The 117082-nt window shown below is 36.2% G+C and overlaps 7 protein-coding genes and 2 long non-coding RNA genes across 12 annotated transcripts in view; 4 read left to right on the top strand and 5 right to left on the bottom strand.

Annotated features, from left to right (window-relative positions):
- Positions 1-3648: 3648 nt before the first annotated feature.
- Positions 3649-11159, bottom strand: LOC127842496 (protein BCCIP homolog). Its single transcript, XM_052372031.1, has 7 exons — positions 10992-11159; positions 10553-10627; positions 10327-10407; positions 7141-7236; positions 6152-6336; positions 4290-4434; positions 3649-3841 (listed from the first exon to the last, which is right to left on the bottom strand). The coding sequence occupies exons 1-7, from the start codon at positions 11112-11114 to the stop codon at positions 3674-3676; spliced, it is 873 nt and encodes a 290-aa protein (XP_052227991.1). The 5' UTR covers positions 11115-11159; the 3' UTR covers positions 3649-3673.
- Position 11160: 1 nt separating this feature from the next.
- LOC127842489 (DNA polymerase nu-like) lies at positions 11161-52497 on the top strand. Its single transcript, XM_052372017.1, has 23 exons — positions 11161-11282; positions 11501-11686; positions 14349-15645; positions 16259-16269; positions 17000-17121; positions 18382-18531; positions 18660-18793; positions 19328-19437; positions 19818-19921; positions 21953-22030; positions 22240-22374; positions 22809-22892; positions 28782-28937; positions 34024-34207; positions 35903-35983; positions 38003-38117; positions 39656-39738; positions 45757-45828; positions 46593-46652; positions 48039-48149; positions 49226-49304; positions 50159-50226; positions 51992-52497. Exons 2-23 carry the CDS (start codon positions 11521-11523, stop codon positions 52132-52134), a joined length of 3543 nt encoding a protein of 1180 aa, XP_052227977.1. The 5' UTR covers positions 11161-11282; positions 11501-11520; the 3' UTR covers positions 52135-52497.
- Positions 39813-44694, top strand: LOC127842499 (uncharacterized). The gene is made up of 3 exons (XR_008031671.1): positions 39813-42732; positions 43283-43393; positions 44009-44694. It is a non-coding gene; the product is annotated as an uncharacterized LOC127842499 (long non-coding RNA).
- On the bottom strand, positions 50461-65842 carry LOC127842495 (protein FRA10AC1-like). Its single transcript, XM_052372030.1, has 12 exons — positions 65591-65842; positions 64993-65054; positions 63757-63843; positions 62794-62839; positions 61432-61508; positions 60391-60474; positions 58152-58282; positions 56667-56780; positions 56260-56302; positions 55142-55248; positions 54106-54244; positions 50461-53223 (listed from the first exon to the last, which is right to left on the bottom strand). Exons 1-12 carry the CDS (start codon positions 65609-65611, stop codon positions 53181-53183), a joined length of 954 nt encoding a protein of 317 aa, XP_052227990.1. The 5' UTR covers positions 65612-65842; the 3' UTR covers positions 50461-53180.
- Positions 65843-69465: 3623 nt separating this feature from the next.
- Positions 69466-86645, top strand: LOC127842488 (exosome complex component CSL4-like). The gene is made up of 7 exons (XM_052372016.1): positions 69466-69606; positions 77948-78069; positions 79775-79846; positions 80990-81078; positions 83373-83406; positions 83921-84053; positions 86437-86645. Exons 1-7 carry the CDS (start codon positions 69579-69581, stop codon positions 86556-86558), a joined length of 600 nt encoding a protein of 199 aa, XP_052227976.1. The 5' UTR covers positions 69466-69578; the 3' UTR covers positions 86559-86645.
- A 4446-nt stretch (positions 86646-91091) lies between these two features.
- On the bottom strand, positions 91092-94471 carry LOC127840639 (uncharacterized). Its single transcript, XM_052369051.1, has 4 exons — positions 94456-94471; positions 93707-93775; positions 91811-92350; positions 91092-91762 (listed from the first exon to the last, which is right to left on the bottom strand). Exons 1-4 carry the CDS (start codon positions 94469-94471, stop codon positions 91092-91094), a joined length of 1296 nt encoding a protein of 431 aa, XP_052225011.1.
- Positions 94472-107004: 12533 nt separating this feature from the next.
- LOC127842955 (uncharacterized) lies at positions 107005-111336 on the top strand. Its single transcript, XR_008032006.1, has 4 exons — positions 107005-107346; positions 108379-108459; positions 109144-110432; positions 111232-111336. It is a non-coding gene; the product is annotated as an uncharacterized LOC127842955 (long non-coding RNA).
- Positions 111337-112523: 1187 nt separating this feature from the next.
- LOC127842935 (neuropeptide-like protein 31) lies at positions 112524-114931 on the bottom strand. 4 transcript variants are annotated; one of them, XR_008032001.1, is made up of 3 exons: positions 114408-114931; positions 114045-114122; positions 112524-113227 (listed from the first exon to the last, which is right to left on the bottom strand). XR_008032001.1 is itself a non-coding variant. In XM_052372736.1 (2 exons), the coding sequence occupies exons 1-2, from the start codon at positions 114115-114117 to the stop codon at positions 112941-112943; spliced, it is 357 nt and encodes a 118-aa protein (XP_052228696.1). In that variant the 5' UTR covers positions 114118-114367; the 3' UTR covers positions 112524-112940. The 4 variants fall into 4 exon arrangements, 2 of the variants coding, with proteins under 2 accessions (XP_052228696.1, XP_052228695.1); XR_008032002.1 differs by having other exon boundaries at positions 112524-113224; XM_052372736.1 differs by lacking the exon at positions 114408-114931 and having other exon boundaries at positions 112524-113224; positions 114045-114367.
- Positions 114932-116994: 2063 nt separating this feature from the next.
- Positions 116995-117082, bottom strand: part of LOC127841858 (uncharacterized) — a 1418-nt gene continuing 1330 nt past the window's right edge. The window contains exon 3 of the mRNA XM_052370985.1: positions 116995-117082. This exon is cut by the window's right edge and continues 208 nt beyond it. The gene's annotated coding sequence lies outside the window, so the exon portion shown is untranslated.

Genomic DNA, 117082 nt, shown 5'->3' with positions numbered 1-117082 from the left:
TGCGTGCCTGCGTGTGTCCGTGCGTCCGTCCGTCAACAATTTGTTTGTGTAGACAGTAGAGGTCACAGTTTGCATCCAATCTTGATGAAATTTGGTCAAAATGTTTATCTTGATGAAATCCGGTTTGGGATTGTATTTGGGTCATCTGGGATCAAAAACAAGGTCACTAGGTCAAATAATAGAACAACCTTGTGTAGACAATAGAGGTCACAGTTTTCATCCAATCTTTATGAAATTTGGTCAGAATGTTTATCTTGATGAAATCTGGGTTGGGATTTTATTTGGGTCATCTGGGGTCAAAAACTAGGTCACTAGGTCAAATAATAGAAAAACCTTGTGTAGACATTAGAGATCACAGTTTTCATCCAACCTTTATGAAATTTGGTCAGAATTCTTGATGAAATCTGGGTGGGATTGTATTTGGGTCATCTGGGGTAAAAATCTAGGTCAAATAAATAGAAAAACCTTGTGTTGACAATAGAGGTCACAGTTTTCATCCAATATTTATGAACTGTGGTCAGAATATTTATCTTGATGAAATCTGGATTGGGATTGTATTTGGGTCATCTAGAGTAAGGAACTAGGTCACTAGGTCAAATCATAGAAAAACATTGTGTAGACAATAGAGGTCATAGTTTTCATCTGATCTTAATGAGTCAGGTGAGCGATTTAGGGCCATCATGGCCCTCTTGTTTTAATTGACTATATTTCAGTTTCTGATCCCTCCACCATTTAATTAAGGGTTTAGTGCCCTCACCTTTGACTTCATCGCCCTCACCTTTGACCTTATAGCTTTTTCAGATAGTGCCCTCACCTTTGACCCTATAGCTCTTTCAGATCCCATGGTGCCTATGGTCACAATACGTTTTAAAAAATTATAATGTTTATACCAAGTTGATGGGCATGATTCACAGATTATTTAAACAAGAAAAATATAACTGGAATATCAATCACAAAAAATATATTTTATTGATTTTCTGTTATTGAATTACCTATTTGTACAGATTGAATCGTACTTTTTTATATAACTTCTATTAGTGCCATTTCGTCTCAAGAACTTGTTTCTCTTGTTTATGTCATTTAAAGATTACGATCATTTAAATGAATCTCTTGGGGTAAAAAAATGGAATTTTCCACTTAGTCACTGACAAATTTATAAAAATAAACACTATTTAGTATTTCCCATATTAAGATAGGTAATATAACTTCTACTTGTGCCATTTCGTCTCTAGAACTTGTTTCTCTTGTCTATGTCATTTAAAGATTATGATCATTTAAATGAATCTCTTGGGGTAAAAAAATGGAATTTCCACTGACAAATTTATAAAAATAAACACTATTCAGTATTTCCCATACATTTAACTTTTTGTTTTTTAACATTTCATCAGGTTCAAAAAGTGAGATTTTGAAATCATGATTACATTTTACCATTAATTTTTCTTCATGCACCATTATCTGCGGTAATCTATTAAATACTGAAACTGTCCATTGTATAATCATTTGTTTCAAATAAAAATTGGTAACCATGGTCCACAAGTTTTCAAATTAAGATAGGTAAACATGGTCAACAAGCCATCAAATTAAGATGGGTAACCACGGTCCACAAGCCATAAAATTAAGATAGGTAACAATGGTCCACAAGCCATCAAATTAAAATTGGTGACCATGGTCCACAGTCATCAACTTAAGATAGGTAACCATGGTCCACAAATTATCAAATTAAGATAGGTAACCATGGTCCACAAGCAATCAAATTAAGATAGGTAACCATGGACCACAAGCCATCAAATTAAAATTGGTAACTAGGTCCACAAGCCATCACATTAAGATAGGTAACCATGGTCCACAGGTCATCAAATTAAGATTAGGAAACCATGGTCCACAAACCATCAAATTAAGATAGGTAACCATGGTCCACAAGCCATCAAATTAAGATAGGTAACCATGGTCCACAAGTCATCAAATTAAGATAGGTAAACATGGTCCACAAGATTTCAAATTAAATTTGGTAACCATGGTCCACAAGCCATCAAATTAAAATTGGTAACCATGGTCCACAAGTAATCAAATTAAAATAGGTAACCGTGGTCCACAAGCCATCAAATTAAGATAGGTAACCATGGTCCACAAGCCATCAAATTAAGATAGGTAACCATGGTCTACAAGTCATCAAATTAAGATAGGTAAAAATGGTCCACAAGGCATCAAATTTAAATTGGTAACCATGGTCCACAAGCCATCAAATTAAAATTGGTAACCATGGTCCACAAGTAATCAAATTAAGATAGGTAACCATGGTCCACAAGCCATCAAATAAGGATGGGTAACCATATGGTCAACAAGCCATCAAATTAAGATAGATAACCATGGTCTACAAGCCATCAAATTAAGATAGGTAAACATGGTCCACAAGCCCTCAAATAACCAAAATGGTAAAAGATTACCAAAGTCCATAGTAATGTGCAATTTCAGTATGTAAAGGAAGAGATATGAAATAAATGTTAATCTATGTGAAGTGGCATTTTGCACAAAATATCCTCATTGCTTCCATTAAGGTCGTACCTCACAGAGAAATGTCATTAAATACCAAATTCTACTGTATAAGGTCAAATTTAGAGGTCAAAGGTCAGACTATTAAAATGAATTTTAAGAAGTAAGACTTTCTCCTCCGTTACTTCACCATGCAGTGAAGATTTTTAAAACTACATGTACATGTTTACCTTTTGTAAAAATATTAATCTATATTAGTTTGTTGTGAACAAAAAACACATAGTTCTCTTAATTCTTGAATGTTGTACTTTGAGATTTAGTCAAAATAAAGCACCGATAGTCAAGGCTTTATGCTTATGCCAAAGGACTGAGTGAATATAATAATCACTGTATGCTGTTGTCTTTAAAATTCCTTGAAACATTGAAGCTTAAATCTAGAAAGCTGTTTAATGCCCATCTTAGACCTTTGAGGCTTTAACGTAAGTTTAAGGGACACAAGTTTTGTGCATGAAACTCTGTCTCCAAAAGGTGATCATTTATGGCAAGTTATTTTAATCAAAGCATATGAATGATGACATTACACACTGGATAAGCAGTAGTATTCATGTAACCTTTAACCTTTGAACTTGAGACATGGTATACATGTCGAGCATTCTCCTGTTAAACCACAAGATGATTGATAACTTTACACTCCAGACAAGTTCAATCATTCACACAGTGTATACTAACATGAAGAATCATACCTTAGTTATTTAGTTAGTCATCACTGAATCATGTTTCATTTGTAGCAAAAATGAAGTGACCCCTAACCTTTATGAAAATACTAGGCCGAGCATAAACCTTACATTGAAAAGTATACCAGGTTCCATCGAAGTATAACAGTACTAGTTCAGTTATTAAAAGATGAAGTTTTGCATATGTAGTTACTGCAAAAAGACAGACAAAGGGCAAAACTTTTGGCCTTTCTGGTGAAACACTAGAAGGGAATAATCATGGATACTTTGCAAATGCACTGTTTGCATAATAAACCATATAATTAATATTTTTAGTAACACATAATTAAGTTCTAGTACCCTAATGAACAAGTATCCACCTTAAAACTGGTAAACTGTGTGGGCTTAAGGTAAGTATCAAACTAAAACAAAATTAACACAACTCTTGAGATAAAATCCTTTATTTATATTCATGTTTTTGCAAGCTCCTGCTTGATGGTTTCGATCACAGGCATGAGTTTGTAAGCAGGGAGCAGGAGCACAGTTCTGAATGGCTCCATGTCCTCCTCTGCGCTCCACTTCTCCACCACCCCGTCACGCTGGTCAGCCACCGAGAACTGGAAACTCACCTCACTGGCCTGAAATGAATGTAGTAATAGGAGAATCTCCTCTTTAAAAGATTTTTCAGATAAAATGTCATTCAAATAAATCTGCATTTACAGTAACATTTACATTTTTTTTTTTTAAATCATTTAACTATTGCAAGTTCACATTTTAGTGCAAATGTTTTATTGCAAATTTGTTGTTAATAAATGTATAACTTATAGTTTAAAAAATGATTTGTAATTGTCGTGTAAATCAATTGTCAAAGGTTTGTTAAGCAATATAGGTATGCCTACTTGGGGAACATGTGTATTGATTAAAGCTCCAAATTATTTACCACACAGTTGATCTTTGTTCACGAATATGCATGAACAAGAGCTGTGCCCAGACAGCGTGCTCATCTATATTGTTCTGCTTCAACAGTACAATGTACATTTTCTACACGTGAACCCAAATGAAAACAGAGTTGACGCCTGTACTTACGTCACAAAACAGCTCCTCCTCTGAGTTAGAGAATATCATTTGTCTGACGTTGTGAGCCGCCTTCATCTCGTATGTCTTGCAGATGAGCACATAGTAGGCAAAGTTGTACTTCATTTCCTTCTGACATGCTTTCGTCATCTCCTTCCTATCAACACAAGCATCAACACTGACATATTAATCTGGCCTATAATTACAGGGATGGAAACTAACGTTTTACAATTGGTTGCCCACACGGGCAACCATCTTTAGTATTTTGGTTGCCCAGCTAAAGACTAACGAGCCCAGTATGATGTACATGAAGTTTCATCTGTATATACAAATGTAAGACTTTCTTTAAATAAAATAAAAGAACTAAACAACAACATTGCTCAATTGACAAACTTTCTGTGTATTATGTCCTAATATAAGTCTGAGTAAAATGATTTCATCGGCTTTAATAAATGCATTTTATTAACTAATTATTATATCACAGTCACCATTTTATTAAATGTTTAATTGCACTGAATTGTTTCAAGCTTAAAAAGCAAGTTGCCAAGCCGGACTACTAACTTTTAAATTTTAGTTGCCCAGGCAAAAATGTACTGGCCCCGGGCTCTCGGGCAACCACTAATTTCCAACCCTGAATTACAAATTGTACACTGACTTCTTACAAGATATCATTTGAACAATGTTCTGACCAATTTCCTAATTTCATGATAAATGTAACTTTTAGGGGGCTAACAACGTTTTACTATAGCCAAATAAGGATAGATTCCCTGGCGGCCATGTTTTTCAACAGACCAGAACCATTTTCGATCAAAGCCATGTTTTTTATGCAACTGGAACCACTTTCAATCTTGTTCAAGATATCATTAGGACAATTCTTCTGACCAAGTTTCATGAAGTAGAACAATAAATGTGGCCTGTGTTAACAAGGCTTAACTATAGCCATATATGGAAAAATGCCCCGCCCCTGGTGGCCATGTTTTTCAAGCACACGCAGATGACATCAGCTATAAAAAGTCAAGCTTAAACAAGATGTGTTTGTGAAACACAATGTCCCCCTATATGACGTTTGACCTTGTAGGATGACCTTGACCTTGTGAACGATGACCTTGACCTTTACCTTTCACCACTCAAAATGTGCAGCTCTATGAGATACACATGCATGCCAAATATCAAGTTGCTATCTTCAATATTGCAAAAGAATTCATAAAATAAGCGATTTGGGCCACATATATTTGACCTCTGACCTTGAAGGATGACCTTGACCTTCACCTTTCACCACTCAAAATGTGCAGCTCCATGAGATGCACATGCATGCCAAATATCAATTTGCTATCTTCAATATTGCAAAAGTATTTATAAAATAAGCGATTTGGGCCACATATATTTGACCTCTGACCTTGAAGGATGACCTTGACCTTTCACCACTCAAAATGTGCAGCTCCATGAGATACACATGCATGCCAAATATCAAGTTGCTATCTTCAATATTGCAAAAGTATTCATAAAATGAGCGATTTTGGTCACATATATTTGACCTCTGACCTTGAAGGATGACCTTGACCTTTCACCACTCAAAATGTGCAGCTCCATGAGATACACATGCATGCCAAATATGAAGTTGCTATCTTCAATATAGAAAAAGTTATTGCAAAATGTTAAAGTTGGCGCAAACAGACAGACAGACCAACAGACAGACCAACAGACCAACGGACAGGGCAAAAACAATATGTCCTCCACTACTATAGTGGGGGACATAAAAATCCATCCAGATGGGGAAAACTTCAAATCAAATAGGCAGCATAACTTGAGCAATTTGCAAAATAGTATAATAACAAGAAACATGGCAATGCCATGAACAAGAGTTGTTAACTTACACTAAAGCTTCAAACATTGGCACGGCCAGGGTAGGGGGAAGGTTCAGGAAGCGTTCACTGATCAGATATCCCACATGCTTGTCCGGATTGTCTAATGCAGAAGTGAACTTGTCCAACTCCTTCGGGCAACAAGCCTTGCACTTGTCCAGCAGCAGTCCTCGGATCTGCTTCACACAGTCTAGGTCCTGAGGCAGTGAGGAAATTGATACACAGACAAGAAATTTAGCTTTAGTCGAGATCTTTATGAGGATTTGCTTATACTTCAACTTAATTTATACCTAAAATGTACACAAAAAACTTGCTTGGTGTAAACAAATACATATACATCTTACAAAAACAGAGGTGTGTTATTAAGATTCTGCCCAGAAAGCTCATGTTGGATTTGAGGATGCAAATCTTTGAATTGTTAATTTTCTTAGGAGATCCGCACTTTTATAATGCAAAATCCTAGCTTTTGCAAAAGTTCAAATGCATGATTTTCCTTAATTTATCTATCAAATTTATTTACTTTTTTATAAATACATTTTAACAATTAAGATTTTCAACAGTGTTTTCACTCAAAACGCAGATGCAAAATCCAAGCATTTGAACAAGTATTGACACATACTTTATATTGTGTAATTTATAGAATTTACCATTTCTTGCTAAATTACTTTCATCATTGTTTGTGTGTATTCCATTTTTACATTTATTTTAAAGGCAGAATGGGCAAGATTTATCCTTATAAAAAACTCCTATGTACTTTTGAAAAATTTAAATGAACTTACTATTTAAAATCATAGAAATTGGAAAGCAGGAAACTTTTTGTTTTTTAATGCGCCATTCGGCCGGCATCCAGTTCTTAATGAAATCAAAAACACCTCATTTTATGATCATGCAAAAGGGTCCCTCTTAAATTGCATATGTTTTTCCAAATATGTTAGAACATGTAAGCAGTTCATTTTATTACTATAGATCCTGTTTTAACAACTTCATAACTAGCTACTGACCTTTCTTTCTGTGAGGTTGATAACTGATGTCAGTGCCAGCACCGAATCATCATCGTCATCATCATCATCGTCATTATCTTCAGGACTGTATGGTTGCTGAAGGCAATCAGATATGACATTATGTGGCACTTCATAGAACAGTATTACACTCAATTGCAATCAGTTCCTTATAAATATACAAGATGTATATTTCTGTCTTGTCATTTAATTCAAAATCTATTTATTTTGTTTAAGCTTTTTTTTATAAAAAAACCTGACGTTTATTGAGACACCTCTTTCCTGTGTATAAACAGTTAACTGGTTTGTTTTAGAGTAGTATTTCTAACCACATCTTTCTTTTTTCAAAACCTCAATGGACCGACTTTTATAGCATTTTTCCATCATAAGAAATTTCACAAATATTCATACTTTTTCATTTAACTTTGATACAAACCTTAATTGAAGTGATAAGAGTTTACAAAAAATGGAAGCATTTTTTGTCCAGTTCATATTTTCCAGCACCACTGCTCAGCAGTATTATTGTTATGAAAATTAATATAAACAAGAGCACCGCCTTGCGGGTGCAGACCGCTCATCTATTTTCTTTTTAAAGGTGAAGGGACTCTCATTTTCAATCACAAAGGAGGGAGGAGTGGAGTGAAGAGGGGTGTATAGTGTGGGGTTGTGGACATTTATTACATTATCTTCCAAAAAAGCGAAAAAAAAAAAAATTCGGGGGGGGGGGGGGGGGTGCAATGGGAGGGGGGGGGGGGGGGTTTGGGTGCGATGGTTGGACGGTATTTCAAACATAACAGTTTTTAAAAAAAAAATGGGAGGGGGGGGGGGGGGTATAGTGTGAGGGTGTGGTGGTAATTTGTGAGATGATCTTAAAAAAAAAAAAAAAAAAAAAAAAAAAAAAATTGGGGGGGGGGTGGGGTATAGTGTGAGGGTGTGGTGGTCATTTGTGAGATGATCTTAAAAAAAAAAAAAAAAAAAAAAAAAAAAATAGGGGGGGGGGAGGGGGGAGGGGGGGGGAGAGGGCACGGAGGATGGTTTGGGTGGAGTCTATTGTGGTATGTCAGGTAAGAGTAGTTTCATCAAAGTATCAATCAAATCTAATCATAAATAAAGAAGTTATGGCAATTTTAGCAAAATTTAATAATTTGACCTTGAGAGTCAAGGTCATTCAAAGGTCAAAGTAAAATTCAAGTTGCCAGGTACAGTAACCTCATGATAGCATGTAAGTATTTGAAGTTTGAAAGCAATAGCCTTGATACTTAAGAAGTAAAGTGGATCGAAACACAAAATTTAACCATATATTAAAAGTTACTAAGTCAAAAAAGGGCCATAATTCCGTAACAATGACAACCAGAGTTATGCAACTTGTCCTTTTACTGTACCCTTATGATAGTTTGTGAGTGTTCCAAGTATGAAAGCAATATCTATGATACTTTAGGGGTAAAATGGACCAAAACATAAATCTTAACCAAATTTTCAATTTTCTAAGTATAAAGGGCCCATAATTCCGTCCAAATGCCAGTCAGAGTTACATAACTTTGCCTGCACGGTCCCCTTATGATAGTTCATAAATCTTGCAAGTATGAAAGCAATAGCTTTGATACTGTAGGAATAAAGTGGACCTAAACACAAAACTTAATCAAATTTTCAATTTTCTAAGTATAAAAAGGGCACATAATTCTGTCAAAATGCCAGTCAGAGTTACATTACTTTGCCTGCACAGTCCCCATATGATAGTTAGTAAGTGTTGCAAGTATGAAAGCAATAGCTTTGATGCTTAAGGAATAAAATGGACCTAAACACAAAACTTAACCAAAATTGTCAATTTTCTAAGTATAAAAAGGGCACATAATTCTGTCAAAATGCATGCCAGAGTTATCTAACTTTGCCTGCCCAGTCCCCTCATGATAGTAAGTAAGTGTACCAAGTTTGAATGCAATAGCATTGATACTTACTGAGAAAAGTGGAACTAAACGCAAAACTTAACCAAAATTTTCAATTTTTTAAGTATAAAAAGGGCACATAATTCTGTCAAAATGCACGCCAGAGTTATCTAACTTTGCCTGCCCAGTCCCCTCATGATAGTAAGTAAGTGTACCAAGTTTGAATGCAATAGCATTGATACTTTCTGAGAAAAGTGGACCTAAACGCAAAACTTAACCGGACACCGACGCCAACGCCAACGCCGACGCCGACGCCAAGGTGATGACAATAGCTCATAATTTTTTTTCAAAAAATAGATGAGCTAAAAATGATCCTTAAATATATTCACTCACAACACACAGATGTGATTTCAAAATGTACAAATTGCATGTATCAGATAATTGTTACAAACAAATTGAGCATTTTCAGATGCTAATAGTAATAATTTCATATGCATCAAGTGCTATGTACATGAAACACAATGCCCCTTCTGCACTTTGAAGCCACACAACAGCTATTTTGGAGAAATTGTTAAGCACAAGGCCCACAACCAAGTCAAAAATCAATGGACCAAAATAAAACTTTAACTTGATCTGGAAGACATAATTGTAGATTCACACACCAAAAAAAAGTAAATCTCTGAGAGCCTTCAGGGAAAAAGTTCCTTAATTGAATTCCAAACTGACAGACCGTCAGACTGGGGTGGTGCGGTGGTCGAGTGGTAACCATTCCAGAGGTCCCCGGTTCAAATCCCGGCCGGGGCACTGGAAATTTCAGAAATGCTTCAAGTGTTTCCCACCCAACTAGAGATGTACTGGTATGAAACCCAGGTAATTCTCGCGTGTATCGGTGCTATACACTGAGCACGTAAAAGAACCAAGGTATCTATTCGCAAAGAGCTAGGGTATCGCACCCGGATTCCTTGTATCCCAATACTGTCTCTTCTGCTTGCTGTCTCTACAGCAAAAACCAAAGGACCCCATTGGAAATAAGTGCTTGCACTTTCATGGGTTATCCTTGACCGCAAGGTCAAAATAAATACATAAATACACTGCTATATGACACCCTACAGGGGCATACACAGAATAATTTTAATAATCCAAAAGAATGGTGTAAAATGTACCATATTTAGTAATACTTGGAAATACCTGTTTACTAGTTGTTTCAAAGAATGTAATTGGTTTGTGCATAAGAACAACAATTATTCAATTCTCTACTAATTGTCCTTACTTTACATATATGAAACAGTTTGCCAATAATGTGTACCTTCATGACACTGCCGATGTAATTTTGAGAGATGATGGTGTCTGTCAACTGCGATAAATTCACATTGGCTTTTAAAAACACCTGCAATTAAAAATATAATAATTATGTAGCTGTTACTCTTATTTGTATGGGAAAGAAAGAAAATGATTATTAATGAAATAGATAATAAAATTATAAAACAACACACTATGGATACACCTTGTAAAAAGGTTAGAAAATAGCTAACCTGCTGAAGTAATGTTTTGATGCCATGGAAATCGCAATCTTCAGGAATCCTAGCTTCAAAGTCCAGCTGTACCTCCTAGTTTTTTAAGAGTATAGAAAAAATATTAAATGATAATGTCTAAGAAGGAAAGGTGTAATTCAACAGTTGTATGTTCTCCACATTTGGATTTTAATAATTAGGCTTCATTGAACTGTGCTTGTGTGCATAAACTATAAATAGAGCGATCTATGTCATAATACAAAAGTAATTGAAATAAAGATCATTGAGCAGGCTTAAATTAAATTATTTATTTACTGTTTTTATTTACATTTTAATACAATGTTAAACCAATAAAATAGTTGTTTACATAAAAATGTATCCAAAACTTCACATCCGAATTTACATACACTTTATAATGACCATTACACTTTTAAAGCTATACACTTAATTTGATGACAACCTGATCCATCGCTTCATCGTCATCTTCTGAATTAGTGCCTTCTTCATCTAATTCATCTTCATCCACGTCAATATTCTCGTCGTCCATTTCTTCTTCCACACGTTTCTTTTTTGAAGCAGCCATTTTGAGTTTGTAGGTTACAAAACACTATTTCACAGCGTTGTGAAATACAAACGAAAAGTCTTCGCATTATTGAACGAGTAATTTCCCTTGTTTATAAAACTGCCAGGAAAACTATCAGACGACAAAAAGAAAAAGGAGCGACATGGAAGTCAATTGCAACTGATCGATGTATGTAAAATAGTGGGGAAAATATAGGAGGAAAAGCTATAAATTGGCATGAGCCCCTGAAATTTGTGGTAGACTCGGAAAAAAATGTGCCCATTGTGCTTTAATTTTACGAAATGCAATGTGGCCATTCCTGAGGCCCTCATTCATAATCAAACTGAAGATCTCGATAAGAAGTGTATGGTAAGCAATTAAGATGACTTTCTGTTCTCAATGAACAGGTCTTTCAAAGTTCATACGCATGAACAATACAAAAATGAGTGGAGTTTGGACCCCATCAGAGGCCCCTCCCAGGCTGGACAAGTTCTGCCATTTGTCCCTGGATGCACAGAGGGTCATGGCTGCTCTCTACTCAGACTTCCACCAGAGGAAGGCAGAAATGACAGCTGCAAGGGCATGCACATCAGGTGAAAAAGAATAGTGTCTCAAACAAGGAGTTTACAGTTATGAGTTGGTACTAAGTTCTGCACTGGTATTAAATATACATGCATCCTCTATTCCTATAACTTCGTGCAGCCTTATAAGATCGTGTACTTTTTTATGACGTAAACTTCTAAGCAACACTCGAACGCACATGCCCAAAAACTGTTCACTTTTGTAACGCGAGAATTTCCACAGCCGATAAGGCAACAATCATGAGGAAAAAACAATTAATATGATATAAATTGTCAGTTTTTCTGAACTTGTTCCCATAGAAATAGCCTAAACAATGTTTAAAATCTGCACATTTCCTTCACCAGACACCAGACGGACACAGCTATGTTTGTAAATGTTTTGATCGTAATATGTTGTAAGGGTAGTTTCCCTTGGAGGCCCGTTTTCAATTTTTATTTGTTATGAGTACTTTGAATTACAATACAATTAAAGTATGCTGTGTATGCGGAAAATTTTACTCCCAAATGATGAAACAATACCATACGTTAAGATCGTGACCTGGGCCTATTGCGCTAATTGTTGTCACTGCGTCAATTTGGGATTTTGTCACAAAACAACAGTACTGTCATTAGAAGGGGTGACGGATTTTTATGCCCCCATTGTGAACACAATTTTATTTAGCTATTTTCCATTAGTAAATACACTTTATCTAGACCTCTGAATACAGTTATCACAGTTCATATTTCGTTTTTATGAAGACTAGTTTTGTTTAAACCATTCTGTTTTGTTTAAACCATTCTGTTCAATACAGCTTATTCACGAAATTCATCTAAAACAATACATATTTAATACAAATAAACACATATTCACAAAAACATATATCGATTATTATAAACACATCCCAGGGCCTCGCTATGACTTCATCAAAATCGGTGCACGATCTTATAGGGTAATTCTGTGTGACGCAGACTATGATGTACATGAATGTTTAAAGGTACGTAACTCCATTATTATTATCTGACAACCAACATATTTCACTTGTTATTTGTTAAACAAAAGATAAATCATAAAGTATATGTCAAGTTTAATTATTGTCTAATGATTTTAATGAAAGATATGCCTTTTAAGTTTAAGATGCACTAACTTATAGGTTTAGAGGCTAGGTCGCCGTGGTGTAATGGATATTGTGTCCGCCTAGCGACAGGGAGGTCACGGGTTCGATCCCCGTCGTGGGAGCGTTCTTTAGACCTGACCAAAAGACACCTAGTACTGGTTCTAGGCCCAGGAAATGGACTCGAGAGCGTTTATATAAGCCCTAGGCTTTCGATGCAATCGAGCTAAAAAATAAATAGGTTTCAGGGCTCGACATTAAAGGTAGTCCGACTGTCCGGGACAACCAAATTGTTAGTCCGGACAAGTAAATAAAGAATTTGCTAGTCCGACGGGACAAGTGGTCATTGTAATTGTATAACTTAGAAAAAATGCCTTTAAAGCCATTATTTCTGTGGAGATATCACTCAAATTTTCCGAGTATATTTTGTATACGTTTAATCGTCGAAGCCCGAGATATTCCGATAGTTCCATGTGATACATGTACTACACTGTACTGTTCACAAGGGAAGCAACCCTTAAAAAAATTCTTTGCCAAGATAACAAGAATATTCTCCCTTGTAAAGAATATGCATTTTACGACACCGGTACACACCGATCTTACAGACAATTAACGAAGTGACGTCCTCTCTATGTATAGAATGATTTTGTTTTTTTAAATATCAGTTAAGTACTGTACATATACATCACTTTTAACATTTTCTGTTTGATGTTGGCTACACACAAATTTTTGTCAGGTATTATGGCTTTGTATAATGTTTAAAAAACAATAATCTTGAGTTTTCCTGTTATTCTAGTCAGTTCTTTTTGTATTGAAATTGCCTACAATTATGTTTACATGTATTTTGAAGGATTCAAGTCTTTATGATTTGAGCATTTTGTATTATTTCATTATTTTGCAAAGTACTGAGCAGAATAAGATATAATGGTCAGGACAAGTTGCTTTTTGGTCAGGACATAATGGTCAGGACAAGTTGCTTTTTGGTCAGGACAAGTGAAATAATGGTCTACTTGTCCGACTGGACAAGTGGCTTCAAAAGTTAATGTCGAGCCCTGGGTTTAAACTAAATATACATATGTGAAATGCATGTGTCCTCTTGAAAAAGGTGTAATCTAGAAAAAAAATCTCAACTTTTTCAATCATTATATTTCTTAAAATATTTACAAAACTGGCTCAGTCATCAAGGACAGTGGGTTTTTTTCCAGTTTGAACAAAAAAATTGCAGGATCTAAAAAGACATGTAGATTTTAACAAGTTAACAATTCACCGCTCGTCCAAACCGACATGTTCAGAAAACATGCTGGTCCAAATATGATTGTTAGGTCTTGACAGGCTGTTTTGTAAGGAATGTAATTAACTTTTAATAAGCCATATTATTATAAATTATTTTGACAAACTTTGACCAAATAAAAAATAATTTTTAAGGGTGTTCTTGGAAGGGGGTTTATACATGTTAAAAAGAATTATACATTTCAGAACATAGGCTTGTCATATTTTTCAATTTCATAGTTAAAAATTAAATTGTGTTTTGCTTCTTCAAGTATTTATTTTGTGATCATCATAGATTTAATCACTAATTATAGGAATCACAGATCCACAGAACTACTACAGAACCATTTATGAAGCAAAGTTTGGAAAATCGTTGGAAGACAGTTATGAACAGGCACAAAGGCCCTCCATGATAACCAATACATCAACACGTTCAGTAGTACCTTCTCACAATTCCAAATTATCAACACCATTTAACAACGCTTTCAATAAAAAATCTTCTAAATACTTTCAAATGGATGTGACACACAAACCTGCCAGGAAACTAATATTTTCGGAAGGGTCCACACCATGTTTAGTGACAAATGAATCTAAGACCAATAATGCTGTAAGTACTGGAAATGTTGCCAGTGCTTCAATATATCCTGATGTCATCAATCAGAGAAGTGCACCAACTACTGAGCAATTGAGTCCTGATATCAGTAACTACTCAGACTCGCCCCCAGTTGAAACTCAAGACTTCAGGCTGTTGTCTCAGATGAACAGACAAGAAGGATACTTACATGTAGACAGTGTTGCTAGAACTTCAAATTCTCCAACGGTAGATTATTCTACATATGAAGCTAACAATGGTCAGGGTTTGTGTGCTGAAGACCAAGAGGACAGTTATTCTATAAAGAATAAGGATTGGGCTGTCAGTGAAATGCATTGTGAAGTTACTTCTCCATCTGCTTGTTATTCATCAAAATCTGATTTAGGCTCAAAAAGAAACTTTTCATCAAATTTGGACATTTGGAGTGTAAATAACGATATACCACATGTGGGTGAATTGATTGACTCGCATATTTTAAATGATATTAATTCCAGTTTACACACAGATTTTGTAGAAGAAGAAGTGGAATATCCAAAGTTTGAAATCTTAGGCAAGAATGAATTCAGTTTTAGTCCTGTTTCCTCAAAGAAACCAAGCGAAAACTTGCAAAAAAACACTGATATAATTTATATTGAAGCTTTAGACGGCCTTTTTAACCAAAATCTTACAGTTTCAACAGATGTGAGCTCAACTTGTAATTTTTATGCTTTGGATTCTAGTAAAGTGCTAGACATTGAAGAGCATTGGATGCATCAAGGTATGCAAGATGAGAGTCCATTTGTTCATGAAATAAACACACTGAATGTTTCCTTTCAAAGAAGTAAAACTTGTGCAAAGAAAATTCCTGGTTTTCTTGATAAAATGTTACCAGAAATGCAAGACCAACACAAAAGTTCCAATGAAAGCAATAAAAGCCTCAATCCAAGACAGAGCAGCAGTAACAGCAGTGAGTGTGAGAGTCCTTTTGTTGACAAGCAGGTTCCTTTGTATCCAATGTTCGAGAAGAGGAGCAATGGAAGGTAGTTCCTTAATTGTGTAGACTTTCTTTAGTTGTTTAATCTAATGCAGTTTCTTGAGATTTGAAGTATCATTCTGCTTTAAGAATCTTTAAAAAGCTTGATCAACATTTAACTTAATTATTCTGCTTACATGTTGTATAATGACATCAAGGAGATGTCAGATTCAATTGATTACATAATGGTTAGTTATTATTTTGATAAGTATTCTGCTAAATGATATGTGGAAGTAGTTCATTTTGTTTTGGATACATTACAACATTTCAAATCTTGACCTTACTTAGGCAAAAACTTTTGAATTTTGTGTGTGTTTGTTTATGTTTTGTTGTTTCTGTTTGTTCGTGTTTTTGTTTGTTTTGTTGTTGTGTTTTTTGGGAAGGGTGGATGACATTATAGCAGGGGAATAAGCATTCCTAAAAAAATAATCAGGTTAAAGGGGACAAAAGCATAATTTGAAAGAATATTTCTAAGGGGATGAATCCTGATAATGGCCCCTAATGTAGAAGGAAAAAAACACACCCTGTTATCACAGTAATTGATAATAATATGCCTTCAACTTTTTTATATGTTTCGAATTGTTTAATATTAATATAACTAAAATATTGTACTTAAACAGTGCTGCTACAGGTAATATAATTATTCAGTTGACAGATTAAATGCACATAGATTTCTTCAAGTACTGTTTGCGTACATGTATCATTGTGTACAATTACTTAATGACTTTATAGTAGTTTGCTACTATTTATCGTTTTAGTTCTTAATTTTGTTGAACCAAGATTTGTTTATGCATGTTCTTTTAAATAAACACTTATTTTCTGTTAATACTAGTTTTATTAAATAAATTATGAGTGATTTCTGCAAATTATGCTTACAATTTTGGGCATGATATTTATAGACTCTTTTAACATTGTTTTAGACACACATTTCCAACCAATATAATTACTCAAATGCTCATTATTTTTTGTAATTTCCTGTAGTACTGGTATTGTGTCTTTAGGTATTATCAAATATATGAGCCTTGTTCTGAGAAAACTGGGCATAATGCATGTACGTAAAGTGTCGTCCCAGATTAGCCTGTGCAATCTGCACAGGCTAATCAGGGATGGCACTTTCCGCTTCTATGACATTTTTCATTTAAATGAAGTCTCTTCTTAGCAAAAATCCAATTTGGGTGGAAACACTTTACGCACATGCATTAAGCCCAGTTTTCTCAGAACGCGACACATATAAATAATAATTATGTATTTCATGTAATTACTTTTGTAAGAAAATATTCTTATTAATGTCCTGACGAAAATATTATTATTATAATTTGATCCATTTTTCCTGAGATTAGAAAACTACTTTTAATTCGCAGGTAAGCGAAAAATTGGTGATAGCACAAAGTTTGTTGTTCCACTAAAAAAGACCAAACCAGACACAATATCTGATCAGGGGGCTTACCCCACAACTGACTTCTCTGCTAGACACAAGGTTACAGTGAGTACTTCAATATTTAAAAATCTAGAGCAGGTGTGCTTTTCTTTCTTATGACTTTTTGTATAAGTTTGAACAAAATTATTATCTCCCCCTGTACGCCTAGGGATACATGTATAGTTTTGGCCTTATCCTTGCCTCCAGATCACAATTGTGTTCATAGCCATGCCCACATCTCGAAATTTCTTGGGTCTATATCATTGAAACTTGGTATGATTGAGTGTATATACAGATAAGAGGATTACACATGCTCTTTATGACTAGAAAATAAACACACTTTGGTGTCTAGAGCCACATCTTGGAATTGCTTAGGCAGGTTTCATTGAAACTTGGTATGAGTGTATGTATGAATACAAAGATGATGAACTTTTTATGTCCCCCACCAATATAGTGATTTCTGAGTTATCACCATTTTTTCCTTAAAAGTATTTTTAAGTTTTATTAAGGAGAGATTAAATAAAAACTTGGTTGCACTTATTAGCATAATACACAGCTGAAGGAGGCACAACACTTATCCTTACACACCATCTGTAAAAAACACTATGTTTTAATAGCATCCTTTGTTACTTAAACAGATTCAACTTCATTTTCGATTGTTTAATGTGGAGCCTAAATGTAGAACTGCTTTTATAGGTTTTATTAAATATTTATTCAAGTGCATCAATTAATCATTGTATAAGTAGTTTTGTATATAGGCGTGTTTTGCATTGCAAGCTCTGGGCAGGGATATCAAATAAAAAATTATAGTTTAAACTTGATTTTTTTTAATCCAATGGATTATATTCTGCTTTTGATAAAGTTCCCTTTGTCAAACCATTACCTTTAAAAGATCCATGAACCCTTTCCGAGTGGAGTTAGAACCTGGAAACTCTCAATTGCATGTCAGACACTTATGTCCATTACATCATCAAGACTTATGCTCTATGATCAAACTTAATCATCAATTGATATTTATTAACTTCTGATAAAGTGTTTATGTTGTTATTTGAATTAAAAGTTAAGTTGAACGATACCTGAGTTGGTAGAGTATTGGACTATAAATCTGAGGATTGTGGGTTTGATCCTGGTATTGAATTATGGCAGTTGTTAGTTCATCACATAAGTATTTGAACTGAGTACCGGTTATTCTGATAACCCAGGAAATTGGGAATTGGTAAACTGTTGGGACTGCCCTGATAAAACTCAGAAGTTGTAACTGTAACATTGCAAAGCTATTTGAACTAAAACAAACAAACAAATAACTTGTATAGTCATATTTTTCAGAAAGAGATTGTATATATGAGTGAAGAATCAAGTGACACAGTCAGCTCCCACCTTCACACAATACTCAATGCTTCAACAGTGGTTATCTCCCTTGTTTATACAGACAATACAACACAGCTTAGAGAAGATCTCTTTGGTCAAGATTCAAAGGTAAGGTCACTTTTTTCTAATAGATAAGGAGAAATCTTGGTATTAATTTATGGTGTTTATTTTGTTGGAGTTATTGTTGCAAAGAATAACAAATAAACATCATCAATTTATCTTATTTTCTGTTGCAGAAAAGGGTAAATGTGTCAAAGAAGAAGAAAACTGATGTTGGTTATTTCGCTGTTAGCCCCATGGGTGTTCCTGGAAACAATGTTTTTCTGTTCCCAGCAGAGATTTCGGATCAGCGGATGTTCAGTACATGCAGGTATTATATCCATTATGTTTGACATGATGTTTAACTCTTTCAGTGCTGGAACTGAATTTTGAAGGCCTGTGCAAACAGGTTGGAACCAGATGAGATGCCACAGAACGTGGCATCTCATCAGGATCCAAACTGTTTGCTATTCTGATAGTATTCTTTGAAAAAAATCGAAAAAATGCTAATTTTAGAAATTCAGCAGACGACATTTTAGCAGACGAAAAATTTCCCAGTATGCCAAGGTTTAATGTTAAATGCTAGATGATGAACTTGATGAATCGGTCAATAGTTAATAGTCTTTTGCTAGCTATGGCTTATTATTTATTTTGACAAGGTACATTTACATTCATGTGCAGCAGCATTGGGTGGAAAATGTAACTAAAATATGTTATCTTTATTTGCAATTATTGTGTTGGCTGACCTTGATATTATGGATTAAAAACAACAACATTTTGTCTCTTGCGATTGAAATTTAAGTATTATATGCAAGATGCTCACACTGTGAAATTGTTTATGTTGCTTATTGAAACTGTTTTATAGAGACTTCTGGGGCAGCTTACTGTCCAGTGAGTCTGTGCAGAAGATTGGTTTCCAGGCCAAGGATTTTCTGAAGGACATGCTCAAACTATTTGGATTAGATACACATGCAGGTAAGGCCTGAGGATGCTGGGAGTTACTTTATAGTGTAATAGAGTAAGAGAATGTATTAATCAATTAATTTTGTTTACAGTAAATTTCAGGACTTAAGCAAACCGGGCATTATGTTCGTTTGATCCGAAATTGATGGGTTCCTGTAATGGCCCTGATATTCGGACTTAAATGTTTGTTGAAAATTTGATTTAGCTGGTTTAGTGTACCCATGAAAATAATTTTCAAACAAGTCTTGATATAGGTTTCACATTTAATTTAAACTGAGTAAGTTCTATTATAGTATTTGGTGGTATTAAACAGGTGGAACTAATGTGTGTTGTAAAGAAATGTTCATCATTTTAAAAGCCATGTGTACTCACTCCATGTTGAATTGTTTCAGACTGGCTTGTGTTGGATTCCAGTGTTGGCTGGTGGCTTCTTGATCCAGACAATCCAGTCAGCAGTTTCCAGCACCTTCTCAGTTCTCTGTCCATGCCTCAACAGGTATAGGTATTAACTTGTCTTCTCAGATTAGCCTGTGCAGTTTTTACCATTGTGAATTCAAGCCAAATGTCAGAAATTCATCTGAATTTGCAGCAACTTATTATTGGTCTCATATCAGAAATTTTAGTCCATGAGAATTTTGGTTCAGGTAATTTTGAGGAATAAGGAGTCCTCGTATAGCATATTACAAATAATATGGAGTTTTGTACTGCTTACACTAAATGGACATTATCAGCTGGGTACTGCTTACACTAAATGGACATTATCAGCTGGGTACTTCTTACACTAAATGTACATTATCAGCTGGGTACTGCTTACACTAAATGGACATTATCAGCTGGGTACTGCTTACACTAAATGGACATTATCAGCAAGGTACTGCTAACACTCAATGGAAATTTTCAACTGGGTACTGCTTACACAAAATGGAATTATCAGCTGGGTACTGCTTACACTAAATTGACAATATCAGCAGGGTACTGCTTACACTAATGGACATTATCAGCTGGGTACTGCTTACTCTAAATGGACATTATCAGATGAGTACTGCTTACACTAAATAGACATTATCAGCTGGGTACTGCTTACTCTAAGTGGACATTATCAGCTGGGTACTGCTTACACTCATGGACATTATCAGCTTGGTACTGCTTACATTAAATGGACATTATCAGCTGGGTACTGCTTACTCGAAATGGACATTATCGGCTGGGTACTGCTTACACTAAATGAACATTATCAGCTGGGTATTGCTAACACTAAATGGACATTATCAGCTGGGTACTGCTTCACCAAATGCACATTGTCAGCTGCATACTGCTTACACTAAATGGATATTATCAACTTGGCACTGCTAATACACTCAATGGACATTATCAACTGGGCACTGCTTACACTAAATGGACATTATCAGCTGGATACTGCTTACTTGAATTTGATATCATCAGCTTGGTACTGCTTACCCTAAATGGACATATCAGCTGGGTACTGCTAACACTAAATGGACAATATCAGCTGGGTACTGCTTCACCAAATGGACATTATTAACTGGGTACTGCTTACTTTAAGTGGACATTATTAGCTGGGTACTGCTTACACAAAATAGACATAATCAGCTGGGTACTACTTCACCAAATGGACATTAAAAGCTGGGTACTGTTAACTCTAAGTGGACATTATTCGCTGGGCACTGCTTTCACTAAATGGGCATTATCAGCTCGGTTCTACTTACACTAAATGGACATTATCAGCTGGGTACTGCTTACACTAAATGGACAGTATCAGCTGGTTACTTCTTACACTAAATGGACATTATCAGCTGGGTACTTCTGACTCTAAGTGGACAATATCAGCAGGGTACTGCTTACACTAATGGACATTATCAGCTGGGTACTGCTTACACTAAATGGACAGTATTAGCTGGGCACTGATTACTCGAAATGTACATTATCAGCTGGGCACTGATTACTTGAAATGGACATTATAGGCTGGGTACTGCTTACACTAAATGGACATTATCAGCTGGGTACTGCTTACAGTAAATGACCAGTATCAGATGGGTACTGCTTACACTAAATGGACATTATCAACTGGGTACTGCTTACACTGAATTGACAGTTTAAGATGGGTACTGCTTATACTAAATGGACTCATCAGATGGGTACTGCTTACACTAAATGGACATTATCAGCTGGGTACTGCTAACACTCAATGGGCATTATCAGCTGGGTACTGCTTACACTTAATGGACATTATCAGCTGGGTTCTGCTTACACTAAATGGACATTATCAGCTGGGTACTGCTTACACTAATGGACATTATCAGCTGGGTACTGCTTACACTGATGGACATTATCAGCTGGGTATTGCTTACACTAAATGGACATTATCAGCTGGGTTCTGCCTACACTGATGGACATTATCAGCTGGGTATTGCTTACACTAAATGGACATTATCAGCTGGGTACTGCTTACACTAATGGACATTATCAGCTGGGTACTGCTTACACTAAATGCACCTTGATATTTCAGGCTCCAAATGAGTCCAGCTTGACTGCCTTGCCGAGTGACATGGCACTACTGAATGCTGCTATGGTAAAACTTCAACAGGTTGGTGACTGCTCATCATCTCACATGACTTTGAAACCATCTCTGTAAAGAAATGATAATCACAGTTGTAAATATTTAAAGATGCCCAAACAAGAAATCTGTTAAAGCTATCGTGTCCAACATGAGGACTTGTACAAATTTATGAAATCAAAGAATGTATGAATGTATGCAGGCATCCTGGAACTGCCCTACTTGTTCCTTTTCTTCAGAAACTACAGTGTCGGGAGTTATGGCCCTTGTTCCTATACATAGAGTCCAGATTAATTCCCATTCTTGCAGCAATGGAGTTGAGGTCTTTGACAGTTGCCACCAAAACTCTGCTGCACTACTCAGAGTTACTCAAGGTTGCTCATACAGTACTCTTTTACATTTTTCTTTGGGAGTTTATTTGTTTGTTGGTTGGTTTATTGCTTGCTCTGTTTTTGTAGAAAGTGTGTTTGCTTGAATAAAATGTAATTAAAAATAACAAGTTCTTTACATCATTTACCAGTACTTAATATCTATGCACTTCAACATGACTATCAAATTAACTAAATTAATTGTAGCAAATAGAACTGTCAGTCTTTATTTGTATTTAACAAACTTGCCTGCTTATATTGTAAAAGAACACCAAAATATTAAGGTCATACACAGAATCTCAAAAATAATATGTTCTGGCGAGTCTTTTATTCATAACACAAAAATAACTTTGTCAAGAATTTAAAACAAATTAACATATTTTGACAAATTTAATCAATAATTATAGAAATGCTTATGTTTTGGGTAATACCACTTTCAGAACAAGATGAGCCAGCTTGAAAAACAGGCACATAAGGCAGCTGGGAGACCAGTGTTACTAAGCAGCCATGCACAGCTTAGACAGGTATGTCCACAAGGCACCTGGGAGACTAGTGTTACTAAGCAGCCATGCACAGCTGAGACAGGTATGTCCACAAGGCAGCTGGGAGACCAGTGTTACTTAATAGTCATGCACAGCTTAGACAGGTATGTCCACAAGGCAGCTGGGAGACCAGTGTTACTAAGCAGACATACACAGCTTAGAAAGATATGTCCACAAGGCAGGTGGGAGACCAGTGTTACTAAGCATCCATGCAAGTCTTGGACAGGTATGTCCACAAGGCAGCTGGGAGACCAGTGTTACTAAGCATCCATGCATGGCTTAGAAATGTATGTCTACAAGGCAGCTGGGAGACCAGTGTAACTAAGCATCTATGCATGACTTTGACAGGTATGTCCACAAGGCAGCTAGGAGACCAGTGTAACTAAGCATCCATGCATGGCTTAGACAGGTATGTCCACAAGGCACCAGGGAGACCAGTGTAAATAAGCATCCATGCATGGCTTGGACAGGTATGTCCACAAGGCAGCTGGGAGACCAGTGTTACTAAGCAGCCATGCACAACTTAGACAGGTATGTCCACAAGGCAGCTGGGAGACCAGTGTTACTAAGCATCCATGCATGTCTTGGACAGGTATGTCCACAAGGCAGCTGGGAGACCAGTGTTACTAAGCATCCATGCAAGTCTTGGACAGGTATGTCCACAAGGCAGCTGGGAGACCAGTGTTACTAAGCATCCATGCATGGCTTAGAAAGGTATGTCTACAAGGCAGCTGGGAGACCAGTGTAACTAAGCATCCATGAATGACTTAGACAGGTATGTCCACAAGGCAGCTAGGAGACCAGTGTAACTAAGCATCCATGCATGGCTTAGACAGGTATGTCCACAAGCAGCAGGGAGACCAGTGTTAATAAGCATCCATGCATGGCTTGGACAGGTATGTCCACAAGGCAGCTGGGAGACCAGTGTTACTAAGCACCCATGCATGGCTTAGACAGGTATGTCCACAAGGCAACTGGGAAACCAGTGTTACTTAAGCATCCATGCATGGCTTAGACAGGTATGTCCACAAGGCAGCTGGGAGACCAGTGTTACTTAAGCATCCATGCATGGCTTAGACAGGTATGTCCACAAGGCAGCTGGGAGACCAGTATAACTAAGCATCCATGCATGGCTTAGACAGGTATGTCCACAAGGCAGCTGGGCGACCAGTGTTATTAAGCATCCATGCATGGCTTGGACAGGTATGTCCACAAGGCAGCTGGGAGACCAGTGTTACTAAGCATCCATGCATGGCTTAGAAAGGTATGTCTACAAGGCAGCTGGGAGACCAGTGTAACTAAGCATCCATGCATGACTTAGACTGGTATGTCCACAAGGCAGCTAGGAGACCAGTGTAACTAAGCATCCATGCATGGCTTAGACAGGTATGTCCACAAGGCAGCAGGGAGACCAGTGTAAATGAGCATCCATGCATGGCTTGGACAGGTATGTCCACAAGGCAGCTGGGAGACCAGTGTTACTAAGCACCCATGCATGGCTTAGACAGGTATGTCCACAAGGCAGCTGGGAAACCAGTTTTACTTAAGCATCCATGCATGGCTTAGACAGGTGTTGGGAATTTGTACATGTTACGACGCTTTCGCGCCATTGCGCGGAATGTCACGTTACGTTAACGTTATAACTGTGAGTTCGTTGTTTATAGACATTGAGATTTGAAATAGATTGAGAACTAGACACAACGCTGTCTTCCTTTTATACGATCACAAGACATTTTGGTGCCGTGACAAACTAGTCAAGAGTCGAAATATGCAGCTGAACAAGCTCATTGCGATGCGCGACGGTCATCGTCGCCTTATATCCAGAGAACTAGAGAGATTTGACTCAACCGAGTTAACGACATCAGAGTACGAGAGATTACTTCACATGATTGTGGAAGAAGCAGAAGAAGTGAGAACGCTGAACGATAAGATCGTCAACCATAACGATATCGAAGATTTATCATCGGAACTGGTCGAGGGAAAATCATATTCATTCGACCTAGAGTTAAAGATACAAAGACTTAGAGATAATCGGAATAAACGTATCGGAAACAAAGAAGAAATAACATCGAACGTTTCACAAGACATTTATCAAAACAGGAAGCAGCCCGACTACACCGTGCACAGCATTCCGGTCGTGAACAACGCCCCTTACCTTGCACAACAACTGCTGACTCAGGCGACACCGGCCGCTCCCTTAACATACAAGCTACCGCGCGACAAATACCACGCCATTGGGAAGCACGTGATGGGTAATTCAGCGATAATCCTGCCCAGACCGGATGTGCTTCTGGGAGTGGATAACGCTACGAACGAGATGTGCACCAATAGCAGAACCCGAAACACACAATCTGAAAAGAAGACACAAACGGATGCGGTTAATCGTTCAAATTACAAAAAGGATACATTGACTCACCGGCGTGTATTTCTAGTACAAAAGGGATCTCACGCCGGAAACCAAGAAGACAATCTGATGGAAGCGGTACAAGAGAGTGGTTCAGACGACTCGGGTAGAAAAGATGTTTCGTTCACTTTAGGTGGTAACAGTCAGGAAGAGAGCACGATGATCTCCACGTTGATTATACCGGACCGCACGATTCCCTGCAGCCAGAGGATGCCATTCAAAAGCGACAACGAGCCGGTTTTCAACAGTGCGCCGGAAGTGGATGAGAGCGGCGATACATTCCACAAGCGCCTGCAGCGCTCCAAACTACAGAGTCCAAATGATTCGTGTATGCCGTCGGGTCATGAGTTTTGCTTCGAGGCAGTAGTGAATAAACGTTACAACCGCTGGAAACGACGCCGACGGAAAAAGAACTCTAAGCACCGACAGCCGGTCGTCGTCCCTGGCAGCGGCAGCTCTGACGAAAATGACGAAAGAAACTCTGTTATAGAACGAATCATAGACACCATGTATGAACAAATCCACGGGCCCGTTCCGCATACCCCGAACGGATCCAGCGACACGCAGCGCACGGGCAATTGCCGAAGCTGGGAAAAGGAATCGTCCACTAATATCGTTTCCGGCGACGATGGTGACGTAGACCCATCGAGTGGCAATTACGACGCTAGTTCGTCTTCTTTATCGACAGACGCTCTACGCGTCACATACGATAACATTCGGCATATATCAGACGGCTCAGTGTATTCCCCACAGGGCTACCGCGTTCGACCGGAAGCGAGCGACAGTGGCGCCACCTCGGAAGATATGTGCGCCTGGTCGCACATTGAACAATACAAACATGAGATACGGATGCGCCTTAAATACACCCCCGAGGAGGTGGTCAAGGTAAAATGATGGACTGGTGCAATCAACAAAAATTCGTGTTGGAAATTGACAAATAGACAAATTACAAAACTATATTCCCTGTAAGTGAAGTGGAAATAATGAAACATTTATAAAACTGGTGATTGATTTCATATACTGAACGTTTTCATTGTGTTAAGTATGTTGCAAATTAAGTTGTGTTTATATTTTGTTTAAAATGTATTTTCGTTCCAGATATAACATTAATGTTGAATTTATATGATTATTTGTTTCATGCTTCGATATTTTAAGTGCATATTATTGTATTTCTATGTGTTTATTCACATTTTGTGGCCCCGAGTATGTTGGGAATTTGTACATGTAAAGACGCTTTCGCGCCATTGCGCGGAATGTCACGTTACGTTAACGTTATAACTGTGAGTTCGTTGTTTATAGCCATTGAGATTTGAAATAGATTTAGAACTAGACACAACGCTGTCTTCCTTTTATACGATCACAAGACAACAGGTATGTCCACAAGGCAGCTGGGAGACCAGTGTTACTTAAGCATCCATGCATGGCTTAGACAGGTATGTCCACAAGGCAGCTGGGAGACCAGTATAACTAAGCATCCATGCATGGCTTAGACAGGTATGTCCACAAGGCAGCTGGGAGACCAGTGTTATTAAGCATCCATGCATGGCTTTGACAGGTATGTCCACAAGGCAGCTGATAGATCAGTGTTACTAAGCAGCCATGCACAGCTTAGAAAGGTATGTGCACAAGGTACCTGTGAGACCAGTGTTACTAAGCAGCCATGCATGGCTTGGGACAGGTTTGTCCACAAGGAAGCTGGAAGACCAGTGTTACTAAGCAGACATACACAGCTTAGACAGGTATGCCCACAAGGAAGCTGGGAGACCAGTGTTACTAAGCAGCCATGCACAGCTTAGACAGGTTTGTCCACAAAGCAGCTTGGAGACCAGTGTTACTAAGCAGACATACACAGCTTAGGCAGGTATGTCTACAAGGCAGCTGGGAGACCAGTGTTACTAAGCAGTCATGCACAGCTTAGACAGGTATGTCCACAAGGCAGCTGGGAGACCAGTGTTACTAAGCAGCCATGCACAGCTTAGACAGGTATGCCCACAACGCAGCTGGGAGACCAGTGTTACTAAGCAGCCATGCACAGCTTAGACAGGTATGTCCACAAGGCAGCTGGGAGACCAGTGTTACTAAGCAGCCATGCACAGCTGAGAAAGGTATGTCCACAAGGCAGCTGGGAGACCAGTGTTACTAAGCAGCCATGCACAGCTTAGACAGGTATGTCCACAAGGCAGCTAGGAGACCAGTGTTACCAAGCTTGCCATGCACATATCAGATAGGTATGCCCACAAGGCAGCTGAGAGACCAGTGCTACTAAGCAGCCATGCACAGCTTAGAAAGGTATGTCCACAAGGCAGCTTGGAGACCAGTGTTACTAAGCAGCCATGCACAGCTTAGACAGGTATGTCCACAAGGCAGCTGGGAGACCAATGCTACTAAGCAGCCATGCACAGCTTAGACAGGTATGTCCACAAGGCAGCAGGGAGACAAGTGTTACTAAGCAGCCATGCACATCTTAGACAGATATGTCCACAATGCAGCTGGGACACCAGTGTTACTAAGCAGTCATGCACAGATTATAAAGGTGTGTCCACAAGGCAGCTGGGAGAACATTTTTACTAAGCAGCAATGCACAGCTTAGACAGGTATGTCCACAAGGAAGCTGGGAGACCAGTGTTACTAAGCAGCCATGCACAACTTATACAGGTATGTCCACAGGGCAGCTGGGAGGCCAGTGTTACTAAGCAGCCATGCACTGTTGAGACAGGTATGTCCACAAGGCAGCTGGGGGACCAGTGTTACTAAGCAGCCATGCACAGCTTAGACATGTATGTCAACAAGGCAGCTGGGAGACCAGTGTTACTAAGCAGCCATGCACAGCTTAGACAGGTATGTTAACAAGGCAGCAGGGAGACCAGTGTTACTAAGCAGACATACACAACTTAGACAGGTATGTCCACAAGGCAGTTGGGAGACCAGTGTTACTAAGCAGACATACACAGCTTAGACAGGCATGTCCACAAGGCAGCTGGGAGACCAGTGTTACTAAGCAGCCATGCACAGCTTAGACAGGTATGTCCACAAGGAAGCTTGGAGACCAGTGTTACTAAGCAGCCATGCACAACTTATACAGGTATGTCCACAAGGCAGCTGGGAGACAAGTGTTACTAAGCAGCCATGCACAGCTTAGACAGTAATGTCCACAAGGCAGCTGGAGGACCAGTGTTACTAAGCAGTCATGCATAGCTTGGACAGGTATTTCCAGAAGGCTGCATTGGGTGATGTTGTATCCAGCGCCTGACCTATGTCATGAAGTAAAATGTAAGCGTCACTATTTAAGTTCAAATGTTAATAGCTAGATTGCCTTGGAAGAAGTTATAAGCTTTTATAGTTAGATTTTGTATGTTAAAAATCTTTACATCCTATAATGCTTTATTGATTGGTGTATCTGGGTGACTAGGGCACTCTTGTTAAGTCTGGATCGTATTTTATTAAATAATCTAATACATTATTTTTAGGTTCTGTTTGAAGAGTTAAAACTGGACACTAAACTGCCAGGGAATGCCAAGCTTGCAAGGACATCTGTTGGCAGAGAAACCTCAACATCAGAGGCAGTGCTTACACAATTAATCCCCTTTCACCCATTGCCAGCCATCATCTTGGAGCATAGACAAGTAATTAGGAAAAATCTGTAAAAGTACCAAATTAGTTTTGTCTTTAAATATATTTAACTACTATTTAATTTTATGTATTTAAGTTAGTTGTAACCTACGTTGTGTTTGTTTTATTTTTGTCATACTTGATAAATCTCTTTTTGACTGCGAAACAATTCTTTGATTTCTAGTTTGTTTGCAGATTTATTTTAAGCTTGAATCATTTCAGCCCAAAATTTGATTTTTTCGGCCTAGATTAGATTTTCGCTAAAAAGAGACTTCATTTAAGTTAAAATAACATAACAGCAGAAGTGTTGTCCCTGATTAGCCATTTCTGACTGCACAGGCTAATCTATGACAACCCTTTATGCTGACTGACAGGCTAATCTAGAATGACCCTTTACGCTGACTGCACAGGCTAATCTAGGACAACCCTTTACGCTGACTGACAGGCTAATCTAGGACAACCCTTTACGCTGACTGACAGGCTTATCTAGGACAACCCTTTACGCTGACTGACAGGCTAATATATGACAACCCTTTACGCTGACTGACAGGCTAATCTTGGACAACCCTTTACGCTGACTGACAGGCTAATCTAGGACAACCCTTTACGCTGACTGACAGGCAAATCTAGGACTACCCTTTACGCTGACTGACAGGCTAATCTAGGACTACCCTTTACGCTGACTGACAGGCTAATCTAGGACTACCCTTTACGCTGACTGACAGGCTAATCTAGGACTACCCTTTACGCTGACTGACAGGCTAATCTAGGACAACCCTTTCACTGACTGACAGGCTAATCTAGAACGACCCTTTACGCTGACTGACAGGCTAATCTAGAACGACCCTTTACGCTGACTGACAGGCTAATCTAGGACAACCCTTTACGCTGACTGACAGGCTAATCTAGAACGACCCTTTACGCTGACTGACAGGCTAATCTAGGATGACCCTTTATGCTGACTGACAGGCTAATCTAGTACTACCCTTTACACTGACTGACAGCCTAATCTAGGACAACCCTTTACACTGACTGACAGGCTTATCTAGGACAACCCATTACGCTGACTGACAGGCTAATCTAGGACAACCCTTTACGCTGACTGACAGGCTAATCTAGGACAACCCTTTATGCTGACTGACAGGCTAATCTAGGACAACCCTTTACGCTGACTGACAGGCTAATAGAGGACAACCCATTGCGCTGACTGACAGGCGAATCTAGGACAACCCTTTACGCTGACTGACAGGCTAATCTAGGACGACCCTTTATGCTGACTGACAGGCGAATCTAGGACAACCCTTTTCGCTGACTGACAGGCTAATATAGGACAACCCTTTACGCTGACTGACAGGCTAATCTTGGACAACCCTTTACGCTGACTGACAGGCGAATCTAGGACAACCCTTTACGCTGACTGACAGGCTAATCTAGGACAACCCTTTACGCTGACTGACAGGCTTATCTAGGACAAACCTTTACGCTGACTGACAGGCTAATCTTGGACAACCCTTTACGCTGACTGACAGGCTAATCTCTGACAACCCTTTACGCTGACTGACAGGCTAATCTTGGACAACCCTTTACGCTGACTGACAGGCTAATCTCTGACAACCCTTTACGCTGACTGACAGGCTTATCTAGGACAAACCTTTACGCTGACTGACAGGCTAATCTAGGACGACCCTTTACGCTGACTGACAGGCTAATCTAGGACAACCCTTTACGCTGACTGACAGGCTAATCTAGGACAACCCTTTACGCTGACTGACAGGCTAATCTAGGACTACCCTTTACGCTGACTGACAGGCTAATCTAGGACAACCCTTTACGCTGACTGACAGGCTAATCTAGGACTACCCTTTACGCTGACTGATAGGCTAATCTAGGACCACCCTTTACGCTGACTGACACGCTAATAGAGGACAACCCTTTACGCTGACTGACAGGCTAATCTAGGACTACCCTTTACGCTGACTGACAGGCTAATCTAGGACAACCCTTTACGCTGACAGGCTAATCTAGGACAACCCTTTACGCTGACTGACAGGCTAATCTAGGACTACCCTTTACGCTGACTGACAGGCTAATCTAGGACGACCCTTAACGCTGACAGGCTAATCTAGGACTACCCTTTACGCTGACTGACAGGCTAATCTAGGACAACCCTTTACGCTGACTGACAGGCTAATCTAGGACAACCCTTTACGCTGACTGACAGGCTAATCTAGAACGACCCTTTACGCTGACTGACAGGCTAATCTAGGACTACCCTATACGCTGACTGACAGGCTAATCTAGGACAACCCTTTACGCTGACTGACAGGCTAATCTAGGACTACCCTTTACGCTGACTGACAGGCTAATCTAGGACAACCCTTTGCGCTGACTGACAGGCTAATCTAGGACAACCCTTTACGCTGACTGACAGGCTAATCTAGGACAACCCTTTACGCTGACTGACAGGCTAATCTAGGACAACCCTTTACGCTGACTGACAGGCTAATCTAGGACAACCCTTTACGCTGACTGACAGGCTAATCTAGGACTACCCTTTACGCTGACTGACAGGCTAATCTAGGACGACCCTTTACGCTGACTGACAGGCTAATCTAGGACGACCCTTTACGCTGACTGACAGGCTAATCTAGGACGACCCTTTACGCTGACTGACAGGCTAATCTAGGACGACCCTTTACGCTGACTGACAGGCTAATCTAGGACGACCCTTTACGCTGACTGACAGGCTAATCTAGGACAACCCTTTGCGCTGACTGACAGGCTAATCTAGAACGACCCTTTACGCTGACTGACAGGCTAATCTAGGACTACCCTTTACGCTGACTGACAGGCTAATCTAGGAGGACCCTTTACGCTGACTGACAGGCTAATCTAGAACGACCCTTTACGCTGACTGACAGGCTAATCTAGGACGACCCTTTACGCTGACTGACAGGCTAATCTAGGAGGACCCTTTACGCTGACTGACAGGCTAATCTAGGACGACCCTTTACGCTGACTGATAGGCTAATCTAGGACTACCCTTTACGCTGACTGACAGGCTAATCTAGGACAACCCTTTACGCTGACTGACAGGCTAATCTAGGACAACCCTTTACGCTGACTGACAGGCTAATCTAGGACAACCCTTTACGCTGACTGACAGGCTAATCTAGGACTACCCTTTACGCTGACTGACAGGCTAATCTAGGACTACCCTTTACGCTGACTGACAGGCTAATCTAGGACTACCCTTTACGCTGACTGACAGGCTAATCTAGGACGACCCTTTACGCTGACTGATAGTCTAATCTCTGACAACCCTTTACGCTGACTGACAGGCTAATCTAGGACAACCCTTTACGCTGACTGACAGGCTAATCTAGGACTACCCTTTACGCTGACTGACAGGCTAATCTAGGACTACCCTTTACGCTGACTGACACGCTAATAGAGGACAACCCTTTACGCTGACTGACAGGCTAATCTAGGACTACCCTTTACGCTGACTGACAGGCTAATCTAGGACTACCCTTTACGCTGACTGACAGGCTAATCTAGGACTACCCTTTACGCTGACTGACAGGCTTATCTAGGACTACCCTTTACGCTGACTGACAGGCTAATCTAGGACAACCCATTACGCTGACTGACAGGCTAATCTAGGACTACCCTTTACGCTGACTGACAGGCTAATCTAGGACTACCCTTTACGCTGACTGACAGGCTAATCTTGGACAACCCTTTACGCTGACTGACAGGCTAATCTAGGACTACCCTTTACGCTGACTGACACGCTAATAGAGGACAACCCTTTACGCTGACTGACAGGCTAATCTAGGACTACCCTTTACGCTGACAGACAGGCTAATCTAGGACAACCCTTTCGCTGACTTACAGGCTAATCTAGTACAAACCTTTCGCTGACTGACAGGCTAATCTAGGACAACCCTTTACGCTGACTGACAGGCTAATCTAGGACAACCCTTTATGCAGACTGACAGGCTAATCTAGGACAACCCTTTACGCTGACTGACAGGCTAATCTAGGACTACCCTTTACGCTGACTGACAGGCTAATCTAGGACAACCCTTTACGCTGACTGACAGGCTAATCTAGGACGACCCTTTACGCTGACTGACAGGCTAATCTTGGACAACCCTTTACGATGACTGACAGGCTAATCTAGGACAACCCTTTACGCTGACTGACAGGCTAATCTAGGACAACCCTTTACGCTGACTGACAGGCTTATCTAGGACAAACCTTTACGCTGACTGACAGGCTAATCTAGGAGGACCCTTTACGCTGACTGACAGGCTAATCTAGGACGACCCTTTACGCTGACTTCACAGGCTAATCTAGGACGACCCTTTACGCTGACTGACAGGCTAATCTAGGACAACCCTTTGCGCTGACTGACAGGCTAATCTAGGACAACCCTTTACGCTGACTGACAGGCTAATCTAGGACAACCCTTTACGCTGACTGACAGGCTAATATATGACAACCCTTTACGCTGACTGACAGGCTAATCTAGGACAACCCTTTACGCTGACTGACAGGCTAATCTAGGACAACCCTTTACGCTGACTGACAGGCTAATCTAGGACGACCCTTTACGCTGACAGGCTAATCTAGGACGACCCTTTACGCTGACTGACAGGCTAATCTAGGACGACCCTTTACGCTGACTGACAGGCTAATCTAGGACAACCCTTTACGCTGACTGACAGGCTTATCTAGGACAAACCTTTACGCTGACTGACAGGCTAATCTAGGACGACCCTTTACGCTGACTGACAGGCTAATCTAGGACAACCCTTTACGCTGACTTCACAGGCTAATCTAGGATGACTCTTTACGCTGACTTCACAGGCTAATCTAGGACGACCCTTTACGCTGACTTCACAGGCTAATCTAGGACAATCCTTTACGCTGACTGACAGGCTAATCTAGGACAATCCTTTACGCTGACTGACAGGCTAATCAAGGACAACCCTTTACGCTGACTTCACAGGCTAATCTAGGACGACCCTTTACGCACATGAATAAGGCTCTGCTTTCTCAGAGCGCGGCTCGATTGATAAATGCTTGCAGATTCAGAAGCTGAAGTCCACCTACATAGACGGTATGCTGTCTTGTGTCTCAGACGGTTCCCTGTATACACACTGGGACCAGACTGCAGCCTCCACTGGGCGTGTGACCTCATATCAACCAAACATCCAAGCCATACCAAAAGTACCGGTCACCATCACCTACAGCCTGGTCAACTGTATACCTGGTGAGTGGGTCACAATGTTCTGATTTGATATCAGGTGTCTTTTCATTTCTAGCATGTTGCTCTCTGGGAAAACCAGGCTTAATGCATCTGCCTAAAGTGTTCATTCCTCACAGGCTATTCTGGGACCAAAATTTTGTCTTTCATTGAATTTTGAGTTGAAAGGAAGTCTCTACTAAACAAAAATCCAGTCTAAGCTGAAAGTGTCACTCCTGGTTAGCCTCTGCAGACTGTGCAGGCTAATCTGGGATGATTCTCTAGGAACATGCATTAAGCTGTGTTTTTATCTGGGATGATACTCTATGCACATGCATTAAGCTGTGTTTTTATCTGGGATGATACTGTATGCAAATGCATTAAGCTGTGTTTTTATCTGGGATGATACTCTATGCACGTGCATTAAGCTGTGTTTTTATCTGGGATGATACTCTATGCACGTGCATTAAGCTGTGTTTTTATCTGGGATGATGCTCTATGCACATGCATTAAGCTGTGTTTTTATCTGGGATGATACTGTATGCACATGCATTAAGCTGTGTTTTTATCTGGGATACTCTATGCACATGCATTAAGCTGTGTATTTATCTGTGATGATACTCTATGCACATGCATTAAGCTGTGTTTTTATCTGGGATAATACTCTATGCACATGCATTAAGCTGTGTTTTTATCTGGGATGATGCTCTATGCACATGCATTAAGCTGTGTTTTTATCTGGGATGATACTGTATGCAAATGCATTAAGCTGTGTTTTTATCTGGGATGATACTCTACGCACATGCATTAAGCTGTGTTTTTATCTGGGATACTCTATGCACGTGCATTAAGCTGTGTTTTTATCTGTGATGATACTCTATGCACATGCATTAAGCTGTGTTTTTATCTGGGATAATACTCTATGCACATGCATTAAGCTGTGTTTTTATCTGTGATGATACTCTATGCACATGCATTAAGCTGTGTTTTTATCTTGGATGATACTCTATGCACATGCATGAAGCTGTGTTTTTATCTGGGATGATGCTCTATGCACATGCATTAAGCTGTGTTTTTATCTGGGATGATACTGTATGCAAATCCATTAAGCTGTGTTTTTATCTGGGATGATACTCTACGCACATGCATTAAGCTGTGTTTTTATCTGGGATACTCTATGCACGTGCATTAAGCTGTGTTTTTATCTGTGATGATACTCTATGCACATGCATTAAGCTGTGTTTTTATCTGGGATAATACTCTATGCACATGCATTAAGCTGTGTTTTTATCTGTGATGATACTCTATGCACATGCATTAAGCTGTGTTTTTATCTTGGATGATACTCTATGCACATGCATTAAGCTGTGTTTTTATCTGGGATGATGCTCTATGCACATGCATTAAGCTGTGTTTTTATCTGGGATGATACTCTATGCACGTGCATTAAGCTGTGGTTTTTTTTCTGGGATGATACTCTATGCACATGCATTAAGCTGTGTTTTAGTTCTGATGTTTCAATCTGTCAATTTTAGGCAATTGATGACAAACTGTATACAATTCCGAAATCTGTGTACAAAACTTCAAGAGCTGATTCTCTAAATGAATCATGCATCTGATGTTCTGATAACAATCGTTAGTGAATGAAGTGGATTCGAACAAATCAGCTGAAGAGGTAAACACAACATGTCCTGTTTGTGTATGTTTTCTCATACATTTCAGACAAGTGCCAGAGTGAGACAGTGGAGATCTATGCAAGAGATGTCTTCACCAGTCAGGATGGCTACACACTTGTGGCTGCCGGTAAGATTCAGTGCACATGTATAGCTACCAGTCAGGATGACTACACACTTGTGGCTGCCGGTAAGATTCAGTGCACATGTATAGCCACCAGTCAGGATGGCTACACACTTGTGGCTGCCGGTAAGATTCTGTGCACATGTATAGCCACCAGTCAGGATGGCTACACACTTGTGGCTGCCGGTAAGATTCTGTGCACATGTATAGCTACCAGTCAGGATGACTACACACTTGTGGCTGCCGGTAAGATTCAGTGCACATGTATAGCTACCAGTCAGGATGACTACACACTTGTGGCTGCCGGTAAGATTCAGTGCACATGTATAGCTACCAGTCAGGATGACTACACACTTGTGGCTGCCGGTAAGATTCAGTGCACATGTATAGCTACCAGTCAGGATGGCTACACACTTGTGGCTGCCGGTAAGATTCAGTGCACATGTATAGCTACCAGTCAGGATGACTACACACTTGTGGCTGCCGGTAAGATTCAGTGCACATGTATAGCTACCAGTCAGGATGACTACACACTTGTGCCTGCCGGTAAGATTCTATGCCCATGTATAGCCACCAGTCAGGATGGCTACACACTTGTGGCTGCTGGTAAGATTCTGTGCCCATGTATAGCTACCAGTCAGGATGGCTACACACTTGTGGCTGCCAGTAAGATTCTGTGCACATGTATAGCTACCAGTCAGGATGGCTACACACTTGTGGCTGCCGGTAAGATTCTGTGCCCATGTATAGCTACCAGTCAGGATGGCTACACACTTGTGGCTGCCGGTAAGATTTTGTGCCCATGTATAGCTACCAGTCAGGATGGCTACACACTTGTGGCTGCCGGTAAGATTCTGTGCACATGTATAGCTACCAGTCAGGATGGCTACACACTTGTGGCTGCCGGAAAGATTCTGTGCCCATGTATAGCTACCAGTCAGGATGGCTACACACTTGTGGCTGCCGGTAAGATTCTGTGCACATGTATAGCCACCAGTCAGGATGGCTACACACTTGTGGCTGCCGGTAAGATTCTGTGCACATGTATAGCTACTAGTCAGGATGGCTACACACTTGTGGCTGCCGGTAAGATTCTGTGCACATGTATAGCCACCAGTCAGGATGGCTACACACTTGTGGCTGCCGGTAAGATTCTGTGCACATGTATAGCCACCAGTCAGGATGGCTACACACTTGTGGCTGCCAGTAAGATTCTGTGCACATGTATAGCCACCAGTCAGGATGGCTACACACTTGTGGCTGCCGGTAAGATTCTGTGCACATGTATAGCTACCAGTCAGGATGACTACACACTTGTGGCTGCCGGTAAGATTCTGTGCACATGTATAGCCACCAGTCAGGATGGCTACACACTTGTGGCTGCCGGTAAGATTCTGTGCACATGTATAGCCACCAGTCAGGATGGCTACACACTTGTGGCTGCCGGTAAGATTCTGTGCACATGTATAGCCATCAAACAATGAAAGGCGACTAGAGCAAAGTGCACTTGCATTTGTGATGGGTTACATTTAAACATGTTGTGGATTCATTTTTTTTTGTTTCTGTTGCAGATTTTTTCTATTGCTTTAACAGCTGAACGTGGTTAAAGGAAGAAACCAAAATTTTGGCTGTTACTAAACCATCCTTGGACGAATGGCCTTTTGTCATTGTTCTGCTTCCAAAATAATGTACAGCTTGAAATTGGGTGGGTTTACCTGTAACTTTTGTTCATTTACTTTACAAAACTATTTGCATGTTAAGAACCTTAATTTAGGGATTATTGTTTAAGGATGGAGATCTGTTTTAATCATTTTTGGTTGCTTTAAACTCCCTTGTCATATTTTGCACATTAGACTTACTGCGAAACAAACTGTTGTTGGTGTGTAAAATACCGGTATAGTTTATCTGTATCTTAAGGAAACAAATAAAGAAGACTTTGTTGATAAAATTCCAGAAATATCTCCAAAGGTAAAAAAACGTTACTGAAAAAATTGCATCCCCTTCAAAATGCACATTTCTTTGTAGATTTCCAACAGATTGAGTTACGGCTGCTGGGTCACCTGTCCAATGATGAGGCTCTTATCAGGCTGTTCAGTGATCCAGACATCCCAGATATCTTCAATGCCTTAACTGCACAGTGGTGGGTGGGCCTATTGCTTATGCTATTATTACTAAATCAGTGTCATAGTTAAATGTACCCCTGTGAGGGGGTATATTGGAGTCATTGGTATGGGTCCATGGGTTTGTATGTGTAAACTACTTTAAGTTTAACAGTGGAGCAAACTACCTCTTCATTTCTCAAGTAACATATTTGAAATGTGAAATATGTAAAACAGAACTATGTAGAGTAGATGTGCAGGACTTGTTTCATCCCCAGTGATGTACATATTTCTGAGTTTTTAGCTCTTGACAAAGTGGTGCATGTTTATCATAGTCATGTTCTTGACAATATTCTAGTTTGTGTTAATGTTATTTCACTACCATTTTTATGTCCCCCACTATAGTAGTGGGGGACATATTGTTTTTGCCCTGTCTGTTGGTCTGTTAGTTGGTTTGCGCCAACTTTAACATTTGCAATAACTTTTGCAATATTGAAGATAGCAACTTGATATTTGGCATGCATATGTATCTCATGGAGCTGCACATTTTGAGTGGTGAAAGGTCAAGGTCATCCTTCAATGTCAAAGGTCAAATATATGGGTCAAAATCGCTCATTTAATGTACACTTTTGCAATATATCAATATTCAAGATAGCAACTTGATATTTGGCATGCTCATGGAGCTACACATTTTGAGTGGTGAAAGGTCAAGGTCATCCTTCACGGTCAAAGGTCAAATATATGGGTCAAAATCGCTCATTTTATGTACACTTTTGCAATATTTCAATATTCAAGATAGCAACTTGATATTTGGCATGCATGTGTATCTCATGGAGCTGCACATTTTGAGTGGTGAAAGGTCAAGGTCATCCTTCAAGGTCAGAGGTCAAATATATGTGGCCAAAATCGCTGATTTGATGAGTACTTTTGCAATATTGAAGATAGCAACTTGATATCTTGCATGCATGTGTATCTCATGGAGCTGCACATTTTGGATGGTGAAAGGTCAAGGTCATCCTTCAAGGTCAAATATATGGGTCAAAATTGCTCATGTAATGTCACTTCTGCAATATTGAAGCTAGCAATTTTATATTTGACATGCATGTGTATCTCATGGAGCTGCACATTTTGAGTGGTGAAGGGTCAAGGTCATCCTTCAAGGTCAAACGTCATATACGGGGACATAGTGTTTCACAAACACATCTTGTTTAATTTAAGAATGTGTTTACATCCACTATATAAAATGTATGTGAAGATGGGAATTAAATAACAAAGGTGCCAATCATACATGCATATATAATGTGCTTTTGTGATTTTTTTTTCACAATGTACTTGTACTGCTTCTCTGTTGGTGATGCAAGTAAAACCCAGTACTTTGACTACAATTATTTCATGCTTATAGAGTCCGTTTTCTATGTAGTCGTTTGTGTGTATGATATGCATTTATTGAAACTGACCTTTAGACCTATAGAGCTTCTTTAGCTGTGACATATGCAATAAAGACAAGGTTCACCAATCTGTAATGCTGTGCATAATTCTTACCCAATCCACATACTGAGCTTGACACTGTGTGTTTCAGGCTTGGAAAGTCAGTGGAGACAGTGAGCAGCGCAGAGCGGGAGCAGACAAAGAGAGTGGTCTACTCAATCATGTATGGCGTTGGTAAGCAACCAGTCTACTCTATGATGTATGGCGTTGGTAAGCAACCAGTCTACTCTATAATGTATGGCATTGGTTAGCAACCAGTCTACTCTATCATGTATGGCGTTGGTAAGCAACCAGTCTACTCTATAATGTATGGTGTTGGTAAGCAACCAGTGGTCTACTCTATAATGTATGGCATTGGAAAGCAACCAGTGGTCTACTCTATAATGTATGGCGTTGGTAAGCAACCAGTCTACTCTATCATGTATGGCATTGGTAAGCAAACAGTTGTCTACTCTATCATGTATGGCATTGGAAAGCAACCAGTGGTCTACTCTATAATGTATGGCGTTGGTAAGCAACCAGTCTACTCTATCATGTATGGCATTGGTAAGCAACTAGTGTTCTACTCTATCATGTATGGCGTTGGTAAGCAACGAGTGGTCTACTCTATAATGTATGGCGTTGGTAAGCAACCAGTCTACTCTATCATGTATGGCATTGGTAAGCAACTAGTGTTCTACTCTATCATGTATGGCATTGGTAAGCAACCAGTCTACTCTATCATGAATGGCGTTGGTAAGCAACCAGTCTACTCTATCATGTATGGCATTAATAAGCAACCAGTCTACTCTATCATGTATGGCATAGGTAAACAACCAGTCTACTCTATCATGTATGGCGTAGGTAAGCAACCAGTCTACTCTATCATGTATGGCGTTGGTAACCAACCAGTCTACTCTATCATGTATGGCGTTGGTAAGCAACCAGTCTACTCTATCATGTATGGCGTTGGTAAGCAACCAATCTACTCTATCATATGGCGTAGGTAAGCAACCAGTCTACTCTATAATGTATTGCGTAGGTAAGCAACCAGTCTACTCTATCATGTTTGGTGTTGGTAAGCAACTAGTGGTCTACTCTATCATATATGGCATTGGTAAGCAACCAGTCTACTCTATCATGTATGGTGTTGGTAAGCAACCAGTCTACTCTATCATGTATGGCGTAGGTAAGCAACCAGTCTACTCTATCATGTATGGCGTAGGTAAGCAACCAGTCTACTCTATCATGTATGGCATAGGTAAGCAACCAGTCTACTCTATCATATATGGCATTGGTAAGCAACTAGTGGTCTACCTATCATGTATGGCGTTGGTAAGCAACCAGTCTACTCTCTAATGTATGGCGTAGGTAAGCAACCAGTCTACTCTATAATGTATGGCATCCGGGGTGTACATTGTCCAGGGTAATCATGGAACTTAGGCTGGAAATCCATGGTATAACATGGAATTCCATGGAAATCCCTGGAATTTGAAACAGTTTCCAGGGTTTTCCAGGGTTTTGTTCTAGAAATGTCCATGAAACGTTGACTTTTTTTCCAAGCATTTTCCAGCCTTGGATGGAAAAGCATGGAAAAGGAATGGAAAACGCTGGATTTAGGCTGGATAACCATGGAAAATATTTCCAGATAGCATGGAAAGTGGAACATAGAATTTTTTAAGCATGGAAAAGACTCTAACATTTTCAGCTGACCCTGGAAAAAACTTAGACTTTATAAGAGGAGAAAATAACTTATAAAAATGCAACACATTTTATTCAAAGTAAATCAGAGTTCAACAATTTACACAGCATATGAATAAAACATAAAACAATGTGCATAGATTGGGCAGAAATAGTAGTAGTTATAGTAGTAGTAGTAGTAGTGGTAGAAGTAGTAATGCTGAGGCTGGCAGTAGAATATGTTGTAGGAGTAGAAGTAAAAGTGGTTGTTGTATAAGTTGTACAAGCAGTTAAACTACTGATAATTATACTATTGGTGCAAATTAAAGTGACAGTAGCAGTAGTAGCAGTTATTATTGTGTTGTTGTTTTAGCATTTACAGGAATAGTAGCAGTAATGGTAGCAATAGTAGTATAAATAATAATAACAATACTAGTAGCAGCAGTAGTAGTAGTAGTTAAGGAAGTAGCATTAGCAGCAGCAGCAGTAGTAGTAGTAGAAGTAGTAGTAGTAGAAGTAGTAGTAGTAGAAGTAGCAGCAGCAGCAGTAGTAGCAGCATCAGTAGCAGTAGTAGTAGCAGTAGTAGTAGCAATAGTAGTTGAAGTACTAGTAGTAGTAGTAGAAGTAGTAGTAGTAGTAGTAGTAGTGGTAGTAGTAGTAGTAGTAACAGCAACAGCAGCAGCAGTAGTAGTAGTAGTAGTCGCTGCAGCAGGAGTTGTAGTCGTAGCAGCAGCAGCAGCAGTAGCAGTAGTAGTAGTAGCAGTAGCAGCAGGAGTAGTAGCAGCAGCAGCAGTAGCAGCAGCAGTAGCAGTAGTAGTAGTAGTAGTTGAAGCAGTAGTAGTAGTTGAAGCAGTAGTAGTAGTAGTAGTAGCAGTAGTAGCAGCAGTAGTAGTAGTAGTAATAGTAGAAGTAGTAGAAGTAGTAGTAGTAGTAGTAGTAGTAGTAGTAGTAGTAGTAGTAGTAGTAGTAGTTGTTGTTGTTGATGTTGTTGTGGCTGTTGTAATAGTAGTAGTAGTTTTGCAGAAGTAGTAGTAGTAGTAGTAGTAGTACTAGTAGTGGAAGTAATAGTAGTAACTTTCAAAGCAATGTCTACAAGTTTAAATTCCTTAACCCTGTTCAAGGTGTATACACACTCAATATTTAACTTCAGTCCAGGTTTGCAATTAACAAACTATCTGATAAACCTGTGTGTGAGTCAGATATGTCTGCTGCTAAGCGATTGGTTATAAAAAATCACAGCCTTTTCTGATTGGCTGAGTTCAAATACAGAAAGTTTACCTGTTAGATTGAAATTCTGGTGTGCGTATTGTAAAAATATGCAGGTTAAACTTGTTAAAATGAAGTTAATGTAATTTCACAAACAGTAGAGTTAATGAGTTTTTCCATTAACAAGAATTTCTTAAAATAATAATGTATGGATATCATTTTGAAAGTGACATGAAATGTTGTTAAAAAGTGATGCATACAAGTGTTTCAGAAGTCTGTCTAGGAATAGAACAACAACTGAAGGTTTGTGCTTTTCATTATTTCTAAATATTCCTTTAAATTTATTCTTCTTATGTCATCATTGTAGACCTTTTTTATGTGACATTTTAGGTAAAAGTATGGCAAATATATAAGTTTAAAAGCAGCTGTCACACACATTTTCACTAATTTCCACTTGATAAAGGAAGTCCTATGTGGAGATATTAAAAAGCTTGAATGTAGTATCGGAAGTTTATAATGCATGGCTAGGGAACTGAGGCTAAGAGAGTTATGTGCTGTGCATGATGAGAACTCAATGCTCATTAATGCTGTTAATGTTTATAAATTAATTAATTAAACCAATAGCATTGTTTTTTAGGTTTCACTGTGCATTTTCATACCAATAGAATTACACATCATTCTAATTATAGCAATAATAAATGTGTACTAATCATACCTACAAATTTTGTTATGCTATGCTTTGTGATGTATTAACTTCATTGTAAGTTATTATTTAAAGACCATTTTACTAAATATTTAAAACAATACTTGAATTATTTTCTATATACATTTTCATTATGTGCTTTAACTGTAGCTGACCAGTTGATGGAAGATACTGCAGAGTTTGACAGGGAAATAACCCAAGACAGCAAAGCGGCTCTTTTGGCGCATTTACCAAGAGGACGAACATGGCCACAAATTCATGGTAAATATTGTTATGCCCCGGGCTCATATAAGTAATTTAGTGTTAACCACCTGAAAGTATTTTGTCTTTTTGGTATCCAATATTTTGGTCTAGTTTCAATTACAGGTTATTTTTATATGAATTAGCAAATTAGCATAACTTTCATATAGCAATATCTGAATATAAAATATATATGTTTGAGTTTCCAGATACATGCTAGTGTACCCCGTTTTGGGGCATTTAAGAAAACAACAATATAAATTTCAAAATAAAAGAGAGTCATATAAAAATATAAGTTAAATCACCAATTTATTCACTTGAAAGTCTCAGTTTTCCTGTGTGGTTGCCTGTTTGCAAGTAGATTAAAGCCTGCTTGCAAACTTTAAGAGAATAAATTTCAGTAAATGGAAAAGAAATAATTGTTAACTACTTAGGATCGTAAATGTTCGCTCAAATACAAAAAAGCCAGATGTACCGAATTGAGCAGTGATATGAAATATCTAAAATAGATTAAAATATGAATGAGCATTGAAGTATAGATATTCAATCATATGATTGCTGCACATTTACTTTTACAGATGAATGTAAAAAACTTATGACTTTCTTGTAATATTGTTTGCTTTGTTTTTCTTTCAGAGATCATGCAGGAGCCGTATAGTATAACAGCATTACAAGTTCTATAAAAGATCCACGACCTACTGAAGCCCAGCTAATTAACAAAAAAGTTTTTAAAAACTGTAATTTTATCCCACCTGGGTACTTATAATTTACTAAGCTGCCTACACAAGTTTTAGACTTGCAATTATATTTTAAACTGTCACTTGGAAAGTAATACATTTACATGCATTATGTTCTGAATTTCTTTGAACAATAAAATTATATAAAAGTATTTTAATGAAATTGAGCACCTAAATTGCATTAAAGTGAAAGTAGCTGAGAAAAATAGTATCCTTGTGCTCATGGGCAGCTACATATATTGTGACAAACATGAAGCAGCTAAAATAACTAAAATTTTTCATTTGTTTCTTGTATATCGTTTGTACAGGGTTCGTGAATTGTTACTGTATATTACTTGACTTGCTTGTATTTTGTTACTTTGAATACATGTTGTTAAGGTTGCATTATACTTTTTAACTTTTAAAGTAGCGCCTGTTCTGTTATGTAAGGGCCTGATTTATGATAATGGACCTAGAGGCTTTGTAAGCATGTATTAAACAACACTTGTTTGATCTGAATAATTTGTTAAATAAATGTAACACAATTTGTAATCTGATGTTATATTTTGATAAATTGTGAACAAAATAATACATCGAAGAAACTAAGGCATTATGTTGATTTTTTGTTTTGTTTTAATCTAACCTTAAATTATGATTTATTTAAGCTGTGAGTATTGTATTCATTTAATACATGAATATTGTTTTTAGACCAGAAATTTCTTTTTCTATTCAGTGACCATGGTAAACGCTGGAAAATTTTCCATGTTATACCAGGCATCCATGGAATATTAAACAAGGAAAAACCCTGGAACATTTTCCAGGGTTTTCCAGCCAGCATGGAAAAAATACCGTCCGAATACTCCATGTAATCTGGAAAACCCTGGAAAAAAATCCATGGTTTTCCAGATTACATGGAGTATTCGGACGGTATTTATTCCATGCTGGCTGGAAAACCCTGGAAATTGTTCCATGGTAATTATTCCAGGGAGCCTGGAAAACCATGGAAACTATTCCAGGCTATTTCCACATACCATGGACAATTTTCCACCCTTTTTTTTTAAATATTGACGCTGGAAAAGGCTGGAAACTTAGTCCGAATACTCCAGCCTCATATTTTCCATGGATTTCCCTGGACAAAGTACACCCGGGATTGGTAAGCAACTAGTTATCTAGATGTCATTTTAATAAATTTCCTCATACCTACACATTTAAACAGTAATTGGACTTGTGTTCGTTCCATAATTAGATGTCTTCGTTAAGTTTGGTGGCGTGGTGGATATGGTGTCCGATGTTACAGGCTTGATTCCTACTCATGGAGCTTTCCCAAGGTTTCTCCTGAGCTAGCAAGCACTGGTTGTACCCTTTCAAGGGTCTTAAGAGTGAACCAATATGCCTTAAACTCCTGATGCAGTTTAGCTGACACAAATACGTTTATACTAAAATGAAAATGATTTCTAAATAATTACCAATTTAAATTTATTCAGTCGTCCACGAGTTCCATTTTCACAGCATAAAAATAATCTATTCTTTTAAAATACATCTTAGTGGGATGTTATTTGAGAATAAAGGTAAGAAGATGTTTCCATAATTCACTTGTATATGTGTAGAATTTTCAGGCAAGTTTAAGGTTTAAGTTCAGCTGCTGATGCCAATATTGATACATTTCAGGCAGAGAGAAGCTGGCAGAGTACTTGAAGATCAGTGTGGACAATGCAAAGGCAATCATGGCCAGCTTCCTAGGTATGTGGACAAATAAATAATGCATCTCTGTATCTTTGGATGCTGCACAGCTGTGTAAGTAATGCTTCTCTCAATTATTTAAATGTTATGAATTATCATACCTTAAAGAAAAGTGCTCTTGTTGACTTTCCACTGTTTGAACCACAAATCATCATGTTAATACATTAATATAAAGCAACATGATCCATGTTTTCTGTCATTTAAGTAAAGAATTGCTCATCTCATGTGCCACAAATTGCAAGAAAATGCTTCAGCGTGTTTTATCTAGGTCAAGCATTGAAGGATGTTAAATTATATGATGAGACAATGTAATGAGCATAGGGCAAACATTGTTACATTTGAATGTGTGAAAGCAGTTTGTGGGGGTAAGTCTCCTTCAGTGATTACTCTAGTCTAACATCTGACATTTTCGTTGTTTCTGTTTTCTGGCCAACAATTGTGGGCACTATAGAATGTATGGGGCTGGTTTCAAAAGAAGCCATGTCAATAGATGTATGGTTCACTGTGTTTGGGCCTGTGTATTATCTTATACTTTTGGTAGTTCTGTGAGTATGATACTTGTATTATCTTCATTTTGACTTTGTTATTAGTTTCCAACAATTTTAATTAAATCTTCAGAAAATTTGTTTTATAAGCTTGATTTTTTTAACTTCCTATTATTTTGACAAGGCATAATTGCTTTACAGACAGCTTTCCTATATGAATTTTGTTGTTTCAAAGTCAACGGATTACACATTGTAATATTCATACAATTATGTTTTCAGTAAAATTTCCAGCAGTGGGCAACTTCACAAAATCCTGTGTAGACTTCTGCCATAAAAATGGTAATCTTTTCATAAAAAGAAGAAGAAAGTGTGATAAAAAAAATTTAAATTAAGTGTATACTTATTGACAATTAATGTTTTGACAAATAAAATGCCTGAAGAAATAAGTTATATGATCAGCCTTTAAGTTACGTCTATGGTGTTTTTTAACATTTAAGTATGAAGTAAATTATGTCACATAATATTCATAAGATGTTGAACAAGAGCTGTCAGTGGACAGCAAGCTCAAATTTGTCTGTTTCTTGTCTGGGGTTCTGACTTGTATCTTTAAACCAAACTGCTTGTATAAAAGGTTAATTATTTAAGCTATAAAATTATCTATGATTTATGTTATTTTAGACACATAAGTCTCATTTTGAGCGGAAACTATTTTTTCTTTATTTACTAACAGTTCCCTTGACCTAATATGGCCCTTATGCAAACAAAAATGTATTGTAAAATGTACATAATTATTCTTTCTTCAAAAAAGCTGTGTTCTTTCTTAAGATCTTAAACCATTTTTCTGTATTCAGTAACAGTGACCTTAATCATACCCAACCTATTTGCAAGCACTAGACAAGAAGAATCAAGTTTCATTCATTTACCTTGATTTAACACACTCCATATGCAGTCCCGTTTTAGATCTGGTCATAAGGCATGTGTGTGCTTAGATTTCATATAATAGTGCAATGTGTTCATGAGTTACTAAACAGAATCAATGTGTCTATATTTAGAAACAATAACCTTGACCATGACCTCTTGCGTGCCTCTTTATTCAGGTCTTGATATATGGTATTTACATACTAAAATTCATTACAATAGCTCAACTTATTATGGAGTTATTGAGAAAAAATGATTATTCTATTCTTATTCAACATGACTTTGACATTTTCTCCACCCATCCTAATGCAATCCAAAGCTAGACCTGGATAGGGTATTGATGTAATGAAGTTTCATTACAACAAATGAATTTGTTAACGAAAAATTCAATAAAGAAATTTCGCTATTTTAATTTATAGTTACATTGACCTCTCACTTTAAATAGGTACTGGAGTTTATTGAAAGTATCTATGTTTAGTGAGCAGCTGGCTATATAGCTTATACAACATATTTAATAAACATAAGTTAAGTTTGAAGGTTTCTAAAAGCCTTTAATTCTGACAAATTTCAAATCTAATCATGTTGATAATACATGTATGTATCCGTAATGTGTCGGATTTTGGAAAAACACATTAATCTGGGGTTTAAAAAACAACAACTAACACATTCAAAATCTTTTTAAAATCATAAACCACATGAACTGTTATTATTTCAATTCATATACCATTGGAGTATACAATGTTTGGTGCACAATCCAGGATTACTCTATAATTACTCAACTAAGATGTTGCTGTTCAACTATTTCAGGTTACACACTGAGCCTATTAAAGAGACGACGACTGTTTCCCAACATTCACAGTAACAACTACACCCTGAGAGCTCAGACTGAGAGGCAGTGTGTCAACTTCTGTGTTCAGGGTACGTATCTGACAGAAGTACTTACTACTGGTAAGCCAGCATAACCAGGAAAGAAAAATGGGCGAGTAGGTGAGCTAACTGCCATGGTTTGACTGGAATACAGTTGAATTCTTTTTTTATAAAAAATAAGCAGACAAAAGGAGTATGTTGCAAACACATCATACACCATGTCCATCTTAATTGATGCAGTTTTTCATCAGACATTGGTAGATGGTAGACTGAAGATTTTAATGCTGTTCATCTGATGACAAATCTAGTATGAATAGAGACACCTGGTTTACTTTCCCATTTTAAGGGGCCTTTTCACAGATTTTTGCATGTATTGAAGTTTGCAAACATTGGATCTAAAAAGATCCAGTAGATCCACTAAAAAACAAGAATAAAATTAAAGAAAGAAAAAAAAGTAACCCTCAACTGGCCTCAAACCACTGACCCATGGAGTAAAAATCTACCGCTTGGACCACTCGGTCTTCCGTGCTCATACATTTACTGATGTATTTTATACTTTAAGCAATCATCATAAAATATAACGACAACAACAGAACTCTCCAAATTATTAAATCATTTTGCGTTGCAATGCTTTATAATTTTCAGGTTTTTAAATCGTTAAAAGATGCATGCTAAAATGAGCATGGTAAATGTTCAGTATTACAAATATCATAACTACAACGAACATTTGCGAATCTGAAACATTTTTATTTATTTTTTGTCAATTTACCAAAACCTGAAAAGGCCCCTTTAAGTAATGTGTATCAAATGTAGTGTGATTTGAGTGCTTTATAAAATGTGTCTTGTTCTGAGAAAACGGGGCATAATGCATGTGCGTAAAGTGTCGTCCTAGATTAGCCTGTGCAGTCCGCACATGCTAATCAGGGACGACACTTTCCGCCTCAACTAGATTTTCGGTAAGGAGGGACTTCATTGAAACAAAAAATACCATAAAAATGGAAAGTGTCGTCCCTGATTAGCCTGTGCGAACTGCACAGGCTAATCTGGGACGACACTTTACGCACATGCATAAAGCCCAGTTTTCTCAGAATGCGACTTAAATGCTCCATGGGATTTGCCCTCTGCAGGTTCTGCAGCAGATATCTGCAAGGTTGCCATGCTGGGAGTGGAGGACGTGCTGAGAGAGAACTCTCACTTGAATGCAAGGTGAACATTCTTAACTTGGGCAGAATTCGAATAGAAAATGAGGGCTTTGCGAAGAAGGAATACGAGTTTGCCTCATTCTGCAATAATTATGGGTTGAGATCAAATACAGGTTATTCTGCAATAACTATGGGTGGAAATCAAATGCAGATTATTCCATAATAATTATGGGTAAAGATCTAGCAAAGATTATTCTCCAATAATTTTGGGTCGAGATCTAGCACAGGTTATTCTGGGATAATTACAAGAGGACATCAAGCACAGATTATTCTGCTGTAATAATGGGTGGAGATCTAGCACAGAATATTATGCAATAATTATGTGTTTAGATCTAGCACAGGTTATTCTGGGATAATTACAAGTGGAGATCAAGCACATATTATTCTGGGATAATTAAGAGTGGAGATCAAGCACAGATTATTCTGCTGTAATAATGGGTGGAGATCTAGCGCAAGTTATTCTGTAATGATAATGGGTGGAGATCAAGCACATGTTATTCTGCGATAATTGTGGGTGGAGATCTAGCACAAGTTATTCTGCGATAATTATGGATGGAGATCTAGGACAGATTATTCTGAAATAATTGTAGGTGAAGAAGAGTAGAGATCAACCACAGATTATTCTGCAATAATAATGGGTGGAGCCTTATGTTTAGAACGCTGTCCTGGTAATATCTGATATATACTATAAACTGCATACGCTTCTACGCACACTAAAAAATAAAGGAATCAAACTTTATATATAACATATTTAAAAAATAAAGGTATTTAAGCAAACATTTAACAATAACATGCTCCCAAAATGTTAATGTAATAGACATTTAACAACAAAAGCTTAGTGTTGTCTCTGTTTTTCAGACTGCTTGTTCAGATACATGATGAGTTACTAGTTGAGGTTGCAGACAATCATCTGTCGGCTGTCATAGGTACACTTACTCCCTAATGTTGATATAACAGTCGAAACCCGATGGCTAGAACTCGTCGGGACCGGCAACAAAAGTTCGAACCATCCGGAATTTGAGCCATCCAATTTCTATTAAATTTTTGTTTACGAACAAGTTTTCAGTACATTTTCACCTCAAGTTGAAGGGTACACATATTACTTAAACTCCGTACTACTTCACGGTACTTTCTGCTTTTAAATTTATAAGAACCAAAAATATACTTAATACTTTTATTTACCAATATTTTAAAACAGCAACAAATACAATCAAGTAAATATCATATTGTAAAATATATCAGCGCGTGTTAACCTTGCACATTTTCTGGTAACACAGAGCATTAAGGAAAAAACATGCATCAGCACTAAATACACATCATTTACATATGAGACAGTACTACATTGATTGATTTATTTATAAAAATTAAGAATAACATTATGTCAGTCTGTGTTGCGTTCCTTAGCTGTCGTCGAGAAACAAAGCTTTCTATAACATCCAGTAGAGATTGAACATGCTGTGAGTTTTCAAACTCCTCGAGATATTTTCTGATTATATTAATACAAAATTGCATCTTTTACCCAAATCAATTAACAACTAAGTCGATGACATATTTGTAAATGGTGTTAAATCAATTATTGAGTGCCTTTAATCAAGCGGGTCCTAATCGATGAACAGTTTATGCTTCCCGAAGCGAGTTTGAGCCATGTGAACAAAAGAACGTGTGAAAATTGTCACCGGGACTGTGAAAACAGTTTGAGCCATCCGAGAATTCAAGCCTTGCGAATTCGAGCCATTGGACAAATTTTATATACATGTATAGCAATAAAAAATCGGTGCTTTGATGAGAGTTTAAGCCAACCGGAAGTTCGAGCCATCGTGTTTCAACTGTAGTTTATTGGTAACATGAGTTCGAGCCAAGCGAGTTTGAGCCATCGGGTTTCGACTGTAGTTTGTTGGTAACATTCAACATAATGTCAATTATAGTACATATAACATATGATTGTTTGTATCAAAAATGTACAAGTGAAAATTATTTTCTTACCGGTAAAATGCATATATTAATGGCTTCTTTTGTATTTTTATAAATGGAATGTCCGTCAGGTGGTTCTATTAACAAAACTGTAATTTTTAAAGATTTTTACCAGAATATATAAGCTAAAATATAAAATGCATCTGTTGTGTGTATGTCGAGCAACAAAAAATGTTGATACCTTTTTGAATGCACAGTGGTATTTCAAATGATTTACACACTGAACATTAGAACCTTTTTGCAACATCCTTTGAATATCTTTTCATTTGCATTCTGTCTTGATCTAGTTAAGTCAACGATTAAATAAAAAAAATAAGTCCCATTTTGTCTTGATCTAGCCTGTGATTAAGGAAAAATATTTTATCCCCATTCATTGAATTTTTAGTGAAGTCAGTGATCGAGTGAATATATTTTTGTCACATTCATTGCAGCTCTAGGAAAGTCATTGATCGAGCGAATATCATTTTATAATATCGCTTTTTCAGTGATTAAGTGAATAACTTTTGTTCTATTGCTTTGTATCGAGACAAGTCAGTGACTGAGTGAATATCTTTTTTGTTCCACCGCTTGTATATCTAGTGAAGTCAGTGTTGGAGTAAACAGAAAATTTGTCCAATTCTTCTAAAGAAGAAAGTGATTGTTCATAGAATTTTGTTTCCCCAATATTTGTAGATCTAGTGGTTAATGATAGTGTAATTTTTCTTTCTCCATATAACGTAGATCTCGTGAAGTCAGTGATGGAGGAGAGGGAATTGCTGACCAGTTTTGGAGTGAGACTGAGGATCCCTATCCCAGTCTCTATTAGCACGGGCAAGAAATGGGGTCACATGGTCCCTGTGCAACAGGACGATTCCAAATGTTGAGTACTTGATATCAAGCCTATCAAAAATACAAAAAAACATCTAGTTTATTTAGAAAAATATAATGTGAAAGTGAATGTTGTTGTTAAACTGCATGTAATGCAAGACATTTCTGTATGCATCAAATTGTTATTGGATTACTTCTAATTGTGAGTTATTTGACTGCTTATAAGGGTCGTGCAGTGCTGTTCACACTTGGCACTTTGTTTGGGGTTGTACGCCCACAAAAGACGTTAATTGTACAAACTTTTGTTGGAAGTCCAGAAAAAGATTTTTTGTGAAGTTTTGTTAAAGATTGCTTTAGTCATTGATGTTTAAGAACATCAACTCATATGAATATTTGACATATTAAACAGGTTTATTGTTCTTTGGCGTTTTTGACATTATGGAAAACTATTTCTCCATGTTATTTCTTTGACAACTACTGATGAGTAAGGGGAATTAGCTGAGTGACCACGATGCAGTTAGTGTTAGCTATATTCTACATTTTCTTCTTGCACCAACACTGCTAACATTTACATATATACAGTATTTTTACTTAATTTTAGCCAAATTATCAACTTTTCCTTGACCTTGACTTTCTTTGCACATCAGAACTAACAGGGAGATTCTTGTAATTGAGACACTGTCTTGTTTATTTTTATGTTTAAATGCTGAAAATGCAAATATAATTATATACCAATCTCTTTGTTCATTGACATGTTTAAGAAATAACTCAATAAGGACAATAAAACATCAATATGTTATGCAATTAACAGTTTATTTATATCATACCAATAGTAATTACATCATGAACAAGCAATGGCAAGCCATATATGAAAGTTGTTTTGCAAATCATACTGCTTGCAAATCAGTTGTTTAAACATTAAAAACATGTGAATAATTCATGCAATTACATGAACATAATTGTTCCATGCATTAAAATTGCTTGACAATAGAATGTTTAGCTCACCAAAGCTTGAAAGCTACTATCACTAACTGTCCATTCATTTGTATTTATGGACTATATTCATCTGGTACATTCCTAGCCAGATTGGAGGTTCATCGGGTCACAAAAACATGTCAGCAAAGTATTCATCAAATTCCTCTTCTCTGAAATGACAAAAATAATAATTCTTTGTTGATTTGTTCAACAATCTCTCCTAGGAGATTCTGATGTTAATTACATTTCATTAGGTTTAAAATTACATGTAAAAGTATGTATACGTTAGTATACGTTACAATGTATATACATATTACACACTGAACTAGTGAATATGTTGGTGTACTTAAAACCTGTAAAACAAAAAATAATTTTCACATAAATTTGCATTGGTCTCCTAAGCGCTTGCTACATCTTTGTTGTAGTATAATAAACCCACTTCAAATATACTTTTATCACTAAATTACATTTTGTGTGAGAATTGGCTGAAAAAAAATCATTATCATAAATATTGGCTTATAAGAAACATTTAAATACCATCCAAATGATGTAAAAAAAATATACAAACATAACAGAAAAAGCCAAAATGAACAGATCTTATACGGCCTAAGTAAGACTGCCATTGGTAACATTCCAATACTGACTTGGACCCAAGCTATAAAATGCTTGATTAATGATTTATATGTACAAAGTCTTGCTAGCCAAATCCTCCATGCTTTATTAACCCTTTCCCACTCAGAAGCAAAGTGATAATGGCTATGTGCAAACAGAATAAAACCAGTACATGTGCAAACAGCATAAAACCAGAACAGCCTGCGAGGTAACTTGCAGTCTGTTCAGGTTTTATGCTGTTTGCTGCTCACCAGTATCTAAGGGTTGGAAACGAAGCCTTTAAAACTTTAATCTAGTAAGAAAGGTCCTTAATTAAATTTAACTTTCTAAGGGACTAAGCGTCAAAATACAAGTACATATCTAAGTGGTAAAGGGTTAAGAAGCGCAGCATGTTTTGCAGCCAACGTGGGCTCTGACTTTACTGTGTTGTGTGCACAAACCTTGATTTCTCCTCTACAATCTTAGCTGGTCCACTCCATATGTTGGTGGAAGTCTCCTCCGCTGACTGTTTGTCTTCGGATGGGGGCTTCACTGTGTCCTTGTTATAACCAGGGGTCTCATCTGGATTTGGACTTCCTTCTGTAAGAAAACATTTTAACATTATAGATTAATAATAAGTTGATATGAGAGTTCACATTGAGTTATATTAGCCTATGCATTAACAAATATATAAATAAAGACTTGTATATAAGGATTGTTAAATTAATGATGGATCATGTTTTACTGCTTACTTTTTAAAGATCAAGCAATCGAGTAACACTGAGTAATTAAAAAAAATATTTTCAAAATTACTGCAAAACCTAAAAAAGTCATAGAATATGACAAGGAACTTCACGATCGTTCGTTTTGGCAAAACGTATTAGTAAAATTAAAGACAAAGTTTTATCATTTGCAAAAGAAACAAAGCTTCATATGTATTTTTGGAATCAAATTGCTTAGTTCAACAGCACACAACTCTGGAACAAATGGTGAGAACTGCATTTAAATAATGTCTTGTTCTTTTACATAATAATATAAACTAAACTTGTACAGTTTAATTCAGATACAAACAAAAATCAGTGACCAGTTTGTAACACGAAGAACACATGTACAATGAAGTAATTATCCCAATCTAAAATGTGTCTTGGTTCAAGAGCACATTACTGTATAAAAAATACTGCATTATACCCAAAAAACTACATTTTGTGCTTGCATATAGTGTACACAGTACATTTATAAAGTTTCATGTTGATTCACAGAAAACGAATAGACCATTTTGTGACACAAAGCACACATGTACAATTACTTTAGTTTTTAATATGTGCCAAAGTTCAAGGGCTCTGCATTATAAATAATCGGCCCTCGCGTGAGAGCCGATTATTTATAATGACCCCGCAATGAAGATAATGGCATGAAAAACTGTACAAATTTGTTAGTAAGGTATGTATTATTGCAAATTATTGCATAATGAAGGAGTTGAGAAAAAACAACACCAACCCGAGTCTGAGTCTTCGGAGGCTCTTGTGTGTTTTCTGGACTTCTTGTGCCTTCTATCTTTTGATGTTCCATCTTTTACTTTATATTTTGGCTTTGCTTCCTTTTTTCTGAAAGAAATAATTTAAACATCAGGGATAGCTGATTAATTGGACATTGTTTGTTTTATTTAAAAAAAATACATATGATATGGATAACACGAGATGTGTTTGTCAAAAACACTATGACCCCTATTTGAAATACAATTTCAATATATCATTTGGCATCTTCCTTTTAAAGCTTATTACTTCCCTTGGATTTTTTTTTTTTACTTTTGACCTTGAAGGATGACTTTGACCTTTCACCACTCAAAATGTGCAGCTTCATGAGATACACATGCATGCCAAATATCAAGCTGCTAAGTTCAATATTCAAAAAGTTATGATCAAACTTTAATGACGGGTAAAGTTTTAGGAAAGAAAAATACAATGATATTTGACCTTGAAGGATGACCTTGACCTTGACTTTTCACCACTCAAAATGTGCAGCTCCATGAGATACACAGGCATGCCAAATATGAAGTTGCTATCTTCAATATTGCAAAAGTTATCAAACTTAAACCAAGGTTAAAGTTTTGGGACAGAATGACAGACAGGCCAAAAACAATATATCCCTGATCATTCGATCCGGGGGCATAAAAAAGGCAGAAAACTAAAGCAACATTAATTTTGCAACTGTAACAAAATAAACAAGATGAGAAATTACTGCATCGGACATAGACTCGTTATTGAGCACTTACGCCAGGTCAAACCTTGATTTGACATAACTGTTAAGCTTATTTAGTAATTTATACTTATTTCGGTTTGAAATATTGAAAACAACAGCAACTTTCTTAGACCCAGTATTTGATAACTTTGTAAGGATGTCTTTATTGAGTAATGAGCCCGGGACCGGGTAGTAAAGTTGAACCTCATATTGACAATATGTCAGTATTGGGTAAAAAATTAATTTAAAAAAAAAATCGCTCAAACATAATTTGTAAACGGCTTTTTCTAGAAAGACTGGTGCTTTTTCTGGAACCCATTTCTCTCAAGTTTACAATAAAATGAAGCTATTCTGCAATAAAATAAATGTTCACTTACTTATGGTGGTAGTTTAATTTGTAGGAACAGTCGGGACAGAGTCCTGAAATTAACAATAGGTTTGTTTTGAGCGGTTAATAAATTGATCAGAAAATGACCATCTTAGTTGCAGTAACATAAGAACATACTTGTAACAGTGCTCTAGTTCTTGCTGTCTTAACCAAGCATTAGACAATTATAACTGTTGTCATGCAACATTGACTCTATGCCCAATTAAAAACAAGAAAATCTGTTTGCTCTTATGAAGTTAATGGAAATCAACGAAGCCATTTTTTTCAATTAAACAAGACAAAAATTGAATTATAAAGATTGCATTGACAATATATAATTATGGTTATTTCAGAAAAAGATTTAAAGCAAGATACTTTTCAAACAAAATATTGAGTGTGACTGTGTCATGAACTTACTGAGTTTGACCAAGGCATTCTTTTTCTGTCCATCTTCCATATACGCAAAGTTAACCTCCCAACTTTTCAAGCCTTCATGTTCATTACATTTTTTATCACCACAAAGAAATTGGCCTGAAAGAAAACTTTGATTTCAGTATTTGAAAAAACATTCACAAAACAGATTAAATTATCAAATACAATTACTACTGCATTTAATTAATGATTCAAATATAAACAAGCAAATTAAATAAATTAATATCCCCAACCAAATAAAGTTTTAGGATGGGTGCAAATCCCTTGATTTACGGTATAATCATAAAAAATACTAAGCGTAGAGTAATTGTTTTTATGCATTGCAATTCTCCTCATTGATATCTTTGCACCCATGAAGTTTCATGTTGTAATCTTGTAGCATATCTGCGATATAGCCTTGGAAAAATACATCATACAAAAACAACAAAGGCAAATAACTATTGATTAAGAAAGTGAAGGGTTATGGTTCTTGTGCATGGCACTTCTTTCAATTGATTTCTAAACACCCATGATGTTGAAATGTTGTATCTGAAATATATGGTAGCCCTGACAATTTATGTCATACAAAAACAACAAGCCCTGACAATTTATGTCATACAAAAACAACAAAGTGCAATAACAATAATTTAAGAAAGTGAAGGGTTATGGTTGGTTCTTCAGCATAGCACTTTTCCTCATAAAAATTAATCCACTCATAAAATTGTGCATGGCATCTGAGAAATGGACCTTAAAAGTAAAAAAAAATACAAAGGGCAATAACTCTTTTAAAAAAAAAAGTATGTATATGCCTATGAAGTTTCATGTTGATAACTTATATAGTTTCTGAGATAAAGCCCTTAAAAGTTTTGTGACAGACGGACGGAGGGACAATGCCAATTCTATATCCCTCTGCCTTTTGCGGGGATAATATATATGAATGCTATAAAATTAGCATGCTTTGCAGGTTATGTGCAAATATTATCTGTTCTGAGGAGTAAATTGCACTTTATGCATGAGCACTAAGTGTCAGCTTAATGTATACAAAACTAAATTGCAATCATGCTTTATAAATGAAGAATTGAGATAAGATTTTAATAGGCTAATGTGTACCACACAAAAACAACAGTTTATAGCAATGTATTGATACTAGAAAAATATGCAAATATTGTTACTTCATTTTAAACTAAAGCTGATATTTAAAACTTGGCCAATACCTGTGATGCTTTCTTAGACATGTTGAATTGGGAAATAATTCCATGGATTGCTCGTCACTGGGATGAAGAGTCTTGCACGACTAAACTTCACAATGGAATTACGAATATTTATTTTACGAATATGATTGAATTTAATCAATTGAAAAATGTGGACATTTTTGTCTGCAAACTTTTTATGTTGACCGAGTGACAGATTGCAAAACTAACCGACCAATCGACTCTAATATACCCCTTACCAGCAGACTATAAACATAGAGATCACAGAGATCTGCAGTACCTTTTCCCTGCTGCACCTCCTGTTCGATTCTCCATCGCATGGCCACCTTGTTCTCCTTGTACCTACTCAGGTCAGCAATACAGTACTCCTTGAACAGCTTATCATAGTACTTCTTAGCCAGTCGCTTGGCCCTGGAATGAAACCGTAGGAAAGAATGTGTGAGGATTTACATTTGTCTGCTTTAAAAATATCCTCTTTTGTGAATCAGGACCACTTTCTGATTTCAAACTTGCCTACAATGTGATGTATGATTTCTCTGTTATGTTGATAATGTTTAGTATAAAAACTAGTAAAACATCATATATTATTTCACAATGTCTAAATTTTACCTTATAAAAACTACACAATGATAATACGAACGGAGACAAAACTAATTAATTTGATCTTGAGTTTCTTGATATGACCCCTAAATATGAAACATCCTACAGTAATCTTATGTGTTTAATAAGTAAAAAAAATGACCAGTAGACAAAATATGCAAAAGTTGGTCATAGACAAAATGACAAAAAACAACATTTTAACGGACCTTTCCACAACTTTTGGCTTGTATTGAAGTTTTTCATTAAATGCTTGAAATTCATAAATGTAAACTTTGGCACTAAATAGTTCAAGTATAAAACAAAAATACAATTAAAACAAGATGTGCTTGTGAAACACTATGTCCCCCCCATATCTTTGACCTTGAAGGATGACCTTGACATTTCACCACTCAAAATGTGCAGCTCCATGAGATACACATGCATGCCAAATATCAAGTTGCTATCTTTAATATTGCAAAAGTAATGGCATATGTTAAAGTTTGACGCAAACAAACCAACAAACAGACAGGGCAAAAACAATATGTCCCCCAGAATAGGGGGGGGGACATAAAAAGAAAAAAAGTAATCCTCAACTGGGCTTGACCCACTGACCCTTTGAGTAAAAGTCTAACACTTACACCACTCGGCCATCCATGCTAACAAAGTGAATAGTGTATTTTATGCTAACAAAGTGAATAGTGTATTTTATAGTAACAAAGTGAATAGTGTATTTTATGCTAACAAAGTGAATAGTGTATTTTATGCTAACAAAGTGAATAGTGTATTTTATGCTAACAAAGTGAATAGTGTATTTTATACTAACAAAGTGAATAGTGTATTTTATGCTAACAAAGTGAACAGTGTATTATATGCTAACAAAGTGAATAGAGTATTTTATGCTAACAAAGTGAATAGTGTAATTTATGCTAACAAAGTGAATAGTGTATTTTATGCTAACAAAGTGAATAGTGTATTTTATGTTAACAAAGTGAGTAGTGTATTTTATGCTAACAAAGTGAATAGTGTATTTTATGCAAACAAAGTGAATAGTGTATTTTATGCTAACAAAGTGAATAGTGTATTTTATACTTTATATATAAGCAATCCTCTTAATGTCACAAAATATAACTATATCAACAGAAGTCTCCAGTTATTCAATGGTTTGGGCATTTTTAATAATTTATCATTTTCAGGTATTTAAATCGTCAAAAGATACGTATTATGGATATTTAAGAGCATGGTAAATGTTCAGTATTAATGTTTCCTCGCAAATATCAAATTTTCAAATGTGAAACAATATTTTTTCAATTGTGTCAATTTACCAAAACGAAAAGGTCAGCTATTAAAGGTAAGGGAAATCCAAATTATAACGATGTTCATTCCACAAATTTAAAAAGGCCACTCTCATTTCATAGAAGGACAAAAACAAAAGGCTATAATATTATCAAACTTATTAGCCAAATGAATTCTTTATTTTGAATTTCTAATTTTTGTTTGGATATAACCATGTTTTGAGCAGACTTCATGAAGATTAGAAATGACTGATTGCAGCACTCCCCAGAGACCATATCTTTTAATGGACTGAAAGCATTTTTGAACTTCGCAACGATATCAACCATAACAAATGTTCTGATCGTGCTTCGTGTTGATTGGGCAAAAAATGTCAATGCTACACTTTACAATCTTTTCCTTTAAAGTGACATATTGACCTAGTTCATGACACCACATGACCCAGTTTTGGCTTAGATTTAATCAGAAAAACTTTTGGACCAAGTTTCGTGAAGATCAGACACTCAATGTGGAATCAAACAGGTAAATGATTACGACAGAAGATGGAAAACTAATGACAGACAAAGGTGATAACAAAAGCTTAGCATGAGCTTTGTAAAGCTCAGGTGAGCTAAATTGTTAGGCAACCCATTCTTTCTTCCAGATCTTACCAGGTCTCATCAGGATCGTCTTCTTCTGTCCACAGAAACTTGTGGTTTTCTCTTATCACATCAAAGTCTGTTTTGTCTTTGGAACTGCAATAAATTACATATTAGTATTTTGAATAATGTACCTGGCAACATCTGGTCCAATGTTTACAACTGTTTATACAAAAACATGATAAAGAAAGTAGATTTAAAAAATCTTTTCTAAGGTTACCAGTTCAGATAATACAGTTATTCAATACTGTATGGGCAATATTTAATTTGTACAGTGTAAAGTAACACAGGGTTATTTTGATGAATAAAATAATAATCATTTATTAGTTATTAAAAACAACAAAATCTGCTTTGTTACAGCCGGGTTGACATTGTTGAAGTAAAATTTTTTTTTACAAAAGTTGTATTAAACTAAATTAAGTACTGTCAAGATACAGCAGGATGCAGATTTTGAAATAGCATGCATGTTCAACAAATGGCCCTCTATCCACATACATGGTTTCAGGAACACAGCTAAAATAGTTTATTAGTTCTTACATGACACTGATTTTAGTTCCTACTTATTACTGTAATTATGACAACTTCACTATTTGTCAAACAGATAAACTGAAATAACATGCATATTTTCCATATTGCTTTCTATCTACAGACTGAGTTTCAACAACTCAGCTTGAGACATTTTTTGAGTTATTGCAGGATCTTGAATAGGTAAAGAGGACGGACGGACAAAATAGCAACCATGTGCATATTCCCCACATGTCCCTCTGACCACATATCCAGTTTCATCAACCTAGCTTTTTTATTTATTCCAGTATCAAGAAGTTAGTTATTAAATTATTTATGTTACTTGAGCATTTGTAACAATAGTTGAGTTATTGGATGATCCATAATCAGACTGACATGTGGATGGAAAGTGCATCCCTGTTCAACTTGTAGGGGAGGGGGAATTAATTCCAGAGGTATTTAATTTAAATGATGTTTTTGCAATAAAAAGATAATCAATTTTATGCAAAAAATGCTCCAAAATTCAACATGAAAAGTGCAATTTTTCACCTGTCTCGTTTTAATTCTGTTGCTGTCCCGCCATAGTATGTAAGGTAGTTATTCACTAATACCTTGTGTCTGTCAAACTGGCCCCAAGTTAAGGATACATAGGCATTTTCTTAGATTTTATGTTTTTATAACTTTGGGAAAAGATTTAGGATAAAACAATGCAGTTTGTCAGTTTGTTTAATTTATTTATTTTTTGCCATTTTCAACAATATTTCAGTCATATAATGGTGATCAGTAAACCAACCGACACTTTTAATATGCTGTCTGGTTTACCAGTACTAAGTGCACAAACTTATGCAAGTAACTGACAAGTGCCCAACTTGAATCAGAGGTAGAGGGAGAATGGCTGTAGAAGGCATTTCAATATCCACACAAGGTATGTGACCAGGGATCACACCAGCAAACCTCAGATAAGACGCCCTCTACCAACTGAACACGCTGGCCCGACAAACAAGGTGCAACATAAAGTGATCTTTGTTCCTTCCTAACTTTAAGATGAACATTAATATGCTAAAATAAAAATAATTTTTCTTCATGTGTTTTTGGTTTACTAAGTAAATAGTTTTAACGATATAATACATGACTCCCAAGTTATATCAATATATAAATATTGCTTTCTTGGGGAATGATGATTGTGTCAGCCCAAGTAGGTACAGTTGCTACAGTGAAGTCACAGGCAACAGTATTTTTTGAGTGGTTACACAAATGCGCAATTGCTCTACAAAAATGTTGTATTTTTAGTTTACCAAACAGAATTTTTCACACAAAATGAAATCTTGTACAGCAGAATAATTATCTCCTCTTTTAATACGTATAATTTAAACCATGTTGCAAAATGTTGCCTGATTCAGTTTTATATGCTGCAGGGATTTCAATTGAAGCAGAATCCTGCATTTTGATGCAATCAAGTTGCAATTTTCTCATTTTTGACTCCAGCAAAATTAGCCTTGCATCATTTTGACACATTTGTTTTCCACTATCCAACTTGAAAAAAGGACCAGAAATGATCATTTATGGAAATAAAGCTTTTGTGAAAATGTTTTATTCATTATTATGATAAATAAGCTATTACAAAACCTTACACATGCATTTTGGAACATTTGAAGTTACTTCAGTATTTTGAACATTATCATTTGTATTTTGACCCCTCATTATTTTGAGACCTTGGGTCATTTTAACTCCTGGTTTTTAAAATCCACTGAAATCCCTGTATGCTTAACTTATTTTACATACAGATATTTGGATATGGCATATAGTAAATACATTTAAAATAAATGTTCATATGTATATTCCCTGTGCCAATGTTTGTTCTTGGTTTTCGAAAAACAATTATAGCCAGTGAAACACTACAAGAAAGGATACAGCATTGAGACTTATAATCTTGTGTCGCATTATTCGTCCCTCTTCCCTGAAAGAAACAAACATCAGAATATATTAATTCATAATTATGTTTATCTCTTTATATTGCAGCACATCTCTTTATTCTGTAACACTTATGTACATGGTATTATTTAAAGATGAAACATTAAATAAAATTTAATATCACAACATCTGTATTGTATTGCATGATCGTTTTTTGTACTTGTATAACCTCTAATTAACTAATGTCATATATGACACATTATCATTCGATATTTAACTATATTGGACACACATAAATACAATATCTTCTGTCCTGGACAGCCCTAGCTTGTAAATATGATGATGTCCCAGAACAGTCTAAACAAGGCTATTGTCAAGCAATATGGTCCCCTACCGGCTCCACCATTGTCAGAAATTCCACCATTTTCAGATTTTTTTTTTTTTGGTTGCCATAGCAACCAGAATTTTTGACGTAGGAACAAAATGAAATGATGTGCATAATTTCCATATTGCCATCTATCCATGTTTCAAGTTTCATGAAGAAATATTAAGAACTTTTAAAGTTATTGCAGGATCCAGCAAACCACCATTTTCAGCAGTATTTTTAGTCTATTTGTTGCCATAGCAACCAGAATTCTTGACCTAGGAACAAAATGAAATGACGTGCATAATCTCCATATTGCCATCTATCCATGTTTCAAGTTTCATGAAAAAATATGGAGAACTTTCAAAGTTATCGCAGATTATCACAACTGCTGCCCTTTTAGTTTCTAAGTCTGTAGCCTTATATCTGCAACTGTTTCATTGAGACTTTAAAGGAGAGCTGAAGTCTATGAGAAATTTCTGCAATACAATTTGTTTAATAAACCTGTCAATAAAATGACAATTACAATATTTGCCTTTATACAAACATCAAAGCCTTCATGTTACTATGGTAACAATTTACAATCAATCAAGTCTCACTTATTATACTCTTCCTCAAGTTCTCTTTTGTGACCTTTGGATGATTTTTTCTTCTTGTCCTTTGCTGACAAATCGGCATATTTCCTTCTACAAGAGAAAACAATTTATAGTTGTCATTTACGAATGGTTTCATTGTTGAAATATCTATCATTAAGTGTATAGAAAAACAAGAGCTGTGTTTGTAAAACACAATGCTCCCTACTACACCACTTTGAAGCCATATATTTGACCTTTGACCTTGAAGGATGACAGGGCTTAACACTAACTTTTTTTCAACTAGCCCATTCGGGCTAGTAAATGCAGAACCTACTAGCCCTGACCAATCTTTCATGTGCCCTGACCCAAGTATTATCAAAACCTTTATATTTATAATTCAACTTGTATTTTCGTGAGCGTGGAGATGCGCAATTATGTATTTTTATCGAGAAAACATGTCACTTCGAGGAAACCAATCAAAAACCATATATAGCGGAATTCCGTTTAAAAATAGGTACTGACATGCTTTACCAGGAAACTCGCTGGGGATTTTCTGAATTGTCGGCCTCTTTTTGATTGCAATCAGGGGGTTCCAAATCTATTTCGAGATACGATCTGTTTGTTGTCTCCAACTTCACTCTGGGATTTAATTGTCATCTGATCGTACTGTATTAAGATTTTTGTATCTTTGAAAAGCTTATTTAAAACGCAGTTTATTGATATAGAACACATAGAACACATAATCCCGCCCAAAATACACACTACCGGTCGGGCATGTTCCTGGGACATTGGCTAGCCCTGACCTAGGTACAGGCAGTGAATGTCGTTCGGACGTGCCTTATTGTTAAGCCCTGGATGACTTGACCTTTCACCACTCAAGATGGGCAGCTCCATGAGATACACATGCATGACAAATATCAAGTTGCTATCTTCAATATTGCAAAAGTTATGACCAAGGTTAAGTTTTTGGACAGACACACACATACAATAACAGACACATACAATGACAGACAGACAGGCCAAAAACAATATACCCCGATCATTCGATCCGGGGGCATAAAAAACACTGCAGCAATTGGATAAAAATGATTCCAGAATGTTAAACAAGTATAACCCCTTTAAAGTTTTCAAGTATAAAATAAATCAAAAATAATCATTATTATGCTTTTTGCATTATATTAATGTAGCTACCTGCATTTTTATATAGTTATTGATTAAAACAAGGCCTCTGGCACTAAACACGTTGGTTCATGCAAGTACCTCTTTCTTTCTGCTTCACTGTCATATTCAAATTCTGAATCGTAACTGCCAACACGCTGACTCTGTACACAAAATAAACATTTTGATTTAAAGGAATAAAAGGTTTATAATAAACAGTATAATTACAGAATGTTTTTTATTTCAAAGCTATTAAAAGCAAAATATTTTAATTTTTATTGTACATGCTGCTCTAATATAATGTACACTTAAATGGTGAAGGGCCAATAGCTGTATTAAATAATGACCTAAATCTGTCTGTTATTGTTAACATGTGGCATAATGAAATTAGACTGCAACTCAATAGAAATAAGTATTGGCTATTTTGATTTCATTAACTTTCCAGATTTTTCAAGAGACCATCGTGTATTTGATGAGGCAATACATCAGGGCACAAAAGACAAAGACAAAAAGGTGAACTATGCATTGATCCATCCAAATGTTTCTGATGCACAGCTTTGCAAATAAATGTATTTATTATTTGCTTGTGGTGTGTAAACTTGAAAGTGCATATCTCAAAAGTTTAAACCGTTTAAATAGACAACTATTGAATAGTTGTCTATTTAAACGGTTTAAACTTTTTAATAATTGAATGCCTTACCAAACCTGAGCTAGCTGCCATGATCCTCAACTAGTTTAATTAAGGTCAATATTGTCTTCTTTTATTGACTCAATTGCATCTACATTGCTAGGCGACGCGAATAACATCAATCGATTTGCAATTTATTCTTCTCCGTTTATATAGATAGAATATTGCGTTTATAGAAAGCGTATAACTTAAATGTATGCCTAAAAACATATAGATACAAGTTACAGTAGGTTGTTGTTGTTTAAAAACAATGAACAACAACAACATTATAGGTCAGACATCACTAATGTTATATTGTCTTCCGTGCTCCTATACCGGGTCAGAGAGAGAATCAAGGTAAAATAACAACGGTCACAAAAAAAGGCCAGTTATAATATTCAAAGAGACTAAATCGGTCCCATATTTTAGTTAAGGCTCTTATATTTATTGTGTGCAAACAAACAATATGGTATTATGTAAAATAACAATAGGAAGTTTTCCTTATTAAAATGGTGTATAGGTGTACGTGTGTGTTATGTCATCATCCGCCATCTACATCAGTCATCAGCTTAAACGCAACAGCCACTCAAAAATAACGATAGGGAAGCTCGTAACTTAAGTCATCAGACGTTTCGAGTCTTTAGAAGTTCATAGAATACAATCAGGGATTATGAACGTTTTATTCCGAACCTTGGGAGATGAAAAACGTAGACGGGTTGCGTTTTTTTTCTTTATTTGATGGCGGCCTTTCTCTGAGTTTTACTTAAAGTGTATGATTGCGATCTCTCTGACGCCCAATCACACACGGTAGATTTTGATCCTATTGTCATAAAGAACACTATTACATATTACGTTCAAATATTGCGTCTCTTTATCTTGTCAATTTTGGTATTCAAACAAAGTAACTCAACAGCAAATGGTCAATGTTAATTCCATTCCTATGTAATTTAGAGTTTGTAGCGGCATGTAGAGTTGGGTATAAAAGACTTATAGCTGCAATTCTTGTACGAAATACGCTTATATAAAACATATAAAACACGTGTATTTAAATAGAAAAAATATATTCGAATACTTTTTATTGTTTGAATATTTTTATTTGAGAACGACGTATCGATGTAATCAGAAACATGCCAAATATCTGCCCCATGACTTCTCACAATTAATTGTGCGGAAAATCGCTTCAAGGCTTCCTGGCATACTCTGGGATATTTTTCAGTACATTTTCCATATTCTATGTACTTTCTAGTATACAAATGTAGTATATAAATAGAACCTTAGACGACAATGAGTATTCGTGGAAGCTCAATCGGTCGTTGCTGAGTTGAAACTATATAAAGGGTACTAATGCTTGATTGGTCATTGTCGGCTCGGATACTACTTAAATGTACATCGGGTACTCTAAAATATACTTAAATGTACACCGGATACGGTAAATATACTAAAATGTACCGGGAATTATAACGCTAAAATTCAGCTCGATTGGTTATTGTCGGCTTGGGTACTACTTAATTGAACCCCGAGTACTCTTAAGTATACTTAGTTGTAACCCGGGTACAGAAAATATACTTAAACGTACACATTGTGTACACACCGGTCTTACTGACAATAACGAAGTGACGTCACCATCTATGTATAGAATGTAAACGTACACAGGAATTCTAATGCTAAATTGGTCGTTGTGGGCTAATTTTTCCGACATAGCTGTATTAAGCCAGCTTTTCACCTGACCTGACCTTTGTGAGTGTCCAATTAAATTCAAATAAAATTTCCCGCGGCTAGGTACGAATGAATACACTTCATTTATTCCATTGGCTGATTTGAGTATACCACCAGAACATTGGAAACATATCCGCGTCTTTGTAACACTGTTTTACTGCATGAAACAATTTTATCTCTAATGAAAAGGCTCAATAGAACAGTTTTACACTCAATTCTCGACATAAATACAGTTTGTGCGTGCACCTTTTATTTTCAGAGAATTACCAGCGCAAAAGCGTTTATACTTAAAGTCTATGTTCTCATATTTAGTACTTACTTCCATATTCCTGTCAACATGTTAACATGTAAAAGTATAAAGAGCAGTGGAAGCGAGGCCTCACTTTAATGCATTGCATTTCAACCCGCGAGGTATCGGGTCAATTTGCGGCCAGTGTGTGAATGTCAGAGTTTATATACAGTTCATCACCGGAGTTCGCGGCCAGGAAAATAAGCGTTATATACTAAAGACGCTATCCGTGAACTAGGTGACCTGGAATTTTCTTTAGACCAGCTAGAAAAATGTTAAATGAAGATATTCAGCAATATAATTATGGTATGTCAATAATAGATTCTTAATGTGTTTTCAACAATACAATGATAAATATTATTTTTGATTAATTCAACAATAATTATTCCACCATATTGACTAATGTATTAAGCATGAGCGCGATGATTCTCGATATACTGTTAATAATCGAATCATATAGCAATGCCCGACAAACCACTAAAACAGGTTTGTTCGAAGAACGCGCCTATAAATACGGATACTTCGCGTGTGGCCGGTTGACTCATATGTTTTAATTTCACTTCCATTCTTCTTTTGGTTTTCTGTTTTGTATCTATAGGTTTATGACCAGCAATATGTAATAATGTAAAATAAGCCGCGAAAACTCCGCGTAACATCCCGTACTGCGTGTGATGCAGCTAAGAACTGCACAGAAAAAGACATTCGCTATCCTTGATCTCATTCATTGAACTATCAACGCCGTATATCTTTTTTAAAGATATTTCTTGTTTATTAATAATTATGTTCATATCTATATATATATATATCGAAACTCATTCTGAAAGCAGAATGTTGATGCAGGTTTTGTTTTTAGAAAATTTTGTTTCGTATTCCGTAGCGCGTTTAACGACATCGGACTTTGGGCGGGAGTAAAACTCTGGTACAGTCTAAATTGACCGGTTACGTTTTAGTATATATTTTCCGTACCCGGGGTGCATTTAGTATATACTTAAGGATACCCGAGGAACATTAAAGTTGTACCCGAGCCGACAATGGCCAATCGAGCCTAAATTGGTCGGCTATTTTTTTAAATAAATATGGTCATATTTATGTCAATATTTTGCAAAATGATCTCTAATTGAAAATCATACAACAAAAAGTATGTTGAGGCATTTTTTTCCGAAATGAATTCTGTTTCGTATTCCGTAACGCGTTTTACGACTTCAGATTTTTGGGCGGGAATAAAACTCAGGTTCAGTCTTAATTGGCCGGGTACGTGTTGGTATATTTTACGTACCCGGGGTACATTTAAGTAAACTTAAAAGTTCCCGGGTGAAATTAAGTAGTACCCGAGCCGACAATGACACATCGAAGGTACTCCCTAGGTATAATGTGTATCCGTAGTATCGGCCATCTTAATGAAAACATTTAAATACTTTTAAGTGAAAAGATGGAAAAACATTCATGTTTAATACGTCAATCTATAGTTTATTGTGTATTATAGGACATAACAACAAAAAACTGCCTTAAAATCGTTAATGTTTTGCTTTAATACTGGCAATGCTCTTGTTCATGTTTCTCTTAAATTAATTTTAATTATTTTTTCACAAATAAACGGCTTCTACAACATTTGACAAGCCTACTAATAAACCAAAAACAAACTAACATAATTATGTGTCATCATAATATCGGCCAGGAATAAAAAACATGACATTATTTCAAATGAAAACTATAAATCATTTTAAAGATCGTCGTAATAGTAATTAATAAAAAGCTAATAAATTAAAGCTTCTAAAATGGAAAAAAAATCGTTTAAGGCACGATACAATGAGGAGGACCGATACTATGACAATAAGGGATACTCCTCAGTAGACTACAATTACACCGGGTACGGATTAACTGTCTGATTTAATTTACGAATGAAAGTATGTCCACTACTGTCCATGAACTTCCATTAAAATGTTTATGCCATGAAAAAATATCTGTGCTGATACCGCATTGGGCCTTGTTAGACCGTTCTTACCAGACGTTAACAAGATGGCTGCGCCCATGATATGTGTTCCAGGTTTTGATATTTTCTTTGATCGTTGATTTGAATCCAATGATGCCACAGAAAATGATACAATATCAAACCTTCTGACTTATTTAACGTTGATTTATATCTGAAATACGATGTCATTTTCTATACTAGCAAGACATTTTTGCAGTGCAATACATTTTCGCGATGATTATTGTAAAACTCGTTTTCGACGCGAGATGTTGGCTGTTTTTATCATTATACGTAATCCGTTTCCGCAGGAACTTAACCTTTTGGTTTCACATCATATGTATATAACAATCTTCCTAAGGGACAGATTCATCTCAGATTCCAGGCTGGCATTGTTTAATTCAAGTAGAAGACATAAGTTTCTGTCGATATGGTTTGTTTTTGTTGATTTGTGGGTCCTTTTTGAGTCATGGTTATTGAAATCTTATGATATCATTTGATAGAATTTGTGCTCATGATGCAGTTTCTTACGGTTTGTTAAAAGTTGTCACAGTTACCATTGTTTTGCCAATTGAAAATCGACAAAACATATAAATACTGTAATTAAACAGATACAATATTTTTTCCTTTATAATGATTCTCAATAACAGGCCCCTTTAATATATATTTACCTTGCTATGTCTTCATTTAAGTTCCATGTTGTTTCAGTAAACCGTACAGCATGACAAACATAATAAAGCAATATATGAATATGAAACATATTATACACAGATAAATGAAACCATGTTTGTCTTATTCCATTTTCTAAAGATAATCTTGTCAGATAAACTTTGCTAACAATTTGCAAACACTTGTCTACGTGACATACATCCACTGAGTAATTACTTATAAATATGTTGTTTGTATCTAAAATGTTTTATGCATCCTTCGTTATCACATGCATTTCATTATCCAACTCCCAGCTATTGACCCTCCGGGTTGTTGGGAGTTGCTACTGATAAGGATTTTTTCCATAGAAAGTTTGCGGCCCGGATTCTGGGTGGCACTTTAATTGGTAATTTGAGTCACATAAACAATTTTCTGGCATAAATAAACACAACAAGATCATAAATATATACATTTGCACAAAGTAAAACAACTTGGTGTGCTCAAAAAAGAAAGATTATAATCCAAGTTTCAAACATGTCAACCGTTCATGCAAATGTCTTCTTTTTGACATATGGAAATCATCGAGGTATTCTGAATTTGAAAAGTAGTTTCGTCTTTTGACCCTAAAGAAAAATTTAAGGAATTACAGGCTGTCAAGCGGTCATACTTTTTCCTACTTTTTCCTACTATTTCCTACTTTTTCATCAGGATCCTACTTTTTCCTATTTTTTTACCAAATCTTCCTACTATTCCTACTTTTTCATTTTCAATGGAGAATTTTTTTTTTAAAGAGTTTATTTAGTAAACTTGCAGGATGAATGAATCTATGGCATGACTGTATCCCTGTTATGGTGCATTCATCTAGATGAGACCTGACAACCCATGCTGACTGTCTGCTAGCACCTCTTCAGGAGCATAAATATTTATTTCTTATGTAACTTTTAAAATTATTGACAAGTTTTTTTTTAAGTAACAATAGTGCCTTGTTTACTTCCTTAGCATTTGTACACTGCAGACTTCACTACCTTACACAGTTCTCAGTGATGCAAGAGCTGAGGGAACCCATTGTTTATTCCAGTTTTATTTTGTTTCCATTGACAACAATTTGACCAAACCTTATGCATGTTTACATGATATTGCTGTTTGGAATGTAGAGATATAGAGATACATGTATTGTATGAGTGGTTACAATGTATGTAATATGGAATTTATTACACAAGTTATTGGAAAAAAGATAAAACTGATACTTTGCCGAGTTTTCACCATTTACAAATATAATATAATAAATTCTGTATTACATGACAACGGATATGATGTTCTATTGATATCATAGGTACATCATGTTTAGTAATTAAAGATAATTGCACAGAGCCTAAATGCCCTAATACATTTTTATGCTCCCGGTAGGGTGGCATATTGCAGTTGTACTGTCAGTCCGTTTGTCTGTCTGTCTGTGTGTGTGTGTCCGTCCAAAAACTTTAATATAGCCATAACTTTTGCAATATTGAAGATAGCAACTTGATATTTGGCATGCATGTGTATCTCATGAAGCTGCACATTTTGAGTGGTGAAAGGTGAAGGTCATCCTTCAAGGTCAAAAGTTAAAAAATATAATCCAAGGGAAGTAATAAGCTTTAAAAGGGAGATAATTTATAAACCTGCCAAATGATATATTGAAATTTTATTTCAAAGCTGCGCAATAGTGGGCATTGTGTTTCGAACAAACACAATTCTTGTCTAATGATGCCATAGCTAGTGAGGTAACTTCAAGGTGTTAAAGCGAAGTATTAAAATTATTAAACGGCATTATTACACTCCCGCAAAGTCATCAATAATGTAAAAGCCATTATTTGAAACTGGAATAAACAATGTAGTGCAACTGTTTCATTGCCCAATCAATGCTGTCATAAAAGATGTCAGGTGATAAGGTCCTATCTCCAGTTGCATAATCTGCTCTGCAATGACCAGTCATTTTGAATGTAACTTAAGTCATTATAACTGCACCCTATTGTCAATTTAAAGGTTTCACAATGTAGCTGTAGCAGAGCATTTACACTGCTTTATATACTAGTATTAATCTTGAACAACAAGTTGGTGTATCACTAAATAAATTTGGTCTTCTGCTTAAGGATATAACATGCACAATATAATTACCATTTTTATATAGATACACAGAAGACCTCTAACCACTTATTTGATGATACACCAAAATGAACAGCATCTAATTACATGTATACTTCTTTATCAGGGTAGCTTTGCTTGAAACTTAATTATCATAGATAAACTATAAGTGCTAAAATTCCTAGTGGGAAAACAAAGTTTAACCCTTCATGGATGGAGAAGTTGGACAACAGTGGAAAAACACTGGGATCATGGTGCAAGAGAGATACCGGCAATGAGTTTGCAAGATATTGTACTGTCTGAATTAAGTCCATCTTGTAGTAATTCTGGTGCTAATCAACTTATGAGTCATGCAGATGGATAAAAACACAAGGAAAACATGAAATACATGCATGATTATTCACAAAAGCGTTTGTTTGGAAGTGCCCAAAAGCCAAGCAGCTCTCAGGGTTGTGGGGATAAATCTATCTGTATGCAAGTACATCCATCACACAAGGAACAGGTACAAAAGGCTGAAATCTTCTGGGCCCTTAAGGTAGCTTCAAGTGGGTATCCATACAGAACATGTGATGGCACTCCTGCTCTGTTCAAGCTATGTTTCCTGGACCTGTGTCTAAAAAATAAGTATTATGTATTCCTACTTTTGAGGGAAAAGTTCCTACTTTTTCCTACTTTTTTCCTACTTTTCTTGCAAAAGTAGTTCATATTTTTTCCTACTTTTTGAAAAAAGGTCACTTGACAGCCTGGAATTATAAAGCCCGGGGTGTTTTGACGCCAACATGTACCAATAAACCTATGCTTTTCTTCAAACATACAATTTATGTTGTTTTTTTTTTTATTAAAAAAATTAATATTTGAAAAATGAACTACACTCTAAACTGCATTTCTGAAAGACAAGGCTACTGGTCATGTACGTAATTCCTGCCTGTACGTAAAAAATCGGCCACCTGTGAAAAATCATTTTCATGATCTTAACGCACAAATTTTGTTTTTATTTAGAAAAATCAACATGAAAACCATCCCCACTCTCAATATTTTGCAATTGTAAGAACCATATCACCGTAAACTTTTGTGTTAAAATGTCACAAATATAGCAGGAAATATTTGGCTCATGGGGAAAGTGATGTCATCATCAGTTGCAACAATTATATAAATATAAGAAACAAATATATTTGATAAAATTATTTTTATTTTATCTAATAAACTTTAATTAAAGTTTTACCAATTAATTGTACAAAAACTTATATTCAAAACATACAAATCAGAACCTAAATATAAATTTTTATATATATGAATTACCTCCCTTTATAAGAATATTACTAGATTACATGTTTTAATATTATATACATTGTATAAGCGTTTACTAATAATCAACACTGAAGTCAACTTTTCAAACAAAATGTGTTTTCTTTTTTAGCTATGTTTGAAAAAATTTATTAAACACATTAAAAAGAAATATTTTTTAATGAATTAACAGTTTTTTTTATTAATTAATTGTTTATATTTATTAAAATAGGTAGGGGGAGTAACTGGTATAATAATTCGCATTTATTTTAAATTTCAAGTCAAAAATTTTAATAGTATAAACGTTGATTAATACTCTGAAATTGAGGACATTTGTCAAAAGATATTGCTTTTGTAATTTTATCTGCAGATCAAACTGAAAAGTGGCCGATTTTTTAGGTACATTTAACCTACGAAAATGGATAGTTTACATGTCATCATTTTCTGTTCATTAAGTAACATTCACCGATCTAATTCTATTTAAATTTTCATGCTAGGTGAGTTTTGAACCCAGGATTATATATGTGAAGTTTAGTTTCAACCAGTTGCCTAACACTAAAGATTTTTCTTAAATAGTCCCAAAATTGGCCGGAATTACGTACATGACCAGTATTATATATATAAATGGAAGTGGTAAACAAACATTGACAGAACACTTCTTTGCATATAATACATATCAAAGATTTATTGAGTAGGTTTATTTGAAAAGTTTAATGATTGCTGTCTATAGTTAATAACTTCAGTTTCATAAATAAAATATCTGCTATGCACTAACACTCAACAAAATTATTTTACTTCGTATGAAATGCTGGTATTTAACCATGATGTTGACAAAAATACATCATTGCCGCACAGTGTTCAAAATAATTAAGCTTAATAAAGGACACGAACTTACAAAAATGGTAACATGTAATTATTAGTGCCTTGTACGAACGCTTATGAGATTTTAATAGTATGATGTAACTTAAGTATTGTTTTCATGAGATTTTATTTAAACATGTGTGATTAGGTAAAGAATAGCATGGACCACTTTTAACCACCTCTCATCAAAGTGATCTCCTTATCAAGCTTCCTTTATCTTTTAATTGAGCCTGATGTCCATTTTTTAGGCTTATTAGTCAGTCATTGTGTAATGAGAATGCTCTGCACTTTTTAGCTCGACTATTATACATGTATATGAAATATATATAGTGGAGCTACACTACTCACGTTGGAATGTTAAAGTTTGCGTACCACCTCAAATATTTTCAATGTCCCTTGACATATTGCTTTTATATTTTGCATGCTTCTTTACCAACATGACCCCCAACCTATAAACAAGAGCAGACAACTGTATCAAGCATTTTGTAAGAATTATGGCCCTTTTTCCACTTCGAATATGCATATTATTGATAAATCTATGTATCAAGGCTATTGCTTTTAGACCTCAAATTCTTTCTTACTATCATGAGGGTACTGTACCTGGCAAGTTGAATTTGACCTTTACCTTTGAATGACCTTGACTCTCAAGGTCAAATCAATAAACTTTTAGCTCACCTGATTGCTCAGGTGAGCTTTTGTGACCGGTCTTTGTCCGTCGTCCGTCCAAATTTGTTCGTAAACACTTTAGAGGCCACATTTATTGTCCGATCTTCATGAAACTTGGTCAGAAGCTTTGTCCCAATGAAATCTCGGTCGAGTTCGAAACTGGGTCAAGCCGGGTCAAAAACTAGGTCAAAAAAAAAGAAAAAACTTGTAAACACTCTAGAAGTCACATTTCATGCCCAATCTTCATGTAACTTTGTCAAAATGTTTGTCGTAATGATATTTTGGTTGAGTTTAAAAGTGGTTCCGGTCCGTTGAAAAACATGGCTGCCAGTGGGCGGGACAGTTTTCCTTATTTGGCTATAGAGAAACCTTGTAAACACTCTAGAAGTCACAATTTTTGCCAAATCATCATGAAAGTTGGTCAAAACATTGGTTTTATTGATATCTCTGACGAGTTCGAAAATGGTCTAGATCGGTGAAAAAACATGGCCGCCAGTGGGCGGGGCATTTTTCTCTATATGTATATAGTGAAAACATGTGAACACTCTAGAAGTCACATTTTTGGCCCAATTTTCATGAAATTTGGTCAGAACATTTGTTTCCTTGATATGAGAGTTGAGTTTGAAAATGGTTCCGGTCAGTTGAATAACATGGCTGCCAGGGGGGGGGGGGGGGCAGTTTTCCTTATTTTGCTATAGAGAAACCTTGTAAACACTCGAGAAGTCCCATTTTTTGCCCAATCGTCATGAAAGTTGGTCAAAACATTGGTTTTATTGATATCTCAGACGAGTTCGAAAATGGTCCAGATCGGTGAAAAAACATGGCCACCAGTGGGCGGGGCATTTTTCTCTATATGTATATAGTGAAAACATGTGAACACTCTAGAAGTCTTATTTTTGGCCCAATTTTCATGAAATTTGGTCAAAACATTTGTTTCCTTGATATGAGAGTTGAGTTCAAAAATGGTTCCGGTCAGTTGAATAACATGGCTGCCAGGGGGGGGGGCAGTTTTCCTTATTTGGCTATAGAGAAACCTTGTAAACACTCTAGATGTCACAATTTTTGCCCAATCATCATGAAAGTTGGTCAAAACATTGGTTTTATTGATATCTCGGACATGTTCGAAAATGGTCCAGATCGGTGATAAACATGGTCGCCAGTGGGCGGGGCATTTTTCTCTATATGTATATAGTGAAAACATGTGAACACTCTAGAAGTTACATTTTTGGCCCAATTTTCATGAAATTTGGTCAGAACATTTGTTTCCTTGATATGACTCATGGGAGTTGAGTTAGAAAATGGTTCCGGTCAGTTGAATAACATGGCTGCCAGTGGGCGGGGCAGTTTTCCTTATTTGGCTATAGAGAAACCTTGTAAACACTCGAGAAGTCACAATTTTTGCCCAATCGTCATGAAAATTGGTCAAAACATTGGTTTTATTGATATCTCGGACGAGTTTGAAAATGGTCCAGATTGGTGAAAAAACATGGCCGCCAGTGGGCGGGGCATTTTTCTCTATATGTATATAGTGAAAACATGTGAACACTCTAGAAGTCACATTTTTGGCCCAATTTTTCATGAAATTTGGTCAGAACATTAATTTTGTTTCCTTGATATGAGAGTTGAGTTCGAAAATGGTTCCGGTCAGTTGAATAACATGGCTGCCGTGGGGGGGGCAGTTTTCTCATATTTATATAGTAAAAAAAGCTTGTTAACACTCTAGAAGTCACATTTTTTGCCCAATCATCATGAAACTTGGTGGAAAGATTGGTTTTCTATATATCACATAATTAATGTCACAATTATTGCCTTTAAATTGTCCAAATTTTCATTATATTATACAAAATCCTTGTAAACACTCTAGAGGGTCACAATTTTGTTTCAGATTTTATGAATCTTGGTCATAATATTTATTTTTGTAAGCAAAGTTTGATGTTTGGTAAGGGGGGTCAACTCAAAATATAGGTCACTAGGTCAAATCTTACAAAAACAAAATCACTCCATATGCCAGAGTTTTGGTTCAATAATGATGAAACTTGACCAGGATGTTTGTCTGGACAATATCTAGGTCAAGTTTGACGTTTGGTAAAGATTGAATGAATCGACTCCTCTCAGGTGAGCGAGCTAGGGCCATCTTGGCCCTCTTGTAATTAAATTGCCATAACTTCTTTATTTATGATCAGATTTGATTCATACTTTGACAAAACAACACTTACCTGACATACCACAATGGACTCCACCCAAACCATTCCCCACGCCCCACCCCAGAATCCCCCCTCCCTGAAAAAAAAAATCTTTTTTTTTTATTTTTGAAATATCATCTTATAAATGACCACCCCCCCACATTATACCCCCTATCCACCCACCCACCCCCACCCAAAATGATTTTTTTTCTTTGAAACATGGTAAAAAAACAAACAAATATTTATTTATTTTATTTTTTAAGGACCGTACAACCATCCCACCCAAGCTATTGCTATCAAACTTAAAATAAAATCTTATTAGTTTGTTTTATGTCTAAATAGATTGTGGAAGATATACCTGAACTCAGAATCGTCTATAAAGTACAACTTCTTTAAAACATAAGCGATCAATATGTTTCAATTATGGTCCTCGTCCACTTAGAATATGACTATATTACCATGACCTTATTGAATATGAACAATTTCCCCATGATGGCTTACGTTATACTGTCAAGCACTCGAATAGTCGAGCGCGCTGTCCTCTGACAGCTCTTGTTATAAATTGTAAGAAACTTAATGAATACAAATTATGTGAGAACAAAATTATGTGAGAAATTTAATGAATGCAAATTATATACTGTTTTGTTTGTTTTCAGGACAGAGATTGTGTCCAGATAATGAAAAAGTAACTGCTGGAAGGGGAACATACTCCAGGAATGGCTTCGTTTATTCATCGTTAGCAGGCTATTTGCAAACAGCTCATTCAGAGGATGGAAAAGTATGTCAAGTATAGGCTTGTCTAGTATTTGTTGATGGTTGTGTTTCATATGTTTATAATGACATTTGACATTATTTAGCTTAACTCTACATAGAATTGTTTGAGCTATACATGTACTACTCACCCATTTGGCGGCGTTTACCTAAGGCCCTGGTCAATTTAAATGTTCAACTTATCCATATCACTGTTTCTAATACAGCAATATATAGGTCGCCGTGGTGTAATGGATATGGTGTCCGCCTAGCGACCGGGATGTCACTGGTTCGATCCCCACCATGGGAGCGTTCTTTAGATCTCCCCCAAAGACACCAAGTACTGGTTCTAGGCCCAGGAAACGGACGCGAGAGCGTTTATATAAGTCTCAGGCTTTCGATGCAATCGAGCTAAAATAAATAGGTTTAAACTAAAAATTAAACTAATACAGCCATTCGATTCAAATTTCACACATGTGTTTGGGATCATGGATTAATCAGTTTAGTAAAAAAAAATGACAGCTGATTCTAACCACTCTGTACTAAAGCATGTGAATGTATCAAATAGTGTCCATAAATAAGCCATAGAATTTCCATAAATAGGGAATTTATATGAGTTCACTCACCAAGTTATATAACTCTGTCTTGCAGTTCTGAGTATAATGCCTCTTTTTATGCCCCCTTTCGAAGAAAAGGGGGCATATAGATCGGACTGTCCGTCTGTCTGTCTGTCCGTCTTTTCGTCACACTTTGCGTTTAGGTTTCGAAAAATGCTCATAACTTCTATGTCCCTTGAGATATAACCTTCATATTTGGTATGCATGTGTATATGGACAAGGCCTTTCCATACGCACAAATTTTTTTACCCCTGTGACCTTGACCTTGAACTTAGGGTCTGCATTTAGGTTTCGAAATCTGCGTTTAGGTTTCGAAAAATGCTCATAACTTCTATGTCCCTTGAGATATAACCTTTATATTTGGTATGCATGTGTATATGGACAAGGCCTTTCCATACGCACAAAAAATTTTACCCCTGTGACCTTGACCTTGAACTTAGGGTCCGCATTTAGGTTTCGAAATCTGCGTTTAGGTTTCGAAAAATGCTCATAACTTCTATGTCCCTTGAGATATAACCTTCATATTTGGTATGCATGTGTATATGGACAAGGCCTTTCCATACGCACACAAATTTTGATCCCTGTGACCTTGAACTTAGGGTCCGCGTTTAGGTTTCGAAATCTGTGTTTAGGTTTCGAAAAAAGCTCATAACTTCTATCAAGCGTTTATAGGGGGCATAAGTCATCCTATGGTGACAGCTCTTGTTGTACTTATAAAATTGTTTAAGGTGAACATGCAGCATCTCCAAAGGCTCGCTTACTAACAAAATTTCTGAACTCGTTTAATAAAATATGGTATGATATGACAACTTGTGCCAGATCCTATATATCTAATCAAGCCAAATATATTCTTGAACAAAGCAAGATAACAAGCACTTGTGTGTATTGTAGTTTTCATAACTAAAACTTATTTCATTGTATATAACTAAGATAGTCATGTCTAAACGCCAACTATTTTATTAAATGTACAGTGATTTGGACCTTATAATAATAAACATGTGAGAACTACATATCACTCTATGATCAATAGATTTATGATTAACAACAGTTTTAAATCATTACGTTAAATGTTAGGGTTTTGTACACTACTAAATTGATTTTTTTATTTATTTACAGAACATAATAGAAGTTATCAGAGATGGCGATGAAAATGTTGTTCCTTCAGTTGATGCCATAGTCACAGCAAGGGTGTGTAACCATAATTTTGTTTAGTTAGCCATAATTGGACTTGTGCTTAATTCATTCCATACATAAAAGTATGCTTTTTGTTCTTCAAAATGTCTGCATGTCAGATCCCACACTAATACATTGTTTGTATATCTTTTTTTGACCTTGTTATTTGGCAAAAAGTTTGATAATAAATTAAAAAGTATAGTTATGTTAGCATCAAACTGCACTTGTATATTCCATGCCATACTGTTGGCACTGAGTATTCTTACAATCAAATCAAAAAGCCCCCCCCCCCTGCCCTTTTCAAATCCTAGCTGGAGCACTGTTACAACAAATCTTGACATCAACAATCTTTATTTGTAATTTTAAACGAACAGCCAAAAAGATATAGTTTATAATGAAGTTAACACCAAATGAAGAGTATATTTGTTGATTTCCATGTATGATTACATTTTCTCACAAGTGGTTATACATGTAGTTAAAATACACTTTTTCTAATAATCAACATTTGATATTTAAATTTTTACAGAAAACAAATAAAATAATATAATTTTATGAACAATAAATGAACAAATACATCTATACGGAATTTTTTGTTGCTTAAATGTCATACGTTTGTGTTCAGTGAACTCATCAAATTATGTGCTAAACAACGGCATAAATTAGTGTGATAGAAAACAGTGTCATAACCATAAAAGATGTGCATCATGGTAGCTGAATGATGATTGTCTTGATATTTTGCTTGGATGCATAGTAAAAACATAAACACATTTGTGAATATTTGTCATGTAAAATAACTGACATTGACACTGGCAGACCAATCTAAGTGATGGAAAATATTGTGTTTTTCTTTTATTTTTACTAATAAATGCGATATTCCACAGAAAAGCATACAATAAAACTATAAAGTTTCAGTTGTCAATTCAGTTTTAGGATGGTTATAGCACAGTTCCTTATGGGAAATCTTAATATTCTCAAAGACTGTGTGTACATTGTAAAAAAAGTTAATTTAATAAAACATCATAATTTTTACTTGGTAATAAATCAGTTCCACAATCAAGCAGATTTAATTTTACTTGTTGAAATGTACTGAATTCCTATGTCTTGGTGGATGATTTTTATAATACTTACATCTCTGTTACTGGGAACTATTGGTTTCAGATAACAAATGTTAGCCCTCGTTTCTGCAAGTGTTCTATCATCAAAGTTGGCAAGACTGACTTGAAGGACTCATTCCGGGGAATGATAAGGTAGGAAACAGGCAATATTTGAAATGTTTTCTACCTTGTTATTGATTTGCATCATTCATTACTCAAAAGTGTGATGACTGTTTCTTAAATTATGGAATTGCTGAATGTTTTCAAGCGTTGGAGATTTCTCAACACACTTTCAATACATCTTCTGATAAAAAAAATTCTTATGTCTGAGTCTGACTCACTGAAGAAAAACATGTTGCAAAACATTGAAACTGTTAATGTGTTATTTGGCATGGGACATTTAAGAAAGGGTACTAAGTAGTTCCTCAAGCGTGCCAATGTTAACATCTATTTTCCAATGGGTGCGTGTGGTTCGCTTTCTCTTGACAACCAACTGCATTGTAACGTGTGATCTTTAGTCGACAAGCCTTACAGCTATGTGCAATTGTCTGCGTTTGTTAATTTATAACTTGACTTCTTCAAATGTTTTATGTTTTGGCTTATTTTTCATTCTTACACTTATGTATGATTGAAGAAAACTAATGAGGCCAGGTGAAACCAATCCCCTAATATCAGAAGTCATTATTCTAAAGTAACATATCACCTAATATCAGAGGTTGTTATTCTAAACCAATCCCCTAATATCAGAGTTCATTTTTCTTAACCAATCCCCTAATATCAGAGTTCTTTATTCTAAACAAATCTCCTAATATCAGAGGTCATTATTCTAAACCAATCCCCTAATATCACAGGTCATTATTCTAAACCAATCCCCTAATATCAGAGGTCATTATTCTAAACAAATCGTCCTATATCAGAGGTCATTATTCTAAACCAATCCCCTAATATCAGAGGTCATTATTCTAAACAAATCACCTAATATTAGAGGTCATTATTCTAAACCAATCCCCCAATATCAGAGGTCATTATTCTGAACCAATCCCCTAATATCAGAGGTCATTATTCTAAACCAATCCCCTAATATCAGAGTTCATTATTCTTAACTAATCCCCTAATATCAGAGGTCATTATTCTTTACCAATCTCCTAATATCAAAGGTCTTTATTCTAAACCAATCCCCTAATATCAGAGGTCATTATTCTAAACCAATCCCCTAATATCAGAGGTCATTATTCTTAACCAATCCCCTAATATCAGAGGTCATTATTCTAAACCAATCCCCTAATATCAGAGGTCATTATTCTAAACCAATCCCCTAATATCAGAGGTCATTATTCTAAACCAATCCCCTAATATCAAAGGTCTTTATTCTAAACCAATCTCCTAATATCAGAGGTCATTATTCAAAATCAATCCCTTAATATCAGAGGTCATTCTTCTTAACCAATCCCCTAATATCAGAGGTCATTATTCTTAACCAATCCCCTAATATCAGAGGTCATTATTCTTAACCAATTCCCTAATATCAGAGGTTATTATTCTAAACCATCCCCTAATATCAGAGGTCATTATTCTAAACCAATCCTCCAATTTTAGAGGTCATTATTCTAAACCAATCACATAATATCAGAGGTCATTATTCTAAACCAATCCCCCAATATCAGAGGTCATTATTCTAAACAAATCCCCTAATATCAGAGGTCATTGTTCAAACCAATCCTCCAATATTAGAGATCTTTATTCTAAACAAATCCCATAATATGAGAGGTTATTATTCTAAACCAATCCCCTAATATCAGAGTTCATTATTCTAAACAAATCCCCTAATATCAGAGGTCATTATTCTAAACCAATCACCTACTAAAAGAGGTTATTATTCTAAACCATTCCCCTAATATCAGAGGTCATTATTCTAAACCAATCCCCCAATGTCAGAGGTCATTATTCTAAACCAATCCTCCAATATCAGAGGTCATTATTCTAAACCAATCCCCCAATATTAGAGGTCATTATTATAAATCAATCCCCTAATATCAGAGGTCATTATTCTTAACCAATCTCCTAATATCGGAGGTCATTATTCTAAACCACCCCCCTAATATCAGAGGTTATTATTCTAAACCATCCCCTAATATTAGAGGTCATTATTCTAAACCAATCCTCTAATTTTAGAGGTCATTATTCTAAACCAATCACCTAATATCAGAGGTCATTATTCTAAACCAATCCCCCAATATTAGAGGTCATTATTCTAAACCAATCACCTAATATCAGAGGTCATTATTCTTTACCAATCCCCTAATATCAGAGGTCATCATTTTAAACCAATCACCTACTATCAGAGGTCATTATTCTGTATTTAATCGGTATATTCCCTGACCATACACAAGTGAACATGTTGGCACAACTCTCAGTTACTTACGTTGTTTACATGATATTATTTTCAGGAGAGAAGACGTGAGAGCCACAGAAAAAGACAAGGTCTGTTTGTTGAATATTTCAGAAGTGGATAATATAAACGTGTACCATTGAAAATTGAAAAAAAAGTTGTTTTGAAGGTTTATATGCAACTAGGTTGGTTTTTAATAGATTAATCAAGTTAGAAAAACACAAACCACAAACCTTTGTGTTAAAGCATTTCAATATTTTAGTAAAACATTTACATTAATTACCATATATGATCCTTTTCTTATGTTGAAAATAATGAAATAGTACACACAAGCAATCCCAACAATTTTAATAAATTAAAAAATTACCTCAATATATTTTGAGCATTCAAAGAAGGTATAAGGTTACTGTACTAGTTAAAAGTTCCATTTCATAGAAACATGCTAACATTATTACATCATTTTGCTTTTATTTAGTAAGTTCATTGTACAAAGTTAATATATGTAAAAACAAGACTGTTTCATCTATACCTGTGAATATGACTTACGGTACAATACATTTCCCTAGTAAAAACAACAACACACGTTTTCTTTATTGTTTTCCCTAGGTTGAGATGGCAAAGAGTTTCCGTCCTGGTGACATTGTGATGGCTAGAGTAATCTCCCTGGGGGATTCCCAGTCCTACCTACTGAGTACTGCCGAGAATGAGCTGGGGGTCGTCATAGCAACCAGTGAAGCAGGTAATCATGTTATAGCAACCAGTGAAGTGGATACTCCGTGTTAACCCTTTCCCCATCAAAAAAAAGTAAAAATGGATAAATGCAACCAGCATAAAACAAGAACACCTGCCAGTAACTTGCAGACTGTTCAGGTTTTTAACCAGGTTTTCCGAAGGAAAAAACTGGTTATTAGATTGGCGAATGCGGGCGGGCTGGCTGGCTGGCTGGCTGGCGGGCTGGCGGGCGGGCGGAACAAGCTTGTCCGGGCCATAACTTTGTCGTTCATTGTGAGATTTTAAAATCATTTGGCACATTTGTTAACCATCATTAGACGGTGTGTCGCGCGAAAGAATTACGTCAATATCTCAAAGGTCAAGGCCACACTTTGAGTTCAAAGGTAAAAAATAGCCATAAATGAGCTTGTCTGGGCTATAACTATGTCATTCATTATGAGATTTTAAAATCATTTGGCACATTTGTTCACCATCATGGGACGGTGTGTCGCACGAAAGAATCACGTCAATATCTCCAATGTCAAGGTCGCCACAACTAAAAATAGATTTATTTTAAAACAAACTTACAAAGGGGGTTAATTTTGTTTGTTCATTTCAAAAGTTCAGTTTGAGTTGTCTCCCTTTATCAGATTTTTTTTCACAATGAAAACCTGGTTTTGTGACAATTTTGTCCCTTGTTTGATGTTTGCTGCTCATAGTATCATAGGGTTGGAAATGAAACCTTTTAAACTATAAAGAAAATTCTTTAATTGAATAAAAGTTTTTAAGGGACTAAAAGGGTCGAAATGCATATCTGAGTTGTAAAGGGTTAAGGAAATGAGACATGGTGTCTTGACAAACAGGGTAGCCTATGCACGGCCGTTAATCACGTGCGCCACGTCTGTTTTGAGATGAGCCACTGCAACTTCTGATGTGGCGCTCAGGCCCGTATGTATTGAAATTTCATGGATAATTTGACAGGGTGATTAGGTTTAATATGTTTTTCAACATATTTCGCATTATTTTTAAAATAGGGAAATGTAGTGAGATTCAGCGAAGATTAATTAATCCAAAAATGTAAAGAAATATACATTCTCAACCCATTTAAAAACGTGAGAACATTTATAAGTTGTTGCATTGTGGAGTTTAAAAAAGAATTTCGATGAGTTATTCCTGTGTGACGAGAAAGAAGCATTGGGTCATTTATCAATGAATCTCAAAAAAGAGGTGGCACGCGTGATTAACGTCTGTGTTATGGCAATACTTTGTTTTATCAGGATATACATGTAAATAATATTGATCCACACAGATTTGGTAAATTTGTGTTGTCCAAAAACGCAAAAAGTATAGCTGCAGGAGTGCACAAGCATTAATTTCTGTTCTACATTCATTTGCAAATCTGAAAGTATACAAGATTATTTGAAGGAACTTCATTAAAATATTTATCAACATCTTAACTTATGATATATTCGTACAGTTTCGTTAGTAAGGTTACTGACATATTGTAGACAAAAAACTGACATTTTTGGACTTGTTTCATGTGTAACTTAAAATTGTTACTGTCAGAGTGATCTTTTATTATACCCCATTATAAAGAAGGGGTGGTATACTTACTTGTTTGCAGGCGTTCGTATACACTTTTCAAAGGTAAATAACTCAAACTTACATCAATAGTTTTTATAATATGAAATTGTTATCATTCAAATTCTATTCTTTGTTAAAAGTTTAACTTTGGTACTTCTGATTAAGAAATAACAAAGTGCCCCCCTCCAAGTATATAAATTGCCTTTTTTCAGCCCTGATGATTGCCATCTTAATTTACTAAGAAATTTCATGTTTTATTTGAGCTTTACAGTTTCATATATTCCTTCTTTTGCATCCATTATGCCCGCCGCATCGTACTCAAATGATTTCCCTTACACGTTTTATGGTAATACTTGTTATTCTGAAGTATTTATCTTGGTGACAACAAATTCAAAATAGCAAGGTTCTATGGTATGCTAAATCAAAAATCATCCATGTCCTTGCTGAAATAACAAGGTTCTATGGTATGCTCAATCCAAAATCATCCATGTCCTTGCTGAAATAACAAGGTTCTATGGTATGCTCAATCCCAAATCATCCATGTCCTTGCTGAAATAACAAGGTTCTATGATATGCTCAATCCAAAATCATCCATCTCCTTGCTGAAATAAAAAGGTTCTATGGTATGCTCAATCCAAAATCATCCATGTCCTTGCTGAAATAACAAGGGTCTATGGTATGCTAAATCCCAAATCATCCATGTCCTTGCTGAAATAACAAGGTTCTATGGTATGCTAAATCCCAAATCATCCATGTCCTTGCTGAAATAACAAGGTTCTATGGTATGCTAAATCCCAAATCATCCATGTCCTTGCTGTATGTTCCAGGTGTGACCATGGTGCCTGTTAGCTGGTGCAAGATGAAATGCCCTAAGACTCGACTGGAGGAGCATAGAAAGGTCGCAAAGGTGCAGGCCAGGTTTATAGAATATTCAGGCTCAGGACCATAGCCTGACCCAACCCCAGCATATCTCATCTTTTGTTTTTGATATCTTGTCACCTAAACAATAAATCTAATAAATGCCATTTTTATTGTTTATGGTTTTGTTTTGTTATATCATTATTAATATATAACAGTAAAAAATGTTGGGCTTCCAAGCTCAGTTTGAGTTCTGGACTACAAATGGATGAGTGTGGGTTCGAGTCCTGGCATAACTTTTTATGTCCCCCACTAAAGTAGTGGGAGACATATTGTTTTTGCCCTGTCTGTTGGTCTGTTGGTCTGTCTGTTGGTCTGTCTGTTTAACATTTTGCAATAACTTTTGCTATATTGAAGATAGCAACTTCATATTTGGCATGCATGTGTATCTCATGAAGCTGCACATTTTGAGTGGTGAAAGGTCAAGGTCAAGGTCATCCTTCAAGGTCAGAGGTCAAATATATGTGGCCAAAATCGCTCATTTTATGAATACTTTTGCAATATTGAAGATAGCAACTTGATATTTGGCATGCATGTGTATCTCATGGAGCTGCACATTTTGAGTGGTGAAAGGTCAAGGTCATCCTTCAAGGTCAGAGGTCAAATATATGTGGCCCAAATCGCTTATTTTATAAATACTGTTGCAATATTGAAGATAGCAACTTAATATTTGGCATGCATGTGCATCTCATGGGGCTGCACATTTTGAGTGGTGAAAGGTCAAGGTCAAGGTCATCCTTCAAGGTCAGAGTTCAAATATATGTGGCCCAAATCGCTTATTTTATGAATACTTTTGCAATATTGAAGATAGCAACTTGATATTTGGCATGCATGTATATCTCATGGAGCTGCACATTTTGAGTGGTGAAAGGTCAAGGTCATCCTTCACAATGTCAAGGTCATCCTACAAGGTCAAACATCATATAGGGGGACATTGTGTTTCACAAACACATCTTGTTGGATATTGGTCATGACATTATTTCTTTTGCTATTCTGTCCGCACTCTTATTTCAGTAAAAACCATTAAAACAATGAATAGAGTCGCTCAGAACTTGGAGGAGCCAGGACCTCAGTTTTTGAATCATAGCCCTCTTAAAAAAACCTTTAATATCAACCAGGCCGAGGCAATATTCACACTTAATCATTTGAAGATCTTACTTTGTCTCTTACATCTATAGCTGTGTATTTTAAGATTCCAAAATGGTAAATAACATCAATGATTTACTATTACCACCATGTTCACGATTTCATCCAATGAGAGTGCTCGGTTAACTTAAGCAGTGGCTAGTTCTGGCTAATAGTGTGCATTTTTCTGGGCATGAGTTTGACCCCAATTGGAGGCTTGAAGTTAATTATGTACTGTGTTGGAAATTATCTCCTTTTATTGTGAGTACGTCATGATCCACAGACAGTGAATATCTTAAGGAGGTGACCTAGTTTTGGAAGAGGCCTATACTGTTTTCGTGTAAGTATGCAACTAACTGTTGGTGACCATAACCGCCTTTGTTCATATCATAATTGTAGACTGGATGTCATACTAGGCTCATTGTACCATGATTGCTTATGTCACTCAATTGAACAAAGGTGAATCAATATTGTTCATAACAACCTCAATGATGTTTCAACTAAGGCATGAATGGAATTAAAATTGTGTAGTTTATAGCTGTTTTAAATGATTTTATTTAGCAGTTGTGAATTACTTAAAAACTAAAAGGTGCAATCATCTATATCCAGAAAATATAACAAACAAGCATATTCGATGAATTGATATTCCGCCACCAATTAAATTGTGTTTATGGATGGTGCAAATCCATTGATGGATTGTAGAATTCTAACAAAATAAGGCATATTTAATCAAAATCTGTAACATTTTACCTTTGTGTGACCTTGACCCTAGAGGCCTGAGTCATACCTCAGACTCACAGCCAGGTAAAGGAGAACGCTTATAGAAAGTTATTACATAATCACTTGATAAAAATTGCAGATATGGAATAATTATTTATTATTTATCAAATTTGTTATCTTTGACCTCAATATGTGACCTTGACCTGGCTTCTAGGGTTATCGGTCTGACGGGTGACTCAGCCCTAGATGATTGAAAACCTTGATGTATGGTAGAATCCAAAAACAAGGAATATTTAATCAAAATGAATACTATTTGACCTCAGTGTGTAACATTCATCTTGACCTCAGAGAAACCTGAGTCTTAACCCATTTATGCCTAGTGGACTCTCCCATTTTTCTAAATTGGATCAATTTATTTTCAAAATTAGGTATGTCTAGTATATTTATGTCTATATTTAGAATATTTCTTACAGAAATACCTTTAAGCAAACAGCGCAGACCCTGATGAGACGCCGCATCATGCGGCGTCTCATCTGCGTATACGCTGTTTGCCAATGCATGTTTTCTTGACGCTAGGCATAAATGGGTTAACCGTGATACACTGCCAGATAAAGGTGAACAATTGTAGAAAAATATTACAAAATCTATTGATGCAGAGTAAATTTATGGCTTAGCCATGACTTGTGCATCAAAGTTGTTGATGGCAATGTCTGACATTGACTTTGAATCTTGGATTTTGGGTCTTGCAGGTGACTCAGCTTTAGATGATTGAGAACTATGAGAACAAATGTGTTAAGTGACTGTTGTTCAATATGTTATTGGAGATAAAGCTCAAGAAAGGAAAAAAAAACACTAAAATAAAATGTTATTTTCTAGTCAAACAGGGCTCAAACTCCGTTATTGACGAATTTTGTTTGCGTTGCAATCGGACATAACACTATTATCCATATAATATAAAATCATGCCAATTTTCAATGAAATCCGCCCAAGCAGTTGAAAGCTCCGTACACACAAGTGTGCTTATTTTCAAGTCAAAAGGCCATCTCCGTTATTTGCAAATGGATTGCGACGGCATTTACGTGCATCAACCTGTCATCCATATATACAAAGTTCACATGAAATAGGCCAAAGCAGTTCCGAGACATGGCCACAGACACAAAGAAACGTGTTCCAGACGGACGGACAGCGCCAAAACAATATCCCTCCGCATATGGCCTCACGCCAATACGTCCATAGGCATGATTTGATTTAATTACGAATCACGAAGGCTCTATTAGACCGAAAAATTGGTGTTATTTTTGTAATAAAGGAATAAGAAAACCAACGAGAAAATTTCATGATGATCTTGTCCAGGGTTGTTAAAGGGATACCCGGCGTCTTAATCATGTGTCATTTACAACAGTAATTAAATTAGATCTTTGTTCAATCGTCATTGGCGTCGCACTGGAGTGCGGCGACTCGTATGTAATACGTTTTTTTCGCTTATGGGAGGAGAAGTTTTTTTACGGATGTATATATTTTTGTTGTCAGAATATCTTGCATAGTGGTGTTTTTTTTTTAAATAAGTGTAAATAAGTACTGCATTTGTGCCTATTACATTTACTACAACAATTATTGCCAATAATGCAAAGCTAATTGTTTTAATTAATAACTGATCACAGGGGAAAGATCACACGGACTGGGCAAGTACGCGAACCCGAACTTTCTGGTTTTGTATAAAAATGAAATTATTCTCGGTTTGATAAATACGGTATAGTATGGTGTTATACATGTTATTTAGAAGAGAGATTATGGTAAAGGTTTAGCGCAAAAATTGCACGGGTTTTGTGTTTAAGATTAAGCGCGAAAGCGCACGAGTTTTTCGTGTTTGGATATATATGATTTGCAAATCTATTGAGTCGCCATTCGAGGGTGTATTTGACAGGCAAAAGTAATGGAAAAAGGAAAACGAAGGGGTGATAACCCCGCCCGCCCGCCCTTAATGGGCATGTGTATATCTAAATAATTGGTTACATTATTTTTACTTTTATAATTTTGCAATAATAAAGTCGATATTAAGTTTATTTTCAGTTCGCTTTTTAGTCCATGTGAGATGGGATCTAAACACGAACAGCAAGAAAGTCGATGAGTGTATTTAAATTTAAGTTTGAAGCAGCTAAGTTTTCTTGACCACCTGCGACCAGGCGTCAAACCTGTGAACCCGCCGAAGCCTTCACCAAAGGCAGCGAAGTTACCCAAGCCGCCGAATCCACCATTGCCTCGTAGGGCTTCAGAGATCTCCACACCACCAAGGCCAGCGAAGTTACCAAAGCCGCGGATTCCGTCAAAGCCACTGACGACACCGAGTCCACCGAAGCCTTCAAAGCTGCAAAATACTTCCGAATCCTACATTGACTCCAATGCCTCCAAAACCACCTAGACCACCGGCCAGGCCAGTGCCAAAGCCACCAAATGCTCCACCGGGTCCAAATCCACCGAAACTGCCTCCGAAACCACCGAGAGGTGTTCTTAAACCAGCGAGAGGTATTCCTAAACCATCGATAGGACCTCCTAAACCGTTGAGAGGTCCTCCTAAACCGTTTGCAGGTCCTCCGAAACCATTGAAAGGTCCTCCTTGACCATTGAGAGGCCCTCCTAAACCATTAACAGGTCCTCCTTGACCATTGAGAGGTCCTCCGAAACCATTGAACGGTCCCCCGAAACCATTGACAGGTCCTCCTTAGCCATTGAAAGTTCCTCCTTGACCATTGCGAGGTCCTCCGAAAGCATTAACAGGTCCTACTTGACCATTGACAGGTCCTCCGAAACCATTGAAAGGTCCTCCTTGACCATTGACAGGTCCTTCTAAACCATTAAAGGGTCCTCCTTGACCATTGACAGGTCCTCCCAAACCATTGAAAGGTCCTCCTTGACCATTGACAGGTCCTCCTAAACCATTAACAGGTCCTCCTTGACCATTAAGAGGTCCTCCTAAACCTTTGAAAGGTCCTCCTTGACCATTGACAGGTCCTCCGAAACCATTGAAAGGTCCTCCTTGACCATTGACAGGTCCTCCTAAACCATTGAAGGGTCCTCCTTGACCATTGGCAGGTCCTCCGAAACCATTGAAAGGTCCTCCTCGACCATTGACAGGTCCTCTCAAACCATTGAAAGGCCCTCCTTGACCATTGACAGGTCCTCCTAATCCATTGAAAGGTCCTCCTTGACCATTGACAGGTCCTCCGAAACCATTGAAAGGTCCTCCTTGACCATTGACAGGTCCTCCCAAACCATTGAAAGGCCCTCCTTGACCATTTACAGGTCCTCCTAATCCATTGAAAGGTCCTCCTTGACCATTGACAGGTCCTCCAAAACCATTGAAAGATTCTCCTTGACCATTGACAGGTCCTCCTAAACCATTAACAGGTCCTCCTTGACCATTAAGAGGTCCTCCTTAACCTTTGAAAGGTCCTCCTTGACCATTGACAGGTCCTCCGAAACCATTGAAAGGTCCTCCTTGACCATTGACAGGTCCTCCTAAACCATTGAAGGGTCCTCCTTGACCATTGGCAGGTCCTCCGAAACCATTGAAAGGTCCTCCTCGACCATTGACAGGTCCTCTCAAACCATTGAAAGGCCCTCTTTGACCATTGACAGGTCCTCCTAATCCATTGAAAGGTCCTCCTTGACCATTGACAGGTCCTCCGAAACCATTGAAAGGTCCTCCTTGACCATTGACAGGTCCTCCCAAACCATTGAAAGGCCCTCCTTGACCATTGACAGGTCCTCCTAATCCATTGAAAGGTCCTCCTTGACCATTGACAGGTCCTCCAAAACCATTGAAATGTCCTCCTTGACCATTGAGAGGTTCTCCGAAACCATTGAAAGGTGAGCCCAAGCCATTGACAGGTCCTCCTAAACCGTTAAATGGTCCTCCTAAACCATTTACAGGTCCTCCTAAACCATTTACAGGTCCTCCTAAACCATTGAAAGGTCCTCCTTAAACGCCAAAGCTTCCACCGTTAACACCGAGACTACTGCCGTAACCAGCAAAGTCAAATCCGCGTAATTATTATATTAATGTAAATGACTTTTCCTTGCGCATACATGTCTAATTCTTGAGTATAGACCTGCAATCGTTTCTGGACTCGTATAAAAAAATGGCAATATAATTTTAATTTGCACCTTTCAAACCGAGTCCAGAAAACAATCACAGGTGCTAACCATTAGACGATGTTTCATGCATAAGAGAAGTTTTGAGCCACTACGAATCTGCAACAAGACAAGCTTCAAATTGGGCTTTTACGATAAAATTGCTTATATTAGTAATTACTAGGCCAATTACTAAAATTCAAAGTGCCTTTACACTATTAGTTGTTTTACAAAAGCACCTATCAGTATGAGAAGCGTATACGGTATTGTTCCATTTAATAAATACGGAACCCTACATATCTGCACCCATGCAATCTTTACAGTTGCACATACGAGTTTAGATGCCATGGACTAATGCCATGATTACTCGAAATAAGCGTCCCGTCAACCTTCACATGGCGCGTTTACATTTTAAGGTCCGTTTCAAATGAGATTTTACGCAAAAATATTTTTATTGATTATTGTCGGGACCATTTCATCTGGTTTTAAAGAGAAACGTTCAAAACGGATTTTCAGGTACATGAGTACTCAACAGTAATTAATGTCAAATCCTTAAGGGCTATAACATATTTAGCTTCAATAATCACAGTAAAAAATGTCAAATCGTAAAGGACTATAACATTTTAGCTTCAATACTCGTTAATAATGACAAATGGTAAAGGGCTATACCATATTAGCTTCCTGGGTAAGCCAGTAAATGCGCACACTCTACCCAAAAATGAACATTTGCCTTACTTAAATCAGTGCTAGAGGAAGAGTGATCGATAACCAATATCATGACGGAACCTCACTCAATATATGCGGCATATTCCATGTAAGGCCGTTTTACTTGGAATTATTTATTGTTCAGAGGAGTTTTGTACACCAGAAGAATGTATTATACAGAATGGCTCTTGTTGTAGCTAGATCCTCCGTGTACATACACGTGATTGAACTCAATCAATATAAGTCGCATTTTACTATTTATCTCAAGCAATAAAGCATTCTTAAAAAAAACGGATATAGGGATCGCAACAAAACTCTACAATCTTGCTAAATATCAGACAAGTCAGTGCTTGCAAAGAAATATTTCCTTGGTGGCGTGCATGTACAACAACGTTTGTAAAACATACAATGCAGTGTGCTCAAGATGTGTTTTTAATCATAGATAAATTATATGAAATACATTTATAATCTCAGTCCGAGATAGCCTACCCTACGTACCCCCGTAGTATCCACCGCTGACGCCGGCACCTCTACCGTAAGCGGTAACGTACGTGAGGCAGGTCAGGCCTAGAAATGCGGAGAAATGGAACATGAGTGAAAAACAAATAAGATAACTTTTTTGTGCCAACTCATTCTTCATTATGTCTACATTTTGCCAAATTATTTGACCCGGTCTGCGGGAAATCCGGAGTTCATGCAGTCCGCGCGACACTTTCCTCTTAGACTGGATTTTCGTTCTTTTTAGGAGACTTATGTTGCGAAAAATTCCACAAAATTGTCGTTTCATATTAGCCAGTGTAAACTTTATAAAGCCCGGTTTTCCCAAAGACCTACTCGTTAATGTGTTCTAAAGCATACTTACAACATTGCAAGTTATAGTTTTCGTTCGGACTAAGGAATTTAGAAATCTTCTTTCACATACTGGATCAGCTTTTCATACACAACTGTACGTTTAATACAAAAATATTATATAAACATTCATGGAAGAAAAAATATTGTGTCATAATGTATTATATTTTTTTATTCATGTACAACGTGCTGGTAGTTTGTTTATTTAAACTTTATAAATATCTCTGTAGCTTCATGTTGCACATTTTAATGACGCGTGAGATATATTCTCTGTTATATTTCAACAGTATTATCAAGTATACACATGATATTAACTATTATCAAAATTAACTGATATTTATCAAACATGCCACTTAGAAATTTAACACTGTAAATATTTCTTTCTTATTCAGATTTACCAAGTTCACCAGACATTCTCATTCCGTATTGCAAAGAAAGCCAGAATTATAAACCAGAACATACCTGGTCAAAGGCGGAGATGTGATTGTACATATCTTGCCAAACCTGATCGTTTTACCTGTTAAAATATATAAATATATTTATATATTAATAGATTGGTCAGCGATGTCTTCGCATAAAGCTGAATACGCTACGAACATATTGGCTACAACGACATTAAAAAGTAATAATGACTATTTTGAACGAAAACGACATAAAGTTTGCAAATGAGATTGGCATTAATGAAGAGACTTGTTGGTTCGGTCATAATACAGTGATCCAGCGGCCGGTTGTGTCATTTCTCCCGTCCATCAAGCGACACGCATCTGAATATCTGATCACTTATAACTGCTTTTATCTCATAAATCATAATCGCTCCTTGGTGCAAAACGGTCCCACGTGCAATTAAAATTAAAATGTCACATAGTACCTGTTTGCACCAATGGGGCGAATTATGGTAATATGACATAATATAGTATACACTGTTTCTGTCTTATACATAATATGGTTATATGACATTATATAGTTTACACTCATAAATAATTACAAACACTTCGTCAGAAAGTGCATTTCATAGCCTTTGTTCAGCTAGTATTTGAAATGCTTTTACGATAGACCAAATTATGTTGACATGTACTGGTAGCTGATTTTGTTGACATCAACTATCGGCTTATTGTGTTAACAATTACCGGTGTCTTTTGTTGTTTATTATACGGCACTTAACGGTAGCTTTTTAAATTGACAGGCTCCGGTAGCACATTGTGTTGACTGTACCGGCAGCTTATTATATTGATACGTACCGATAGGTTAGTACGTTTACATCCAGTGGCCTGTTGATGTGACACGGAGTGGCATCTTAATGTGTGAGCTCATGCCGGTATATTAAAGCCTCTATAACGCTCAAAATCAACGAAATTTTCGTACAGTTTTTCGTAAAATAAAGTTAACACCTAAACAATCAGTGTTCCTCATAACAATATCCACAATTTCAACGCTAGATGTGGTATGATTTCATAGATTTTTGTAGATACAAAATGCTCGTTTTTATTTATTTGTGACACAATTAATTCCATTTTAATTTTCCGCGGATATATCTATTCATACGACACACGAACACTAAAAAAGTGTTCATGTGTCGTGTGAATAGATATCGTTGCGGGAAATTAAAATATGCAAAACAATAATAAAAACATGAAATTATTCTCGGTTTGAGAAATACGGTATAGTATGGTTTAATACGTGTTATTTAGAAGAGAGATTATGGTAATGGTTTAGCGCGTATAATGCACGGGTTTTGTGTGCATGTTTTAGCGCGAAAGCGCACGAGTTTTTCGTTTTGGGGTATATATGATTTGCACATCTAGTGAGACGCCATTCGAGGGTTGTTTTTGACAGGCAAAGTTATGGAGCAAGAAAACGAAAGGGTGATAAAGTAGTTTATGCGTTCATTTGCGAAATACATAGTATTCGGAAGGAGATTTTCGATGAGAGGACTGATTCTCTGCTAGAAGCGGAATGGTGAGCTGGAACTTCGAACAAAGGTCAGACTTGTTGGTTCTGTTTATTGTAATAACACTGGCAACAACATTCCGATTGAAATTAACACAGGTTGTGTTCCTTGTTAACTTTAATGATAAGTATATTCAATAACATGCTCCATATCTTTATTTGTGCTGTTGTTTTTGTTAAGTTCCAACTATTCAGATACATCAATTGATTTGATTATTGGGTAAAAATGAAACTATTTAAGTTCAAAAAGATGTCGCAAATGTAATGGTCTGGTAGGATTATATATAGGTAAGGCCACATAGTGTGTCACTCCAGGTTGTTTTGATAGCAGAGTTAGATCACTCTCCCTCATGTTTTTACGAACACCTTGCTTTATTTTTATTGTTTTTAAGATATAAAACCTTATATGGTAATACATGTGTTACAAGTTTGTGTATTAGTTCCAAGCGTATAATTCAACAAACGATTAATAACAATTAACTGCCGTTTTCCTTATAATTCAGCTAGATGGTTGTGTGCGATATATGACGTGGTATGATAATGAGCGGATGAAAATTTATGCAAACATATCTTTAAACTATTCAGGTATTCCAATTGTGAATTAAGAATGAAACATAAAAAAAATCGTACATTACTTAAATATATATTATATTCATCTATGAAACAGCTATAGAGACTTGTCTTGTAAACTTTTTTCGAAACATGTTTGTGTTGTGCATATATTACATCTCGTTCACTGGATATTGAATAAACAGTTTATATGTTATTGTTGTATACAATAAAAAATTTCTCTAAATTGAATTAAAACATTAAGAGTTATTATATTTTTCATAATAATTTAAGACGTTAAGTTTTCCCTGCAAGGTTGGTGTCAATAATGGTGCATGCATATGCGCTAATTAATTTACGATATTTTGGATAAACTGTGGTATAAATTTGGTTTGAAAAGAGCGTTGACAATAAGACTGTTGTTTTAAACTTAGATGAAAGGCATTTATCGGTTTTGTTAAATTTAGTTTCGTCGTAGTTAAATGCATTTTTAGCTCATCTATTTTTTGAAAAAAAATTATGAGCTATTGTCATCACCTTGGCGTCGGCGTCGGCGTCGGCGTTGGCGTTGGCGTCGGCGTCCGGTTAAGTTTTGCGTTTAGGTCCACTTTTCTCAGAAAGTATCAATGCTATTGCATTCAAACTTGGTACACTTACTTACTATCATGAGGGGACTGGGCAGGCAAAGTTAGATAACTCTGGCGTGCATTTTGACAGAATTATGTGCCCTTTTTATACTTAAAAAAATGAAAATTTTGGTTAAGTTTTGCGTTTAGTTCCACTTTTCTCAGTAAGTATCAATGCTATTGCATTCAAACTTGGTACACTTACTTACTATCATGAGGGGACTGGGCAGGCAAAGTTAGATAACTCTGTCATGCATTTTGACAGAATTATGTGCCCTTTTTATACTTAGAAAATTGACAATTTTGGTTAAGTTTTGTGTTTAGGTCCATTTTATTCCTTAAGCATCAAAGCTATTGCTTTCATACTTGCAACACTTACTAACTATCATAAGGGGACTGTGCAGGCAAAGTAATGTAACTCTGACTGGCATTTTGACAGAATTATGTGCCCTTTTTATACTTAGAAAATTGAAAATTTGATTAAGTTTTGTGTTTAGGTCCACTTTATTCCTACAGTATCAAAGCTATTGCTTTCATACTTGCAAGATTTATGAACTATCATAAGGGGACGGTGCAGGCAAAGTTATGTAACTCTGACTGGCATTTGGACGGAATTATGGGCCCTTTATACTTAGAAAATTGAAAATTTGGTTAAGATTTATGTTTTGGTCCACTTTACCCCTAAAGTATCATAGATATTGCTTTCATACTTGGAACACTCACAAACTATCATAAGGGTACAGTAAAAGGACAAGTTGCATAACTCTGGTTGTCATTGTTACGGAATTATGGCCCTTTTTTGACTTAGTAACTTTTAATATATGGTTAAATTTTGTGTTTCGATCCACTCGAAGTATCAAGGCTATTGCTTTCAAACTTCAAATACTTACATGCTATCATGAGGTTACTGTACCTGGCAACTTGAATTTTACTTTGACCTTTGAATGACCTTGACTCTCAAGGTCAAATTATTAAATTTTGCTAAAATTGCCATAACTTCTTTATTTATGATTAGATTTGATTGATACTTTGATGAAACTACTCTTACCTGACATACCACAATAGACTTCACCCAAACCATCCCCCGTGCCCTCCCCCCCTCCCCCCCCCCTAATTTTTTTTTTTTTTTTTTTTTTTTAAGATCATCTCACAAATGACCACCACACCCTCACACTATACCCCCACCCCACCCCCCCCCACCCCACCCCCCCCCCCATTTTTTTTTGATTTTTTTTTTTTTTTTTTTTTAAGATCATCTCACAAATTATCACCGCACCCTCACACTATACCCCCCCCCCATCTTTTTTTAAAACGGTATACCGTCCAACCATCGCACCCAAACCCCCCCCCCCCTCCCCCCCCCCCCCCCCCCCCCCCGATTTTTTTTTTTTTTTTTTTTTTTTTTCGCTTTTTTGGAAGATAATGTAATAAATGTCCACAACCCCACACTATACACCCCTCTTCACTCCACTCCTCCCTCCTTTGTGATTGAAAATGAGAGTCCATTCACCTTTAAAAAGAAAATAGATGAGCGGTCTGCACCCGCAAGGCGGTGCTCTTGTTAAAGATTAGGTACTGTAATGATAACAAAAGTAGACCGGATTTATTTGCAATATAAGTCATTTTGTTTTCGTGATAGTTTTTGTTCTTGTTTAGTGGCCTGTTGGCTTGATGTGTAAAGACATTTTGCTTTTATGGTGTTTGGCCGTTTTTTGAATGCCAGTTAACATGTGTAATTTGCTTATCGTTTTGGTGAAAGCCAGTTGACCAGATGTGGATAAACCCAGTTAGCGCGTGTAGTTTGTTAACCAAATTTGTTAAAACGTGCGTTTACATTTACATTTTTGTTTTTATTTAATGTTAAGATTGTACTGTTCGAAGGATATTATATATATTGGAGAACATTAAATGTATGTTATTAAGGGCCAGATTGGCTTATGTAAATTAACCGGTTGGCTCGGGTTGTCCGTTGACAGTTTGTTGAAAGCAGATTTTTTCAGATGCGTATAAGCCAGTTTGCTTGCGTGTCAATTCACTAAAATGTCTCAAAACACATGTTGAAATTGCATTTACACATGTTTGCGAAGTTTATTTTTTCAGAAGCTGGACAGTTCGAAGAATAAATAATGAATAGTGTAACATTATAGTAAGAGGGCAGCTCGAAAGGTATAAAAATAAAAATTGTTTTTTTTTTGTGTAATTATGTGTTAGAAAATAACTTAAGATTAATAATGATGCTTTTATTGATGATGATGTTATAAATGTTGATGATGATGCTAACGTTATTGATGAGGAGGAGGAATAGTTGACAGTATTTTGTGAATGGATAATACTACATTTACGAATTTTGAGTGAATGAAATTATTTTAGGTTTGATAAATACCGAATGATGTTGGTCTGTACATATTATTTAGAAGAGAAAGTGAGTATGGTTATTGTTTAGCACGTAAAAATGAATGAGTTTCTAGGTTTTGCGTTTAATTGAACAAAAACAAGTAACGGTTCAGCAACAGGGATTATTCTCAGATGGTACATGTATTCCTTTTAGAGTCACAGAAATTCAACTTTGCATCAATACCGGTTTTCTTTGAGATTTGTTTGATGGGTTAAAATTCCAAAAATTTACGAGTTTTGCAGCCGACCAAGTACCTATAGCTTTGTATTTGAGTGTGTTAAGCATTTTGTTGTTTTCAAATTAGTAAATCAAAATTAATACGGTGTTCTAGTATATCAATTGAGCTTATGCTATTGCCATGGAAATTTGAGCCAGGGTTCGATCAGTAGCTTAAAGTATGTCTGTGTTGGTGAATTGAACCTAAAAACAAATGTCAAGTCGGTAGTTTTAAGTTTAAGAGCAGAACATACGTATTGATTGTGAGAACATTAGTAAAATGTGTTTGGTATTTGTGCATGTCTCTTGTGGTCATTGGACCAAGTTGTTTAAGGCCAATTGGCCTGATTTTGAAAGCCAGTTGGCTTGTATGGTCAGTTGACCGTTTTTAAAGCCATTCTATATGGTGTGTGAAAGCCTGTTGGCTTGTGTTGTCAGGTTACCGAACTTTCTTGGAACGAAAGTCTCATAGAATTTACAATATTTGCAAGATTATTGTTTGCAATGCAGTAACTGGACAGTTCGAATAGTATATTAAGTATTGAAGAACATAAAGGTATGGTTTATGTAGTATGTTATTATTATTACTAGGATTATTATGATGTATTTTATTTGGGTGCATTCGGAGAATTGCAAAGCCGGTAGTTAAAAAAGAGCCTATTACATCAGATATATTAAAGAAATTTTATCACACTTTTGTTTCTGAGAGCGATTGTTCTTTGGGGTTTTTAAGAGGCGTTACAATCTTTTTCTTATTTTATGCTGGTTTTTTAGGATAAGTGAAATTTTGTCTGTTAAAAGATCAGATGTTGTATTTTTAGATACGCATTGTGATATTAAAGTTGAAAAGTAAAAAACGGACATTTTAAGAGAGGGTAATACTGTTCTGATTGCAAAAACTAATACAGACACATGACCTGTGAAATTGTTTGAAAAGTATTTGTGTGTTGCAGATATTGCATGTTCATCTACTGATTATGTGTTTAGACCAGTTTATTTGTGTAATGTTAAACACTGTTTCAAATTGATTTCTAATAATAAGCATATAAGTTATTCTACTATAAATGATAGTTTTAAGAAGAAGTTAAGTCTATTGGGTTATGTTTCTTCTAAATATGGACTTCATTCTTTTCGTGCTGGTGGAGCATCTATAAGTGCCAATAATAAGACTGTGGATAGACTTTGGCAAAGGCATGGTAGATGAAAAAGTGTTTCCACTAAGGACGGATATGTTAAAGATTCTTTGAAAGACAGATTATCGGTGTCGCTAAATTTAGATTTGTGAAAAGTCATTATTAATGTATGTGTGATTTAAAATGTATGATGTGTTGTTCGTAGCACATTTAAAGACACTATAATATATTATTATATAAATGGTTTGGAAATGCTTTTGAGTATTATTAAGTTCTGTGTTTGTGTTGTGTGTATGTTCCTTGTGGTCATTGGACCAATTTGTTTACGGCCATTTGGCCTGATTTGGTAAGCCAGTTGGCTTGTATGGTCAGTTGACCGTTTTTTAAAGCAAGTTGATCTGATGTGTGAAAGCCGGTTGGCTTTTGTGAGTTGAACTTATTTTCTTAAAAAGCATGTTCACATGGAATCAACAATCTTTGCAAGTTTATTTTTTGCAGTGCAGTAACTGGACAGTACGAATGGTATATTAAGTATTGGAGAACATAAAGGTATGGTTTATGTAGTATGTTATTATTATTATAAGGATTATGATTATGATATTTTTTTTCCGTTTTAATGTTTATCATTAATTTTGTAAATATTGTTTTATTATATCTGTTTAATTCTCTTGTGCATTATTCGATTGGTCATTTGACCGTTTGTGAAGGCCAGAGTGTGCCTGATGTTGATTAGCCGTTTGGCTTGTGTGGTCATTTGACCGTTTGTGAAGGCCAGAGTGTGCCTGATGTTGATTAGCCGTTTGGCTTGTGTGGTCATTTGACCGTTTGTGAAGGCCAGAGTGTGCCTGATGTTGATAAGCCAGTTGGCTTGTGTGGTCAGTTGACCGTTGTTGAAGGCCATAGTGTGCCTATTTTGATTGAATTAATTTTATTGCTTTTACAAATGTTTGTAATTGTATCTTTTCAGTTGAAACACAGTTCGAGAGGTATATAACGTGGTGGAGAATATTTAGGTATTCATTTTATGTTTTATATTATTTGTATTCTCTCTTTGTTTTATTCGAAAGTCCTGTCAAATACAAGCACTCACTCCTATTTTGTCTTTGGTTTATTATTTGTTTGATAATGATAATGATGATGATATGGGTTATAAAGATGATGAGATTTTAATAGTATTTTGAGAATAGAGAATAATAAATTTACTCATAACTATGAGTAAATGAAATTATTCTCGGTTTGAGAAATACGGTATAGTAGGTTTTAATACGTGTTATTCAGAAGAGAGATTATGGTAATGGTTTAGCGCGTATAATGCACGGGTTTTGTGTGCATGTTTTAGCGCGAAAGCGCACGAGTTTTTCGTTTTGGGGTATATATGATTTGCACATCTAGTGAGACGCCATTCGAGGGTTGTTTTTGACAGGCAAAGTTATGCAGCAAGAAAACGAAAGGGTGATAACCCCGCCCGCCCGCCCTTAATGAACATATGTATGGTTAAATAATTGGTTACATTGCTTTTATGTTTATAATTTTGCTATTATAAAGTCTATATTAAGTATATTTTCAGTTCGGTTTTTAGTCCATGTGAGATGGGATCTTAACACGAACCGATTTCTTTACTAGGAAAGACGATGGGTGTATTTTAATTTAAGTCTGAAGTTTTCTTGATTATTTTGACTCATTTGTTACTTAATATTGTGTTTGAATGAGGTCTTTTAAGTTATGGGTGTCATGTTTTTCGAGACTCTCACTTCCTGGAGATAGTACCTCCAGCATACTGAAATATTGGTATGTTTAAATGTCAAGTGTTATTATTTTTTGTTGTCGTTCGTAATGAACGTTTAATTTTAAAGACATTTTTATTGTACGATTACTTAATATTTTCATTTTGGTGTGACTGGTTAGATGTTGAAGTCGGTTTAATATAGCTGTTAAATTCGTCATATGCATTAATATATTTCTCGGAATATTTATGATTTATCAACATTCTTTATAGATGCTTTATGGATTTTATGGTTTGAGTGATTTGTTTGTTTCTTGCTGATGTCCGGGGTGTGTGTAGGATGCTTTTGATGTTTGTTTGTTATGTTAACTTGCGCAATGAATTGATAATGTTTTAATTAAATTTTTTACTATAAAATACTTAATGTTACAGTATCTTAATAGCTGCTTATTTGTAGATTTCTCTAAATTAGAGGTTTCGGGAGGTGATGAAGGCACCTAGACACCGGTCTCGAGCCATGGGTCCTCATACGTCCCCCTGCCATTAAAAGAAAAAATAAAAAAACAAAAATGGCAGTAGAGTTGCGTATCCCGCTCGCGGTTTTACCTGAATCGTTTATTACTACTGAGTATTGTATGGGGTGTACGTGAAGTCATGTACACTTCTCTTGATTGGTGGTAGTAGATGAATCTTGCAGATATTAGCAGCTTCTTTGAACAAATTAATGTTTCACATTTGTAAATTTATAATATTTAAGCAAGTTAGCGTGATTGATGGGCATTGGGGGCGTCCTGTGTGCACTGTGGGCATCGGCGGGGATCAGTTTATTCAAACAGTAACTCTTTTTTGAGATATATACATGACGTCTAATTGTTATGAATACATTTGCACTTTTTCACATGACACACATGTGTATGTGAAGTATTCATAATTACATGCCCTACAGCATTTAAATAGTATTGTTTCAGTTCTTTATACACCTGAGCAAAGATGTTACACCGTTTCCAGTCGTCTCGAGATTCCTCAACTGAGCGGTGCCGTTGAGGTCTATATCCATTGCGCATACAACATATACGGGCTTCAGAAGAATTGTTTTTTGCATTTATTTGTTGAAAGTCCTGTCAAATACAAGCACTCACTCCTATTTTGTCTTTGGTTTATTATTTGTTTGATAATGATGATGATATGGGTTATAAAGATGATGAGATTTTAATAGTATTTTGAGAATAGAGAATAATAAATTTACTCATAACTATGAGTAAGAGCATTTAATATCTACAAACATCTTTTTTACCAGACCACATCTTGCGTTGAAATTTCGGCCATTTCCATAAGAAACACTGATTTTTTATTGTTTAACTTTATTTTACGAAATATTGTACGAATTTTTCGTTGATTTTGAGTAGTTATAGGGGTTTAATATTATAACAATTCACCGGTACTTTATTATCACGACATGTACCGGTAGTGTAGCATAGGTTTGAATATCGGAATGATCAAATCCATTCTGTATAATTTAATTGGGCGCAAAATATTTTGGCAAAGCAATATATTGAGTAATCACTGTCATTGTACAAAATATAATCTTGAGTGATTTTTGCACATCGTCTCTTACAACCCTTGTTTGTGAGGTATCTGGCTTGTGCCATATTGAATGTCGACTGTCGCCCTTTCGGGTCTACAAGCGATATTGAATACCAAAAGCTACAATTTATATAGGAAAATACATGTTTGCGTGTTAAGTACTAGCAAGCGAATGGGCCAATCAAAATGTTAAATGTAGCATGAATTTGTTATTGTTGAGTTTCGTTTAAAGTAGGCAAGTGTTGTACCATGCGTTGCATTTAATATCGTGTGTTGACCACAAAGGATAGCGGGCGACATCCAATGTGGCCTAACGGGATTTCATAAGTATATGTGTGAATTGATAGTTAGAAATCCTCATGTTTTTCAGTGAAGCTATGTTCGACCAAGAAACCAAAACATTAAAAGTAAGTAAGGAAATGCATTAACATGAAAGCTAAACAACTAAACAAGCACAGAGCGAAACGTATATGTCCCGGACACAAATTACCTGTGTGTAGCCTGACATCGAATATTTTAGCATTAATACTAAAAACAGAATTAAAAACATGCATATCTATCATTTGTCAACGTGACGTTCGCTTCTGCAAATTGCTTGCTTTAATGAATTGATTAAGATATCGCGATAAACAAAATGACCAAACATGTATTGTCAAGAACACTGATGTAAATGTCAAGAGGAATAGTAGTAAGATTGATTAATATTAATGGGACTACCATTTTGCGGTCACCATGTGACTTATATTGTGGGGTTAACGCTCATATGAACGCAATAATATTAAGTGAAACATTTTTACAGTTTCTTCATCGATCTAATATTATTTCATATGACCTGGTACGAGCCTTTGGTTTACCATATAAGTTTACGATGCATGAAGTTATATACCAAGCGAGAAAGCAACTCAAACAACCAGTATTGTCCAAGGTTACGTAAAAACTGCCCGGATTTGAACAATAATTTAGTCTTAAAACCACGTACGAAAAGTGGTGTCGAGAACATATATTTCAGTTGAAATAACAACACATGTAAATGGTATATACTTAACGATATGATAAGCTAAGAGTCATTAATATTTTCTCCGAACAGCAAGACAGTCAATTAATGATTTTACAAGACAATGTCGTGAATTTAAATCAGTCTTAGGTTTTCAAATGTTTAAAAACAGGTGTGATTACACGCTTATTCAAATTTGACAGTGTGACAGTGCGAATTTGCGGCTGATATTGATCGACTGGCAAGAAATACCTGGAAACATGAGTAGTGTTCGGTAATTTTACATATAAAACTACTACTACTGCTGCTACTACTACTACTACTACTACTACTACTACTACTACTACTACTACTACTACTACTACTACTACTACTACTACAACAACAACAACAAAAACAACAACTTCTAGTACTACTACTACTACTACTACTATAATACTACAACAACAACTACTACAACTACACTACTACTACTACTACTACTACTACTACTACTACTACTACTACTACTACTACTACTACTACTACTACTACTACTACTACTAATAATACTACTACTACTACTACTACTACTACTACTACTACTACTACTACTACTACTTCTACTGCTTCTACTACTACTACGACTGCTGCTACTACAAGTCTACTATTACAACAACAACAACAGCAACAACAACAACTACTACTACTACTACTACTACTACTACTACTACTACTACTACTACTACTACTACTACTACTACTACTACTAATAATAATAATAATACTACTACCACTATTACTACTACTACCACTACCACTACTACTAGTTCTACTACTACTACAACCACCACAACCACCGCCATTGCCACCGCCACCGCCACAACCACCACCACCACCACTACCAATACTAATATTAATATAAATACTCAGGATAATAATTAAACCAATATTAATAATAGTAATAATATTAGTAGTATAAGTAATAATAGAGTTACAAAAAACACTCAAGGCGTTAATGTCGACATAACTGACTAACAAAGCAATTCCTAATATATTTTAAACTGATGTTTTTTATCACTCTACCGATACAGTTTACGCCAGGCACGAAGATACCCCCTTTCTTTGTAAGAAACTAGAACTAATCAAATGAGAACTATACGTATGTAGAACCTCATAATCAAGGTGCAGAATCTACGGGGTTTTCAGGGGTTTACAAACGGGCTGGACAGAATGTTATCACGCCGTTAAGAACTCTATTTTTGCAAATATCTCAAGTTATTGAAATACATTTGCAAAAATCTAAAGTGCATAAAAGACAGGTGTTCTCAGTTTGTGCGGATATCTTAAGTTATAAGAATAAATCCTTGACTACGTCTGAAATCGGTGACACAGTTTCACGTTGCGTGTCACATAACCGTCTACAATGAATGCCGTAAAAATGGAATTTTTGAACAAGAACACATGCTTATTAAATAGAGTAATTCTGGCGTATTTCACATTGCCATAAGCAGCATAAACATCTGTCTATTATGCACTAATTGAAATTTTCAAGAAAACTTGTTTTAAAAAGTTATTTGAAATAAAGCACCACTTACCGTCGTTTAAATTCGTAAAAGTTAAAAGGTGTAACCCCCAAAAAGTCACGTGATCCTGCACCCTGTAATTAAATTGTTATTGACAATTCGTGTTTTTTTAGTGTTTGTACATTTTTGCGTGTTTGTGTATTTAACCCGCACGTGCTTGGGCGCGTATTCAAATGTAATCCACCTGGCATAAAATTAACATATTGGTCAGAGCTACAAGTTGTAACCTATCAAATCGAAATGAGTCGGGCACGTGTGACGATGTTTTGACTCATGTAAATGATTAGAATATTGCGACGATTGTCCGTTTGATTGTTTTACATGATTGTTTTACGAGAATTTGGACCAAAATTGTTGACAGGCGTATGGGCAGTAGATTGCTCGCAGAGCAGTGGTTTTGGAAGGTTACGGTAGGCTATACTTAATGGTTGAGGACACTTCGAACACGAAATGTTGACAAATGACAGTTATATAAATGAATTGTTCATATCAACACTAATCAGTCGGTCCTCTACATAGCAGAAACCACTTCAACGTCTAGAACACAACTAGATCAGGTAGGAGATTTGAATATTATTTTATAAAAGGTTGAATATTGTATAGCTTGTATTTGTTCTCTTTATTTATTTACATTTAGTCACGTTAAAATTATAATGCAAATATCGATTTTAAACTTAATATAATTATAATTTGTTCAAATATTTGGCTTCAAAGACAAAGAAGTTGCGCCTAAAAACTATACAATTTACATACCAAACTAGTTTTAAAATTGCGATCGAGGTCAAATGATGGTTATTAGTGCAACTTAACTTCAAGACGTGTTATCTATATGGCTTAAGTTTCAGATAATCTACTTTAAGTTTGCGCTGGAATATAAGGTGCATTTTACACATACTGTAATTATACAGTATATAGAAACTTGTGTTGAGTAACACATAGAGAATAATTAAAATAAATATATAAAGATTATACGATTTCCAAAATTTAAACTTTAAATACAATCTTGATGCATGCTATGTCACGGTTCATTTATCTAAATCTTAATTATTCACTAGAGAAAATTAAGATAAATAGCATCTCTATAAAACATATAGATAATTTCATACTAAGTTTTCAACGCATAGTTTTCTATTGTAAAATATTAAAATAATAAATGCCTAGCTGTTAATTATTATTGCCTTTGTCTTTCCATAATCGTCTAAGGTTAATATGAATACAAGGCGATGTCTGGTGAGGTTTGATTAAACTCAACAGACATTTGACTGTTGAGCTTGTCATGTTGGTTCAAACGTGATTTGGATTGTACTTTAGCCCAATTACTACGGATCAATGATGAAACGGGTATAAAATAACTTGTATGAAAAGAACAATTCAAACTATAAAAATGTGTTTCCTTTCGGACATAACCGTTAATTATTGTTTTCAGTAAAATGTGAAAAATTCACGTTTTTACTCGCGAAGCGCACTTACAAATATGTAAATGTATATTCTCACTTTCTATTTAATAGTCAATAATAGTTCATGGTAAAACCCCGAAACGACACAAAAATCATCCGTATATTTGAAAATATTGACCTTTGTTTCCATAGTAACCATGAAGACGTCAGCTTGCCTCGTGCTCCTCATGATCGTGTCATCCATGTTGGCAGTAGACGCGCAGTGGTTTGGTGGTAAGATGGCGTTTTGTTGTTGATGTTTTTTTGCGTTCACCTTCACAATTTGTTGTGTTGCGTTTCATGTGTTTAAGACAAATTTGCAAAATTTGCATCAAGTGGTCTGGTATATTGTTCCTTTGTTCGTTATAATTATTATACGCAAGTGTTGTTTACTTGCATAAACAACGAATTGTTGTCGAATAATGTCTAAAACAATATATATATATATATATATATATATATATAATATATATATATATATATATATATATATATATATATATATATATATATATATATATATATATATATATATATATATATATATATACACTAATTAAATACTTTGAATTAATAAATAAATATGTATTTTATAACAATATAAATAAATAAATAAGTATATATATATTTATATATATTATATTTTTATATTTATTTGTTTATTTATTTTTATTCTTTAAATATTATTCGACAACAGCTCTATATTTTTATACGCAAATTAACAACACTTGCAAACAACGGATATACTGATTATGAAAAATCTACAAACTATTTGACTATTTGACTACTGTATAGTACTGACTGCCATTTATAGACTTTTTCCATAAAATAGTAAAGCAACCACACATTGTTCTAGTATTATTATATACTATTTAATTCTAAATAAACGAGTGATATTCGACTCTTTGATAATCTCAGGGCCCCGATTTGGCGGTCCGTTCGGACCGTACCCGTACCCTTACCCGGGGAGTTTCGGGAGACCCGGGTGGGGATTGGGTGAAGGTCGAGGTCTCGCCTTACTGGGTTCAGCGGCCCTTCTAGGGAGTGGAAATCAGCTTGGCCAAATAGTCGGTGGTTTTGGTCTAGGCAGTGCACTGGGTTTCTGGTAAACTCTGTCGGTACATGAGATAAAGTTGCGTTTAAAGGTACAGTGTCGTTGCTGTGCGGATGGTTATATGTCTCGAACTAACTCACTAACTCACTTTCTTAACTAGTACGAATTTTTAACAATTATAGGCATTTATTTATTATACATATGTTTGCTTGTTTTACGTGATCATACAGGCGTTGCGCTGATTTAAGCGTTAAGAACTAACTGGCAGTTTAATGTGCAGGCTAACATGAGAGTGCATTCGGCCAGTACCTTGTGTAGAAACAGGCGCACACTTCTCGTCGGAACTTAATGTGGCGCTTTCGGTTATTTTTATGCTCATCGTTGTTAAATTTCCGATATACCGCTAAAACGTTGTTCTGTAAGTGTAACAAATGATTCCAATTGTTTTTTTGAGTATGTATTTCGTTCTCTAAATCGAGGGTTTTTAATATTAAAGAAATGACAATTTTTAATAGGGCATGTACAATTCTTTGTAAACAATCCAAATACTGATCCGCGTCGAGATCTGGTTTATTATATGTCGATCACATATAAATTAAGGTAAATAATGCGATCACTTGTCTTCAATGCATACGTTTTATATGAAAACGAGATACATGTATGTGGACGTATTCAAATTACTTATATCGGACCGAAAAAAAACAAACATAGACACACGTATGGATCACCAAAGTCGACTTGTCCTTGCAACATATTAGCTTTTCCAGCGTCCATGCGTCTTTCTCAATAACAGTTCACAATAGTAACAGGTACGACGGAAAAACGTTTGTGAGAAGTAACAAGACATATACGCCATGCTATATCATGTCTATTTACGGAGCAATAAAAAACGGCATTTCGAAATTGTCACATTGCTTCATATTTAAGGTTTAGGGCCTGGGTTCGGGTTCGGGCCTTATTACGGACCTAGATTTGGGCCTCGCTGGGGACAAGGCCGCGGGCTGGCGTATTTAGGGGCGGCTGCTTTGCTTACCCAAGGAAACCCGCTCGGAAGGGCGGTGGGCGGTCTGGGCTTACTGGGCTTGCTTGGATAACCGCGACTTGCGCAGTCGCGTGTACGTGATTTCACCATGCAGCTTGCTTTAAATCATGCGTAAGCATTCATATGAGTCTTGTTCTGAGAAAACTGGGCATAATGCATGTGCGTAAAGTGTCCTCCCGGATTAGCCTGTGCAGTCCGCACAGGCTGATCCGGAACGACACTTTCCGCCTAAATTGGATTTTTGCTAAAAAGAGACTTCATTTAAACGAAAAATGTTATAAAAGCGGAAAGTGTCGTCCCTGATTTACCTGTGCGGACAGCTCAGGCTAATCTGGGACGACACTTAACGCACGCACATTATGCCCAGTTTTGTCAGAACAAGACTCATATGTTCATGTTTTTGGTTTCTTCTCGGTCTGTTATATTAATATCACACTGATACTATTATAGAACGACAACAATAACCTGCATATTGTAATATTATATACATAATTAATAACATTTGTACAATATAGTAAGAGCATGTTTTATAACATATTAACATAGTAACATAATTTTTGAATGCTAAGCATTGCGTTTATAAATGTATGTTTATTTAAATGCATAAATGTATTTAATATTTTTTACACTTTAGTTAAGGTGTCTTAACTCAACAAAATATATAACGTGCTAAATAGGAAAAGTATTTAATTACTTTAAAGATTTGGAATGACATTTATGGTTAAATGATGTTTACCTAAAAGTATAAATTCACACAATACGCGAACTAGTATTTGTTCCGTGTGTAGTTGTGTCTAGCTTCAAGCTACGATTATGTTCGCACACAAATTCTTACAATGTTTGATATCACATAGCAATGTCATATTTTATACAATGTTTTATGTTCTAATAAAGCCATGTATTTTTTCAGTTTAGCCAAACATGTTCACAGCGGAGACGAATTTGACAATTTGGAGCGCCTTTATCGAAAGTCTTCTTTGAATGTATTATAATTATAAAAAATTCACTTGTTTTATTTATCCATACGTGTTCCTTGTATTTATCTCTATCACACACAAAACTTACAAAATGTCAAAGTGACAAATGTTTTTAAGCACGTCCGTATTCAATTGACGTTAAATTTTAAGTCTGTCTTAAAAACGTTTTTTTTTAGTAATGAGGGGCTAACACTTATAATACCTTAAAATGTTGTCAGTCAAATATAATGTATTTTCAAACACCGGTTTATTTCCCGATTCGTATCTGTAATCGATTTGTAAGGAATAGTGTCGATGAATACATGCATTTAACAATATTAACACCATTAAGTTGTTTATCTTTAAGTAATAAACGTCCGAAGTAGAGAGGTCACAAACCCGAAGATGAATAAACCAGTACATAATGTCGAGACATTATGACAATAATACGTCAAATTTACCAGTATATTGCTTTGTGGGAAATGATGTGTGACATTAATATGTCTTTCTGACATTCCAGCTTATTCATATTGAATGATATATGAATACTATACGAACGCACAATACTCATATGAGTCGCGTTCTGAGAAAACTGGGCATAATGCATGCGCGTAAAGTGTCGTCCCAGATTAGCCTGTGCAGTCCGCACAGGCTAATTAGGGACGACACTATCCGCCTAAATTCGGTTTTGGCTAAGAAGAGACTTCATTTAAACGAAAAATGTCATAAAAGCGGAAGGTATCGCCCCTGATTAGCCTGTCGGATTGCACAGGCTAATCTGGGACGACACTTTACGCACAAGCATTATGCCCAGTTTTCTAACCGCTAAGCCACGCGACTAAGTGGGCGGAGCGATCATCGTCCAGACAAGATGTCAAATGTGACAAACCGGAACAGCACATAACTTTCTATATTTTGGATATAGGCAATTGACAGCGCAATTAATTGCGAGTTAACAGGTTTAGAATAATATTGTCTTGCATTCGTTACGAGAGCAATATAACTGCTCTACTGAGAATATGGATTTATTTTCGCCCTCCATTGGGTATTCAACAACAATCTGAGCGTTCTTGCCAATATACAACTCATCGAAGATTCGCGTTAGAGCTATGTGTTGTTTATAGGTAAAATTGATTTTCCAAGCGGTTCGGAAGATGTCAAATACATGTTTTTATTTACAACTTTATAACAACAACAACAATAATAATAATAATAACAATAATAATAATAATAATATCACGTCATCAGATAATGTTCACACTATTCAGCAACGAAGACGGGAAAGGCTTTGGTGTTCAAACGTTTATTTATTTTTAATGAAGACCACATTGATGTGTCAATATGTCAACCGTAAAAATATGTTTTCTTTTATTAAACATAATTAATGATAAGCTACATAAAAAAAATCAGTTTTAGTACGCTTTTATTTTAGGTACACTTGCACACGCGGTTTTCATTCATGTCCTGAAATGCGGGTAAAATAAACAACACCTTAATAGGCATTAAATTGTCCCCTGAATAAACTGAGCCAAAAAGTTTATTTCCATCGTGCAAACATATATATTTACGTAGCATAAATCATGTATTTACACTCATGTTATTTCCTCCATATCATAATCACGTATGGAACCATAAAAACAAACAAAAACACACCATAATGACATCAGCCAAGGAGGGTGCTTCCCAAGCCAACGGCTCCTACGGTTTGTGCCAATGGATTTCTGGAAGACAGTAGTGCGGCAGATCCCAAGAGAGCAATACCACTTCCAGCGCCCGCTTGCCCGCCGAGAACACCACCCAGACTGGCGCCCAGAAGGCCTGCTCCTAGAAGCCCCAGACCAGTTCCACCGAACCCGCGGCCGCCAAACCCTGGACCGCCGAATCCAGCGCCACCGATACCAGGTGCGTAGTATCCGTGTCCGTATCCATATGGACCACCGAAACCGCCTGCTAATAGTTTACACGTTCCTAAATATACTTAAGCATCTCTCTTAGAAAACGGGATTTAATTAATGTGCGTAAATGTCGTTACATATCAGCCTGTGCAGTCCGCACAAATTAATCAGGGACGACACTTAGCGCTTGTATGTTTTTTTTGTTTAAAGGAGGTTTCTTCTTAGCGACGATTCAAGTTAAGCCGACAATAATTTTCTTACTTGGGACAAGCATTTAACCTCGTTTTCCCAGAACAAAGCTTACCTGTTCTTGCTATATCCAACAAGTTAATTGATCATATGCATGACGCATTGGGTGTGTGCCATTGGGTGCAGTAATGTGTGCGATATGTAACATTTAGTTATTGTTGCAATTTTCGTTTCGAATGACGATAAATATATGTCACAAATTATTAACTACTGTATCTATAAAAGTAAATACTTAATTAGCATTTGGCCGAAAGTTTGACCATACAAGAAATAGTAATAGTATCTGATTTTCACATGAATGAAGATAAACTTCTTATACATAAGACAAGAACTTTAGCGAAGTTCATTTTGCTGTGTTCACATCCAGTCTGTGATAACCAATAAAATCATATTGTTCTTTGTTCGAAACGAATTCCTCGCTGTTCGCGGTCTAAATCTGCATATTTGTTTGACATAAAAACATTGGATAATATAAAAAAGGATCAATCAGGATTGGTCTTCCGACAATTTTTACAGTGAAAATACATTATACACCCAATTACTAAAAATACTATATAGCTATTTGCACGCACATTGATATTAAACACAGTAAACAGAACATTACATTCGACGATGGAACTTACCGAAATGCTGGGCGTTGATTGTTAATAGGGAGGAGACTAGAAGGGCCATCACTAGGCACGCTGAGGTATTCATGGTTGCTATGAAAACAAGAAACGTTGAACAATATATGTGTATATTGATAGAGATACACAATGCTATTTTAATGACCTAGGATATTAAATATATGGTTATGAGTCGAATATATATATTACTAGTTTCCATCGTACAACGTATGTTATAAGCTATATAATAATACATACATTCATGTGTCATTTATAACGGAGATAAATAAATATATGTAAACTATAAACGTATGCAGCTATAACAGAGAACTTGATAAAGTGTAATCTGACAAAATAGAAATAAGAAAAACGAAAACCTACCGGTTCACAACGATGTTTCTGTAATTGATAGTGTTTCTATGCATCGCTGTACCTATTATATATAAGGGCCCAGTAATGACAGGGTACAGCCGATTCTGAATATTTGACAAATTTGACAACTGATAGCGTCATCTCTGTCTATCGAATAACAAGCGTGACATGTACATTGAATACACTGTATTTTGATTTAATACTGTAACTTTCTACCTGAAACAACAACACATTATTCGTGTATGCAAATACAGACAATACGTATTTGCGTTCTGGAATAGCATGTATCTGGATCATCACCTTACAGCTTACACTAATCATTGGTTATGCCAAAGTATATGGTTCTTGCTACAAATATAATACGAATAAAAACACAAATATGCTATCTGGAATAATATAAAATGTCATTGAACAATAATCTTTTTGCATTTCATATTTTTTTAAATTAAATCTGGTCGCTTTAAAGCTTGGACGCAGTAGAAAAAATAGAAAAGTTTATAAGATAAATACTAGAAATATATAACGCATTTAATAACTTGCACGGTTTGTGTATTTCTATAACATTACTGCTCAAAGTGGTAACTTTTAATACAAAACACTTGGTCGATTAAAATGGACAGAAACTTTCGTTAGAAAAGCCCATGAACAGCTTTGAATCAACGCAGTAAACGTGATGCATTTTCATGGATATCTTTTAAAGGTAATTAAGATGATGTGGCATTCTATTTTGCAAATACACAAAACAGCAACAGCAATTAACATCAATAACAACAAGTCATTCTTAATTGCTTTGTTTTGATGGAAAGTCTTGCCTCGGGCGTAGACATCTGAACCACGAGCGTCATCATGTCAATTAAGATGGACTCGACCAATTTAATGTCTCAATAAAAAAATGCACCTTTACATTTATGAACATTACATGCACGATGTAAAAGTGCGCTATTTATTTCACGTGGCCTTAAAAAAAGCGATGTGGTCGATACATAGCAATACTTACTGTCCAAATCAGAGGTGCTCAAGTCGATCGATGCCTGAGAGTCAGGTCTGCATTTTAATGGTTTGTTTTGGCAATCACATATTTCTCAATAGTTATAGATATTAAAATAATTCAATACGTAGGTGTGATTTTATGTATTCATACTGTTGGAAAAGTACACTTAATGACATAAATAGTCAAGATTTAACAAGGTGCCTGTACCACGTGACTTTTTCGGCTATATGTGGGACAATCGGATGTCAACAAAACATCGCTGCAGGTAACGTTTTTGATAATTTCTTCATTAATTCAAAACCATTTACAAAAAAAACAAATACTAGTGCCCGGTCATTGTCAAAAAACACAACTTTGTTAAGTTTGCGCAAAAATAGTGTTTTTTTTCCAAAAAGTGCCAACGCGTGTTTGAAAAGTCATGAAGTGAACTGCTATGTGTGGTATATTTTTTTAATCAACCAACAAAGACGTTGATTATAATGTTGTCGAAGGTTTACAAAATAGGGCGGACATTGTAATTCTTTATAGAGAAGCTACTTACATTGTATGTTTGCGCAAATACATCTGATCAAGTAAGTAATTCAAGTTATATGAATTTATGCAAATGTGGGTAATTGTTCAACGTCCTTGTCACTATCGACTTTCAAGATTCATGTACCTTTTCAATCCTCAGAGGGGGTAATCACGTATCGATCAAAATAAATTCAAGATGGCGACGTCCGTGTCGAAACAGATATTTTCGCCGCAGCATACCTTCATTAATTTTGTTTGATTTCTGAAATGCCGCTTACTTTCCAGCCATTTCAGTAAGACAGTTATTAGCGCTTGTTTCGTATTGATATTAGCTTTTTATCGCGACTTTACGCGCTCCGATTTTTCTTAGCGGGAGCTGAAATTGTGTGCTCCCGATAAGAAAATTGCGCAGCGAGAAAAGTCGGGTTATAGAGCAAATATTAATACAAATAAACGCTTATCACTCTCTTGTTGGTATTGCTTGAAAGTGAGCGGCATTTAAAGAAATTGTACAAGTAATAAATGATATAAAACGGCGAAAAATACCTGTATTGACATTGACGTCGTCATTTTGACGTGATTACCCCCTCTGAAACCTGCTCAATGCAAGGTGTAGTGTTTTTCTGTTACAGTCAACGTCATAATGACACCTTGGTTATATGGGCGTATATACGTACATGGCAGATAAATAAACCCGGGGGTTTCCGAATGTACCTGGACGGAGAATTGACCACGTTGTTGAATGTGTTTTTCTTATAAAAAAATAAATGTAAGATTACACGTATTTTTTTTAAAATCATATTACATTTGTTCGTATTATTGTATGCGGACATTTTGTATTGTTGCTAATTGATGAGCGTTCAACGCTGTTGTTGGAGTACGTGCATGTGGCGCATGTGCTTAATTCTTTCGAAAAAAGTGATTTTCTAGATTTTCTTGTCATGATGATTTTACGTTTATGTTCGAATACAAGTTCGAATGACGTCATTGCAGTCAAATAAAATAAAATTATTCGTACAAGTATAGTCGCAAAGTTTGACAAATAAATTTGACATATTGATGCACGTAAAACGATTGTTTGTGAAACACATCATCAATGAATAGTTTATTTTAAAAATAGGTACAGACAAATTTGCGTATGCAGCTAAGTACCGTCGGTAAATTGATTATGGAAATTACG

This window comes from Dreissena polymorpha, chromosome 8 (genome assembly GCF_020536995.1).
Source record: "Dreissena polymorpha isolate Duluth1 chromosome 8, UMN_Dpol_1.0, whole genome shotgun sequence".
NCBI lineage: Eukaryota > Metazoa > Mollusca > Bivalvia > Myida > Dreissenidae > Dreissena > Dreissena polymorpha.
The sequence above is the reverse complement of the archived record's forward strand: the minus strand, read 5'-3'. Positions and strand labels throughout refer to the sequence as shown.

Coding starts and splice junctions, on each gene's coding strand:
- LOC127840639 (XM_052369051.1), bottom strand. Junction 92,351..93,706: donor CAGCGGTGGATACTACGGGG/GTACGTAGGGTA, acceptor TTGGCGTTTAAG/GAGGACCTTTCAATGGTTTA. Junction 91,763..91,810: donor TCAAGGAGGACCTTTCAAAG/GTTAAGGAGGAC, acceptor TTAATGGTTTAG/GAGGACCTGTCAATGGTCAA.
- LOC127842496 (XM_052372031.1), bottom strand. CDS start 11,114: ATGGCTGCTTCAAAAAAGAAACGTGTGGAAGAAGAAATGGACGACGAG. Junction 6,337..7,140: donor TCAACCTCACAGAAAGAAAG/GTCAGTAGCTAG, acceptor TCACTGCCTCAG/GACCTAGACTGTGTGAAGCA. Junction 4,435..6,151: donor CCAATGTTTGAAGCTTTAGT/GTAAGTTAACAA, acceptor TTGTGTTGATAG/GAAGGAGATGACGAAAGCAT.
- LOC127842495 (XM_052372030.1), bottom strand. CDS start 65,611: ATGGCAGCTAGCTCAGGTTTG. Junction 61,509..62,793: donor AGATTATAAGTCTCAATGCT/GTATCCTTTCTT, acceptor ACTTGGGGCCAG/TTTGACAGACACAAGGTATT. Junction 54,245..55,141: donor CTCCGAAGACTCAGACTCGG/GTTGGTGTTGTT, acceptor GTTTTCTTACAG/AAGGAAGTCCAAATCCAGAT.
- LOC127842489 (XM_052372017.1), top strand. CDS start 11,521: ATGAACAATACAAAAATGAGTGGAGTTTGGACCCCATCAGAGGCCCCT. Junction 22,893..28,781: donor GCCATGCACAGCTTAGACAG/GTATGTCCACAA, acceptor CATTATTTTTAG/GTTCTGTTTGAAGAGTTAAA. Junction 35,984..38,002: donor CTACACACTTGTGGCTGCCG/GTAAGATTCAGT, acceptor ATTTCTTTGTAG/ATTTCCAACAGATTGAGTTA.
- LOC127842935 (XM_052372735.1), bottom strand. CDS start 114,117: ATGAATACCTCAGCGTGCCTAGTGATGGCCCTTCTAGTCTCCTCCCTA. Junction 113,228..114,044: donor AATCAACGCCCAGCATTTCG/GTAAGTTCCATC, acceptor GTAAACTATTAG/CAGGCGGTTTCGGTGGTCCA.
- LOC127842488 (XM_052372016.1), top strand. CDS start 69,579: ATGGCTGCGCCCATGATATGTGTTCCAG. Junction 69,607..77,947: donor GCCCATGATATGTGTTCCAG/GTTTTGATATTT, acceptor GTTTGTTTTCAG/GACAGAGATTGTGTCCAGAT. Junction 83,407..83,920: donor GAGCCACAGAAAAAGACAAG/GTCTGTTTGTTG, acceptor TGTTTTCCCTAG/GTTGAGATGGCAAAGAGTTT.